Below are 144,179 nucleotides of genomic sequence, written 5' to 3' on the forward strand. Positions count from 1 at the left end.
GACCACGCAGGTGGACGGCGTCCCCCCATTTATTTTACAGGGTGGACGCTGTCCCCCCTGCTTAAAAGCTGGATATTTAAGATGGCAAGTTACTTGCCCGCACAGCCGCCCCTAACTTTCTTAGATACTTACCTGTCCATCTCCCAACTACAGGGCTGGCAGTCAATCTTGTATAGCACGCCCTTTAACCCTGCCCCCATCGCCTTGTAACCTTGCCGGGTGCCTACCAGTGCAAGATGTGACCTGCGACCAAACAGTGGCCATAGCAGTCGTCACAGGACTGGCGTGCGCGCAACTCGGCAGTCCTGCCCCGTGGTGCTATGCCCTTAATTTTTTAGGCTCTCGTACATTGGCCCCTTTCCCATTTTTGCGAGTCAGTCACATAATTCGCATATCGCTGTGGCCAGCCCACCCATTCGCTGAGACTCCACTTCCTTTCCTGGCCTCACCTGCTGCCTGACCTGCCTGACCTGCCTGACCTGCCTGACCTGCCCGAGAGTGAAGGCGTTACAATTTGCTGCTGGAATCCAGAGAGGGAAAATTATTTTCGGCTTGGCGACGGTTGGTTGAAGTGGATCACAAGGTAAGGGAGCAGTCGATGGCGCATGGGCTCTTCAGTGTCCATGACTGGGAGACCGAGATGGAGCAGGGATAATTTTCTATTTTCTTGCCTATATTTGAAGTTGGTAATGCCTTTCGACCCTATTCAAAAATTCAGAAAAATCGACAAGTTCAGAGAAACTGAGGACCACAAAGGGGTGCTTCTGACATTACCACCTCATTGTGGCACTATGAGAGTCAGCAAGAAGGCACCAGATACCAACTCATAGCTGGAAAATATGGCCCGGCATCACGAAGATTGGCAGACCTACTTGTGATGAGGGCGCATAGACACAGGCATGGAGAACACTGGAATGTCAACAGAGAGCTCTCCCTGGCGGCAAATGTTACACCCCTTAGCAAAACACAGTGTAATAACAGTTAGCATAACACAACACATGGCAAAATATGCAAAGTAAAGAAAAGAAAACTGAACTCGGAGTGGAGGATGTGAAGGTTGGTGACTGAAAATGGCAAGCCATGTGCGTGTGAAAATATCTGAAGGAGTACCGGGAGTGTTAGTCTGCAAAACATACATTTCTGAATAAAGCCATTTATGGCAGGAAAAGTAGAACTGGAATGTTATGATGATATTCATTGTGGGCACTCCTGGCTCATTAAATTTGGAGCACAAGCATGCATGAAGTTGAGGTTATGAAAGCATAGCACACTGAGTAAGTGGCATGGCATTCATAAAGAGGCCAAGCTTGGTTTATGCATACCAAGTAGTTACCCCTAAACCCTATGATCCATTATGGTTGTCTTCAAATTATTCGTGACAATAAAATTTGGATATAGGGGAAATACAGATGTGTCAGGAAAGAAAACCACGTAAAAGTTCAGCACACATTAGAGGGCACAGAAAAGGAAACAGAATTTTAAGACATGGTGCGCGGGGGTGTCCAGCTGCAGCAGTTCTTGCGCTAGGTCCTCTTTGCCCGCAGATTGTGTGTTCCTCAGTTTTCCCTCAAACTGTTATCCCTGTGCCACTCCAGTTCAAAATCACACAGAGCAGCTGGTTCCAGTGGCGCCAATGTGTGTGTGCAAAACCATATATTGAGTCCTTGTTGTGGGTACCTTGTGACATGTCTCAATCGTTATCAATTTGTTTACATTTGGGAAGCATCTCGTGTACCTCTTTTGGCCAGCTTGATTCTCTGTTAATGTTATCTTAGGTTCGGTTGATTTGCTTGTTTGTGTTATCTCTGTCTCTCTCCTGGAATCTTCTCCTGTGTTTGCACATGGTGTGTAGTTGCTGTACTTCGGATTAATGGTATACACATGCCAAGCTTCTCTAAACTTTCTTGCGTCTTCCTCATGTGTTAGTTCCAGTATTTGTAAGTCGCCCAATGCTTCCCTGCACAAAACTAAGAAACCCCCAACAAGATGCTAAGTTCTCCATGCTTTTCACACTTCGTTATGTTACGTATTTATCGTTAACATATGAAGCATGCCACACATGGTATAGAGTTTCATATTCTACATTTTAGGTAGCAGTTCCCACAACAGCAATTTTCTGATCATTTATGACCGCTACAGTAATTGTAGAGAAACTGTTATTTCATGACACAATGTTCCAGTCAGGGAGAAAAAAAATATTTCCAAACATTATCTAAAGGGCTGGATTCGTGAAGAAACTATTGTAAAGAAAATATTTATTCCTGGTGTCAAATAAATTGGAAGGAGGAAGGTCAGTGATTAAATCATGAAAGTTACAGATCGCTTCTCTGTGCTAAATACTCATTTTGAACTTCCAAAAATGTCAGGTTTGAAGGGCAATAGGTCACTTAATTTCCAAGACGGCCCCCAGCGCATTGAGACCCGTAAGGTTGAGTAGTTTGCGCTTTAAAAATACTAGGTTTACGATTTTTTTTTTTTTACGAGTGCAGGGGTGTTCAGAAGGTGAAGAAAGCACATGATGGAGAAAGCAACACAAATCTGAAGAGTAAGACCTGTGGTCAGTACTTGTTTCTCGACTTGCCAATCTTGGTCAACCCTCCCATGAAGAATAGGTAGTTTACCGTCACTTTTAATTGGCTGGCTTTTAGGAAGTTACATTTTCCTTGCTTGAAGCATGTGTAGGCAAATCAGTATTTGCTCTCCAATTTCTCACAACTATAGATTGCATTTGAACGTATGAACATGGTATGAAACGTAACTTTTTATTTCAGGTGTTTTGTAGCAGTTTCAAAATATTGTGGAGCTTCTCATTGGTGAATAGGGTGCAATGACTGATATCTATTACTTTGCACTTTGTAGTTTTTTTTTCCCTGAGTGGAAAGTGTCACTCTAAGTGTCACACATACACACTGAAACCATGGAAATGTCACAAATAAGTATTCATCCACTTTAAAAATAAATGCAGACAGAAAACACATTGTTTTATGTCTGTATTTATCTGTAAAAAGTCAGTGAAAACAGGGAGCTTTACACATAACCATCCTGAAAACCTGGCATCTATTTGTATTTATTCGAGTTATGCACTATTATCCCATCACTTTGCTAAACGGAAGATTATCCTAACTGAAATACACCATACCTACCTTGCACAGGAATCATTTTAACCCATTTTGTGCAGCTGCACTTTACAAGCGCATAACATAGCTTGAGGAACTGCATCTTTTGCTTTGCTCTTGAAGAATTCTCCTCCGCGCATCATGCATGACCTTTCCAATTGACTTTCCTCTTATTTGCCTAGAGGAATTGTCATTAGGTCAAGGAAGCATGGATGTTTCTAAGTTTAGGGTTAAAAATGATCACTTTTGAAAGGTCTCAATGCAGCCATTAAAGGTAACCTGCTGTGCCGCCAACATCCAAAAGCGCTTTAACCTCTTCAAATATTAAAATGTGGGTGCTCAAGATTGATGGAAATCTATGGAATGCCTCAGAATCGTTTCTAAGGAATGAATGACCGTGGCAGCAGGATGCCACCATTCCTTCAACTATGAAAATGCTTACAGTTGCCTAATGTGGAATATTTTATTTGCACTACAGCTTACAGACAGTATCTTGGGAGCAATACTATTCAACAGAGCTCCCTGCCTTGCATTTGTCCTGCTCACACCTACCATGGTTTATCCTGCAAAACAGCAGGGCCGCGTTGGGGCCCATGCTCTCCCAGAACACAAGATAGATCACCAGGAAGTCGCACAGCCAGCTGCTGCCAGACCGGAAACTTTACCTTCTACCCCTAGCACGGAGGCTGCAACAGTGGTAGCCAAGAGAGGTAAAAAGCACTGGTATTCCGTGCCAGAAAATGTTTGATTAATTTATTACCACAAATCTTTTTAATTTAATGTTCATACATTACATGGGAAACTAAATGAGCAATATCACACCAGTAAAATTAAAGATCAGCAATTGCTAATTGAGGGAATGTTTCTTTTCTAAAAGGGCATTTTGTGACTTATTTTTTTATTGTGATACCACCACAAACCAGGATGGGTGGCTCATTGGGCCACAAACATTTTTCTATGTGCCAAAAGTAATACGAAAAATATTTCTGCCAAGCAATTTTGCATTTTTTTCTCCTCACCAACCATCAGTGAATAAGAGAGTGACAAATGCAAAAAATATAGCTGATCCAATGCTTTCTGCTTTCTACAGAAATAAGCAAACGCAAATCCAGCATCATGGACTTCTTTGTAAATGCGAAGAAGAGATCACGGTTCAATTCTGAAAGTATCCTAGTACAGCCCAGGGCGTGCTTGAATGAGCCAAGGATCGATTGAAACTTCTCCACTCGAAGACTCTTCAACAAAGATCGGGATGTGGGCACCAGGTTTGAATGGGATACCAGCTCCCCACAATCAGTAGGCTCAATTTAAAGAAATGTATCCATGGCTAGGCAGTTAAAATGGCAGCCTTGGCTTCAACATATGCAGTGAGGTTAAGCTACTTGGAGCTTCACTGGGTGTGAGTATGTCCAGATAATGGGTCACTGGTTGCATTTCTGCTTCTGGCTCAACAAAAGCTAGCCAGTTAACCTCACTGCGGAAAAAAAGACATAAGCAGAACATTTCTGAAGCACATTCTAACAAATGTGCTATCTGAGCTGCATCCAAGAAGGAGGTACTACGGTCAACGATCCGGGAGCAGCAGCGGCATTATCATGCTTCAACAGTTAAGGTGTTTTGCACGCTTTATTTTTTTGCAAAAAATAATCGCCCCTTTTCAGACTTACCGTGTCTAGTAGCCTTGCAGGTTGCTAATGAGTCAGATATTAGCTTGATTCTACACAGCGAATTCACTGCAGCACAGATAATCAATTGCATTGCTAAGGAAATGCAGAGAAAACTTTGCATCAGCATCTTTGAACAGGCTCCAAAAATCTCAGTTTATATTGATGAGTCAACAACCCATTCTTCCATGACCATTTTAATTATTTATGTCTGTGCTGGAATCAATGGAAAAGAGCCCCTCACCTTTTTCCTTGACTTGCTTGAGTTGCCTAGGGGCGATGCAGAGTGAATTGAGTCCTCGCTGTTGAAATGTCTTGAAAAACATGGCTTTTGCAGCAAGATACTTGCAGACAATTGGCTAGTGGGTGTGCAGTGATGGAGCCAGTGTAATGCTTGGGAGAAAAACTCTGGTGTTTTGGAGAGGCTATGTTGTGAATACACTCGCCTTGTAAAATGGGACTGTCTATGCCACTGGCTTGAGCTCAGTGTAGCGGACACAGTTGATACAGTGCCAGGCCTTAAGCACTTTGCATAATTTTTCGAAAGACTGTATGCTGTGTCCCACCAGTCTCCCAAACATCAGCAGGAACTCTCTGCATGTGCGAATGAGTTAGAAATAGCAATTCTGAAAATTGGGAGAGTATTTTCAATCCAGTGGATTGCTTCTAGCAAAAGGGCAAAACAAGCAGTGTGGGAGTTATACCCAGCCTTTCACCAGCATTTTATTCAGTCCAGCTTAAGTATATTTCGTAATTCCAAGCACCGGTCGACTTTCAGAGGGCTGAATAAAGTCCTGACATCTTCCGATTTTTTGCTGAATCTAGCTGCGGTTGCGAATGCTGTTCATGAAATTGGTAAACTGTCAGAAGCACGTCAAGGGAATGAAGTAACTCTGCCACGAGCTTACCAGCTTATCAATCGTTCAGTAAGGGCAATTGAAAAGCTCAAGGAGATTCCAGGGACACACAGGAAGGAGGCTGAACAAGCTGTTGAAAGTGGCCTTTTTAGAGGAGTGGCAATCAGCTGAGAGGACTCACGCAAAAACAACAGGTGATGGACAGAATGCAGAACAATGTCATACATTCACCCCAGTACAGAGGTCTGGGCCTAAATCCATCGTTTTTTTGCTCACCATGCTATTCCAGTTTGAACCCAGTCACATGCAAATCAGTTTTGACCCTGTGCCCCATGGGTACAGTCCAGCCCGAACTGCCAAGCCAGGTTCTCCCTGGACTGGAAACAATCATCCTAGAACCAGTTTCGGGCTATCAACCCTCATCAGCCTGGATAGCTTGATTCCAGTGGCATGGAGAGCACGGGACTCACGTCTGAGCATACCCGTCCCACTCGGGGTGACAAATGCAAAAACAACAGGTGATGGACAGAATGCAGAACAATGTCATACATTCACCCCAGTACAGAGATCTGGGCCTAAATCCATCGTTTTTTTGCTCACCATGACATTCCAGTTTGAACCCAGCCATATGCAAATCAGTCTTGACCCTGTTGCCCATGGGTACAGTCCAGCCCGAACTGCCAAGCCAGGTCCTCCCTGGACTGGAAACAAGCATCCAAGGACGGGTTTCGGGCTTTCAGCCCTCATCAGCCTGGATAGCTTGATTCCAGTGGCATGGAGAACATGGGACTCACGTCTGAGCATACCCGTCCCACTCGGGGTGACAAATGCAAAAACAACAGGTGATGGACAGAATGCAGAGCAATGTCATACATTCACCCCAGTACAGAGATCTGGGCCTAAGTCCATCGTTTTTTTTGCTCACCATGCCATTCCAGTTTGAACCCAGCCTTATGCAAATCAGTCTTGACCCTGTGCCCCATGGGTACAGTCCAGCCCGAACTGCCAAGCCAGGTACTACCTGGACTGGAAACAAGCATCCAAGGACCGGTTTCGGGCTTTCAGCCCTCATCAGACTGGATAGCTTGATTCCAGTGCCATGGAGAGCACGGGACTCACGTCTGACCATACCCGTCTCACTCGGGGTGACAAATGCAAAAACAACAGGTGATGAACAGAATGCAGAACAATGTCATACATTCACCCCAGTACAGATATCTGGGCCTAAATCCATTGTTTTTTTGCTCACTATGCCATTCCAGTTTGAACCCAGCCTTATCCAAATCAGTCTTGACCCTGTGCCCCATGGGTACAGTCCAGCCCGAACTGCCAAGCCAGGTACTACCTGGACTGGAAACAAGCATCCAAGGACCGGTTTCGGGCTTTCAGCCCTCATCAGACTGTATAGCTTGATTCCAGTGCCATGGAGAGCACGGGACTCACGTCTGAGCATACCCGTCCCACTCGGGGTGACAAATGCAAAAACAACAGGTGATGAACAGAATGCAGAACAATGTCATACATTCACCCCAGTACAGAGATCTGGGCCTAAATCCATCGTGTTTTTGCTCACCATGCCATTCCAGTTTGAACCCAGCCATATGCAAATCAGTCTTGACCCTGTGCCCCATGGGTACAGTCCAGCCCGAACTGCCAAGACAGGTCCTCCCTGGACTGGAAACAAGCATCCAAGGACCGGATTCAGGCTTTCAGCCCTCATCAGACTGGATAGCTTGATTCCAGTGCCATGAAGAGCACGGGACTCACGTCTGAGCATACCCGTCCCACTCGGGGTGACAAATGCAAAAACAACAGGTGATGGACAGAATGCAGAACAATGTCATACATTCACCCCAGTACAGAGATCTGGGCCTAAATCCATCGTTTTTTTGCTCACCATGACATTCCAGTTTGAACCCAGCCATATGCAAATCAGTCTTGACCCTGTTGCCCATGGGTACAGTCCAGCCCGAACTGCCAAGCCAGGTCCTCCCTGGACTGGAAACAAGCATCCAAGGACGGGTTTCGGGCTTTCAGCCCTCATCAGCCTGGATAGCTTGATTCCAGTGGCATGGAGAACATGGGACTCACGTCTGAGCATACCCGTCCCACTCGGGGTGACGAATGCAAAAACAACAGGTGATGGACAGAATGCAGAGCAATGTCATACATTCACCCCAGTACAGAGATCTGGGCCTAAGTCCATCGTTTTTTTTGCTCACCATGCCATTCCAGTTTGAACCCAGCCTTATGCAAATCAGTCTTGACCCTGTGCCCCATGGGTACAGTCCAGCCCGAACTGCCAAGCCAGGTAATACCTGGACTGGAAACAAGCATCCAAGGACCGGTTTCGGGCTTTCAGCCCTCATCAGACTGGATAGCTTGATTCCAGTGCCATGGAGAGCACGGGACTCACGTCTGACCATACCCGTCCCACTCGGGCTGACAAATGCAAAAACAACAGGTGATGAACAGAATGCAGAACAATGTCATACATTCACCCCAGTACAGATATCTGGGCCTAAATCCATTGTTTTTTTGCTCACTATGCCATTCCAGTTTGAACCCAGCCTTATCCAAATCAGTCTTGACCCTGTGCCCCATGGGTACAGTCCAGCCCGAACTGCCAAGCCAGGTACTACCTGGACTGGAAACAAGCATCCAAGGACCGGTTTCGGGCTTTCAGCCCTCATCAGACTGGATAGCTTGATTCCAGTGCCATGGAGAGCACGGGACTCACGTCTGAGCATACCCGTCCCACTCGGGGTGACAAATGCAAAAACAACAGGTGATGAACAGAATGCAGAACAATGTCATACATTCACCCCAGTACAGAGATCTGGGCCTAAATCCATCGTGTTTTTGCTCACCATGCCATTCCAGTTTGAACCCAGCCATATGCAAATCAGTCTTGACCCTGTGCCCCATAGGTACAGTCCAGCCCGAACTGCCAAGCCAGGTCCTCCCTGGACTGGAAACAAGCATCCAAGGACCGGATTCAGGCTTTCAGCCCTCATCAGACTGGATAGCTTGATTCCAGTGCCATGGAGAGCACGGGACTCACGTCTGAGCATACCCGTCCCACTCGGGGTGACAAATGCAAAAACAACAGGTGATGGACAGAATGCAGAACACTGTCATACATTCACCCCAGTACAGAGATCTGGGCCTAAATCCATCGTTTTTTTGGTCACCATGACATTCCAGTTTGAGCCCAGCCATATGCAAATCAGTCTTGACCCTGTTGCCCATGGGTATAGTCCAGCCCGAACTGCCAAGCCAGGTCCTCCCTGGACTGGAAACAAGCATCCAAGGACGGGTTTCGGGCTTTCAGCCCTCATCATCCTGGATAGCTTGATTCCAGTGGCATGGAGAACATGGGACTCACGTCTGAGCATACCCATCCCACTCGGGGTGACAAATGCAAAAACAACAGGTGATGGACAGAATGCAGAACAAGGTCATACATTCACCCCAGTACAGAGATCTGGGCCTAAGTCCATCGTTTTTTTTGCTCACCATGCCATTCCAGTTTGAACCCAGCCTTATGCAAATCAGTCTTGACCCTGTGCCCCATGGGTACAGTCCAGCCCGAACTGCCAAGCCAGGTACTACCTGGACTGGAAACAAGCATCCAAGGACCGGTTTCGGGCTTTCAGCCCTCATCAGACTGGATAGCTTGATTCCAGTGCCATGGAGAGCACAGGACTCACGTCTGACCATACCCGTCCCACTCGGGGTGACAAATGCAAAAACAACAGGTGATGAACAGAATGCAGAACAATGTCATACATTCACCCCAGTACAGAGATCTGGGCCTAAATCCATAGTTTTTTTGCTCACTATGCCATTCCAGTTTGAACCCAGCCTTATCCAAATCAGTCTTGACCCTGTGCCCCATGGGTACAGTCCAGCCCGAACTGCCAAGCCAGGTACTACCTGGACTGGAAACAAGCATCCAAGGACCGGTTTCGGGCTTTCAGCCCTCATCAGACTGGATAGCTTGATTCCAGTGCCATGGAGAGCACGGGACTCACGTCTGAGCATACCCGTCCCATTCGGGGTGACAAATGCAAAAACAACAGGTGATGAACAGAATGCAGAACAATGTCATACATTCACCCCAGTACAGAGATATGGGCCTAAATCCATCGTGTTTTTGCTCACCATGCCATTCCAGTTTGAACCCAGCCATATGCAAATCAGTCTTGACCCTGTGCCCCATGGGTACAGTCTAGCCCGAACTGCCAAGCCAGGTCCTCCCTGGACTGGAAACAAGCATCCAAGGACCAGATTCAGGCTTTCAGCCCTCATCAGACTGGATAGCTTGATTCCAGTGCCATGGAGAGCACGGGACTCACGTCTGAGCATACCCGTCCCACTTGGAGTGACAAATGCAAAAACAACAGGTGATGAACAGAATGCAGAACAATGTCATACATTCACCCCAGTACAGAGATCTGGGCCTAAATCCATCGTTTTTTTGCTCACCATGCCATTCCAGTTTGAACCCAGCCATATGCAAATCAGTCTTGACCTTGTGCCCCATGGGTACAGTCCAGCCCGAACTGCCAAGCCAGGTCCTCCCTGGACTGGAAACAAGCATCCAAGGACCGGATTCGGGCTTTCAGCCCTCATCAGCCTGGATAGCTTGATTCCAGTGGCATGGAGAGCACAGGACTCACGGGACTCACGTGGGCAGGTAAAATTAAACCTTCCCAGTTTTATCAAAATCTGGCAGATAATTTACGCACCAGGTTGTATGCACAGTCTGCAAGCAATAGGTCAGGCACATTATCCCGGACAGATGAATTTTTAGCTTACATCAGAGATAGATGTTATCAACACACCGAAGTAACCAAACGACATTGAGAGCCCATGGTATGAAGGTGAGGAGAAACTACAAAACATGTGCAGGAGATTCTCTCTTAATTATGAAGGCGTAGCTGAAGGCTTCAGAGACTATGTTGATAATGTTGGTAAGGAGATTCCAGAGCAACTGCAACCTGTTTTGAGGGCTATAAACACACTTCCTGTGACTTCAAGTGACTACGAAAGGAGTTTCAGCACAATGAATTTGATAATGTCACCCATATGAAACTGTCTTGGTATGGGATGCTTTTCCTCATTAATGTTTATAAACCTCATGGGTCCTCCTCTGCTCTCTTTGAAATCCAATACCATATGTCAACTAGTGGTTGTTTGCTCATCGCCATGCAGATAATACTCAGTCTAGAAAGGTAGATTCTACAGCCCAGCACAACAAAAGATATGCAGACTCATTGGTGTTTTTTTAATTGATGGTTTTCAATGATATAAGCAGTCTCACAAATTTTCCATGGTCAAACACCTTGTGGCAATATAACATGTCCCATAATTTCTGCAATAACAGATGTACAGAGTATCAGGTTGAAACTGTACAGAGTGCACCTTGCATTTTTTTATCATGGTCACAGTGTATTAAACTTGTCAGTATATTTAAATGTGGTGTTCTAGGTAGCGTAATACATTTGATAATTTTGATAATCACTATTGTAGTTTCTACCATGTGTTTTTTTTTGTGTTTTGTACAATGCACAAACTCTGCTTTTGTTCATGGTGCCATGTTTTAGTATGCCCCGCTTACAGCACTTAATGGCTTGACTAATGTAGTTGTACGCCAAACTTCATCCACATATAGGCATTTAATTCCACCATACAGGTGCCTTAGTCAAAGGCTTAAGTACTGAGCAGCTTCAATTGTTAAATCTTGCAATACGTGCAAATGATAGATCTGCTCCACATGTGATGTCACTTTATGTTATGATGTCACTTCCTGTTGTGATGTCACTTCCTGTTGTGATGTCACTTCTTGCCATGATATCACTTCCTATGACACCACCTAACTTAGAGTGTTCCCCCACTTCTCTTTTTAGGACTTGTGCCCTGGCCAAGAGCCACTCATCATGCAAGGGGGTGTTGCGGGTAGCACCATTGACAAAGGACACCGTTTTTAAAGGTTGCCAGTGCTGTATGGAACAGATGGCGCTCGCATCTGGAAAGAGTCAGGAGGCCCATGAAGGCATGGAGAAGGGCCGTGGAGGGACTGAGGAATCTGGATCGGTAACACCTCACTAAGTGTGGTGCCAATCGCCTCCCAAAAGGGGCAAAGGAGGAACACTCACAAAAAATGTGCACTTTGTCTAAGCATTTTTTTGCGCAGCGCCAATAGTCAACTTCCCCAGATTTTTTCTCAACCATCTCAGAATGGTAAAGCAGTTTGCAGCCACCTTAGTGATTTGTTGCTTCATTGACAGATGGTCGTCAATGATGATGCCCAGGTTACAAACTTGATGCACTGGTTGGGGTAACAAATGTGTGCAATACAAACAAACTAAACCTAAACTTCAGTAAACATTAGCTATGTATACTGTATAATTGCAATAAATGTAGTGCGTATTTAGTTTATGAAGAAACATCTGCTTCTGATTTACAAATCAATGAGAAATATCTTCACTTATAAATTGTGATGGGCTAGCTCGAATGCACTTAAAAAAGATATTTTCTTTATTCTGTGACGTATCTTTAACTATAAAGCAACAACCACAATCCTCAAATTAACCTGTGCTCAGTCCTCTGGTAGTGTGGCACAGAGCCACTCAGGCTTAACTCAGAGGCAATGAGTATTTATGCAGTACTTCAAACTGTAATAAGGTAAAACACAACACAAATATCATCTCACACCAACTTAGAATAATAGGGCAAAATGCAATAAATGAAACAAGAGTAAAATGACAAAAATCCAAACAGAATAACCGGAAATATGCAAATTTAAAGATTTAAATGAAAATAGCAGCAAAAAGTGCAAAGCGCCACCTATGGCTATCTGGTCTTGAGAGACTGGGAGAAAATCGCAAGTTCAGGCCAACTGCGATAAAGCTCAGGTTGGATACAGGGACCAGGTTAGTTCAGCTGAAAAGTTACCATCTCAGTCCAGCACAAGGAGTCCCTTTTGCAGTGGAGGGGACTGTAAGGAGTAGGGAAGCGTTGTGGATGGTCGTGGATGGTGGTTGATGTAGAGCAAAGAGAGCATGCCGGGCATTGCGGACGTCACCACTGTAGTACAAACATACTGTTCTTGCAGTGAACGGGCAGGCTGGAGCTTAGCAGTGGCACTCCGCACAAGCAGTCGATTCTATAGAGTAAAAGGTCAGGCTGACGGAACTTTGCATTGCTGGTCTGTGTGAGTGACAAGGATTCGGAACTAATGGGCCAGTTCACGGTTGCAAAGAGCCCAACAACTTCAATTCAGCCTCTATGACGCCACACCAAGGGTCCAGAACGTGAGAAGCACCACTTGCATGTCAGAGGCTTGCTCCAGCTGAATGTGGGTGCTGGTGAAGGTGGTCAGGAGCCTGTTACGTACCTGTGGCTCAGAATAGGAGGCTAGCAGACTGGCCCTTGGAGTCATTCTGGGAGTCCTGGGTTCAGGTGCCGGTCCAAATCCCTCTGGCTCAGGCAGGATGGCAGCAGGGCAGCAGTACCTCAAGGTAGCAGTCCAGCAAGGCAGTAGTGCAGCAGGGCAGCTGTATAGCAAAGTGGCAGTCCTTTGAACAGTAATCTAAAACAACAATTCCCTCAGTGTGTATTTTGACAAAACAATAATAAATCATACACCATTCATCTAAGCATACCAATATCACCAGAGTGCTGACCGTTTGCAAAAACACAATATATGAATGTTTATTCTGTAAAATCAGTTAAAAAAGACATATGAAGAGTGCATATAATAAAAACATGGATTATTTCAAGATAAAATAACTTCCTAAATAAAGAGCCACATCAACACGTAAACGACTGAAGTGAGGCTGGAGGCATACATGTCCCGGCATTCATTTTAACCTGAAGAAGTCTACCTATATAAGCACAGTAAGGAGGACCAATAATTTGGAGATTGTTCAATCTCAGAACTTGCGTTACAGAAAACACAGAATACATTAAGACTACATTTCATTGGAGGCTCACAGAGAGAGACCCACATTTGATGGACATACCCTAAAAATAGATGGGTGGCACTTGATCTTAAGGGGCCAGTTCCCAAGAGTGATCATTGAATGATAACACATTACCATTTCCGATCTGAAGGTGTGGGAGACACCAAGTTCTTTCCTGAAGAAGGTGGTCCGATCATTTTAACCCACCGAAACGCGTCACACTGGTTCTACAAAAACACTAAATCAGCCCTATCTTGGCCAAAAAAGACACTGTACAAAATAGTTGTTTGACCAATGAAATTCTCTGTGATTAGTGTGTAACAGTGACGAAAACTTAATGTCTATGATATTCTCCCATGTTCATTTACTGTGATGTTTGTAACAACATGTACAATGTTTGTGAAATTTTGATGTAGCTCTCTATTTAGAGAGTTATTTTATCTCGAAATAATCCATGTTTTTATTATATGCACTCTTCATATGTCTTTTTTAACTGATTTTACAGAATAAACATTCATATATTGGATTTTTGCAAATGGTCAGCACTCTTTGGTGATATAGGTATGCTTGGATAAATGGTGTATGATTTATTGTGGTTTTGTCCAAATACACACAAAGGGAATTGATGTTTTTGATTATTTGTCAATTTGGAGTCCTGTCCTTTTGTGTAAGGTGGACCCCTCTATTGTTGTTTGAGTCCTTTGAGCAGCACAGAAGTCCCTCTTTCTGCCTAACTTTCCACAGGTCCAGAAGTGTACTGAAGAGTTGGTGTCTGAGGCCCAATATTTATACCTTGTCCTTTCTTTGAAGTGGGCGATGTTTTTAGAGGTTTCTGTTTGAAGTCCACAGGTTTTCTGCCTTCCCTGTCTTAGCTCCAGAATAACTACAGAAGGTAAGTAACCATTTTTGTGGAGGTAGGACACAGCCTTTTCAAGTGCATGTAGGGCTGTGCCAAGTTTTGCCCACTCATCCTGCCAGTGATGGCACATCCGAGGACACCTAAACTCTCTATTGTGTGTGGCTGTCCAGGAAGAATACACAAGGCCCAACTGTCAGCAACACCCCGTCATGTGACCCAGAGGCTTGCTGCAGTCCCTAAATGGCTAAGGCAGGAAAATGTCAACTCTCTAAAAGTGGCATTTTCAGAATTGTAATTTAAAATCTGACTTCACCATGAGAAACGATTTTTCATTACAATTCCAAAGACTCCACACATGAACTGGTTACCTGCTCCCATTTGGAAATTATCACGTATTAACTATAAGAAGGTAACTCCAAGTTATACGATGGGAGCTGCAGGCCATGCAGTAGTGAAAAACAAATTAATGAGTTTTTTGACTACCAGGACATATACAATTTAAAAGTAATATTATCTATTCTGAGCCACAGGTAGGGGTGCAGCTCGCTGTCGTGGACTCTTCGTTTTTAAAACTGTTTTTCTCTTTCTTTCAAAGCCCCCTTTCGTGCTGGGACCGGGACTGCTGATTTGCAAGTCGTCATTGCACCGGGGGACCTGGAGCTGCTGTTGGTTTCCTGGTGATTAACTTTTGCATCTTGGCGTTCACTGGGGTGTGGGACTGCAAGGCCCAGAGGTCTGTGCGCTCTTGCAATATCGCGCACCTGGTTCCTCTTCCCACCCCTTCTCCCTGCCAAGCTCAAAAATGACTCGCGGCCCCCGCTCCGCGGGAGCCGCTCGCAGTCGTGGACTCTTCGTTTTTAAAACTGGTTTTCTCTTTCTTTCAAAGCCCCCTTTCGTGCTGGGACCGGGACTGCTGATTTACAAGTCGTCATTGCACCGGGGGACCTGGAGCTGCTGTTGCTTTCCTGGTGATTAACTTTTGCATCTGGGCGTTCACTGGGGTGCGGGACTGCGAGACCCAGAGGTCTGTGCGCTCTTGCAACATTGCGCACCTGGTGCCTCTTCCCTCCCACTCCTGCTCTTATTTGAGACACGCTCCTCACGCTACCGCGGGACGCGCGTAGGACGAAGCGCGGGGCGAAGCCCGGTCCAAGGGCTGGCCCGTTCTAGCCCGTTACAGACCAGGTAAGACCGGACCGGGCCACCCCTCTAACATTGCCATCCTGTACCCTATATTTCATATGTCCATTGTATTTAAATTTGCTTCGCATCCATTTGTTAAATGGCTTTAGAGATGTCTCCTAGAGGAAGCAGAAGCAAGGTGTCGAAGGGGGGAACCAAACTAACAGGCACGCTAGATGATTTTATTACTAGGACCAACTCGGTAATAGATATGGGTATTAACCTAATGGAGCAAAGGGTTTCGCTAGACCTTGTAATGGCCAGAAGAATTTCCCAAGACCCCTCAATGGCCAAGAGATCGTCTCTGGGCAATATAGCAACAGCTAAAACCCCAGAACGCACTGAAGGTCCTGTTCTAACATCAACACATCCAACTATGTTTCTGAACCCACAGATACCAATTCCCATACATGTTCCATTAAAAAAGCCCTGTGAAAATCCACCTCTTGAAGCTACATCCCCAGCAAACCCAGCTGGGATTAGTAACAATGTACCGATTACTATAGAGCCTGAGACCCCTGAGAATATGGAAGCAAACCTAGAAGTGCTCAAGGGTGTGGGAAACAAAAAGGATCATAGTTCATATATTAATACTAAAGACCTAGATGTAGTCAAATCACCGATGGGCAATGAAGTAGTGGCAGTAGATTGTGACCAGGGAGAAAGACAACAAGGTGTTTTGTCACCAGAATATAGGAACACAAATAATGCCATTATCCAGGGTGACAGAAGTTGGACCTATGAAAACACTGCATTGGTGGCAGAGGAACCGTTAATAGAGATGTTACCAAACATGGAAACCCCATTTCTGAAGCCCCCCGATGTATCAAGTAAAAAGGGTGAGTCACTGAAACTAGTCTCATGGAACATAGCCGGAGTCGCCAAGAATTTGAGGGACCCGGAATGGGCAAAGTTCATTGACTCCAGTGATTTCTGTCTGTTACAGGAATCTTGGGCGGTAGCTATACCACACAGGGTAGGGTTCAAATCTTTTGGAATAGGTGCCATTCCATCTAAAAGGGGAAGGCCCTCAGGTGGTTTAATAACCTGGGTGAAGGTAACCTTGAGGATACAGATAGACGTAGTAGACACAAATTCACCTGACATATTAGCTTTGAAAATCACCACATGTGAAGGGAAAATATTTTACCTAATAAATGTCTACAATAGACCTGCCCCTGCATCTAAAGAATCTCCCACTTTAGCTAAACTAGACTCCCTTTTAGGTAGAATAGTTGGAAAAGAGGAATATGTCATTATAGCTGGTGACCTAAATTATAACTATGAACTGGTCCCAGGGCTTAGTGATATTTTTGAAGAAGAGGACCAAACCAACAATATTCTAACATTGGAGAACACTAAACCTGTTAAATGCACAGCTTTGGCAGTCCAACTAATGAAGTTGTCTGCGGAGCATGGCCTTAGGGCCTGTAATGGGCGACTCCCGTCTGACACCTCCAAAAAGCCAACATTTTCTAGAAACAACTGTAAGAGTATTCTAGATTTTGTAATCGTCTCAATGTCTATTTGGCAGAGTTTGATAGATTTTGAGGTAGAGGACAGGTTAGAAAGTGATCACTACCCCCTGGGTCTATTGATAGAAGCTTCTCTGCTCCTGGGGGCTGTGGACGTGCCGACAACTGATGTAAATAGCGGAACGAGTGATGAGATCCTTGTCAGTAACAATAGACGAGCACTCAAATGGTCACTCATATTGGACCATGGTGAGATCCTTGCCGAAATCTATGCACTTTTTGCAGGGACCTTTGGATCTTTTGTAGGCTCCCCTACAGATGAAGAAAGCCCTGCTTGTTTTATGTCACTACACAAAAAATTTTTTTAGATTTCAGAATGTTAGTCACAAAAATGCCAAAGAAGAACCAACAAAAATTACACAATCTGTCTCATAGTAAACCATGGTATGACAGAGTTTGCAGGGAATCTAAGGGGGCTCTTCTGCTTGCTATGAAATCTAAATCAGCGGAAGACGTAAAAATAGCAAGGAAAAACTATAAACAGGTACAAAATGCTTCTAGAAAAACTTGGGAGGAAGAAAGCTGGGCAGACATGTTGATAGCTGTCAAATCAAAGGATAGTGTAGGGTTCTGGAGGTTAGTCGCCAATGGTAACCACGTAGGGAGAGTGGCAAAAAATGTTTACCTCAACGAGCTAACGTGGGTTAACCACTTCACGAATCATTACAAAAGGTATGACACAATGTCAAGAGCCTCCAGCGACGATGCCCTGTGGCCTAAATACCCCATAGACTACCTGGAATCAACATTAGAAGAAACTGAGGCGGAAATAAACTCAGTAAAAAATGGTAAAGCGCCAGGGCTAGATAAAATACCAGGGGATTTGTATACACATGATTTAAAGGTATGGGCACCGTACATAAATTACCTGTCTAATAAGCTATCCCATAGTCTAGATTTCCCTGAAAGTTGGAGGAGAGCAGAAATCATTTTAATCTTCAAAAAAGGGGATCGGCTGGACCCTTTCAATTATCGGCCAATTAGCCTGATGGACATTCTCCAAAAAATCTACTCGAGACACATCTTAACTCGTGTTAATGACTGGTTGGAGGAGAATGCAATCATAACAAAATATCAAGCCGGTTTTCGATGTAAAGTGAGCTCAATAGATCAAGTATTCAGATTTTGCTGCCTATACTGGAAATACGTACATATTAAGAAGGGCCACTTATACGTTGCTTTCGTTGATCTGAGAGTAGCGTTCGATTTAGTACCACGTGACCTTCTATGGAGAACATTGAGTGAAGCAGGGCTTCCAAGCAGTCTGTTGGTACAGATAGTTGAGTTGCATGCTGGGAACTTTGCCAAAGTGCGATGGGGTCCAAATGGGGAACTGACCCAAAAAATACCTATCAAGCGTGGCGTTCGTCAAGGCTGCGTACTGGCCCCCACACTTTTCTCCCTTTTTGTGAATGACATCCCTGCACATCTAGAGGGATGCATAAATGACTCACCGAAATTGAATGGAGAAAAGGTGACTTCATTACTATTCGCAGATGACACCATTCTGATCTCCCAAACTAAGAAAGGTCTCCAGGCATTACTCAATTCCTTTAGCGACTATTGCAGCAAGAAAGGATTGGAAATTAATGGGAAAAAAACTAAATGTATGGCCCTCAATCCATCAAAACCAGATAAAGGCTGTTTAATTCTGAATGGTGAGAAATTGGAATCGGTTCAAAATTTTTCATATTTAGGGGTCACGTGAGATTCTAATTTTTCCTGGCGGCCCCAAATTGAAGCAAGTTGATATTTGCACAGAATGTAAAGCCTATTCTTAGGAAACAAAGTCTGAGTACTAGCAAAGCTGTGTCACCTGTAGTTGAGTTATTTAAATTCAAGGTCCAACCAGCGGCCCTATATGGTGCTACTAAAATTTGGGGGCCCATGTCAAAGGACTCGTTCTCTGTCATGGATAGCAATTTTATGAGAAGTTTGGTAAGGGCTCCAAGAGGTACTCCTTTAGTGCCACTTCAGCTGGATCTAAATGTTAAAAGGACAGACCACTACACAATTGTTCGGCCAATAATGCTATGGGTAAGACTTTGGCAGGTATCTGAATTGTATGATTATAGGGAAGGTTTAAAAGAGATAATGGGGTTGGACAAATTGAATACTAATCCATGGCTAAAACATGTACAAATCTGGTCCACCAAAATAGGTCTAAACCATTTTTGGGAGAATCCAGAATGTTTACCGCCGAATTCAAAACTGGTTGTAAAAAGTACTTTTTGGAGTTTTGTGTCTAACCTACTAACAAATGCGAATAATGCTGGGACCCTAGTGACCAACTTTCTGAGCTTCAAGGATGAGCCTCTTTTTGAGGCTTTCCTTGACGAAATCGAGCCTCCACTTGCCAAAACCCTTTTTATGAAATTAAGATATGGGAATCTTTTGACCAAAACAACTTTGGCACGCTGGTCTAGGGGGTCCAATGGTCTTGCTCCAATAGCAGATGAACTCTGCAACATGTGTGAGGGCAACCAGAAAGAAGACGACCCTCATATCCTTTTCTTTTGCACAGCTTATGCACTGGCTAGAAGAAAATGGATTAAGCCCCTATGTGTACTTCTAGGAATAGGATCCTGTAACCAGGCATTAAGAATAATTAAAACAGACACAACCCAAGCAATAGTATTCAGTGTTAGCAGATTTCTGTATTCGATTTATTTTTTGCAGAGGGAAAAAGGCCTAAAGCTGTATTGCAAAAGAGATGAGTTTACATGATCAAATGTGTTTCTATTAAGTGCCATAAGGGCTATTGGTATTTTATTGAGTCCAGAGAAAGTTTTTATTGGGAATTTTTTTTATCACATATGTTTTATCTGTTCCAAATGCATTCAAAATTGTGACTTGATGTATTTTATAATGAACTGTATTGTGACTCTTTTATGGCATTTTAGCCGAAATAAAGAGATAAATTGAATTGAAAAAAAGTAATGTCCCATTTTTTAATTACACTGCACCCTGCCCTCTGAGCTGTTCGGGGGCTACCCTAGGGGTGACCTACATGTATTAAAAAAAGAAGATATGGGTTCTGGAAAAGGATTTTTTCACCACTTAGAAATTGCATTTAAAAATGTACACACAGGCTGCAATGGCACACCTGATACATGTTTACAGTGCTACTTAAGTGGGTGGCAGAATTAGTGCTGGAGACCGACTAGTAGCATTTAATTTACAGACCCTGGGCACAGGTAGTGCCACTTTTTTAGGGACTAACAAGTAATTTATAAATGTCAATTAGGTCTAAGCCAATTCTACCATGTTTTAAGGAGAGAGCACAAGCACTTTAACCTGGTTAGCAGTGGGAAAGTGTGCAGAGTTCTAAAGCCAGCAAAAAACGAAGTCAGCAAAGTAGGAGGGTTAAAGGCAAAAGTTAGGCGAAAAAACATGCCAAGGATGACAGCTCTAACAGTAGCCTACAGTACCATTAGAGTATACAGTTTAAATAAACTTTGGATTTAGGAAGAAGTTCTATTACTTTTATAGCCTTTTAGAGATCATGACATTATTAAATTTGATATTTCTAAAAATCTGGAGTTCTTAGCCTAATTCTCTGATGATAAAGAATCCTCAAGATTCTGCATTCCATGCAAAGTTCTATCACTGCAACAGGATGATTATTTTAAGGCCTCATAACTTCACGGTAAGGTGTACATTAAAAATGTGAAGTTAATTTAGACCCCAGTTAGTGGTCCACCATAGGACTTGCCTACATCCATCCCACTTTAGAGCTTGCATGCCTAACTTAAATATCACAGCCACTTTTGCTATTCATTTCAGAAAAAAAGTGCTTTCATCCCCATATTGGGAGAATTTTCTTCAGAAATGAATGCTGGATGGACTGACATGTCATGGCAGCTTTCTTACCTTCATTGTTTTGTTCCCAGAAATAAATCCAAACAATGAGTTAGAAGGTCCTCTGAAAAGCTCTGCAAAAACTATGCTCACACGTATTGTAACCTCTACCACTTCCACTAAAAAAGCATGGTTGACTCTCTTTCTTCACTATACGAATCTCCTAACATGTTGTGGTCTGGATCAAGATGCTAGAGCACTTCTAGGACTTAGTTTACTCTGTTGAAAAAGTAGGTGTGTTAGCCCTGTCTGAGAATTTGTTGTTACTGGAGTCATGGAGTACACTATCAAAACCTTGGAGGAGTATAGCATTTCATGCCATTGTTTACAATGGCTAAAATGTAATGCATGGTAGGACATTTTGTGGCTGCAGCCTCGTGTAGCCTTTTCTGGTGTAGCCCTCTGATGCAGTGTTGTGGTGCTGCCCATAGGCCTTAGGGACTAAGGTAAGGTTGAACTCTCCTCAAAGTGCTAGGTTTGGAAAGCACTGTTTAATAAAAGCCCGTCTGCATTCTATCACAAGCTTTCATTTAGTAGTCTACTGAGTAACGGACACTGTCCTCAGTTGTGCCAGCCACTCATCATTATTCTGTTTCACTTTGAAACCAGTCAGGCTGTGGAGACTATGTTGATCCCAGTCATGGATGTACTGTAACTTCTCACCATATTTTCCCATTTGGCAACAACCTGGCTGTACCATGGCACCAACCTGGCTGTACCATGGCTAACTGTGTAAGGTATTAGACATCTCATTTAATGGAACAATCTGGACAGAATCCAGCCTAGCCACCTTTCTTGAAACTTTGGGTTCAGTGCTCCTCCTTCGTACTGGTGCTAACTCATCCCACCCCCCCCCCCCGAACTTCCCAAACTGTATTATTTCACATGGATGATTATGGATACTGTGGGTATGGTTATGTGACGGTAGTGTGTAACTTACCCCAGACCACGCATCTCTCTCATCCTCAGAGCAAGGATGTATGCACAAAAAGGCCTTACCAGACCACATCCATAATGCTCTTGGGGGCTTAGCTTTGTACCAAGGAACCCGATAAATACAGGACTGTTTTAGGTCTGGCATTAGCCATGACCTATTGTTTTCACATGAAGTCTTAAATACATATATACATACATAAAGGGGCTTTCAGTCAGACGTTCAATGCATTGGTTTGCTGTTGTGTCAGTCATATTTTGCTCCCACCCACCACACCATACAGCATAGGGCATGGCATCAGCCCACTTCATCAATAGATCTCTCACCTATGAGTGACTGCATTTTGCATGGGCACATGTGTTCAGACAACCCAAAAAAAGCTACTAAGGTGTCATAGTTTTTTATAGCATTTACTTACGGTTTCACATCATATAATATTGATTTTATTGAACACAATGCAGTCAGTCTCTGGACGGCATAGCAAAAAGGATTATAATTCATTATTTTCCGAAATGGTATGGTTGTTTGCCCATGTAAACACTAACATACATATCTCACATTTAGTCGTTTAATTCACCATCTTGTGCTTACTTATCTGTTTAGAAGCTAAATAAAAAGAAACTAAAGTTTATGCAAAACCCAATGGTGCTACTGTTTCAGGAAGAAGGGAAAGCCAACACTAATGAATGCGCTATTTGCATTGTAAAGGCTTCAATAGTTCTCACTGTGTTGGCATTTAATGCTTGCTTACAATTACAGTGACAGGGTATTTTAATATAAACATGGTTTCGTCTGCTCTGTCCCCGTTCAGAGTACTCGCTTTTCAAAATGCTATTGCTAAAGGAGGTTTCACTTCTTTGTAAAGTGCCATTAAGTAGAACAAAGGTTATATCCCTTTCCAAGATAATACAACCTCGTATTAATGGTCTTTAACATATTAAGTTGTATTAAAAATATTATATCAATTAGAGATGTGATTGTAATGATGTTAGTGCCAGCTCTACATTCTTTCATTACATGGTTTTCTCCAATCACTTTATAATGCTATTTCACAAAAACTCAAATAACTGTAATAAATGGCATACCGATTTCAGTATGATCTGAAACCTTATTAGAGTGCACATATATTTTCTCTTCTGTGCGTATTATGTCTCCTTTTCCTGCTTCCATTTCTAATTTAGCATTTGGCAGGATCGATGGGAGGAGTATTTTATTCAGCTGAAATACGGTTTTTCATTTCTTTTTTATTTCAGCTTGGCTAATTAGTGTTTCTACTGCCGTTTAATTTAATTCCACGAATTCAACTAAAAAGGTACAGTGAAGCAAGTATATTAAAAACTGAACCTGGTGGCTCAGTGGACCACCCAGGAGCATAATTTAGGGGTAGCCAAGGTCGCAGCTGCGACCTCTGGCTTGCCCTGCGACCCCTGACACTTCCTTTGCGACCCCATACCTCAGAGGTGGCAAAGTCGGTGCCAGGAACACAGTGGCAGCTCGTCCTTATGGTCGTTAGTTGGGACTTCACTCTTTTTTTCTATCTAGGTTTTTATTGGAATAATAGTGGATAATGTCTCATTAGTCACTGTTAGTGTAATAAAAAATGGAGTACACATAGCTGGAATATGACCTTCCCTGGCAACTGAGGTAAGTTTAAAAAAGCTTTTAAATGTATGTAGTGAGCTTGCTTGAGAGTGAATGTATGTTTAGATGAGAGAGAGATTGTGTCTGTGAGTGTGAATGTGTGTTTATGTGTAAGTATGCTACGCATCTAAGGAGCTGCTTCCGGAAAGCCGACGGGTGGCAGAGAATGGTGTCTGATGGCGCCTGAAGGCAGAGAGCTTGAGGAGCTGTTACGAGTCCAGCGGCGAGTCTCAGCGGCAAGGCGCAATATGAGAAGCACTGACAGTCGAACAAATGGCACCCGGAGGTGAGCGGTTGGTGTTTTTGGCAGGGGAAGTAGGTGAACATGCAGGTAGTGGGTGCTCCCTCACAGATAGCAACTTCGGAGGGCTTTGCTAGGTCTCCCCTTCGGAGAGTGGTGAGCGCCGAGTAGACCACGGAAGTGGCTCGCCTAGGTTTAGGTGTGGCTTGTGATGGCTAACACACTCCTGTATCTGTGCCCCACTACTTCCAGCCACTACTCTGGAGATACTATGACTGATATCGAGGTGATACAGAAGGGATTGCAGAGCTATGCACTGCATTAACTCAAAGTCAAGGAATAAGTAGATCAGCTACAGCCATCAATAATGCGTGCAACCAGCAAAACGGCCATTGGTTAATGAAGGTGTCCCCCCTTGCAGACATTGTTGATCCCGTCACCCATCGGCTTGTCCGGGCCAATGAAGCGGGCTACAGTGTGCGAAACAGCTGGGCGAGGGAGTACTCCTGTGAAAACCAATTTGCCAAAATGTCCAAAGCCCACCAGAACCTCTTGACGGAAGGCAAATGTAAAGCTTTTGATTTGGTAAATAATCTAAAGACCCCATTACATCAGTCAAGCATAAGGAGGGACAGCAATCTTCATATTGGCTCAGGTGGATCAGGACCACTCTCTGCTGAAATACAGTGCTTAGTGGGTGCTAAAGAAGGACTCAAGGATAAGCAGCCTTGGACCACTTCTGTTCAGTAAGGGTGGGAGGAGTTTGCGGAGTTGCACTACTCGGAATTCCTCAGAGTTGCATAAAAAGTCTGTGGAATTCCATGGAGTTCCACTCCGCCCTACTTCCGATGTAGAAATGGGAGGCGGGTCTTGCAAATGGGTTATAATGCTGAAGGAATTTCCCATTCTTATTAATATGTTTTGTATACTGAATAACGATCTAACATCTCAGGTATGTGTGCATGCTAAGTAAAACAGCATAGAAATAGTTCTTACGTTATTCCATCACTTGTTAGCATCACCACTTCATAGCTGCACACACTGCATGCGACAAATGTGCTGCTACCAGCACATTTAAAAGCTGACACAAGTACCCAAAAAAAAAGGGAGTTACCAAATAACAAGGAAGGTGTATGCGAACCACTATGTGGCTACATTGTATCGTATTTTTTTCACTCACAAACCTCCACTTTTGCCAAAAGACAAAGCACCAGTGTAAATTCATTGAGTTCAGCACTCACTGGGATACCCGCTGCAATTCCTCAATGGAACACTCAGAATAACCGGAAATATGGTACGACACCACCCTTTCCAAACAGACACTTCTTAACTGGTCCAGGCCTCGGAGCGAGGTTCATGCTGGTGCCTCCAGCACCCCACCAGTATAACGGTGAGAGATCTTGGGATGGACCATTTCCAAGAGACCCCACCTACTTCTGCCAGATTCCACAAATCGTCTCTTTGGCTACTGAGTTGCCATAGAATCCACTGAGTGTCTGGCGTTTGTGTCTGCTCCTATGGTTTCCTTGTCAGATTTTGGAATGTAAAGCGCAAGTTAAAGTACAAACAAAAGAAGTACATGAATAGGTTTACTCCACCCCATTACCTTGTTTTTTCAAATTGCAGCCATCATTAAGAGGCTACAGATTTGGTCACCGAATTGCCTGCATGAATATTTGGAAACAGAGTGTGTTTAATAGGGGTGGGCCAGATGCCAAAGCCGGTAAACTCTGCTACTCGGGAGGCGGAGTCTTTTTCCTGATCCAAGCCGAGCGTGGCGTAAAAATCACTTTGCACACTCGGACAGCGGAGCAGAGTTTCCCGGCCACCATTACTGTTCAGCCTGTATGATTCTCTGATGAAATATGGACAGAAGGGGTGGTGTTCTCTTGGGTATCTGCTGCAGTGATACAAGACTCTCAATAGCATCAATCCTATTCTGGCCCAAGATACGATAAGTATCACTAGCCCAATTGTGGCTCAGGACTCAGCGAATATTGCTGAAACCGCCCCTCCCCATATCCTCTGTTTAGTTTAACAGTGTTATGTCCATCATCCATGGGGGACAAGGTAAACTCTCTCTAAAGGAACTAGAAGGAAATAGGAAAGCACTGAAGAACTCTGGCCTTCACGCTAATCAACTTGATGGTCAATCTTGCGAGGAGGCCGATGCACACAATGGGATGGGAGACCATGTGTCATAAGACTCCTACCTGGATCCCAGATGATTCCAATGGGGTGGTGATGCTAGTTCTGAATCCTCCTGAGACTTACCCTTGGTTTACAGGAGGAGAGACTGCTCTGGTGGTAGATCCCAGGGGTAAAGGGTTTGGGATGGAGAGAGCGAATAGAGGCATTCACACCAGTATGATGAATGGTACTGGCAGATATGGTAACTATACACAAACAAATAATAAGGCTTTAGTCTAGTATTAACTCTATCTCTTAAGGTATCACCTCACAAAAGCTTTTTAAATCTCAACCAACCTTTAGTTTTGCTTTCATTTAGACTCTCCGTGAGGCTCCTTTATCAAAATCTTCGAAACAGTAGTGAGTATGATTTCAGCATTAAACCCACAAGCAAATTTGGATGGAGTTAGCTTTACCCAAGCCCTCTCTGGAAGCGCACTGCCAACAGTATGTACAAGTTGAACAGAAACAGTGGTTACTTTTGTTTGTAGCACAATGCTGTGACTGAGCTCAGCTCGTAGTAAAATCAAGTCTGTTAATGCGTCTCTACTTTTGTTCTTGTTCTTTTTTCCATCCAGGTACAAGACTGATGTGGGACATTCTTTGTGGTGAGGTCAAAGGAGGAGAATCAAGGGAGGTGACAAGGCAAAGCCCTGGATGCCAGGAAACAGGTAAGTAGAAGGTGAGGAGGCTAAGTGAAAGAGAGGAATATGAACAACCTTTAAATAAAACTGCTTTAGAATATTCATAAAGTTCATATTCTAATTATTTGTAACAAGGAACAGGCGCAGATAATTAACTTGATGAGACTGCCTTGCTTTAGAATGTTCACAAAGGTAGCCTTCTAATTGCTTATAGCAAGGAACAGGTTCAGATGATTCATTTGATGAGGCTGTCTTCTAAAAGGTGTTTTAGAATGTTCCCAAAGGTCACATTCTAATTGCTTATTGCAAGGAACAGGTGCAGATGATTAGTCTGATGAGGCTGTCTTCTAGAAGGTGTTTTAGAATGTTTGCAAAGGTAGCGTTCTAATTGCTGATATCAATTAACAGGTGCAGGGGATTAAATTGGCAAGGGTTGTCTTCCGGAAGGTTCACATCGAGGTCATCTATGCCGGTTGCTTGATGCTTATTCTGGTGGATTTTCTGGATGTTTCCGTGGAGCCTGAAACCTGACCTTGTAAATGCATGGTAAAACATTTGTAAAAGCTATTAAGCCTTTTCAAACAAACCGGGGAACACCAGCTACAGCTAGCTATTACCAGCAGCATGTAATACGGTCAAAAGTCAGGGTACAAGACGTTTGTTCATTAATAAGTGTTGGGAGTAATGATATGAGTCATACCGGTATATTGTGATAGTCAAAAGACATGAGCTGTGGCAGGAATCCTTACCGTCAACTCTCCCAAGGGCAGTCTTACAGGTCCTGGTTTGGTGGGGAGGAGGGCATGAAATCGTCTCACCTGACAGGGGGCATGAATCAAGGAGGCCGGTTCCCAGGAACTCTCTTAAGGGTCATACCCCTCCAATCCATGAGCTATTATACTTTTTCCTGAGATCATTTAGAGTCCAGGATACGGTGAACTTCATAATCCTGTCGGCCATTAATCAGAATGGGTGGGGTATCTTTTTGTGGGGCTGGTAGTATGGCTTGATCAGTGAAACGTGAAACACTGGGTGGATGGTGTATTCAGGGGGATGCTGTAGCTTGACGATGACTGGATTAAATATCTTGATAATGAAATAAAGACCTATAAACAATGGTCGTAGTTTCCTTGGGCCTTCTGGAAAGAACATGCAACTGTAATTGCTTGGTACCTGGGCGATAGGTGTTGATCAAATCAAAACCACTAAAGAAATGCAGCCATCGCATTTGATGGGGGTGAGAGCCCTAATAGAGTTAAATAACTGTAAATTTGTATGATCTGAGAATACTGTGACTGTATGTTTAGCCCCCTGTAGGTAATGCTTCCATTCAGTGAACATCAGTTTGATGGCTAGAAGTTCTCTTTCAGCCACCGTATAGTTTTGCTAAGCTGGTAGAAGATTTTTGGAAAAAAAGCTATCGGATGCATGTGGCCAGTTCCTGGGTTCTTTTCAGATAAAACTCCTCCTAGGGCTACCTGCTAAGCATCAGCTCCGACGTAATAGGGCTTGTCTGGAATAGGATGCTGAAGAATGGTGCAGCAGTGAATTTAGTATTTAACAGTTGCAACGCCTGATTGGCTTTTGGAGACCACACAAATGATTTCCCCTTTCTTACTAGCTGTGTTAAGGGCAGCGCTATCTCTGAAAAGTGCTGGATGAAACAATGATAAACATTGGCGAAGCCAAGTATCTGCTGAATTTCCTTGATATTTGTTGGAGTTGGCCAATTGGTAATGGCTTCTACCGTTTTAGGGTCCATAGTGATGCCTGTCAGAGATAAGTGATACCCCAGAAATTCTACTGACTGTACATGGAATGAACATTTGTCTAATTTAGCAAAGAAAGTATTTTCCCTAAGGTGCTGCAAGATGGCGTACACATGCTGTACATATTCTTGTTCTGAGTTTGAGTAAATCAGAATGTCGTCTATGTAGACGATTGCACAAACATCCAAAACCTCCCTCAAGACTTCGTTAATGAAATTTTGAAATGCTGCTGGAGCATTACATGGCCCGAAGAGCATAACAGTATACTCAAACAGCCCGAACTTAGTCCTAAAGGTAGTTTTCCATTCATTACCTTTGTGTACAAGGATTAAGTCTAGTTTTGTGTAAATGGTGGAATTTCTGATCTGACCAAGTAATACTGGAATTACCGAGAGAGGATAGCGGTTCTTAATAGTCACCTTATTGACCGTCCAATAATCCACACAGGCCGTCAAATCTCCATTCTTCTTGATTACAAAGAAGAGTGGGGAAGACACATGCGATGTGGAGTGGTCTCCAGCATTTCATCCAGATATTTGCGTAGATATTGAGTTTCAGGTTCTGTCAACACGTAAACTCTACTGCATGGCAGTGTAGCTCCTGGGAGGAGATCAATACGACAATCAAATGCTCTGTGTGGGGCAGTTGGTTAGCTTTCATGGGGTAAAAAATATCTTGAAAGTCCTGGTATTCTTTGGGTAGTTTAAGGTTTTCTGTTCCTTGGACCAAGACGCAATGCAGAGTGATTCCCACCTCTAGAGCCGCCTGGTAGCAGGTACTAGTGCGGAATGGTGAGACCAAGGTTAAGGTGCTTTGTGCCCAATCGATTTTTGGACTATGGTGTTCTGGCAAAGGTACTCCCAAAATTTTGCCAAAGGTGGGAGTGTCTATTAGATCAAAGACAAGTTGATCAGTATGCCCATTATCACACACTAAGGTTAGAGCCTCTGTCCAAAAACAAATTAGTCCAGGAGACAACTCTGAACAATCTACTGCTTGTACAGCTAAGGTTTTTGTTTTGGCACTTTTGTGAGCCCGAGCTTGGCCACTAACGTCAGATCAAAGAAATTACCGGGGGTTCCCAAGTCAGTAGGCACAGATATTATATGCCTCAGCTGTGGTGTTAGGATTACTGTGACTCGTATAGTCAAATGCTGCAGAAAACTTGTTCCTACATTGGTCAGATATTGTGAGATCTGTACAGCTGCTCTCTTCTGGCCAAGAGCCTTAGTTTCCCTGTACTTGATTGACACTTTACCCTAGCAAAAGCCTTAGTCTTTTTCAGTTTTGCAGAACATTCCCTAGCGAAATGACCATCTTTGCCACAATAAAGACATAGGTTTAATTTGCGGCGACGTTCCTTTTCCTCATTATATAGTGTACCCCTTAAACCCCCTATCTGCATAGGTTCCGCATTACTGTCTGACTCCTTCTTCTCAGTTTCAAGAACAATTACTCTGAAGTCACTGTGAGATTGGTCACCCTTTTGCTCGCCCAAACAGTGATCTAGCTTAACCACAAGATCAATATATTCTGCACAATCGTTGAGCAGATCAATAATGTGCTAGAGGGAATCTTTAAGGTCAGGTCTTAATCCTCAATATAATAAGGATGTTCTTACCTCTTCTGGCAAGTGCGTTTCCACCACTAGTCAATGGAAAGTAGTGATATAAGTCAGCAGGTCCTTAGAACCTTATCGTAGGTTTAATAACTCGCTGTCACTTGCTTGGATAAAAACATGTTTTACAAATATGAGTTCAGCGATGGGTTGTGAGTGTTCAGAAATGAATGGCGCACAACAGGTAGTGGTTGAGTAGTCGCGGAAGGGTAGTGCTAGTTGGTGCTACATGTTCAGAGAAAACCCAAAACTCTGAAACCAAAGGGTGGGGAAGTTAACCCTTCTGATAAGTAGAACGACAAGTCAAGTGCACAAAACAAATTATTTCTTTCTCCGTGGGTCTCCTTTGATAGGAGGACCATCCACATACCCATTAAAAAAAAGATAGAAAGAACACTCATGTGTGACCTTATCCTTAACGTCTGACTCTGATCATTCATATGATTTCATTTGTTGTGTGCACTTGACTTGTCGTTCATGTTTTACAAGTAACCTAGTCACGGCAGCCTTAAAAGCAGAATAGTTGTACAAAAGGTAGATTGTTTGTTTATATTAAAGGAATTGCCCAAAGAAGAGGTTACAAACGCTACTATAGCAGGGTCATTGGGGAAAACCTGAGGTGTTCTGTAGTTCCTAAAAACCTATATAGGATCTGCACGTTTAGACAACATACACTATGGGATTGGTGCCAGACTGATTCTAGACACCCCTTCCGGACATGTTAGCCTGTATACCAGCTAGCTCACTGTGCCACTAGAAGCCCCTCTTACCAAGGAGAGAATAATTCTTTGCAACTATTGAAAATGACAACCCTAATCCCTCAAGATTGTGGAAACAGTGTACTACTTTTCACTCAGTTACTCGTGCTCACTTCGTCTTAGAGAGATACACAGAATGAACGGTGGGGACGTTTTTCGATAGGCATTTATTGAACCAGCGTCACTCTAGTGTAAAATAGGTGTGTTGAAACAACCATTAGACAGTAAATGATTGTAAGCACTAACAGAGTAAAAGGAGGGTAGATTTCTACCATCATGCTAAAACAATGAATACAGGCAAGTGTGTAAAATACGTGACAATAAAATGCGTACTCCTATGATGCGAACCTAACTAGATGTACCTAGCATGTATGTGGGTGTAAAGTCAAGAATCCCTATCGGATAAAGTCAACCCAATCTCTGAAGTGAGAGACTGAGGGACCCTGTCTTGGTCTCAAGATATGCGATCTCCAGGGGAGTGAATAGGTCACAACCGGTGAGGTGCTCTCTGATGAAAGTGTGAGTACGAGCCCCTAAATCCCTCCAGACCATGGGGCACATTTCAGCATTATAAAAAATGCCACCTACCATGGTGTAATCATACTGCCTACCATTGTGTAATTGTATGAATTTAACTAACTGTGCACACACACTAGGTGTGGCATTTTTCACTTTATTTTCTCTTGTTGCCTTATTGTAGGACACTTAGGAGGGGTACGCACAGGGCTGACACAAGTCGACCAATACTAGGGACACCTGACTCATCACTGTTAAGTTGTTTTCCCCAGTATTTACCCCTGTTTTTAAACATACCAATTAAGAGCAGGAATAAAGTTTTGGCCCACTAGTTAGGTATTTTAAACCATTTTTCTTTTGCACTCTACATCACTGCACTACACATTTTTCCAAAAGTGACCCTACGTAACTTCGCAAGTCATAGCACTCCTCAATCCGCAGCTGATAGAGAGGACCCCTATGATGAAGCATGCCACCAAGGGGAATCCCTGGTGGGTGACGGGGCTCTAGAAAGAAAAGCTCTTCTTTCTAGATAAGAGGTTTTCCTACTTCATACAAGTAGAAGCCCTACTTTTTCTCCCAGGGTTAGATTCCTATTCCAGTTTTTCATTTTTTTGGCTTTCATAATTGAGTAAGGAAGGTGAACCTAACTGATACCTCTACCTCCCGCTGTTTTTTGATTGTTCTCAAGATGAACACCCCGCAAGGGATGTCAGACCACTGCGAGCTGGAGTGTCTGCGTTCAGGAACCTCAGCGTGTCATGTCAGTGTGTCAGCATGTAAGTCGTTTTCTCCTCTCACTACCTCAGCAAGATATGGTGTGTATATACCCAAAGTGGTACCCCCTGGGGATATACCTTGCTGTGTCTTGTCCGACTAGGATGACGGAAAGAATGGCCCTTATACATAGTTATGATGCAGGAGAGGGTAGGTCTTCTGTCCTGCTGTGATTCCTAGAATCATCATGCATAATGAATGAGGCTTAAGCTTTTCAGAGAAAACCCCATGTCATCTTTAGGCATTACCGTAACTAGGTAAAGGGTCAGTACTAAGAACCGTTATGCAGTGTAATATCAGAGGAATGTAGGTTGAAGGTGCATTTATTACATGAGACCTTATTGGGGTACCTATATTGAACATAACCCCTACTCCTCATCCGACTGGAGGACATACTAAAAATACTAACGTAGGTTTAATGTTGTATGGTATGTATGCTGACGACACCATTATTCTCTCCAAGACTCAACAACGCCTACAATGTGCCCTCACAAGATTTGAGGAGTTTTGTGAGGACCACGATCTTATAGTCAATGTGGACAAAACAAAATATATGGTCTTACATAACTCCAGGGAACATTGTAGGTAGGGTCAAAATAAAGGGAGGTATTTTAGAACAAACAGAGATTTTTTTCTTACTTGGGAGTGACAATTGACAAAAAACGGAAGTTGTAAGCCTCAAATAGACTGCCTCACTGTTAAGCATGCCCAACTTGCGGGTGCTCTGCTGAAGGAACAGAGTCTATCACACACCAAAACAATTGCCCCTGTGTTACAAATTTATAACACTAAATTTGGCGCCTCAATCTTATACAGGGCAGCGCTGTGGGGATATGCCATTTTGGATGCTCTGGTGGTAGCACAAAACAAATTTCTGAGGTCCATAATTGGCCTCCCTCAGTCCACCCCGCTATTACCCTTATATTTAGACTTGGGATGCCATTCAATCAGGGATGTGGCACATTTTAGGCCAGTTGCATACTGGGGGCGGCTTTGGGTGACACCCGAGCTTTCACACTATGCTCTGGCTCTCTTGGAAGTCAGAGAACTTTATGTCACCAGAAAAATCCAGTGGTTAGGGTGTGTAAAAAATACACTTTGTGAGATGGGGATGAGCCATTCATGGACCTCCCCTGCCGAAAGTATATTTCCAACCAAAATTGAGTTAAAGGCGGCTTAATGGAATCTGATAATTATGAGGCGTTTTGCAGCTTCAACTAGTCCCTCTTTGTCCAAAGCCTTCCTTGATTGCAAGCATGAACCCAAATACGAGGGCTATTGGGATCTAATTACCAATACTAAAGATAGGAAACTGTATCATCAGTTTAGGGTGGGATCGCTCCCTACGAATGTTTTTACTAAGAAATGGTGTAGTCTAAAAACTAGTAACTGCCCCTTTTGTCCTGATTCGAAAGAATCCTTGGGACATATCCTTTTTGCCTGCCCAGTGTACCAGAAACCTAGGTCCCAATGGCTGAAACCCATATGTTTAAACTTGGGGACCAGGTCTAGTTGCGAGGCATTCAGGATCTTAAAAACATCAGTGGACGGGCCCATTGTGATCGCTGTTGCAAAGTTCCTGGGCTGGGTGTGGGTGATTCGATGGAATGAAAGGAGGCATAGGTAAATGTTTACGACATGTCTAGTAGCATGATATGATCAAATCAGCACTATGCACTTTACTGTACTGTATTGATGTTTTTCGTAATTCAAAGAAAGGAAGGCCGATTCTCCAGGTGGCAGTATTGCCGGGTGTATTTTAGTGGTTTTTAAGTTATTTATTGTACTATCATGGAATTCCACGGTGGTTGTTTTAATCTAAGATATCTTTGTGCTGTATTTATTTTACTTCACCTCTGTGTATAATGTTCTAACTTTTGTGATTTTCTTTTTAAATCAAAATAAAGTTTATGAATGAATAAATATTGTACGCAAACTATTTAATAAGTCCATTAAAAATAGTTCTTTAAAAAACATAACATTTCAAAAAAATGCTAAAAAAAGAAGAAAATGTGCATGTGACAGAAGTCTGAACTAAATACGTTTGTATATAGTCCAAACAATGAGCTATTGATAGCCATGCAGTTTAGCAAAAGTGTCTTTTTTTTCTTTTTTCTTTTGATCTTCATTCGCCTCAGACCCCAGTAGACAAAAGAAGCCGTCCATACCGTTACTCAAAATTAAAGAGACGTAGGTTACTGGATGGGGACCAGGAGGAAGCACCCCGCCTAAAGGTACAGAGTAGTCTTAAAATTACACTGGGCCCACGATGGAAAGGGGTGGTCAGACTCCCTCTGGTTCCAGTAGAAACGGTGATTGTTAATGTTAGCCTATAGATGGAAGGACCGGGAGGCCCAACACAGTTAAGGGAGTTTCAAAAGAGGTATAATCATAGGATCGATATTTCTTCATAGGTGATAACTTAAAGCATTTATGACACTAATTAATAAATCCTCAAAACTAAGCATTAGACCATGGTAATAAGAAATCCCATAGTGCTTTCTTTTTTGCTACTCTCCGTTCTACACAAATCTAGCCTGGATGTTGTGAATAAGGAAGACAACCACTCAGAATGTGAAGGAGGTGCAACTTCCACCCATCTTTTACATATTTCCCTCCTAGCCAACAGCATTAAATAGAAGAGGAACAACCTAGCGGGCCTCTAATTTCACTAGATATACCAACAATTATCAGGCCAAGATCAATTTGGATTGGAAGTCTCATGATGTCAGAGACAGTACATCCTACTTTACAGAAATATTAGCAAACCCCTTTTCAGATCAGGCTGTCATTACAGTAAGCCTACTCATTTCTAATCAGCAACATGAGCAGACAAGATGGACTCTAGATTGATCGTTAATCACTAATGAACAATCAAAATGTCAATGCAGCAAGCTTTAGAAGAATTTCTAGAGCGTAAAATAGGTACGGCCTCTAGGTTTGTGGTATGGGTTGCGCTTAAAGCCTTCTTCAGGGGAGAGGTGATAGCCTTTCAGTCTAATGTGACGCAGCATGAAAAAACTGAAAATCAACAATTACAATCAGCATTTGATCAGGCAACAGCAAGGTAACTAATCTCCCTCACGACAGAGGCCAAGCTTGAACTGACCCAAGCTAAATAAAATCTGCAGGACAATTTTACTTCTAGAGAGATACTAAATCCTAACTCATTCATTCAGAAAAGATGCGAAGAGACATATTGGTAAATATCTAGCATGGTCAAGAAAGAGAAAACCCAATGCGAATTGTGTTAAGCATATTTAAGGCTTCACTTTGGGTAAACTGTATCTCATCCAAAAGAGATAGCTTTCTCAATCACTATTCAATACTTTACTCAGGCTTTCAAAATACACTGAGTTTGTTGAAAGTTGGCTTGAAGGGTTAATCAATTGCCCAATAACAGCAGAGCAGGGGCCAAATTGGTTTGCCCAATTACTTTAGCAGAAGTTGCTCAGACGGTGAATGGATCCCCCATGGCAGAAGCCTGTGAGACCAATGGGATTCCCACAGAAATGTATAAGCTGTTTGCAACTGAATACGTTTTTAGATGATCTATACAATAATATATTGGAAGGGAGAGCAATTCCTAACTCATTTTTCAATCGGCAGTGGTTAGTTTCTTGAAAGAAGACAAGCCAGATGATGCGCTGAACTCATATCGTCCTATAAGTTTACTCAAGTCTGACTATACCTTTTTTATGAACATCATGGCAAATAGACTTGCACAAATGGTGTCTAGTGCCATACACAAATATCTGAATGGATTCCATCAAGTGAGGAGTATGTCTGTATGCTTAATTCAGGTAATTGATTACTTCACAGCGTATAAGACCAAAGCAGCCATCATAATGTTAGATGCAGAGAAAGCATACAACATAGTCCAATAGAACATTCTTTTCTTTTTGCTAACCAAATTTGCCTTCCCACACAAGTTTATACAGGTAATAACATTTTTATATTTTAATGCCAAGGCTTCCATAATACTTAATGGAGAGTTAGTAGGGTCAATTTCTATTAGCCGCGGAACTCGCCAGGGCGGTCCCCGATTCTTATTTTCATTATTTATAGAACGCCTGGCTTGTGTCCTCAGACAAGATCAGACTATCCAAACCCTGTAGTGGAAGCAGCAAAGCTGAAACTTTTCACAGATGATATGGCACTTTATTTGGTGGCGGGTAAAGCCAATATCGTGTTAGCTTTTGCTAAAATTTGTGATTACACTGAAATTGAAGAGTATATGATCAATCACACAATTTCCCCCCAGAGATATTACCAGTATCCATCCAGGCTCAAAATTCTTCCACCAAACCAATAAGATAGCTAGGTATTTAATGAAATCTAACATAGATGATTTATTTGACCTCAATTTACATTGCACAAAGTGCGTAGGCTCTTAAATCAATGGTAATATCTACCTTTGTCTATTATGGGCCGAGTCACTCATACCAAAATGTGTATCCTCATAGTATTTCTATTCATATTTTCTAATATTATGATTAAGGTTCCACAGACTTTCTGTGACACAGTTAAAATGGTAAATAGATAATATTTTTGGCAGGGAAAAAACGTAGACTGAAAATCCAAGCTCTACAGTTAGATTCGGAAGAAGGGGTTTAGCTCAGCCGAATATAAAAATGCACTATCATGCATCTTCACTTGACTGGCTATCTAAATCCTCATCAGCAAGTTCACATGAAGCCAATTTTTACTTCGAACTTATGGAAAAGAAATCCGAGAGAAGGATTTCCCCTTTCTAAAGACCCTCAGGCTACCCCAAAAAATCCAGATATAAGACTCCCCATGGTATTTTAGATTGGTTCCATAGAATAAGGGAGGAATACAAGATCTCTTGATTTCATCCCCTGTGGAAATTGGCAGACTGGATTCCCTTGGGTCAGCGCTTGTCTGCTGATACTTGCTCTTGGTTATCACTCGTGGGATTTTGTAGGTTGGCGGACTTTTTTCACAACAGGGAATTTGTGCAATGGCAGAGATTAGTGAATTTAAATGCCAATCTTAATGCCTCCTTATTTTTAGTTCTGCTGAAATTAAACACTTCTGCTTGGGATATGTAAGGGGAAAATAAATCCTAGGAGAGAGTCTGGCAAAAGCATATTTTCTTTCTAGATTACAGGGGGTAGGGAATTGGTATAGATTACTTCATCGAAAGAACTGCAAGGCTATGGCTGCAGATCTTTTACAGGCAATAGAAGCTTCTACAGGTTGTTGCTGAGGTTTCACCCAGTGGATGTTACATAATTGAATTGAACCCTTTGTTCCTTGTTTTCTGGATGATTTTTATTAAATCCATATAAATATCAGGAGCAATACATTTTGTTTGTTATATGAGACAATGTCAGCTAGAAAGCAATCTACCATGTCACTTCGCTCTTGGAGCATCCCTAAGCTGGTAGCTTGACTGGTGGCACTTCAGCATCCATACAACATCCTCTGAAATGATTGGTCGGCAGTTTACTATTGTAATGGTTTCCTTAAAAGGGGTGAGTCTGCACATCTTAGATGCCAATTAGCAAAGGGCAGCAGTTCACAGACGACCAGATAGAAGTAATGATTAAAAGTTGTTTCTAGTTTCTCGCAGACTAACCTCCCTGCCACATCATACTCTCACAATTTTATGGACCAGTTGGTGAGCTGTCTTCATCTCACTTCCCCCAGACATGGATCATATTTGTTAAGCGGTGCAGCAAGTGATGGACTATTCCTAGAGAAGCCCATCTAAATCCCGTTTAATGTTCCCAGACTCTGCACTCCATCAGCTTGAGGATGTGTTTTTGTACTTGAGCATCTCCGCATAACTTCTCAGAGACTCATAAAAGATTTATTAAACTTTTTGGTATCAATCCTTTATGGTCAGTTCAGAATATTGCAATTATAAACTGTTTATGGGACTTCTTTGATGAGTTGCTCATCAGACATGTCTAATTATATTGTACCACTGAAAAAGTTGCCAGTGGAGGCCCATTTTGTCTTGAGAGCCATCTGTTATGACAAAGATGCCCTTAGTTTTTTTCATATGCTAAGAGGAAGGTATCTCTTACTTCCCTACTTTAAAGTTATATACTACATGGTTAGTGGCAGGACCATTTTCCTCTAGTTCCTGTGGTCACAGATTGGTCAACCATGCATGAGTAATATCTGGCAGTAGTCCTGCTAGGATCACTTTATACACACCTCATTCTGTTGACTTCTCTAGGGTTGCAACAGCAGGTTCTGTTGCCTCTGTTTCTTTCTGAAATTGCTTAATTTCTACTCAACCTCTAGTACTAGTTTTTCTATTCTGGCCTTGTTGTGTTGTCTGCTCTACAGTTCCCCTAATCCCTATTATAATATCATTTAATGATGATGAAGGTTATCCTCTCAGTGCATTCTACATCTGCCCCCTCATCATCTGACTCCTAGAGTTAGGGTTTGTTCTTGAATCTTTATTTAAGGGGCACAAGGTGCTGTTATCCAATATCTTTTTCCTCTGCTCATTTTCTGCTCTAAATCATCGTCTTTCTAAATTTCAACTGGAATAGACAGGTCTTCTCACTCCTGACTTTTTTTTTAGAGGAGTGAATGATGATAATTGGCTCTGCTTAACGGAGAGCAGAGTGAATCACTCTGCTCTCCATTAAGCAGAGCCAATTATCATCATTAGGGCTGGTTGAAATTTAAATTACACTGCGTATTTAATGGAATGGCAAGAATTTCACATTATGTTTGTTATGCAAAATTTCTGAGTCAATGCAAGTGCGTTGTTCATGCTATTTTTTAGTGTGATATGCACCTGTAAGTCAAAAATTGATGTAAGGATATATTTCACACTAAAATATAGTCAAAAAGACATATTTGCATTTCCTGTGTTTACGTGTGTATTTTGCATAATTTTTCAGAAATGCCACTTAATTACACAAAATCGCAAATTTCACACACCCCTGGTTGTTATGAGGTATCTTGGCTTCTGAGATCTTACTATTTGCAAAACATCACGAACTCCCCAAATAAATTGACAATTTCCTTATGATACACAGCAGTGTATGGTAATTAGTCAGATCTCAGTTTTCAAAATGAGCAGCCACAGATTCATGTAAATTTCTTCAGTTATGGGTTCAGTTCGTGTTAGGCCATTACAAGGCACACCAAGACAACAACATGGTTGATTTCTTCTTTAATAATACTAAGAAAAAGCAGCAGATCTTTCACAGCTGCCACAAGTTATTAATTCTTTTTTTAAAACAAAATTACAAACTGAGACAAGCATTTGCAATGCAATAGGTCTTGGATTTCTGAAAGTTAGAGCTGTTGGCGTTGAAAATGATTTTTTTTTACTTTTGTTTTTTATTTTCAGTGGAGTAATTATATTTGCATAGTGCTATTATCATTGTTACAAAAAAAACAAAAGTAAAACACATTTTCAACGCCAACAACTCTAACTTCAACAAATGTGAGACCTATTGCATTGCAAATGCTTGCAGAAATCTGCCAATAGGAAGAAGAGAAAGAGAAACAAGAAACAAGAACGAGTTTAACATGTAAGGAACAAAAATGGGAGAGTAGATAGGTGGAAAAGGACGAGAGAAAGGCGGTTAGGGAAAAGAACAACGGATAAAGAAGATAGTGTGGAGTAGGTACAAAGGGAAAAGAGAAGAAAGAAGGGCAAAACAATAAAGAAATGGTAAGTGGTACAAACGAAAAGGGGTAGATTACCAGGTGGAGGAATTAGTGGAATTCAGTACTCTCTTGGCAGGAGATCCTTCCAGCAGAGGTTGATTATGGCAAAAGTGTCCCATCTCGATAGAGAGCCATGAATAATGAGCAAACATGAAAAAGACTTCCCACATCCACACAAATAGAGAGGTGGCCCCCACAAGCCATATTTTTTATTGTAATGCACAAACTCAGTCCAGCCCTTAAGAAGAGATCATAAAAGCAGCAAGTGGTGATGAGAGAAAAATGGAGGGGTAAGAGAGAGAGACATTGGAATAAGGAGTGAGAGTAACAGCCCTAAGTGGCACCGGTGAGAGATACACATTTACAGTGGCTTCAAAGCGGGCTCTAAACATATGCCCTAAAAGGAAATGCTGAGTTTGGAAGAGATATCTGCGTGGAGGGGTGACAAAAAATCTCTCATCTGCTGGCTACATGCGTTGCAAATCCATTGTACTGCTTTGGATTGAATATTACCTGGAGCAACCCCAGATTTTACAAGACGTCACACATCGGTGAAAGTCGCTTTTCTAGTGTTGTTTGTTTGCCTCAGAAAAGCAAAACTGCACAGAAGCTAATGTTAAAGTTTCCCACACCAGAGATATAACAACTTGAAATCTCCCTGATGGGCTTGGTGTCTGAAAACAGAGTAAATCAGAAGAGAGGGGCTCGAGGGGCGAGGATCTGCTGAAAACACAAGCTGCAAGCGCTTGTGTTTTGAGCCTTTCCTTTTTAGTTTGCGAGCAATTAATGAAGATCAGGCCCGGACAGGCCATAGTGGGCACTGGGCAATTCCCCAGTGCGCCTCATGTGTGGGGGCCGGTTTTAGGCCCCTGGGGGCCGTTTTGGTTACAGGGCCGCTTTTGCAGCATAGCTGAAAATCCGGCCCTGTATCAAAATCGGCCGAAAACCGGCCCCGGCAAAGAGCTCGGTGGCACCTCCAAACCGAGTGGGGAGGGGGGGCCGGCCGAGCACTTTTCCAGGGCCGGTTGTGGTTCCCAGTCCAGCCCTGATGAGGATCGGCTGAAAACACGAGCGCTATTGAAACAAAGACATACCTTTTCTCCAGTCTAGAGTTATTATATTGGGGACTGCTTTCCTTTCCCGAACCCGGGTAAGTTCATGGATCCTTCATCTTTCTCCTCCCCCTCATCCTCGTGGCTGGGTTACGAGAGTGAAAGTGGCGAAGGCGGGTCCAGGGCAGCTGTAGGAGCACTGACTGCCACTAAAGCAGAGGCAGTGCTGTGTTTGCTGCAGAGCTTGGGACGAAGGATGGGAGGGTAATGCTTGGCTCTATAGGTGAAATTTTTTTTAAAGAAGACATGCGGACAATGCGGACAATGCAAAAATGAAGCACAGCAGTGGAAAAAGCAAAAAGTTCTTTGAAATGACAACATAATAGGGTCTTGGCAAACAAAATAGTACCAAGTCAAGTCAAGTACCTGTATTAAAGCGCATGGCAAAATAAGCAGTGCTGGAAGTGGACGGCAAAACAAGCAGCAATGGGCCGAAAGATCTTTTTTAAAAAGTTCTCCCAAACAGGAGATAAAGAAGGCAAGCGTTGGTATACTGTACTTTACCGGTGCTCCTCAGCCTTGAAAGGAAGTGAGGTATTGGCTGCGGGAATGAGACAGGGGGCTGCAAAGAAGAGCAACGCTGAACTGAGCCATTGGTAAGCAGGAGGTGGGAATAGAGATGTTTTATTGATCACAGCAGGTCTTGTGACAGGCTCGACCTAAAAAGGAACTGGTGAATCTTCCAGTATGGCACAGAGAATCACATAGCGACAAGTTAGAACTTAAAATAAAGAAATGTAAATGATTTTGGGAAAACAACTTAGTTTTTGGCTGCAAATATTACTTGTTGATGGTGCGTAGAGTCCTAGGGCTCAGACTCCTAAAGGTATTGCGGTGGATTTGTGTTAATTTTGCAATGCAGACCAGATTCAAAATCCAAGTTGGTATTTACAAACCAACATAAATGACGATTTTTGTTGGTTTGTAACCAAAAGTAACACATTGCAGCACAATGCACTGCCTTGACTTGCTTTGCATCAAGGGGGTGTTGCAGAGTAACTTTAAAAAAAAAAGGCAGACTCCTCTTGGCAATTTAAAAACAGCTCTTTACTGTCTGGGCAAGGAGAGTGGCCATATTCACAAAAGTGAACAGCCAGTCTAAATTTGCTGCTTAACAGGCAGCTATTTTTATACATAGTTTAACAATGAGGTAACCTGTGACCCTAGATTTTAACCTAATTCTCTACACATCATTTATGCCTTTCTGACAATACCTAACAAAGTATTCTTCTCTTTTTAAATGCATGTGTATTTGGGTTGAATGCATGTGTATTTGTTTGTGTGCTTTATCATTGTGCCCCTAAGACCTCTTATCAGATTCTGTGTATTCTTGGCTAATCAGTTGCATGCTCCTTATGTCTAATCATGTTTCGATGTATTAAAAACACAGAATACGTCAAGCTTGTCAAACACGGGTTTTCCTTTAACTATGCCCTTATAGATCATGCACTCTGTTCTTCAGTAACACTTAACCTATTTTTCATCAGCAGGAGTTTTTGACCTGCACTGCTCTTTCACCATGTTTAGCTGTGTGACGCCTTCTGCAGTTGTCTGCTGTTGCGCTGTGTATTCATATTTCATTCCTATCATAACAGGGAATGCATGTATCCATGCATGGATTGTGACGACAATCCATAACTACAAAGAATTGTAGAGATGAATTTGTGCCACAATCCTGTGCCTTCCAGAGGCAGGCGTAGCAATGAGAAATGTTTTGTATTTATCCTCTTTTTCCTCTTTCTTGCATGAGGGCTGCACTTATATAAACAGGAAATTGCCTTAAAGCATAGATTTGGCAGAAAGGGGTCCCTTCCTGCACAAAAACTAGACTCCTCATTAATGCAGGAACTCTTGCACTATGTCACTATGCACTGGGGCTGGGTCGACGCATGGCTGCTGAAAGTGCACCAGTATAGGGAAAGAGCAGAGCTGCTCCATATCTTTGTAGATAAGGTACAATTCTCGCTCCAGTTTACCATGCACAGCAAATTTGCCTGATGCCCTGTGTTGCATGTACTCTCTGTAATTGTGCACCAAGGGATCATATAGAACCCAAAATAAGATAGGAGACCATGCTCCCTCATATGCAAGAAGTAGGCACTCTATCGACTGTCACCATAAGTGTGCAAACATGTTGCAGGATCAGTGAGATTTGATGGTGTGCAGACAGAAAAAGAGAGAGAGGGAGCAAAATAGAGTGAACGGACCGAACTAGAGATACAGAGAGAACGCAGGTGTGAAACATATGTGGAGAGGGAGTGGATTTAGATAGATAGATAGATAGATAGATAGATAGATAGATAGATAGATAGATAGATAGATAGATAGATAGATAGATAGATAGATAGATAGATAGATCTCATTGCTACATTGTTTGAAAAGGAGTGAGATTCAGAGGAAGTCAAATGCAGTTATTAAATACACAAGTGTTGCTGAACGAAATTATCTAAAATATAGTTAAGTCTTTATTTGTATGGTAAGTCTGAATATGCTTTATCATAATTACATGACAATAGTCACAGAAACACTATTGCAGGAATGCAACTATAATACCGGACTGCAACAAGTGTTAAACACAAGGCTTCAGCATTTTAATTAGGCCAACTAGTGCTGCACCGAGCAGGCATGATTGAGAGCCACAAGGCACTTGGGGTTCCAAGACATGCCTTCTCATTGGAATAATCCAACCAAAAGAATGATGTTCACTTCAAAACTTTTAAACAGGAAAAGAAGAACTGCCCTGTGAATAATACAAAACTTGCCCATGGGAGCAATGTGCAATTGAGAGAAACAGGACTGCATCAAAACCAGACCCAGACTGGGAACCAAAAGCAACTCTGTAAAAATTTTTGTCAGAGCCACCCTCATACTTCACATAGCAAGTGAGTGCAGCAAGCAATCCTGACCACTGGAAGAGAGGTTTGGGATGGTTGCCCCCGACCAAACATTTTAAAGTAAATTTGTAAACATAGTGCATTTTTACAGCAACTTTTTCCATGATAGAACCTTACTGAATCATTGACTGGATGGAGATTGGAAACATGGCTATATGGCTTAATGAATAAATGGTTAAATGGCAGAGGAGTTGGTGGATGAATTAATTCAAGAATGGATGAAGTAGTTTCTTCGCCTACCCAAGATGGTCGCTGTCCCACAGCGGGGTCTTGGTGGTCCATTTGTCTCCCCACCCACAGGAACAGTTAACCTCTTGCCAGAGCTGCACCACTGCCCGAGGATGAAGCGGAAGCTTGCTTATCCATCCCCTTCCATATAGGAGGTCCGGTCGTCCGTGGCCCACAGATCCACTCTGTGGAATGGTTCATCTCTCTTGCCAAACACCCACTCGTTTACCACCATCAGCTGAGCCTCCATCAAATCTTCCATGCTTGAGCTTTGCAAGGGATATGCGTGAACTGCCCCTGCCCCAAAGCAGAGTCTGTAGCCCGCTATTAGCGTTATTAAAGAACTTGTCTGGAACCCTGTAAGGGGTGTTTTGAAGAATATATAGCATGCGAGGGAGCGTTATTATCTTAAAGAGCACAGCTCCACCCATCATGGAGATGGGAAATGCTCTCCAGTGGGTCATGTCAGCCCAAAAACACTCCAGTTGGGTAAATCAGTTTGTTGTAAAAACTCCTCACCACTCCTGGTGACATAAATTCGGATACAGCAGAATCCTTGACTCACCACCAGTGCCGGGTATCCCACCGGAAAGGCTAGCATCTTCCCCAAGAGCGAGAAGATCAGGGACTTGTTCGAATTGATTTGCTAGCCCGAATATCTCCCAAAGAGGTTGAAGATATGGAGGATCCGTGAGATTAAAAACGATGCCGCGAGCCATATAGTAAGAAATTATCAGCGTATAAAGAGATCCTCTCCTCATACACCTCCCTGCTTTGGAGCCCCTAAATGAGAGGGTCCTGGCGCTCCCACGCCGCCAAGGGCTTCAGGACCAGGGAGAAGATCATCAGCGATAGGGGGCAACCCTCTCACGCGCCCCTGCCCAAGACAAAGGCACGAGATTCAGACTTCCTGTGATCTTTTTGTATTTTTATGTGATTATATTGAGACTAATCTATATTGATTTGTTTATGAACTTATAGTTAGATTTACTAAACTCTGATCAATGTGTCAAGTGGATTAATGTATGGTCACATTGATTACACTGTACTGAAATGATAACCAGTGATTTGATTCCTTTCACTGCTCACTCTACTAGAAAGACCAGTCCCCTCTAGACAGAAATGTGTAAATGGGCCTAGACTTTAACAGAACTCTGACCATTTACTCAACAAGGTTCCTCTCCATACCTTCCTACTAAAGAACTTTGAGTATTAATGTAACAGTGAATATATCTTTCCTTTGATTAATGTTGTTAGGTGAATAAATACCTGAACTTGCCTTTATGTGTATCACAAAGTTAACTTAATATGTTCACTACCATTTACAAAACTGCGTGCCTGGCTTGCTAAATTAACAGGAGGCCTCATGCTGATGCAATGTATAACACAATACATATATATCTTTCCTCAAGGTATGTAGATGTGGAGTTAGGTATAGTACATCTATACTTTCCTATACGCACTTACCTTTTGACTATTTGTTCCTCGACACTATTGTGCGACAATTTTCTTGGGGTCCATATTCAGCAGTACACCCAAGGTCAAGTACATGCAATAGTGAGGGTTACATGGATTTAATACTAGAGTTGCAGACGTTGAAACATTTCTCTAGAGTGACACTTTAAACTTAATTAAAATACTTTGACAAAATATATATTTGCACTGGTGGAATACGAAACTAACTGTAAAACTGTGCTTAGCCAAAAACTGAAGTAACAGAAAAAACAAGCATTTAGCAAGAGTTATAGAATAGAATTACATTTCGCCAAAATTTAGAGATGGTACAAGGGAGCCCACTGTAGAATTCAGGCAACAACCAGTCAAGGTTAAATAAAGAGTTAGGCCATCTCAATACGCCAAGTATAAAGTCCCCTGAGCCATTTTGAAAACTTCCTTTCCCCATTCGACCTGATTTCTGCTGTATATTCGTGTCGTTTATGGTCCGGCAAAGGTATTTCCGAAAAAATCTTCAGGCTTTTCCTGACTTTGGTGCTAATGAGTTTGTCAAAGCTGAACAAGAGATCCGCCTTTGGGGCTCTAAGCAACAGATTAACTCAACTCTCTGGAATCGAATTTGCATACATTTGTATAAATCCATACTAATTACCAGCCGCTCAGCTTTACAGCTCTCACAGATTTTGATTAATTTCTTCAGGTGCATGCCAGTCAAACAGTTTTTAGCCAAAAGCCTGAAAAACCTCGAGTTTCTGGGTCTCTCAGGCAGACGCGACCCGTAGCCACGTTCACAGGTTCTGGATGTGTGTGAATGGATATACGGAGCACTTGACTTGTCTGCGCCATTTTATCCTTGTAGACCTACTTCTGAAGTGTCACGTGGTCCTAAACTGTGGCCCTTTTAAAAAACGCTTAGCACTGCAGCAATGATCCAGCAGAGTGCAGTTATTTGCAATACATACACCATTGAAAGGAGTCAGATATTTATAGAGAAAAGGGAATTTATTTGTCATTTTTTTTCCACTGATGTGTTTTACTAAAAATGATAATTATGTTTTTGTATAAGATCAAATCACTTTGCATTAGAAAGTATGGTCTGTTATAATATTAATCTTGATCTTGTGGATGAGAAGACGCTTTAGGTATAGAGCTCCGAGCAGCATAATTGTTTGCCTGAGGCTCAAGGAAGTGCCATTAAGAATACAACTATGTGGATTGGTCAGCAGCTTGAGAAAATTAGCTAGTTCATTATCTATGCTGAACATTGCTGACTGTTTGAGAGAGATTCTATAGACCAAAGGTGATGGACCTCTTCGAGTTCTAGACTAGGATGTACACAGTTAGCACAATCCCAGAAGTGGCAGCCACCACAGTGTGCTCTTCAGGCTTTTGCTGAACCCGCAGCCTAAAGTGATTAGCGCATCGAAGGTAGAACCTTATGAGCACACAATGCATGGATGCTTATAGGGTACAAAGTGTAGGAAGGTGGATATCTGACTAAATGGTTACCCCAACTTTTTGCCTAGTGTTTTGCTGGTTTTTGACTTAGTTGGCTTGGGATCCTGCTATTGAGGGCCCCAGGCTATCTGCTCTCCCTATAAAATGGACTCCATGTACCTTAGGTACATACCAGATTGGATATTGGGTCACCTTTGTGAGCCCCTGTATAGTGTACCATAGGTACCCAGGGCTTAGGCCCAGGCTGCGATTGAGAACCGCGTGAGTTGGACCAGAGAACAGCTGTTACAAATAGGAGCGGGCTCCTGTTCTTTATCTGATCATTGTTCCCCTAACGATTTAGATGGCCACTCCTTCAACTGTCCTCAATGCCACTTATCTCTCCCCCCATGGCGTGAACGCACCCGCCCTCTACCCTCCGCCCCGTCATTACGCTTCTTAAAACTTGCACTGATTAATTGTAGATCCCTCCCCCGTCATGACAATGAAATTTGGTCGACCCTTTCCACTCACAGGTGGGACGTATTATTCCTTACGGAATCATGGACTAAAGATACCTCAAACCCGGATATTTACTTAGCCACCCCCCCTGACTATCGCTTTTTGGGTGTGAACCGAGAGGGAAAAACAGGAGGTGGATTGGCCATCCTGTTCAAAACCCACCTTAATATTACTATTAAGAAAATTACCAATATTGGTCTGATCGAAGCCATTCATTTTTCTGTTGCCGATTCAGCGGCAGTCTACCTTTCCGGCATCCTAGTTTACAATCCCCCAAAAGCCTCCCCCTCTGCCCTATCACAGTTGGTGCATATCATCACGGACCTATCCCTTAAGCACCCACACTTCATAGTATTAGGTGATTTTAATCTTCACGTTGATGATCCTACCTGCACCCAAGCCATACGTTTTCTCGACTCTCTTCAGAGCCTGAGTCTGACGCAACTTATCCATGGTCCGACGCACGTAGCGGGCCATACATTGGACCTTATTTTTTCCAACCTTTCAGGGACCATTATTCATCCCTCCCTCCCCCTCACATGGTCCGATCATTTTCTGCTTGCGGTCGACATTCCTATCCCTCAGGCACCTACCCCGGTGGAACTGGGATCAGACTTTAGAAGAAAATGGCATAAGGTCACTTGTGCTACCTTAGAGCCAATATTCAGCTGCCCTTTGGAGTCTTACTTAGGAAATATTGATGCCTGTGTTACCAAGTTTAATACGACCTTATCAGCTGCGATCGATGAAATTGCTCCTTCTACAGCTATGTCATCTGCAAGATCTCGCCCATCTGCTCCCTGGTTTTCAGATGCTCTGCGTAAAGAAAAAAGCTATTGTAAAAAACTTGAACGCAGCTGGAGACTAACTTATGACTCTGAGGCAAAAACGATTTATAGAACGGCCCTTAGGAAATTTACTAAATTAAAAAAACTGGCTATGAAAGAGTTTTTTGCCTCACAAATAAAAGATGCAGATAATTCGGCAAAAACACTGTTTAAAATTGTCAAGGATTTTGTAAAACCCCCTGTTATGACACCGAACAATCTAGCCAATCAGTCTCTTTGTAATGGACTATCTGATTTCTTTCAAGAAAAAATTGAAAAAATCGCATCTTCCTTCCCTCCAGCTGGAGCTCTTGACCTTTCCCTCTCTCCGGTTTCAACTCACCAGGATACTGCTCCTACATTAGTGGCCTTTAAGGATCTCACTCCTAATCTTGCACGTAAATTATTATTACAGTGCAAATCTGGCTCCCCGTTGGACCCGGTTCCCTCTAAAATTATGAGTGAATTGTCTACCTTACTACTAGAGCCACTCACCTCCATCTGGAACGCCTCTTTACAACTAGGCCAATTCCCCTTAGCCTGGAAGGAAGCCTTGCTTGTGCCCATCTTAAAGAAATCTGATGCTGACCCCACGCAATTCAGCAATTATCGGCCCATTTCCCTCCTTCCGAAACCCGCAAAGGTTTTGGAAAAGGCTGTCCAATTACAACTCGCAGAATACCTAGAGACCAACTCCCTGCTACATGACTCCCAGTCCGGCTTCCATACTGGATTCAGTACTGAGACCGCACTGCTAGAGGTATCGGAGACTGTACGAGAGTGTGTGGACAAGGGCGAGGAGGCCATGTTGGTCCTCCTCGACCTTTCCGCCGCTTTCGATACGGTGTCCCACAAAATCCTTCTAGACCGAATGGAGCAGATTGGTCTGAGCGGCGCTGCCCTATCGTGGATTGGTTCCTTTCTCCAAGGACGATCACAGAGGGTTCTTCTCAGACCTTTCAAATCAGAATGTAAACCTCTAGTACGCGGAGTCCCACAGGGCTCAGCGTTGAGTCCTCTGTTCTTCAACGTTTACCTGGCCCCGTTGGCCAAGGTAGTAGAGGCATGCGGAGTCAGAGTGATCTCTTATGCTGATGATACTCAGCTGATATTTTCTTTTAGCGATCACTCTGACTCCAGCCTCTCCAGTTTCCGCCATTGTCTGGGCGAAATCTGTTCTTGGATGTCCACGAACCACCTGCGACTTAACACCGATAAGACGGAGGTTTTGTTCTTTAATCAAAAAATGACCATCCCACCTTCATTATGGTGGCCAACAATACTTAACCCCCCCCCTACCCCGGTTCATTCTGCCCGCAATCTGGGGTTTATATTTGACGATACGCTATCCTGCAGCTCTCAAATCAATAAGGTTACGTCGGCCTGCTTTGGTAAATTAAAAATGATGAGAAAGATCTTCCCATTCTTGCCAATCGAGGCACGCAGAACGGTCACTCAGGCCTTAATTACCTCCCACCTGGACTATGCCAACAGTTTATATGCGGGGGCCCCTCTATATCAAATTGACCGTCTCCAGGTGGTTCAGAACGCTGCAGCAAGATTGATTGGCAATATCCCTTACAGACATCCTATCTCAGCGTTTCGCAAAGAGCTCCATTGGCTTCCTATAGCCTACCGTATTAAGTTCAAAACGCTTATTCTTGCCTTCCGTGCCGTAAACGGAACGGGTCCAGACTATTTAAGAAAGAGACTGAGATTGTCCCTTTCTGCTAGAGATCTTCGTTCCAACAATCTGCGTCTCATGCTTGTGCCAAGATTCCGTCGCACAAGAATGGGTGGCAGAGCTTTTGCTGTTCTGGCAGCCAAACACTGGAACAGTTTACCGATCGATCTTAGATTCGCCCCATCCGAAGCTCTGTTTCGCAGACGCCTGAAGACGTGGCTATTTTCATCTATCTAGATTACTTCTTCTCCTCCTGCTGACAGTTTTTTAGCGCCGGGACACCCCCGTTGGGGGTAGCCGTGCGCTCTACAAAATCCGTAAATAAATAAATAATAATAAATAGGTGCATCCATGGCCTACCAGGGGCTGCAGCATGTATTATGCCACCCCTGGCTGGCCATCTAAACTGACACCACAGGCTGATCATTCAGCTTGGGTAAGGTGGTGTAATCACCCCGTATAGTATATCTATATCTACCTTATATATAGACACATAGTAACCTATAAGTTACTTATAACAATCCTGGAGGCAGAGTGCTTGGTTTTATGTGAGATTGTGCCCTAGCATGAGGTGCGCCCTTCTGCAGCTTTCGGAACCATCTCCTTATACCTGTTCTGATTGATTGATTGATAGGCTTTATTTTGGTATACAAATACCATAAAAGCAGTACAAAAATACAATTTATAGTAAATGTCATATACAATCTATTTACACACAATTGATAAAAACAGGTACAAGAAAAGAGTTAAAACAAGGATTAAATTGAGACGGAAAGCCTTCTATTACGAATCAACCAAGCCAATTTCAAGAATTTTGACACAGGACATACAATCACAGGGGATGTGTCAGTCATTAGAATACGCATTGCCACTATACACTGCTGAATGCCCAGGAGTCTACAAAGTGGTTTTAGCCAACGAATCCGCGGGGCACAATAGTCCGGGCATTCAAAGAAGATGTGGGCTACAGACTCTGCACGAGTGGGACAGGATGCACAAAAAGGTGAAAGTTGATGAGGCCGCTTCCAGCGGGCGACTACCTCCCCTACTGGTAACGTCCCCACACGAAACTTGAAATACACGGTGCGGTCAAACGGAATGGAGATAATGTCTAGATAAGGTTCGTATGCCACCACATCCTTAATTCTCACAAAAGCTACAGTTGCGTTGCAATGGCGTGAGTCTAGATGTAATTTCGCAGAGACCCAGTTCCAATACAACTTTTTAATAGTAGCCTTTGGTGGGGCAGATTTCGTGGACCAAGCATCAGGTAACCCTATCTCCATTAATAATCTTTTGACATCCCTCAGCCATTTGATCCTAGACCACCCTGCCATATCCATAACCTCAGACAGAGCTTCCGCATAGGAGACCAATTCGGGCACCCGCCACAACCTCGCCCAAAGGAGCAGTGGGCGGAGTTGTGCATGGTCCCCGATAGGTCTACAACCTAAATCCAGTAGCACTGGCACAGTTGGAGTGCTCCGTGGCAAAGCCATCAGGTCTTTCAAGAACTTGTTCTCTGATTTGGCTATTGGGTCCAGGTTGCAGGTGCCCCACAGCTCCGCCCCGTATAGAGCGGCACTGACCCCTCTCGCTTTATATATTTCCACTACTGGGGCAATGGGTTTACTGGATGAGGAGCGTTGTTTCTTAAGTAGTGATCCTCCTACCCTTTTGTGGCCCAGTAGCATTTTATTGATGTGAGGATTCCAGGAAAGGGAGTCATTGAGGCGGATACCCAAAGAGTCAAATTAAGAAACTCTCTCTAATGGCTTGGAATTCAAGGTCGGAAGTCTGCCAAGTTTCCTGGGGGGGGTTCATGACCACAAACTTGGTTTTGTCAGTGTTAATTACTAAGCCTCTCAACAGACAAAACTCCTGAAAACTATTTAAAAGGCTCTGCAGACCCATGGGGGACTTTGAGATAAGGAGAGTGTTGTCTGCAAAAAGCAGTGTAGGGATCCGTTTGCCCGCCAAGGAAGGAGCGTCCGAGGGAGTTCCAAGCAGATGGTCAACCACTCCGTTTACATAAAGCAAAAACAGGGTGGGCGCTAAGACACATCCCTGTCGGACACCCCTTCCCACAGGGATTCTTTCTGTTTTTTCGCCCTTCGTGCCCCAGCGCACCTGTGCAAAGTTGCCATCGTGAAGTTTTAACAGTAGGGAGAGAATGTGCGAGGGCAACCCTAAGTCTAACAGGACCTTCCATAACTTCTCCCTCGGAACCAGGTCAAAGGCAGTTTTTAAGTCTATAAAGGCCAGGTATAGACTACCCCCTCCCAGCACCACCACCTTCCAGTGGAGAAGAGTTAATCTAAAGGCCTGCTCGATGGTCCCAGTGCCAGAGCAGAACCCAGCTTGGAGGTCCGACAGGATGTTATTGTCGTCCATCCATTCGAGCATCCTTCGCAGGATCACCTTCCCTGACAGTTTTTGGGTAGAGTTGATTAGACTTATTGGCCTGTAGTTGGCAGGGTTGTCCCGACACCCCTTCTTGAATATCGGGACAACCTCTGCCCCCTTCCAGGATTCAGGAATAGGCGCGCCCTCACTGATGGCATTTAACAGTGAGGATACAAGATTCCCCCACTCCCTGGGGCTTGCCCGTATTATATCACCAGGTAACCCGTCGGGCCCTGCTGCTTTTAATGGTACCAAGGTTTTAATTACATCCATTACCTCTCTAGCAGTAAAAGGAACGTACTCTAGTCCCGTTATGGAAATTCCTGGTAAGGGAGCGTTATTGGTAAGTGTGTCGCTTGCAACATAGAGGGATGAGAAGTGGTTGAACGAGCTCTGGGGAGGGATATTACACCTCCTCAATGTACTGTCTGGCCTTTCCCTAGATCTTATAAGGGTCCAGATACCTCTAGCATCCCTGTCCAAACTTGCTTTCCTCAGATCCTCCCAGAAGCAGTCCTCCCATTCCCTCTTTGCTGCGATCACAGTCAGTGAGTCATTTTTCCTTGCCAATCGTATATCGGCCAAGGACTTGCTCTTCACAGCGCAAATCAAGGAGCTTTTCATCTCCCTACATTTTTTCGTATACCATCCATAAGGGTTCTGCCTAGGTTTGCGCTTTTCAACGCGAGAGGCCATGTTGGGAAGATAAAAGAGTTCGCTCAGAGCCTTGGTGGTAGCACAAAAGAGTGATGATACTTCCTCTGGATGTAACGAGGATTCAACTAGCTTGGACTGGGCAGAGGCCAGAAGTGTTGAAATGGATAGGACTTTCTCTTTATCCATGATAATATTACTCCATTTTAAACGCCTACCGCAATTGGAAGGATGAAGCTCCTGGTGGGCAAGCGTTAAGGGGGACGCATGTACTCCTGAATACTCCGTCCAAAAAGGACAAAGAGCAAGGGAGAGCAGGTTGTGGTCGCTCTCTACTGAGGGGAGTACCTCTATGTCCAGCAAATGGCCCCAGGAGTTGACATCAAGGAGGATGTAATCTATTCTAGACGTGTGATCCACCCTATTGTAGGTATGCGCTCCAGAAGGGTCCAGAGACGTCCTACCGTTCGCTGCCCTAAGATCGAATTCCAAGGTTAGGGAGTAGATTTGAACTGCCACTTGGGACCACCTTCTAATAGGAGGTAAGGACAAAGCTGGTATACCTCTCCTGTTGTCATCATCAACAGTCCCCAAAGAGTCCTCCAACCCAAGAGGCTCAAACGTACAGTTAAAATTACCTGCGACTAAAACGTGGGAACTATCAGGGCCCTTTCTTAACCGGGATTCAAGTTCAGAAACTGTAGGTGACAGTAGACCTCCCTTTGTGCCCCTAACATAGATATTAAAAATGTCTAGGGCTGGCCCTCTCTTGGGTCCCATGAGTGATATACTCAAAAGGTCAAGTGAATCAGTCACGCGCTGGGTAACCTGACAACCAAGTGAGATAGCAACCCATATAAGAAGACCTCCAGAGGGGCGACCTTTCCCAGAAGGGGAAGGGACTGCCGACAGGAAGAAGGATGAATATCCTACCTTGTGGCAATGCTCCCTACTCCAAGTTTCTTGGAAGATACAGATGGAGAAACCCTCCACTAAGGTGTTCCAGTCCGGAACAGCCAGCTTCCTTGCAATCCCAGCAACATTCCAGCTAAGAATATTCATGACAGGATCGGCCGCAGTTGGCTCGACGTAGGGGACAAGATTGGTATCCTGCCCCCCCTCGGGGAGTGAGCAAGAGGCTCTGATTCCCCCCTTAGACCCACTACCAAGATTATCACCCTGTGGCTGGGGACCACTCTCAGTGGAGATGGATGTCCAACTGTTGTTAGTGGTCCCCAAGGAGCAGGGATCCAACCGTGGACTCAAGCCCGGGGGTGAAAGAACTACCCCAGAGAAGATATCGTTTCAATAGCCTGTGGTCCTTTCATAAGTCCCCGACCATGGGGTATGCTGATAGGGCACAGAGAAGGGGTCATATCCGGGAAGGGCAAGACGATAACATCTTACATCAGGAGCGGTACCAAAATGATTGCCAACTGATCTCGGATAGAAAAATGTCAAATCAACTACTCCAATACCAGCACTGCTAGAACCTAGATTCTGATTAGAAATTAGCTGAGCTACCCTGGGATCCTTGAAATTGACTACCACACAGTCCCCCTCAAAGCGCTTATGGCCACTACCTACCCAACCTACCCTTCTGACACCAAGGATCAACCCATCGAGTTCCCTGGGCAGAGGTCTATTAATCCTTAACAAGTGCATGATTTTATTTTTTAGCGTCTGGAAGGATACTTGCTGCCCAACCAACAATGGTGGTACGTTGGTAAGGATGGCGACAAAGGGGTGGCAATCTGGGGGCAGATTCATGGGAGGTATTCTTCGGGCCACTTTGGGAGGAAATGTATCGGGCTGGCTAGTGGGGGGAGGAACAGGGCAAGTCATTGTAGTTTGGGCTAAGTCGTGGCAATTAATGGTTCCAGGGTTCCTTGGTTTGGATGTATCAATGGAGCGAGTGGCCCCGATGGCTAAGTGCTTCTTGGATTGGGATTTGTTGGCCCTTGATTGGTCTGGTGGGTGGGGATTGTTCTTATGGATTTGACCTGAAAGACGAGGCCCCCCTTTAGCAGTAACAACAGGAGGAGGAAGGGACTCTGGAGTGGGTACCCCACTTACCATTCCGCTTATGTTAGAGGAATCTTGTGGAATGGTAGAGGTCATCCTAGCCGCTTGAACCCCCCCTTTATCACTGTCCCCAGTCCTAGAATGTATTTTGATTAAAGATTTAGTTGAGAAAAAGTTGTCAAAGGTTGCTTGTTCAAAGCTGTCCAAACGATCCGCTAGCCTTTTGACTCGTTCTACAATAGGGGTCAGTAGAGATTTCATTAATTTCTCTATCTGCGTGAGTAAGGGTGTATCTGGGGATATAATCTCGGCAGAAGCCATTGCCGGAGTGTCACTTGAATTAACTAGTGATTCTCCAGAAGACACCCCAACCTTGTCAGCCGCAACCCCACCTAAACCCGCCCCTTTGGACTTATGAGAAGCTCCCACTCCTATTCCAACTTTCCTAATTTTTTTGAGGGGTTTAGGATGACAACATTTTCGGGGACTAGTGATCCTTTTCCTTTTAGTATGGGGGTGTTTAGGAGCTGCATGGGGTAACACGCCTGATAAGGCAGTAAGATCCTCGTTAGTAGAAGTGATATTTTGAGTAAGCATGGGGGGAGGAATGTTAGTAGAGACTACGACCGATAGCTTGTTTCCGGTCTGGGAATCTAAACCTAACATACTCTCCACCCTGATCAGACTGGGCGACAGGGATGTTTCATGGGGCTTTTCCAAGGGTGGACAAAAAATCAAGTCTGGCACGGTTGCGGGTGGAGATGAGGGGACCGATACCAGAGAGCCCAGGGGTGCCCGCTTCTCAAGGGGAAGTTTAAGAAGTTCGATAGATTGCCTGCGCTCGGCGCGTCTCTCAGCTAGGGCAATCTCTCTATCGATATCACGAGTAGCCCTAGAGAAGTACTTGTCCAAAGGACACAAGAATGCAACCCCTACCGAGGACGGAAGGGGATTCAATGGGGGAGTAGTTGGAAGTGAAGACATATTTTGCGGTCTTTACAGCACGAGGATTGAGCAAGGACGCTGTAAACCGCAACAGAACCACTCAGAAAACAAATGGATACTTGTACTACAGTCCGTATAAGAAGCTCCTCAAAATGACAGCTCACTAAACCTTTACGCAGTCTAGTCCGATAGATGACGCTGGATGTTAGAGAGTGGGCCCAGCCCAGCCTCCTGCAGCCCCTGACGGCCAGAGACGGCCCGCCCTTGTCCCGGGCTTCTCCCGGAACGCTCCCGCGCAGCGGGGATGACGATTGATTGATATAGGGACCTTGGTTGGTGGGGCGGGGCAAGCAGGGAGAGCGGCCCAGGTGATACGGGTTCGAGCTAGCGAGGACTCCTGGGAAATGCAGTCCCGGTCCCGCTGCTCGCAGCCCTGCTCCAACCCACGCGGCCACAGCAAACTCCAAAGGGCCAACACTCCCTAGGTCCACAGTCCTGCAGCAGCACACACCACGAAGCGAGGCGCAGCACACAGGAACAGCAAGCAAAGTACAAGGTCCCGGCAGGTAAGAAGGATTCGGCAAAGCGTATACCTGTTCTATGATATAGTTAAAAAATAAAGGAGGACCCCGCACAGGCTAATAGGGGACTGGGGGGATAGTAAATCTTAAAAATGAGAGACAGGGGTGTCCCCACGCGAGAACAGTCTAAAACTGAGTTTCACACCTAGTTCTTGGGTTCTAGGGTTAATGTTCTATTTTCAAAGAGACATATTTGTGAAGCATGCCACTAATATGGCGGGAAAGGTAAAGTTACAATAATTTGTACTCAACTTCTATCAGTGTATGGTAAGAGCAGCTATGTTTACCCACTCTTCTACTTGCTTATATCCTCAATGATGCCGAAGTTATAGAGAAATGACTATTATACACCCTAGTTCAGGACTATAGTTATTTAGTACTACCCACCATGAACACAATTTTTAGTTTTTAAACAATAGTATAAACAGGAAACAATGTTACAAATATAAAAGGAAAAGTAAAATTTACCACACCATGTGTTACTCTGTCAAACATTTATTGTATATACACATTTTAAAATCTCATCATTACACAGTATACAATTTATCAAAGATCAACGTTAAATACATTTGAATAAATACAATTAAAAAAAGAAGAATCACAGGTCGACGCGGCGTTTCGGTTTCTTGGATTTCTACCTTCTTCAGGACAGATTCTACATCGGATTTAAAAGATTTTTAAAAAAAGACAGAGTTACTCTAAATTGCAATGGTGCAGTACATTATGTATTCACAGATTTATGAATAATCATAATCGTGGTACCTAAAAATAATCTTTGGGCATCTCTAGTTCAAAGCAAGCATACATCTTTTAGCACAGGGTTTTCATTTGCATGTTAATACTACTCGTTTTACATGTTAAGGGTTTTTTTGGTAAAAATTTTTTTTATATATTCTTTCTCACGTTTAAAACATTGGGTTATGCGACATATAAACCATGTTTTTACTGCTCATACACTTCGAACAAAACTAATAGTGTTTACCTCTCCCATGGACTTGTAGCGTCCAATGCTTATGTCACTTAGAAGCAAAAGCTAATATTCATACACTCAAGGTATTTCTTAATTTATTGCACGCCTTAGGACGAGTGGATTAAATTCCCCACAGGCTCCTATTCATACACTCAAGGTATTTCTCTATTAATTGCATACCTTAGGGCAAGTGGATTAAATTCCCCACAGGACAGTGCTTTCTGTTCAGAACTTTGTTGCCGTCTTATTTATGGGCTTATTGACAATTTCTGATTGGTGTTTCACCTTAGATAAAATAAAAAGGATATTAGCCACTGTATATCTTCAAGCGATATACATGTATACAGGTGCCACAATGGACGCGTTAATAGATGAAGTGGGAGGTGGAAGTTAATCCCTAACACCAGATACTCTGTGTAAATATTGATATATACCTTCTATTCACACTTGGTGTGCTTGGTCTTTGACTACCAGGAGGAGCCACCGAATTTTTCAGGAGGAGCCACCGAATTTTTCATATTGGGTTTCTTCAATGACCCTAGGGAACATTTGGTTGTTTGAATTACAGGTTCATACCACTTATCCGAATACAGAATATGACCTCAGGGCAATATTTATTTGTAGCTGAATTATCACTCACCAAAAAATATATTTCTGCTTGTGGCAGTCCCTTGGGTGTTTCTGATTCTCAGTCCCTTTCTGGATATCAGAGTTCGTGGCTATATTAGAAAATAAAATTGTTCTTATATCTTACTGAATTTTTAGCAGGTTTTTGCCTTAGTTGTTACAATCTTGGAATCTATCTTTATAAAAAACTATCAAAGTGTTGGTTGTTAGTACAAGTATTTATTAGGAATTTCTCCTAAAGGCTTATTTAAATCCTATTTGCATTTTTAAAGGGTTTGAAAGAAGCCCTCTCTATTAGTAGTCATTACCTTTTCATTAGCAATCGGCCTCCCTGCTCCTGAGTCCTGATAGTCTATCCCAGCGTCCCTTCGTCGGTCTGCTCCGATCCGTCAGAAGAACTGAGTGTTAGTTTCAGCGCGATGCTCTTATACTGCACGCGCGTTAATTGGCTAAGTATATCACCATTGCTGATTGGTTCTTCATGGGCCAATGAGATTACGGTTACCTAGGTAACCGAATGCTTTCCGCCGAAATGCGGAACCGGCTTTCTATTTGTCTTTCCCTTTGTTTCTTAACTCCTTTGATAGGCTTGGTTGGTTGCTAGGAAACCTAGCGCCTTTCTCGTCACTCTGATCTAGTAGACGGCCTGAATGTTGGTTTCCGCGCGGAGAGGATGTTGAGGTTAGCGAGAGAAGATGATATCATATGTGAAGAAGAATTCGCATTCATGTTAAATAAGGACCCTTTAATTCCTGCACTATATGGCCTCCCCAAGGTGCATAAAAATATTGGTGACCCCCCGATGAGACCAATAGTGTCATGCATAGGGTCTCTGACTGAGCCCTTGAGCAAGTACGTCGAGATATTCCTGCAACCTCTTGTGCAACAACAGAAAGCATATATAAAGGACACCACCTCAATGATTAAGAAAGTAGAGAACCTAAGCTTCAATCCAGAGTCACAGATATTGGTGACTCTGGATATTGAAGCGTTATATACAAATATCCCTCAAGACAGTACGATTGACATTATGGAGGAGATATTAGGAGAAGGTGAACAGGACCTAACAGATCACCAAACCTTTATAATCGAGTGCATTAAGATCATTCTCAAGAATAATATTTTTCTATACAGGGACAGTCTCTTTAGACAGATTAAGGGGACCAGTATGGGGGCCACTTGTGCCCCTAGCTTGGCATGCCTTTATGTTTCTAAATTTGAGGAGAAACATGTCTACAATGTAGCTGCCCCATTCTATGAAAACATCTCGGAGTGGGGTCGCTACATTGATGACATTTTCTTTATATGGACAGGGGAAATGGACACCTTGAATGAATTTTTGATATGGTTGAACCTGGGAGATGCGAATTTAAAGTTCACATCCCACAGGAGTAGGACTCAGGTAGAATTTCTGGACATCCTGATCAAACATCGAGAAGGGAGATTAACAGAGGAATTATATACCAAACAAACTGATAGGAATAGTATGCTCCATTACAAAAGTAACCACCCACCATCACAGAAAAATATTATTCCCTTTGGCCAGTTCCTTCGCCTAAGAAGGAACTGTACCTCGATGACAGATTACGAAATCCATGCCAATAGACTGAAAGAAAAATTCCTGGAAAGGGGTTACCCAAAGAGAATGATTAGACATGCTTTTAAAAGAGCGAAATATTTTAACAGGGAAAATCTGTTCAATAATGAACAAAATAACCAACAAAAAGAGCAGCCAATCATGTTCGTGACTAACTTCTCCCAAGTGAGTTTCAAAGTAAAAAATATAATAAATAGAAATTGGCACCTTATCTCTGACAAGGTACAGGAGCCCATCCCTAAGCCCATGATCTCATACAGGAGAAATAGAACTATCAGGAACTCCCTTGTACATACATACAAGGAGTCCCACAGGAACGTGCAAACCACTATAGATGGTAAGCCTCTTCCGACAGGAACCCACCCGTGTGCAGGCTGTGTTAATTGTGGTAATATTATTAAAGGCAGCACAATCACAGTGAATGATAAAACAATCAACATTAGGAGTTTTATTAACTGTAGAACCACAAACGCAGTCTACCTCATTCAATGCCCCTGCAATAAATCATATGTAGGTGAAACGTCCAGGGAACTTAGGCTTCGGCTGAATGAACACCGCTCAGCCATCAGGACTAATAAAAGTGGAGCCCCCCTGACGGAGCATTGGAGGGAAGCTGGCCATACAATTGAGGATTTAAAATGGTGTGGTCTAGAAAGAGTAAGTGAGAACATCAGAGGTGGGAATCAGAACAATAAAAGAAAAAGAAGGGAACAATTCTTTATGTCAACCCTGAACAGTGTCAGGTGTGGCTTAAACTCTAAGGAAGATTGGGAGAGAATTATCCAAGGATAATAAGCAATAGATATACAAGATCTGAACAAAACTTGTGTATCTATGACTTTACCATCCACCATGGCAATGGGAATAATATCACTCCCATCTCTTTAAAAGATAAGTATACATGTAAGGAAGGGGCAAATAAACAGTGTATGAGATGAGATAGTAGCACTATTAAAAAAGGAATATAGTAAGTTATTGAATGTTTCATTGTGTAACAAAAACATACACCTTTTTGAATAATTATCCCGAGTGCTTTCAGTAAAGGGAAGGCACATCCAGGTATGGCTCTGTTTAGTCTTGCATCTACAAAGAGGGACACACTTATCTCCATTTAAACTCCGCTTGTGGAATATTTACAAATATCCCTCATGGAAGGTATCTCAGTAAATAACATAATCCTTCACGCAAATCTAAAAATCTAAAAAACTAAAACGATGAGGTGACTAGAAACGCGCTAGGTTCCCTAGCAGCCGATCAAAGGAGTGAAGTAACATAGGGCAGGTAAACAAAAAGCCGGTTCCGCATCTCGGCGAAAAGCATTCGGTTACCTAGGTAACCGCGATCTGATTGGCCCATTAAGAACCAATCCACAATGGTGAAATACTAACCCAATCAACGCGCGTGTAGGATAAGAGCACCGCGCGGAAACCAACATTCAGGCCGTCTACTAGATCAGAGTGACGAGAAAGGCGCTAGGTTTCCTAGCAACCAACCAAGCCTATCAAAGGAGTTAAGAAACAAAGGGAAAGACAAATAGAAAGCCGGTTCCGCATTTCGGCGGAAAGCATTCGGTTACCTAGGTAACCGTAATCTCATTGGCCCATGAAGAACCAATCAGCAATGGTGATATACTTAGCCAATTAACGCGCGTGCAGTATAAGAGCATCGCGCTGAAACTAACACTCAGTTCTTCTGACGGATCGGAGCAGACCGACGAAGGGACGCTGGGATAGACTATCAGGACTCAGGAGCAGGGAGGCCGATTGCTAATGAAAAGGTAATGACTACTAATAGAGAGGGCTTCTTTCAAACCCTTTAAAAATGCAAATAGGATTTAAATAAGCCTTTAGGAGAAATTCCTAATAAATACTTGTACTAACAACCAACACTTTGATAGTTTTTTATAAAGATAGATTCCAAGATTGTAACAACTAAGGCAAAAACCTGCTAAAAATTCAGTAAGATATAAGAACAATTTTATTTTCTAATATAGCCACGAACTCTGATATCCAGAAAGGGACTGAGAATCAGAAACACCCAAGGGACTGCCACAAGCAGAAATATATTTTTTGGTGAGTGATAATTCAGCTACAAATAAATATTGCCCTGAGGTCATATTCTGTATTCGGATAAGTGGTATGAACCTGTAATTCAAACAACCAAATGTTCCCTAGGGTCATTGAAGAAACCCAATATGAAAAATTCGGTGGCTCCTCCTGAAAAATTCGGTGGCTCCTCCTGGTAGTCAAAGACCAAGCACACCAAGTGTGAATAGAAGGTATATATCAATATTTACACAGAGTATCTGGTGTTAGGGATTAACTTCCACCTCCCACTTCATCTATTAACGCGTCCATTGTGGCACCTGTATACATGTATATCGCTTGAAGATATACAGTGGCTAATATCCTTTTTATTTTATCTAAGGTGAAACACCAATCAGAAATTGTCAATAAGCCCATAAATAAGACGGCAACAAAGTTCTGAACAGAAAGCACTGTCCTGTGGGGAATTTAATCCACTTGCCCTAAGGTATGCAATTAATAGAGAAATACCTTGAGTGTATGAATAGGAGCCTGTGGGGAATTTAATCCACTCGTCCTAAGGCGTGCAATAAATTAAGAAATACCTTGAGTGTATGAATATTAGCTTTTGCTTCTAAGTGACATAAGCATTGGACGCTACAAGTCCATGGGAGAGGTAAACACTATTAGTTTTGTTCGAAGTGTATGAGCAGTAAAAACATGGTTTATATGTCGCATAACCCAATGTTTTAAACGTGAGAAAGAATATATAAAAAATTTTTTTACCAAAAAAACCCTTAACATGTAAAACGAGTAGTATTAACATGCAAATGAAAACCCTGTGCTAAAAGATGTATGCTTGCTTTGAACTAGAGATGCCCAAAGATTATTTTTAGGTACCACGATTATGATTATTCATAAATCTGTGAATACATAATGTACTGCACCATTGCAATTTAGAGTAACTCTGTCTTTTTTTAAAAATCTTTTAAATCCGATGTAGAATCTGTCCTGAAGAAGGTAGAAATCCAAGAAACCGAAACGCCGCGTCGACCTGTGATTCTTCTTTTTTTAATTGTATTTATTCAAATGTATTTAACGTTGATCTTTGATAAATTGTATACTGTGTAATGATGAGATTTTAAAATGTGTATATACAATAAATGTTTGACAGAGTAACACATGGTGTGGTAAATTTTACTTTTCCTTTTATATTTGTAACATTGTTTCCTGTTTATACTATTGTTTAAAAACTAAAAATTGTGTTCATGGTGGGTAGTACTAAATAACTATAGTCCTGAACTAGGGTGTATAATAGTCATTTCTCTATAACTTCGGCATCATTGAGGATATAAGCAAGTAGAAGAGTGGGTAAACATAGCTGCTCTTACCATACACGGATAGAAGTTGAGTACAAATTATTGTAACTTTACCTTTCCCGCCATATTAGTGGCATGCTTCACAAATATGTCTCTTTGAAAATAGAACATTAACCCTAGAACCCAAGAACTAGGTGTGAAACTCAGTCTTAGACTGTTCTCGCGTGGGGACACCCCTGTCTCTCATTTTTAAGATGTTCTATGATATAGCCATACCATACACTCTTAAGTGCATTATAATTCACGCGGTTAATGCTAACTTTGGTTTGGCTTTATCAAAACATGTTGTGTAAGGTGTCAAACATGTTGGAATACTACCCCCCCCCCCCCGCCAGTTCTGGTGGCGGGGGTAGCATTCCACCTTCTAGAGGGAAAAGACATGTAGTTACTGCTTTACCCGGTTAAAGTTAAACAGAGCATCAGCATCACAAAATGGATGCTGCTGCCACAGACACGAGTCTGACCTCCTGCTGCTGGGGAAACTCCAGCAAGGGAGGGCTGGACTATAGGTTTCCTGTCAAGGGAGGTGCTAGCACCTCCCCAGACAGCCTGTAGTGTATTGGGGCATGGTGGGTTGAATGTAAATATGCTTTTCCAGTCACTGCCTGGGGCACACAAGGTGCTCCATGCATAGCCCGGTTCAAACCAGTTGCTGGGGCACTCCAGCCCCGCTCTGGCGGAAAACTGGACAAAGAAAAAGGGGTGTAACCACCCCCTTCCCTGGTCCACCCATAGGAGGAACCTAGCAGGTAATCCAGCCCCTAAAATCAGTATAAAGATAGGAACTGTGTCTACAGACTTTAGATTATCCTGGAATGAAGCTCTGATACAAAATTCTTGGACCTTCGATGTTCTAAACTGACCAGAAGACTGAAGGTATTTCCCTTGTGGTCAAGGAATGACCACCCTGTGCAAACAGGCACCACCAGTAACTTGCCAGTTTGCTTTTTCGACACTCCTGCTGGAACCTGAAGACTCAGAAACTCAGGAACTGGACCTGCAGACTTCACTGACTCTGCTTCACATCCACAGCAAAGCTGAGACCTGTGGCGGACACAAGAGATGTGGGACCGGACACCCTGGACTCCCTGCATTTTGCTAACTGCTCAACACCAGAGGTACCCTCGCAATTATGCATTGAATTATGAGAAGCCCCAGACTTGAGCGCCATATGCACGAAAGCTCAGCCCTCCACACTCCACGAGTGCCATGTGGGGCATGCTCCTGCATTGCAGCTCAATGCGTCTTCCCGGTTGCTAGCCTGCTGGCTAGTTAGCCATCTGAAGACTTCTTTTAAAATTTACACCACTGGCCTGGTTGCTCCAGGATTGCTCCAGCTTCCCTCCAAAGGAGAAGCTTCCCAGACCTTGCTGGTCTGACTCGAAGCCAATCTTCACTTCCTGCATGGGTTGTGGTTGCCAAGGCTTGTTGGGTCCAATTCGGATACCAATGCCACAGTCAACTAGATCCTTTGTGGGACAGCTCGAATCCAGCTCCTGGTTGTCGTTGACGCCTCCTGGTCCTCTTGGCTGCAGAGATAACGTTTCACCTCTTCACTTGAAATCTCCTCGACATCGCCTGGTTCCTTCCTGGTTCCTTCCTGGTCACTTGCCAGTGACCCAGACTCTGTCTCCTCTGCTTTCAGGTTCTTCAGTTCCTCTATCCACCCTTGGATCCACCCGGATGCTTTTCCTCTGGTCGCCTGCAGCACTTCTTCGCAGATCTCCGTAGAAAACATCGACAAAACCCGACACCAAAAGACACCTATGCACCCGGCTTCCCTGGGTGAGGTAACTCGAGTACTCCGGTGCTCCCGTGGGTATTGACTATCCAAGTGTCCTAGTCTAAAGTGGTTTTGTCGTAGTCCGGAAGTGCCCTAAATCTATAACTTTGTAACTTTTATGTTCCAATTATAAGTCAATGGTACCTCGCGACTGTGTTTAGATACTGCACGCGTCTCCCGTGGGTCTCGTACATCCTAACCCTTGGTTGTCTAGTGTAGCCCCAGTGATTCCCTAGGCCCTAGGTCTATTCACTATTTCTGAAGTGGTACTTATAACACTTCCTTAGTATATGGTTTGCGAGGCCCCTAGGGCAAAACTGTATGTGTGCAACTTATCGTACGCTATTTAAGTAACTTGTGTTGTACTTCGATCTCTGACCTCATAAAGAGTTCAGAGGGGTTGTGTTAGAAATAAATACATATATATTTGATATATACCTTGTGTGGTGTCCTTTCATTTGATATTCAAGGGATTATAATTGGTAAAACAAACAGCTTCACATGCTCTTTGGAGTTTAGCCTAAGACTGCTGGTCCATGCTACCACTAGGATAGCTTGTCTATAAGGTTGACTTTACAACCACCATCAATAAGGGTCGTTTAGACTGGTGCAAGGTGCCCACTAGAATAGTGGACATCATATGCCAGGCTAAATTCTCACATTGGTGTGCAGCGGATGGGATAAGAGCTTGAATTTGTTTTACCATATAATCTTGTAATATCATTTGAAAAGATCACAATAAGGTACCAGTAGGTACATTTAAATCAAGTCTTATAATACTTTAAATTCTACTGAACTTAGATGTTGTAGAGCAAAGGGCTTAGCACACCATGACTACAACTCTAGAGAGGTTCTAGTAGAAAACATTTAGTGTAGGTAGGTGCACACACTTCACCTCACTAGAAAATGTCCTTAGGAGGAGAGCCTAGTGTGCCCCTCCCCACAGAAGTTGACCCTCCCAGGGCACCTTCTAAGTATGACACATTTACTTTTCATGAGTTGAGAAGTCTATGTTCAGTCAGAAGATTAAGACAAGGACAAAGCCCCACCTCTAAGCACCTGATAGATATATTAGTGGAGTATGATTAAGAAAAGGCATCTAACCCAGATCCATCAGGCAGTACAGAGGAGGACCATCCATCAGCAGATGATCCCACTGGTAACAACCAGGGAGATCCTGATGCTGTAGTGGATACTAACCAGGTGCAAGTCAGGGATCTGAACCAGGTTAACCTAGGACTTCTTGGGACTGAGAATGGAAGAATCCAAACCAGACCCCCAGGTAGGCCTAACAATGGGCACATAAGGAGAAAATCACTTTCCAGTGATTCCAACCATTCTGCTGACTCAATAGGGTCCCATGCCTCAGCTCTAGGGAGAATTACTTCCCCTGAGAGAAGAGAGCATAAGGCTAGGATGAGGGAATCCAAGCTTAGAATCAAGAGGCAAGAAATTGCCCTTGCAAAAGAGACACTGGCTCTTGAGAGAGAGAGAGAAAATTGTTTGGACTAGAGTCCACTTGTGGCAGCATAATTCCTAAAGATAAGGAAGGGTCTTATGACCATAGGAACCTGAGTAAAATGGTGCCCCCCCTATCAGGTAGGGGATGACATCCACAAGTGGATTACTGCTTTGGAGAGGGCCTGTAAAGTGCAACAGGTACCCCAGAGTCAGTGGGCAGCAATTTTATGGCTCTCCTTTTTAGATAAAGGCAGAGATAAGCTCCTCACAGTTAGTGATAAGGATGCTGACAACTACACTGTCCTGAAGAGAGCTCTAATAGATGGGTTTGGCTCAACCACTGAGCAGTATAGGTTGCTGTTCAGAGACACCCAGAAGACACAGACTCAGGACTGGACTGATTTTGGAGATTTTGCTACTAAGGCTCTGGAGGGCTGGTTATTGGGCAGCAAAGTACATGACTATACAGGATTGTATAATTTGATTATGAGGGAGCAGATCCATAATGATTGTAAAAAAAAGCTTCTACATCAGCACCTTGTGGACTCTGATCTGACCTCTCCCCAAGAATTGGGTAAGAAGTCAGACAAATGGGTCAGAACCAGGGTTAGGACTAAGAACCAGGGTGGTGACCAGAAGAAAGATTCTACCAAACCTCAAGAGAAAGGTGCGGATAAATCTAAGGACAAGTCCACTACATGGCCCTACAAATCCTCTGAGGGGGGCGGGACCCAAACTCCTTCCTCTAATGCTAAGAAACCTTATTGCCATGTATATAAGCAACCTGGCCATTGGAAAACTGACAGCAGTTGCCCCAAGGCCAACAATAAGCAAAATATTCCTCCCAGGTGGTGGGAGTGCCCCCAACAATTTGACTGGGTATACTTGGGGACCTCAGGTGGACTCTGGCCTAACCAGGTCTCCTACTGCAGCAACTCTAGTCTGTAATGGTGGTGTGGGGTTTGCCAACTTTACTGATTGTCCCAATACCTTGGGCAAGTACAGACAGGAGCCCCACATCAATCGTCAGAAAGCTGAGGCCTATATGGACACAGGGGCTAGCATCACTATAGTGACTGAGAGACTAGTCCCCTCAGAACAGCTTTTACCTGGGTACACATACCAATATTGATGGAGTGCAGAAAGATCATGCCATGGCAGTAGTAAATCTCAGCTGGGGAGGTGTCACTGGCCCAAAGAGAGCGGCAGTATCTACAAACTTGCCTTTAGATTTTTTACTGGGCAATGATCTAAAGATCTCAGCCTGGGCGGAGATAGAAAAAGAAATCCATTCCAAAATGGTAGGCCTTCCTGAAAAGTTTGGTAGGGCTGTGATGGTCACAGCCCAAACTCCAACAGATTTCTGTGTTGTGAAGCCTGAAACTATGGATCACTCCACTCAGACAGAGAGCATTGGGGAGGAAGAAAAGTCTCCCTCCCACCAGACATTAAGTGAGGGTCAGCCTCCAAAGGGAACTGACCCTACCCCTTGTGAAGGAACTGCCCCAGAGGTAGTCAGGCCTGGCCGGGCAGAGCCCCTGATGTCAGTGGACCCTTCCAAGGTGGTACCCAGTCTGGAGCAGGTAACCTGCCCATCTCTACCCTGCCTCAGTCAGCCCGGGGCTGTAGAGGTCAGAGAGGCCAGTAGACCCCAAAGGGCCCCCTGTCCAAAGGAACCCCCCATCAGCAGATTAGGGGCACCCAGGCTAGCAGCCCTAGCCAGGTGAAAATTCCTCAAACCTCTGAGGGGTCTCCCTTACCCTTAGGTAGGAACCTCCCTCAGATGGACTCTATTGGGCACAGGCAAACCTGGGACCTAGTGACCCCAAACCTGACCTGTCCCTCCAGTGGGGCAACAAAAGGGATCCAGCCTCCAGCTGTAGGCAGCCAGAGGTTGACCCTGAGAGCACAGTGCAACCCAGTCATGGAAAGAAAGGCATACATGGTGGATAGTGAGTGGAGGAAGCTGAACCCTACATTAGTGGAGCCTCACTTCAGTACTCCATCCCAGCACCAGCCTTTTACTTTGCTAAAACACACCACAGGTAGAGATTCCCTATGGTGGAGACCCTCGGATACCCTTAGGGTAAGGGATTGCTTAGTGGACCATGAGACAGGGGGTAACCATGCTAGTGCAGATACTTCCTTATATGGCCACTTAGGCAATATAGGCTTACCTGGACAAGGATAGCCATATCTCCTTTCATTTAGGAGGGGGGGGGGCTGTGTAGGAAGGTGGATATCTGACTATATGGTTACCCCACATTTTTTGCCAAGTGTTTGGCTGGTTTTTTACTTAGTTGGCCTGGGATCCTGCTATTCCGGGCCCCAGGCTATCTGCTCTCCCTATAAAATGGACTCCATGTATCTTGGGTACATACCAGATTGGATATTGGGTCACCTTTGTGAGCCCCTGTATAGTGTACCATAGGTACCCAGGACATAGGTGCATCCAAGGTCTACCAGGGGCTGCAGCATGTATTATGCCACCACTGGCTGGCCATCTAAACTGACACCACACGCTGATCATTCCGCTTGGATAAGGTGGTGTAATTACCCCTTACTTAGATATAGTATATCTTTATCTACCTTCTATATAGACACATAGTAACCTATAAGTCACTCCTATGGCAGGCCTTAACAATCCTGGAGGCAGAGTGCTTGGTTTTATGTGAGAGGGTGCCCTAGCATGAGCTGAGCCCCTCTGCAGCTTCCGGAACCATCTCCTTATAGCTGTTCTATGATATACCATATACTCTTAAGTGCATTATAATCCTTGCGGTTAATGTTAACTTTGGTTTAGCTTTATCAAAACATGTCGTGTAAGGTGTCAAACACTCGGGAATACTACCCTCCTCCCTCCATTTCTGGAAGCGGGGGTAGCATTCCACCCTTTTAGAGGGAAAAGACAGGAAGTTACTGCTTTACCCAGTTAAAGTTAAACAGAGCCGCAGCATCACAAAATGGATGCTGCTGCCACAGACACGAGTCTGACCTCCTGCTGCTGGGGGAAACTCCGGCAAGGGAGGCCCGACAATAGGTTTCCTGTCGAGAGAGGTGCTAGGACCTCCCGAGACAGCCTGTAGTGTATTGGGGCAGGGTGGGTTGAATGGAAAGATGCTTTTCCAGACACTGCCTGGGGCACACAAGGTGCTCCATGCATAGCCCAGTTCAAACCAGTTGCTGGGGCACTCCAGCCCCGCTCTGGCTCGAAAGTGGACAAAGGGAAAGGGGTGTAACCACTCCCTTCCCGGGTCCACCCATAGGAGGGACCTAGCAGGTAATCCAGCGTCTATTAGATGTTGGTCAGATCTTTCATCGGACCCATTTGGGACTATGACTGATTTTGTGTAGATTCCGTTTTCATGTATAAAACAAGTGGGTACGCTTGACTACACACATTTGAACAGACTTTGTTCTTTTCAAATATTATTAAGAAACTTATCTTAAAGGGACAGCATTTTAAAAAAATCCTTGAAAATCTTTTCGAACTTTCAGATTGTGTCTAAAATAACAGTATCTAGCTGACATACTGATACTAGTCTACACAATTTATATGACACTATGTCTCTTCCCTTTTTCTTTTTCTTTTCTTTTCTTTCTTTCTAATAGGACACATTTGCCTTTTTAATGAGAAACTCCTTAGAGGTACACTGACAATCCTCATAAACAATTGAATGGATCAATGCTTTCTCCTTAAACTTGAAAAGTAAGCAGTTTTTAATCTTATATAAACTAATAGCAAAAATGCTTAAATAGAGTCAGTTTTTGAATATATTTTTTCTGTTTTACAGTTCCTTTGCCACAATTTTATACTACTGACGAACAAATAAAGCTCTCAAACCTGTCCATTGATATAACATAAGGTATGCATTTTTAGGATGTGTGTTTACAGTGTTAAATGGGAGCATATGGAGTTGTTCCTCCCTCCTCCATGTGTACCCCATACATCATATATGGTCTTAAGTCAAAATGTACATCGTGATGAATATTGTATACTGGTACAAATACAGTGTAACAGGACAAATCGTGGTCTGGAAAATGTATATGCAATTTTTAGTTTTTGTAAAAATCCCTTTTTAACAATGTTAATGCTTTGTCAGTGTTTTGTAAAGACTTACTGTACAACAAATATTTTCTTTGTATGTTTTTGTAAAATGTCCTTTTTTTGTGTGTATACTTTTGTAGCCCTGAAGAAGTCCCTGGAGGGGACAAAACGCGTTAGCGGTCTCAAAAGTTTTTTTTTTAAAAAGAACTAAATAAAGAATTGAAATTCCTACAACATCGACTCATCCTTGGCCTAATCTCTTCCTAATGATTATTGTATCATCATAATACTGTTGTACAAAAGTGTGCTGGGCAATTTGTGTGTATATTTGGTTTGTAGAAGACGGTTTTTGACTTGCTTCACAACTTTGTGGTGGTATAGGGAATTGTGCCCCCAGCCCTTTGTTGCACCTTTTGATGCTATCACAGAAGCAACTCTGACATCAGTGCAGACACCTATGCTCCAATTCCTTTCCTTTGTTACATGCCTAGTTTTTAGCAGCCTAGCACAGTCTTGACTTGAAATTATAATACATTGAAATCTTGACAGTAATTAGACAAATGCAGACCATGAACTTTGAGGACAATAGGGAGGAACGATTGGACGATCTGTTCAATAAGAATGATGGTGGTGTGCCTTGGGTCCTCACCACTAGTACAGTAAACAGAGATGGATTAAAAAACAAGTACATCAGATTAGAGAAACTAAAAAAACAAGAACTCACGAAATGGTGGGATGGCGCAACTTTAAAAAAGCATATAGAAAATAGACGCATCCCAAGAGTTCTTCGTATTTTAATCTTCCCCAACTATGATGATTTAGAACCCAAATTATTGCGAGAATGGGAGGATGGTCTACATACCGCCTCGTATAAAATGATGGTTATACTAATCCGAAATGCTGAACAAAGAGTCAAGAAAGTCAGTGAAGAAATTCTAACTATAGAAAAAGAGATAAACGAGATGAATCTACCTGATCAAACACAAAAAAACTTTGTAATTCTCAAAAAAGAACTGGCGGCATATCAATTGTATTTTAAAGGCAAAAAACAATTGAAAATAGAGAGAGACAGAAAAGACTATGAACGCGGGCGTATCTTTACGTTCGCCCGCAAGTACGATGATGTCACTACAAAAATCACTGTAACTACTGCTGAAGTGCAGAAGCCACCAAGCATCTCCTCAAGTAGTGCCTCAATTTCCTCTGTCTCCTCCATTGAAAGTAATCCTGGGAGGGGACTAGTACGACCAGCCCCATCCTTAACCAAACCTCTGATTTTTTACGGGAGGTCCAGGGATTCCGCCCAGGGAACAGAAAAGAGAATATAGGCGCAGAACCAGACGGGGTGGCCAAAAACACAAGGTCCGTAACCAAAGCAAAGTTGGGGAACAATGAGAGGGTATGAACAATGAGATGTGCACCCCTGTGTGGACAGTATAGGACAAGAAACAGAATCCAATACTGTTAATGTTGTTAACTTATAATCTAATCAATTTGGTGCTGATGAACTAATGATTTTGAGTAAAGGCTTAAATTACTGTGTAACTAGCTATCAGTCTTTGGATGATGTCCATGTAGATTGGTTTCGCTTTGTTCGAAAATTAAAATTAAAACAATTCTGCATTGAACATCCTACTGTCCATCCTCCTGTTGTAAATATGTCTTGTGTGTCAGAGTATAATATTTCTGAAATTGTAACTTCACACATTATTGCAACATTGGATGATGAAAATTCATGTAATTTAGTAGAACATGTTAGGATTTTGGATATTTAGGAGGACACGAGTATAGACAGCGGACTGCGTAACACATCAAAATGTTTGCCACCGACACATGCCAAATCAGCAATAGACACCTTCTGTATGAGGGTCACACAGGACCTATACAATCTTGAAGATAGACATGGTGTGAATTCGAAGTGTCACCACCACTATAACATCAAGAAAAATGAAAAAGCCTTTTTACAGTCATTACGTGATGACACAGATCTTGTCATCCGTGAGGCTGACAAAGGCGGTAATATCGTCATAAAGAACTATGTAGATTATGTATCAGAAATTGAGAGACAACTAAATAGTACAGAATGTTACATGAGACTACAATCTAATCCAACCAAAATGATTGAAAGAAACATTATTGGAAGACTAACTGAATGGCACGATTTGTGCCTTCTAACTGATCTAGAATACAAATATCTTCTAGCAAATAATTCAAGATACCCATGTATTTACATCCTGCCGAAAATTCACAAGGGGGGGCATTTCCCCCCGAACGCCCTATAATATTGGGAAATGGTGGCCCAACAGAACATCTGATTCAGAAAAGGGGGTGGTGATGGACAGCGTATCTGAATTAAGCAGAACACTCCTACCCAGTCCAAAGATCAGGGCTTGATCCATCACCGTTTTTTAGCTCACTGCACCATCCCAGCTCAGAACCTGGCTATATGCAAATTAGTCTGTCCCTGGCCCAGTGCATCATGGGAACAGGGCAAACCAAACTACCAAGCCAATTCTTATACTGGGAAGGAAACAAGCTTCCGGGGACCGGTTTCTGGCATTTCAGCCGTCTTCGGCCCGGCTTGCTTGAATCCTGATGGTGCAGTGAGCAAGGGACTCACATCTGAGTATACCCTTCCACGCTTATGGTGGACAAAATGATTCAGAAAAGGGGGTGGTGATGGACAGAGTATCTGAATTAAGCAGAACACTCCTACCCAGTCCAAAGATCAGGGCTTGATCCATCACCGTTTTTTAGCTCACTGCACCATCCCAGCTCAGAACCTGGCTATATGCAAATTAGTCTGTCCCTGGCCCAGTGCATCATGGGAACAGGGCAAACCAAACTACCAAGCCAATTCTTATACTGGGAAGGAAACAAGCTTCCGGGGACCGGTTTCTGGCATTTCAGCCGTCTTCGGTCCGGCTTGCTTGAATCTTGATGGTGCAGTGAGCAAGGGACTCACATCTGAGTATACCCTTCCACGCTTATGGTGGACAAAATGATTCAGAAAAGGGGGTGGTGATGGACAGAGTATCTGAATTAAGCAGAACACTCCTACCCAGTCCAAAGATCAGGGCTTGATCCATCACCGTTTTTTAGCTCACTGCACCATCCCAGCTCAGAACCTGGCTATATGCAAATTAGTCTGTCCCTGGCCCAGTGCATCATGGGAACAGGGCAAACCAAACTACCAAGCCAATTATTATACTGGGAAGGAAACAAGCTTCCGGGGACCGGTTTCTGGCATTTCAGCCGTCTTCGGCCCGGCTTGCTTGAATCCTGATGGTGCAGTGAGCAAGGGACTCACATCTGAGTATACCCTTCCACGCTTATGGCGGACAAAATGATTCAGAAAAGGGGGTGGTGATGGACAGAGTATCTGAATTAAGCAGAACACTCCTACCCAGTCCAAAGATCAGGGCTTGATCCATCACCGTTTTTTAGCTCACTGCACCATCCCAGCTCAGATCCTGGTTATATGCAAATTAGTCTGTCCCTGGCCCAGTGCATCATGGGAACAGGGCAAACCAAACTACCAAGCCAATTCTTATACTGGGAAGGAAACAAGCTTCCGGGGACCGGTTTCTGGCATTTCAGCCGTCTTCGGCCCGGCTTGCTTGAATCCTGATGGTGCAGTGAGCAAGGGACTCACATCTGAGTATACCCTTCCACGCTTATGGTGGACAAAATGATTCAGAAACCGGTCCCCGGAAGCTTGTCTCCTTTCTGGTGAAGAATTGGCTTGGTAGTTTAGTTTGCCCTGTTCCCATGATGCACTGGGCCAGGGACAGACTGATTTGCATATAGCCAGGTTCTGAGCTGGGATGGTGCAGTGAGCTAAATAACGGTGATGGATCAAGCCCTGATCTTTGGACTGGGTAAGAGTGGTCTGCTTAATTCAGACACTCTGTTCATCACCACCCCCTTTTCTGAACCAACAGAACATCTGGCAGAATACGTGGATACTTTCCTGCAACCCATAGTTCTCAATCTCCCTTCATATCTTAAGGACAGCAGGGAGCTTCTTTGCAAACTAGAGTACTTGACATGGGAAGACAGCATCTTTGCATTTGTAACAATGGACGTAGAGAGCCTTTACACCTGCATAGGGTTGGAAGATGGACTTAGAGCTCTGAAGTATTTTCTGCATAAGCGCAATGCATGTCATCGTGAACATACTCAGATGCTAATTGAAATGGCAGAAATGATTCTTACTCAAAATGCCTTTCTACATGGAGAGGATTGGTATGTACAGAGACAGGGGACGGCCATGGGCTCTAAGTTTGCTTCATCTTATGCAAACCTGTTCTTGGGTCTGTATGAGATGGAGCATGCCTGGGGCCCAGGGGCTAGGGACTGGATGAATAACATCTTCTATTACACAAGATACATAGACGATATCTTTCTGATTTGGAAGGGTAGTCAGGAGGAATTGAATAACTATTTCCTATACCTGAACGATAATACACGCAATCTGAGATTAACAATCAATAGCTCAAAGGAGGAGATCACCTTTCTGGATCTCAGACTGTATGCAAAAAAGCAGACAATTCAAAGTGACCTTTACATTAAGCCTACAGCATGCAACAGTGTGTTGCATGCCACAAGCTGTCATCCCAAAACTACACTATCCGCCATACCTTATGGTGAGATGGTGAGAATTCGACGAACTTGTAGCGAGGAGGAGAATTTTGTACGGAATATACATAGGCTGAAGTGCAATTTTAGATCTCGAGGTTATGATGAGGCATGTTTAACAAAGGCAGAAAACAAAATTAAAAGGCGAACTAGAACGGACACTTTGTCACACAGGAAGGCAAACAAGAGCAACAATGACCAGGGACATTGTGCCTTCATTACTGAATATGGGTCCCTAAGTAATCATGTTTATAACATATTACAGAAAAATTGGCATACACTAAAGCCTGAGACCTTGCCTAGCGATCTGGTATCGCCAAAACCGAAAGTTGTCTACCGTAAGGGCAATACGATCAAAAACACACTTTGCCCTAGCCATGTCAAGAGATTAAGTCCCGGTCCATTGACATGGCTTCCTGAGAGACCCAAAGGTTTCTATGTCTGTGGGGGGTGCTCTACATGTAAATTCGGCCTTAATAAAAAGAAGTTTTTTAAATATAATGGCCCAAAGGAATTTCAGATAAAAAGCTTTATCAATTGCAACACAACACACACAGTATATGTCATCATCTGGTGGAACAGTTAGTGAACTGGGTGGCGAGTCGGCAAATGAGGATTTAAAAAAAACAAAAACAAAAAAAATAAAAATAAATAAAAACACACACAGTATATGTCATCATCTGTGCGTGCCACAAAATCTATGTGGGTAGTAGTGTGAGATGTTTGAAAGTGCGAATTCAGGAGCACTTAAGGAACATCAAAAATGGGGACACAACTAATCCAATAGTACAACACTTGTCAAAACATCATCCTGGTGAGAAGGACATTTCCTTCCATGCTATTGATTGTATTCATGCTAACGTAAGAGGTGGGGATAGAACTTTACACCTAAGACAGTTAGAATCAAGATGGATCTGTAGACTCAGATGTGTTTCACTGGTTCTTAATATTAATAATGAATTTTACAATTTTTTATAGGTAAATCACATCTGTGTCTGTTAGAAAATTATCTGTGTGCTATCTTAGACTAGGGTAATTGGTGTAATATGTGCCTATGTCAGTGAAATGATTGATGTTTGTTCAGTATACATACATCTTAAAATCAAGATATGGAGTATATTAATTTGACTGTGAAATTTTGAAATCTTCTTTCATCAGGATGTTTACTGTATATGCTATTAAAAATTCGTTTTACTTCACATATCACACACACTATACACCATGATGCTGTTACCTATTTTCTCACCATTCTATGGACATTCTATTAAAAAAGAGTAGTAGGTTTCCCTCTCCCAATTTAATAGGACCACGATATTGACTGTGTATAACATTGGTCAAATTGTGCTCAATATTGGTTAAACTGTACGGGGTCGAGAAGACACTTGCATGATGTCGAATATTTATTTTTTGCGTTGAATTCAGCATTGTTTAAACATTACTCACAATGACATTTTCTAGCAATAGTTGGCCTACATTGGGTAACTGTACTGGGTCGAGAAGACACTTGCATGATGTCGAATATCTCTTTTTTGTTTTGACATCAGCGTTGTTTAAACATCATTTCACTATGACACCTACTAACAATAGTTGGCCTACACTGTACTAAAATAGGGGCCTCGCCTTGACCAAGATTTGGTACTCTCTTGGCAATTTTTGTGAAGTGATACCTTTCACTTGAATAGAACGTTTCTTAGCAAAACGAATTGTCACTCTGACAGTGCTTTGGTAAATGTACCGTTTTAAGATGGCGCTCACCAATATGGGCCTGCCTTCACTTCTATAGGATGGCCCTCGTACACGTTGAACCGTCTTTGGTTCTATATTATGAAATTGACGCTTGTGCTTTGACAAAAATTCGGCATTTATACATCGAATTCGGAATAGTAATTATTGTTGTAAATACAACACGTTTAATATTAAGAATTATCAATTTTATCGTCTTATTGTAAAGGACCCCTTTATGTGACCATTCCAAGATGGCGCAGACCAATACGGGTTTTCATGTATTGTTTTAGGATGATACTCGGATATGATGAACCAATTCGAGATCAACATTACTAAACGCGATATGTATTAATAGTAGTTGCTATGCAAAAATAAGCATCCTTTAACACTAAGAATGCAATCGTCCGAATGGCTACAGGAGCCGATATTTTTTCGATCGGTTATAATAAATTGTGATATAACTAGCATTTGTACTCTAAAGTAACATTATCGTTACATAAATTTGTTTGTATGGATATTTTGTCAATGTGTGCCCCTAAAAAGCCGCGACTATGTATCATCTTGAACATAGTCTGTATTTACGTACAATTCAAAGATGGCGCTTTTTTCTGCGAAACAACGCGGTAGCGGAATTTCTCTAATGGTCCTGTTCTCCACCAATTATTGACTAATTGATTATCAATTATACAATTAGGAAGGATATATAAGAACTTCGATGGAGGTGGTTTGTCATATGCCACCATACTGCTTGTATGGTTGCATCCTTCTGGAAAAAGGTGAGTGCTCTCATGGGACTTTGCTTGCAGTATGTGTCAGGCTCCGTCTTCCGTTTTCCTCAGGATTATACCGATGCTATAAGGGGTTCCACCTCTCCACGGCCCAGGAGCCTGAAGTGATACACACAGACTGCCTGGATAGTCCAGAGAGGGAAGGAAAGGATGGGGACAGCAGGGAGGGAGACCTGTAAGATCAACAAGTAATATTCAAGACAATGACATAACATACAGTGTTCTATACATTCTGTATCCCTCTCCCTCCTTTCTTGAATCTCCTAGAATCCCTCACCCCTACCTGTAAAGGAAAATACGGTGGTTCCAATGTGCGAAGAGCAAGGGTGGAACCTGGGCTTTGGCTGATTAGGACAGAGAAACAAGAAGAGCGTGTTTGAGCATCACATACAATACCGGAAATACTATCGTATTTTCTCTGATCATACACACATACCTCAACCAAATTTCATTACAAGACCGGAGGCTACCATTATGCATATAACTTTTAATGCAACTCCAAACAGCCGCATATGTCATAAAGCAAAAGTTCCAATGGAACATTAACAACAAAACAATTCTACAAAGCACCAGGCAATCAGCCTCTTTTAAATGCGGCTCCAAGCAGATAAGTCATGTTTTTTCTCTACTCTTGTTTAACATTGCTATTCTTACTTGCTATTGTTATTTATCCTTATTACAATACTCCTATTGTATTATATTACACATTCTGATGTCCTATATTGTTATATTGATAATATATATTTTCATTGTACTGGTCTTTTCTATTACCAGCTGCTGTCCTTTCGGAAGGCTCCACTCCCCTCCCCTTCCGTACTCGAGTCCCCGACCTCCAATTTATGGAGGTCGGCCCCTTCCCGATCACTTCTTTCCGATTCCCGATACTCTGTGTATATTTGTGTTATATTTGTTTACCTGCCCGCTTTTGATTTAAAATACCTCACTCGCGTTTATTTTCTTCACAGCGTCTGAACCCACACAGCGAACAGCTCCGACAGCTTTACATGCTTTTGATTTAAATTACCTCACTCGCGTTTATTTTCCTCACCGCGTTTATTTTCTTTCAACGCTTTCACCGCTACGCCGAGATAAACGAGGACAAGAGGAAAGGCCCTTGGCAACACGCGCGTAGCGCGCTATGTTTGCCTACAGCCTTCCTCTTGTCACACGCTCACAATGAGCGTCTCCCAGCAACCAGCTGATCGCGATCGGAGAAACTGTCATTTCTCCGACGCGATCAGCAATTTTACACGAAGAACCGGCCTCTTCTCATTACCTAAGCAATTTAAGCTTAAAATAGCTTATTTTAACTAAAGTTCGTTCCCCCTTCATACAAATAATTCCCATAATCAAAAAAAAAAAAAAAAAAGGGGAAATATCATTTATTTATTATTTAATTATTTACTTACCAAAAAAAAAAAAAAAAGGGAGAAATAAGAGAGAATTATTTGACTTTTACTATTACCTCTCCACAATGTCTGATTCTGACTCAGACCAAGACAATGTCTCTCTCCCTAATTTTGATAACGAAGCTTTTAAATCTCTTATCCATAGAGAAATGCGATCATGCATGTTCTCTACCCTTTCCCAAGTTATGGCATCCAAAAGATCCCTCTCCCCAGAAGAGGAAAACGAATTCCAAGAGGATCCAAATGATGACCTCTCTATTTCTAGGGGTAAAAAAACTAAAAAAAGTAAAAATATTGACCCTACCCCTAAGAGCACTACTACAGGTCCTAGTACCTCGGGTGTCCTTAGCGGCACAACCTATCAAGGTGTCCACCGCGGCACAACCTATCAAGGTGTCCATCGCGGCACAACATATAAAGGTGTCCACCGCGACACAAATCTTAAGGGTGTCCTCAGCGGCACAACTCATCCTAGTGCTCAAAATGATGATTCCATGTGCAATGATGATTTCAATAATTTTATTCACGATGATATTAACGACACCATCTCTGATTTTCCTGACGAATACATCCTTGATCTAGATGAGGATGACCAAGATTTTGATTCCATTGAGGATAACCTACCCTCTTCCTCAAAAGATAGTATCCTAGACCCTCTCGGTCAAGAAATGTTTTCCCCCCTCAACATTAAACATCCTAGGAGTTATGATTGGACTCCTTTGGAACATGTTAGCCAATTCATCACAAAATGGATCAGAAATCCTCTTGAGAGGAATACTCGCAACCTCTTACGAATGGAATGCTCAAGACCCTCTATTGAAGGCAAAGTCTGCCAAACACCCAATCTCGACCCAGAGTTAATAAAATATCTCTTCAAACTCGGCAGAGATCCTAGGAAGGGCATGGAGAGATCCCTCAAAATTTGCCAAGACCGAGTTTTAGACATCCTTGGCCCCCTATCTAAAATTATCGATGCAGCTGAAGACAGCCACATTAATGGCTCCACCTTGGACACTAACCTCATACGTGGTTGGAGTCAGAGGGCACTAGTCCTTCTAGGAAACGCCAATGCTGGCCTTAATTCAGAAAGAAGGAGAGTCGTCCTTACTAAAATTAGCCCCAAACTAAGCGACTTAGCCGATAAAGAACCCTCCCTTAACCCTAAGGGACTACTTTTTGGGGAAGACCTCATCAAAACGCTAGGTAGATATGTATCAACCTTTACTGCCCTAGACAGAGCTCACCAGAATATGAAAAAAGTCTTCAACCAAAATACTAATAACCTTTTTGGAAGGGCCGGAAGAAGGGGCCAATCTTTCGGCCGTTTTAATCGAAGGCCCTATGGCAGATCAAGAGGCTTTGACTCCAGAGGCAGTTACCAGTCCTCCTACCAATCTCAATTCTATCCTCCAAGAGGCAGAGGCTTTCGATCAAGAGGTTCCAGAGCAAGAGGAGGACCTACTTAGAACAACCCACAAAGTAAGTGCTTTGACTTCTTTTTCCCCTCCCACGAAGGTCGGAGGCAGACTAAAATTCTTTCTAGAGAACTGGAAACTTATCACTCAAGATCCATGGGTTCTGAACACCGTTACCGGTTTTACAATAGACTTCATAGATACACCGATTCAGGTTTCCTTTCCAAAAATAATGCCTCTCTCTCCCGATCAAGACAAGATCATAGAAGAAGAAATCTCTTCAATGCTCCAGAAAGGCGCAATCACAGAAGTCCCTATGGAATTTCTGAGATTCATAAGTACACTCTTTCTAGTAAAAAAGAAGGACAAGGGTTGGAGACCCGTTATAAATCTCAGAGGACTCAACAAGTTCCTTGTTTACAGACATTTCAAGATGGAGGGTATCCATCTTCTGAGAGATCTCCTGTTGGAAGGAGACTGGTTGGTCAAACTAGATCTCAAAGACGCCTATTTTACCATCCCTATGGCCAAGAAAGATCAACCCTTCCTTCAATTTATTTGGAAGAACCGTCTTTATCAATCCCAAGCCCTCCCTTTCGGTCTCTCATCAGCCCCTTGGTGTTTCACCAAAATAATGAGGACAGTCGCCTCATCTCTAAGAGAAAAGGGTATTCGTATGATTATTTACCTAGACGATATCCTTATTATGTCTCAAGATCATACTCAAATTCTTCAAGATCTCAAAACTGTTATGGATCTTTTAGAAAACCTAGGTTTTATTGTAAACAAAGAAAAGTCAATACTGTCCCCTTCAAAGTCCATGGAATTCCTAGGTTTCACTGTAGACACCACCAATTGCCTTCTCCTTCTTCCTCCGAAGAAGATTTCCAAAATCAAAAAAGAGATAAGATATGTCCTCAAACATCAAAATCTTTCCTTAAGGGAACTAGCCAGACTCCTAGGTCTTCTCTCATCCTCCATTCAAGCTATCTTTCGGGGCCCCCTAAACTATCGAGCCCTTCAAAGGATAAAGGGAAAAGCTTTAAGATCAGGTCTCTGGTACGGAGACCGTGTTTCCCTGAACCAAGAATCCATCTCAGAACTAACGTGGTGGTTGGAGAATTTGGATGCTTGGAACGGCAGAGCCATTTTTGGTTCAACACCAGACTTTATTTTGGAATCAGATGCGAGCCTTCACGGCTGGGGTGCCTGTCTCCAAGATCAAAATACTGGTGGAACTTGGTCTCGAGAAGAGTCTTCTCACCATATAAACTTTCTAGAACTAACTGCGGGTCTTTATGCTCTAATGAGCTTCAAACACTCTCTTCAAGGCAGATCAGTAATTCTAAAAATGGACAATATTTCTGCTGTTGCTTACATAAATCGCCTAGGTGGAACGAAGTCAGAGGACTTGTCAAATTTAGCCAAAAAACTTTGGATATTTTGTCTAGAACACAAAATATCTTTAAGAGCAGAATACCTTCCAGGAGATTCCAACCTTTCTGCAGATTGGAATTCCAGATTCCTCTTGGATCGTTCAGATTGGAAACTCAACACCTTAATATTCAAATCCCTCAATTATTTCTGGGGTCCCTTCCAAATAGATCTCTTTGCCAGCAGACTGACTTTTCAACTAGATGCTTATTACAGCTGGATGCCCGATCCTGGCGCTCTAGCAGTAAACGCTTTTCTCCAATCATGGGCGGGACTCAACGCTTATGCCTTCCCTCCCTTTGCCATGATCCAGAGAGTCCTCCAGAAAGTGAGACTTCAACATGCCTCCATTGTCCTGATAACTCCCTTTTGGCCCTCCCAAGCCTGGTTCCCAACTACTCTGGAGATGTCTTACGACCTTCCTTTCCTAATTCCTTCTCTCAACAACCTTCTCACAGACATAGACGGTCTGATTCACCCTCTTGTTCAAACAGGGAAATTGAACCTTCTTGCCTGGAGAGTGTCAGGAGATCCAATGATCTCTCTAGACTTTCGTCAACAGCTTCAACTCTCCTCGGAGAATCTTGGGCCCCGGGAACACACTACGGGTATAACAACATTTGGAAAGTATGGTTTCGTTGGTGCTTGGAAAGGGACCTGGATCCCGTGGAAGCACCTATCGTTGATATAATCAATTTCCTTGGCGAACAATTTGATAGAGGTCTTAGTTACAGATCTATCAATTGCTATAGATCAGCTATTTCTGCTGGTCATTCCTTAATCAACAATAGAACGGTAGGTAAAAATCCTATTATTTGTAGAATCCTTAAAAGTATAAGACTCAGAAGACCTCCTAAACCTAGATATCAATCTCTCTGGGATGTTAAATTAATTCTTGACCTTTTCTGTAGTTGGCCAGATAACTCACTTTTGAACAGAAAGAACCTCTCTATCAAGTTAGCTACTCTTCTTTGTCTAATCTCATGTCGTAGAGTTTCTGATGTTAAAGCTCTAGATATTTCCTATAGATCCTATGATATGTTTGGAGTTAAATTTGAAATCCACAGAAGAACCAAAACTATGTCTGATTTTATTTTCTATCCTCGATTTGATGTTTGTAAAAAACTTTGTATTGTGGATTGTATGAAACAATATTATTTAAGTATGCATGCTCTTCGCCCTTCTGGCGTTAATCAATTACTTATATCCTTTGTTAAACCTCATAAAGGTATCTCCTCCTCCTCTATTGCAAGATGGGTCAAAATTGTTATGAATTTTGCTGGTGTTGATCTAAACATCTTCAAACCACATTCTATCAGAGGTGCTATGGCCAGTAAGTCCTTTTGGTCAGGAGGTAAGTTAGATGATATTCTCAAAGCTGCTGATTGGTCAAATTCTAGAACCTTTGCTCATCATTATTGCAAACCTATATCTCATATGTCTGATGTTGTTTTAGAAAGCTACCAACATGCATAATGGTAGCCTCCGGTCTTGTAATGAAATTGCGATTCTCCTATTAACATGACCAGAGAATCTGGATTTCATTAAAGACACGGAGGCTAACATTATCCCTCCCACCCTTCCCTGGGTGGTTGATGGTTAATAATATTTTTCTCTCTGTTTAACATTCTTAATCCTGCTTTTACAATGTTCAGATTACATTTTATAAAATGTTTTATTTTTAACTCAGGATTCCTTTTCAGGATTTATCTTTATTTATATTCCAAGAGTTATTTACACTTCTTTTCTTTTCAGATAACCTCTCGTGAACCTTTGTTCCTGTTCCCTTTCCTTCGGATCTTGGAACTTTTTGGTTTATTTGAAGTCTCATCGTTTATATGAAGTCTCATTGTTTACTTGAAGCATCTTCATTGAGTTTCTCATTTGGACATTCCTTTCTTCTTCAATCCTTATTTAAAAGAGGCTGATTGCCTGGTGCTTTGTAGAATTGTTTTGTTGTTAATGTTCCATTGGAACTTTTGCTTTATGACATATGCGGCTGTTTGGAGTTGCATTAAAAGTTATATGCATAATGTTAGCCTCCGTGTCTTTAATGAAATCCAGATTCTCTGGTCATGTTAATAGGAGAATCGCAATCTTCGTCAAGCGTCACCAAACCCACTGACAGTAACCCCTTGCGTCCCTCTCCTAAGTAAACAGAATAAACAAAAGTGTATATGTAAATAAGTAGTCACAGCAGACGGGTAATGTTCCTTAACTGCGTCTGGCTTAGATAGCTTTTGAAACACCAACTTGTTATCCCACTCAGATCCGTGGGAACTGCAATGTTAATACCAAACACACCCTGGAATACTCGGGGTGCTTTACATGTGCCAATGACTTCTTGACAGTAATGTCCCAAAACACGACCCCTCACTCACAAGGAAGAGCCGTAAATGGACCACGGTTCGGTGTTTTGCGGTCTCCCCGCATTGGGACGGCGGAATGCTCGACCCGGCCAAGGGGGAGAGAAGAACACACCAGAATAGGCTACAACGCCTCAAGACATCCAAAAGTATACCAGGACTCTCTAAGCACAGAGTTACAAACTGGTATTATTATTATTATTCCGAGTTTTGTATAGCGCCTGGTTACCAATAGGCATCCCCGCGCTTATCAGAAAATAACACAGCTACAAGAATGCAAGGATTAAACAGAGAACAAAAAAGTTTTTAAAAGTTTACGAAACCTGAAGAGACTGGCTTCGGAGCGCAGTTGTAAGGGCAGTGAGTTCCACAAGGAGGCCACATTTATTGAAAACCTTCTGCCCCCAGTTCTTGCCTTTTTCACCCTGCCAACCTGAAGGAGATGTTGGTGGTCAGAGCGGAGGGAACGAGAGGCCTTATAGGGCTGGACCATCTCCTCAAGAATAGGTGGACCCACCCCGTGCAGGACTTTGTGGGCGATGCAGAGTGACTTGAATTTCACCCGGTCCTTCACAGGGAGCCAGTGCAGTGCCCTCAACGCCGGGCGGGCAGATTGCCGCCTAGGGAGACCCGTCAAAAGCCTGGCAGCCGCGTTCTGCACTTGCTGCAGTCTGTTCAGGGTAGATTCAGGTGCGCCCAGGAAAAGCGCATTGCTGAAATCCAGCCGCGAGATGATAAGTCCCTGGATGAGAAGCCTTCGAGTGGCCACTGGGAGCAGGGGCAGAATCTTCTGGGCTGAACGGAGCAGGCCAAAGCACACGCCAGCAGTCTTTTTGGCATGGGTTTTAAATGATAGGTCCTGCTCCAGCCATACCCCCAAGCTCTTGATCTCCTGCTTGGGGGGGGCATCGGTCCCAAACAGTCTGGCCAGCTGCTGGGGGGCAAAGATGGAGAGGAGTTCCCCAGCAGCATCAGTTCCGTTTTGGAGCCATTTAACTTTAGGGCTGAGCTGCACATCCACGTGTAGATCTTTTCAAGACACGTGTGCAGCCGGTCGGGATGGTACGCCGACTGGGAGAGGCCTACCACCAGCTGGGTATCATCAGCGTAACTGATGATTTTGATACCCAGCGGCCGTACCACATTCTCCAGGGGGGCCATGTAAACGTTGAATAGGGTAGGGCTCAATGAAGAGCCCTGTGGCACACCACACTGGAGAGGGGTAGAAGATGATTTTTCCTGGCCTTCCCACACCTCAAATGTACGACCTTCCAGGAAGGAGGCGAACCATTTGAGGGCCAAACCCGTGACCCCCACCCCTGACAGCCGTTGGAGAAGCACCTGATGGTCCACGGTGTCAAAAGCAGCGCTGAGGTCCAGGAGGATCCCTGCCACTGATCCCCCCGAATCCAGCATGCTCCTCGCATTCTCCACGACCGCCAGCAGGGCGGTGTCGGTCCCCTGACCGGGCCGAAAACCCGTTTGGGAGTCGCCCAGGAGGGAATTGGCTTCCAAGAAGTTGGAGAGGCGGCTATTCACCAACTTCTCAGCCACCTTACTGATACCCGGCAGCAAAGAGATAGGCCGAAAGTTGGCGAGATCGGCGGGATCGAGGTTAGGCTTTTTCAAAAGAGCCTTAACCACCGCCCCTTTCCAACTGGGGGGGACCACCCCATGGGCGAGAGACAGGTTTATCAAGTCTGTAGCAGGGCCAACGATAGTGGATGACACCTGTTTAAGATATTTAATAGGTGCTGGGTCTTTCGGGGAGCCACTCTTCATAGATCTCAGCACCAACAGGACTTCCTCCTTAGTAACTGGACCAAGGGAAGCCAACTCCGCCAATGGTGACTCAGGTTGGGAGCTGGGATTGTCCTCCAAAGAGGAGATCTCACCTAGCCGGGGAAGGGAAGCCAGCATGTTGTCGATTTTACTTTTAAAATACGAGGCCAGTTCTGTGCATTTTTTGCGAGGGTCCTCGTGGAAAACCTGAGGGTCGGGGGCATTGAGTAGCTCCTTAATGACCCTAAATGACTCTTTGGAAGAGTTGGCCGCAGAGCCAATGCGCTCTTCGAAGAATCCTGATTTTGCCACCCGAATAGCGGATTTGTACCTGCTTAGGGCCGCACGATATTCTTTACGATTCGCCTCACTCCAGTCTCTCCTCCAGGACCGCTCTAGCCTCTTACATCCTTTCCTCAGAGTTCTTAATTCTGATGAATACCAAGGTGCCGAGCCCACTCTCTTCCCCCTCGTAAGTTGTTTCTTTTTGGGTAGGAGAGTGTCTAGAGAATCCACGAGCCAGGTGTGGAAGTTCGGTATTACTCCCGGAATAGTGCGGGAAACAAAGTACACAGCCTGGGTCCATTCCAAATTGGGACACGATTCCAAATGGGCCTGACAACATAGAACGGTCTTACCGGTTTCCTCTACACTCCAACAACGCTCCGCCGGCTTTAGAATAATCTGCAGCGTTAGCTTTCCCCGGCCGGCTTTTGTTTCTGGGTAATGCGTGAGCGCGGCATGTGATGACGTCACACTCCGCCCAAGCATGCAGGGAACTGTAGTTTTTGTCTGCCCAGTAGGATCCGTGGTGCGCCGAGCAGGCAGCGCCTTCCCGGATCGGCACAAAAACATGAATCGTGACAGTATGCATGCTATGTTGGGGGTTTTAAATTTTTCTAACCATTATCTGGATCACCCCTATGTACTTTGAAAGAGATCTCGGTTTCCAATACAACTTGAATCTTGTCTTTTTGAATAAACCTTTGGTCTTGTTTTGACCATTTTTCAATTGGTAGCTTAAATAGACTTTCAAATATGGATTCTTAGAGTGGATGGGTAGAAAATTCTACCTTCTTTTTTAGAAAAAGTGATAGTGAGCAATTATGTTTAGTGTGCTGAGTCAGTGTCCACATGATGACATTATGTGAATTAGTGGCTTTTACCATAGTGTTACTACAGATTCGCTACACCCCTACTTTATTCATTTTTTTAACTGAATGGCCAACAACTTCTATTAGATGTTGGTCAGATCTTTCATCTGACCCATTTGGGACTGTGACTGATTTTGTGTAGATTCCGTTTTCATGTATAAAACAAGTGGGTACGCTTGACTACACACATTTGAACAGACTTTGTTCTTTTCAAATATTATTTAGAAACTTATCTTAAAGGGACAGCATTTTAAAAAAAATCCTTAAAAATCTTTTCAAACTTTTAGATTGTGTTTAAAATAACAGTATCTAGCTGACATTCTGATACTAGTCTACACAATTTATATGACACTATGGGGGTCATTATGATTGCGGATTTTCCGCATCCTCGGGCCGGCGGAAGCCACCGCCGGCCCCGAGGATGCGGAAAATCCGCAGCGGACTGACCAAAGACCCACCGCCACATTAGGATGGCTGGTGGGTCCTGGTTTCCGTCCGCAGCTTTTCCGCCGCGGCTGGCTTACAACCGCGGCGGAAAAGCTCTAATATGGTGACGGTGTCTGGAAGACACCGTCCACCATATTAGGATGGCCAGTAAAGTATGCTTTTCCGCGGCGGGTTTTCCGCCGCGGAAAAGCATACGGAACTTCACTGCGGGGGCCCGTTGCGGGCCCCCTAGGTGAAGGGGGGGTGGGGGGTGCACATGGGGGGTACCTATGGTACCCCCCTGCATTTGCATGCAGAAAGCGGCAGGCACCGCGCGGTGCCTGCCTCTTTCTGCATGCAAAAGCAATGCATGCATTTTTAACATTGCCGCGGGTGCAGCTTGAAGCTGCACCCGCGGCAATGTTAAAAATAGAGGATGTGACCGCAACCCTTGCGGTCACATCCTAATTGCACAGGAGGGAACTCCGCATGCCATGCGGAGGTTCCCTCCTGCTCTGGGGTCGCGGACGGACGCAAGTCCGTCCGCGATCCTAATCGACCCCTAAGTCCCTCCCCTTTTTCTTTTTCTTTTCTTTTCTTTCTTTCTAATAGGACACTTTTACCTTTTTAATGAGAAACTCCTTGGAGGTACACTGACAATCCTCATAAACAATTGAATGGAACAATGCTTTCTCCTTAAACTTGAAAAGTAAGCAGTTTTTATCTTATATAAACTAATAGCGAAAATGCTTAAATAGAGACAGTTTTTGAATATATTTTTTCTGTTTTACAGTTCCTTTGGCACAATTTTACACTACTGACGAACAAATAAAGCTCTCAAACCTGTCCATTGATATAACATAAGGTATGCATTTTTAGGATGTGTGTTTACAGTATTAAATGGGAGTATATGAGTTGTTCCTCCCTCCTCCATGTGTACCCCATACATCATATATGGTCTTAAGTCAAAATGTACATCATGATGAAAATTGTATACTGGTACGAATACAGTGTAACAGGACAAATCGTGGTCTGGAAAATGTATATGCAATTTTTAGTTTTTGTAAAAATCCCTTTTTAACAATGTTAGTGCTTTGTCGGTGTTTTGTAAAAACTTACTGTACAACAAATATTTTCTTTGTATGTTTTTGTAAAATGTCCTTTTTTTGTGTGTATACTTTTGTAGCCCTGAAGAAGTCCCTGGAGGGGACGAAATGCGTTGGCGGTCTCAAATTGTTTTAAAAAAAAAGAACTGAATAAAGAATTGAAATTCCCACAACATCGACTCATCCTTGGCCTAATCACTTCCTAATGATTATTGTATCATCATAATACTGTTGTACAAAAGTGTGCTGGGCAATTTTTGTGTAAATCCAGCCCCTATAATCAGTATAACGATAGGAGCTGTTTCTACAGACTTTAGATTATCCTGTAATGAAACTCTGATATGAAACTCTTGGACCTTCGACATTCTATACCGACTAGAAGACTGAAGATATCTCCCTTGAGGTCAAGGAGTGACCACCCTGTGCAAACAGGCACCACCAGTAACTTGCCGGTTTGCTTTGTCGACTCTCCTGCCGGAACCCGAAGACTCAGCGACTCAGGAACTGGATTTTCAGATTTCTATGACTCCGCTTCATATCCACAGCAAAGCTGAGACCCATGGCGGACACGAGAGACGTGGGACCGGACTCCCTGTACTCCCTGCATTTTGCTAACTGCTCAACTCCCGAGGTACCCTCGCAATTGTGCATTGGGGTATAAGAAGCCCCAGACCCGAGCGCCATTTGCACCAAAGCTCAGTCCTTCTCACTCCTCGAGAGCTGCGTGGGGCCTGCTCCTGCATTTCAGCTTGACGCATCTTCCCGGTTGATAGCCCGTTGGCTAGTTAGCCCTCTGAAGACATCTTTTTAAATTTACACCACTGGCCTGGTTGCTCCAGGCTTGCTTCAGCTTCCCTCCAAAAAGTAGAAGCTCCCCAGACCTTGCTGGTCTGACTCGAAGCCAATCTTCACTTCCTGCGTGGGTTGCTGTTCCCAAGGCTTGTTGGGTCCAATTTGGATACCGATGCCGCAGTCAACTAGATCATTTATGGGACAGCCCGAATCCAGCTCCTGGTTGTCGGCGATGCCTCCTGGTCCTCGTGGCTGCAGAGACAAGCTTCACCTCTTCACCTGAAATCTCCTCGACATCGCCTGGTTCCTTCCTGGTTCCTTCCTGGTCACTGGTTAGTGACCCAGACTCTGGCCCCTCTTCTTTCAGGTTCTTCAGTTCCTCTATCCACCCTTGGATCCACCCAGACACTTTTCCTCTAGTCGGCTGCAGCAATTCTTCAAAGATCTCCTTAGAAAACATCGACAAAACCCGGCACCTAAAGTCACCTATGCACCCTGCTTCCCTGGGTGAGGTAACTCCAGTACTCTGGAGCTCCCATGGGTATTGACTATCCAAGTGTCCTAGTTTACAGTGGTTTTGTCGTAGTCCATCCGGAAGTGCCCTAAATCTATAACTTTGTAACTTTTAACTTCCCATTATAAGTCAATGGTAACTCGCGACTGTGTTTAGACACTGCACGTGTCTCCCGTGGGTCTCCTACTACCTAACCCTTGGTTGAGTAGTGTAGCCCCAGCAATTCCCTATGCCCTAGGCCTATCCACTATTTCTGAAGTGGTTCTTATACCACTTACTTAGTATAGGGTTTGCGAGGCCCCTAGGGCGAAACAGCATTTGTGCAACTCATCGAATGCCATTTAAGTAACTTGTGATGTACTTCGATCTCTAACCTCATAAAGAGTTCAGAGGGGTTGTGTTAGAAATAAATACACATATATTTGATATATACCTTGTGTGGTGTCCTTTCATTTGGTATTCAAGGGATTATAATTGGTAAAACTAACAGCTTCACATGCTCTTTGGAGTTTAGCCTAAGGCTGCTGATCCATGCTACCACTAGGATAGCTTGTCTATAAGGTTGACTTCACAACCACAATCAATACGGGTCGTTTAGACTGGTGCAAGGTGCCCACTAGATTAGTGGACATCATGTGCCAGGCTAACTTCTCACAGAAAGGTGCTAGGCCGAAGCTTCAGGGGAAGTGCCGAGGAGCAGGATTCCTGAAAATTGGGATGATGTCTGTTAGTAATGGGGTAAGTAGAATGATAACAATAGTAGAATTACAATGTATTCTATATTCTATGTACTTAAGCTAGGGTTGAGAATGTTAGAGTCAGATAATGCTCCACTAGACTTGCACGTGTAAAAATCCTCCAGGCTGTACGAGGTTGCTCAAATAAAGAATACTTCAACTTGTAATGTGTGGTGGAGTTAGTACAATGGTATTTTGTTGCTTCCTGGGGTGTTGAGCACATTTGTATGGGTCACTCCCCAGAGTTTATTGATGAGACACCCAACCTTGGTCCTGTCCTGCTTTTATTTCGGGGTCCAACATGTAGTGTTTTCCTAGGTGAATATTTAAAAAATGATGAGTCCATCGATAAATGTCTATGGATTTCATGGGAAAAATTCTTTCAATATTTTTCATATACCAGATCACAGGAGGTTCAAGGTCACATGCATTGGTAGAATATTTAGGTTTAGGTCCCCTAATTTAAGGTTAGATTTACTTTTACTTAGAAGAAGGTGCGTTGGACTAAACACTACTTTAATGGGAAGCCTTGGTGATTTGGCTGAAATGTCAGATTACGGCATAGGAAATGGGCTGTTTTTTTTTTTAAAGAATATCTCGTCTTCTGTGAAAACTCAGATGTCATCACCCAAACGTATAAAAAACTACATTAAATATGTATTACATTGTCTCTTGTTTCCTGATAGCAAGGTCATTTATGGATATATATCCTTCATATAAATAAAGAGTTGATGCCACAGTTTCCTTTTATTGACAAGGTGTTTTTATGAGATTTCTTTATTCCATTGGGTACAGCCCCTTAGTTTAGTATAGTAGTATTTATTTTATAGATAAACAAACAATTACAGTGGCAGTATTGCATCAACATGAAAACGAATACCATAGCAATCAGAAATAGTTAATAACAACCCGATTCAAATCATACAAAGATACCGTTAAATATTTAAGCCTTCTTCTGTGGGGGCAAAGTGGGGCATCAGAAAATGCATTAACCTTGCAGGGCAAATACTGAAAATTCAGATCAGCAACCCCTTCCATGGCTAGGTGGAAATACATTCTTAGAAGCAAACAATGTGGCTGACCCTGTTTAGGCACCTCAGTTTCACAGTTAATGTATTTGTCCTTGTTGTGTGCGAAAACACATCCGAAGCTTGCAAAACGTACACTCCACTGTTCAACAGATACCAGAAGTTTTGAAAAAATGGACGGTGCACCACAGAGCGAAATTCAAAAAACTTCCAACATCTCCAACCATTGAATCTTTTATTTTTTCAATCTTTAAAAAGCCTCAGCCAATGCGTTTCGTTCCTTCGTCAGGGCTGAAATGAGCATAGATAAAACCACACTGAGTATACAAACAGACACAACAAATATAAAATACATACTACATAAATATATATACATTATATACACAATATTCATGTACATACAACTAGACTTCAGGAAAAAAGAAAGTAAAAATAAATTCTTATGCAAATGTGCAATAAAGCTAAGAAACAGGATGACACAGAGACAAACGAAAAAAGGGTAATCTAATCTATCACACAACTCAAGTTTGATACCTTATAGATAGAAGTAAGAATGGGAGGTATATAGCACATAAACACAGGAATAATGTCCGACTAACGTACAAAATCACATACACAGAATTGAACATCTTTGTTGTATTCAGACATCAAAAAACTAGTGCAAAGATTTTTTTTCTCTTTCTTTCTCAGAAGAAATCACAGAGGAAAGATTATGGAGAAAATATGAAGAGTAATAGGTAATAGAAAAGGGGGGGGCAGGAGATAAAGAGCGAAAGAGCAGTGAAAAGGCAGGAGGTGATAAGGTAGAAGAAACAAGCAGAAAGATACAGTGTTATGTATCCAACCTTTAACATGGCTGATACTAATAACCAACATTAAAAATCGCGAAAAGGCAGCAGGGAGAGAGGAGACACAAATATGTATAAAAACATCCTACAGTACCACCCCAATGAACACCAAAAAGTGACAAAGAGGTGACAAAAAAAGTGACACAAAGCACAACCCAGTCTCTCACCTCGGTGATCACTTAGGGTTCAATAAAGGAGGTCCCAGATTGGAATGTACAAATGTTATCCTGGTCTCCTTCTAAACAGAATAAACATATAATTTATTCCTCCACTCTCGAACGATATCGAGTCACAGTATAGAGAAGAACATGTAAATCCAACAATTTTGGTAACACAAAGACAGACTACACTGTCTCAATAGTTTGATACACCTAAGTTTGTTTGACAGCATAAATCACTCCATTATTCATGGGCAAGAGAGATGGGTAAGAAAAAGTTAAACCTCACCTTTTCAATGGTCTTTCTATACAAAGACAGGAAAAGTTTCATTTAAAAACAATCAGCAAACATCACAAGGGCCCACAATCCTGGCACACAAACCTGCATATTATAAGGACACAGTAATGTAACTAACCTACATCAGACTAGAGTATGGGGTCATTGTTATTAAAAAACAACAAACAAACAAATATCAACCTACCTCTTGTTTTCAAATATGAACTAAAGAGGTGCTGTAGTTCGAGTTCAATTGCAAAAAAATCTCAAAGCGGCAATTCTATTTAGTTCAGCCCGTAGTCCTAAAGGATCAAGACATAAGAGAAAATGACCCTATAAGCGTAAGGTACATTGACACTGTTGGTATACATTGAATCCAAGCAAAGTATTGCACATGCTTACCTAAGAGGGCAATAGTAAACCCTTAGTCAAAAATCTGAAAAAGTGTTAGTCATAAGAAGCTGTAATCCGTCCTCCACGGGAAATGGAGCATGTATAACCCATCGGTAGTATTCGCCCGGATGACCCACCAATCAAGTGGCCGTTCATCCTGCGAAAGAGAACGGAGCAAAGCATATGTATATTCATATGCAAAAACAAGTTTTGATAACAAACAACTATATTGTTTAAACATCAGTAAACAAAGTATATTACCCCTAGTGTCAAAAGAAGCATAAATAGAGGCAATAGCACCACATTTATAGGTATACTTTAAGAATAGACATAAAGATCACTACAAAGTAGCAGTAACCCGAGAGACCAATCGCCACACACGAAAACAAATCAATTACAAGGAGTGGTCGCCATGTAAACATAATAAACCAAAACGTAAAGGCCCCATGCCCAAGTCACTGTTGTAGGCCATTCTAAAACTGTAATAAATCATTCCCACATACCTTATCATAAAGCGCCAGTCACCAACTCGAGAACTCGAATCGCGCGCCATACCGATCTCGTGTCTCAAGTAGCTAGGAGGGATCCCAGCATGCACTGCTTCCCTCCCGTGTGCGTTCCAGGTCCATTCCGAGTGAAACATAGTCAGGTGGGTGCCATATTATAGTGGTGCCCATATGGTGTAAAGGTATAGTCGAACGTTATCAAAGTGCTGCGGACATATAGTTGTTATGGTTAAATGGGAAAAAAAATTTAGGATGATAAAATAATATTAAAAGATCTTAGGAAAACTTGTAATTCAACGAGTACCTAAAATATTGAGCCAGTTTAAAAAAACACTGTTTTATTGAGCTACGAGTAAGACGACACCCAATGATTCAGAAAACTAGGCACCTAAATTCCTTCTATTTAAAACCGTTGACCGGCAGAGTATCGCTCGCAGCGTCCAGTACGTGAATTCTTGCAATGTTTTGTCATTGTAGACAACCCAATTGCACTCATTGTAATACTATTGTGCACACCAGCGCATACAAAATGACAGTAAGTATCCAAATGGTTTGTGTGCCAGGATTGTGGGCCCCTGTGATGTTTGCTGATTGTTTGGATAAAACTTTTCCTATCTTTGTATAGAAAGACTGTTGAAAAGGTGAGGTTTAACTTTTTCTTACCTATCTCTCTTGCCCATGAATAATGGAGTGATTTATGCCGCCAAACAAACTTAGGTGTATCAAACTGTTGAGACAGTGTAGTCTGTCTTTGTGTTACCAAAATTGTTCAATTCTGTGTACATGATTTTGTACGTTAGTCGGACATTATTCCCGTTTTTATGTACTATATAGCTCCCATTCTTACTTCTATCTATAGGGTATCAAACTTGAGTTGTGTGATATATTAGATTACCCTCTTTGTCATTCTGTTTCTTAGCTTTATTGCACATTTGCTTAAGATTTTATTTTTACTTTTTTTAGTCTAGTTGTATGTACATGAATATTGTGTGTATAATTGTATATATATTTATGTAGTATGTATTTTAAATTTGTTGTGTCTGTTTGTATACTCAGTGTGGTTTTATCTATGCTCATTTCAGCCCTGACGAAGTTCCATAGGAACGAAACGCATTGGCTGAGGCTTTTTAAAGATCAAAAAAATAAAGGATTCAATTGTTGGAGATGTTGGAAGTTTTTTGAATTTCGCTCTGTGGTGCACCGTCCATTTCTTCAAAACTAGGTGCAAATACAGTAGACTTGTAGTTCTCACTAGGAATGCACATATCCTTTGAGCTATCCAGTGCTTTTGGTGAGACCTAAGCAGCATGGGAGTGCAGTAGGTAAGAGAAACTGTTTGTACCAGAGTTAATCAGACCCTGGCCATCCATTGCAGAATGGCAGGATACAAAGCAATAGGTAGGCTTTGCAGAGCTATAGATGGAATAACCCCATATTCCTAGGGCAACGGAATCGTTTATGGGCATTGATTGAAGGCCCTTTTATGTTTCATTTGTGCAGTGCTTGCACTGTGCTTGCAAAATCTCTTGTAACTAAAAATAAATCTTAAAAGGGGCTTACAGCCAGCCTACTACTTATCATTTGTTGACTTGCTTGTCACTCTGATTTCTTTGCATTCTATTGGTTATTGCACATAATTTCCTATAGGTTTCTGGTTTCGCTTTGTCTGCTCTCCTGTTGGACCAAGTACTCTTTGCTGTTAAAGTCTTCATCTTCTTTTTTCCCCAAAGTCAGCAGATTTGGCTATAACATCACAACCTCTGTACTAATGTGTTGTCGAGCTGTTCTCTTCTCCTATCTTTCTTTTCAGCATTAAGTTACGCATTGTAGATGCTGCTCTTATTCCTTTGCTCTACATGTTTATTCTCTTTAGTTCTGCCTCTCTCCATTACTTTGTCTTTCCTTTCTTTTCTTTATCTCTACCTCTGCCCTCTCTTCACTTCATACATGCACCATTCCCCTCATTTCTTCTCTCCCCATCCCTGCCTTGGCACAGGTGCCCTACAGCTACAGCCAGTAACAATACAAAAATCCTACCTATTCAATTTGCTAGGCTTCACACGTGTAATGGAACTATTGCTATAATTAGCTAATCCACTTTAGGTCCAGTCTAGACACTGCATTAAATGTTTTGATAGACTCATATTTTCCAAAACACACTCAAAATAAAAATAAATATATAAATACATATATACACATCTAGAGTATGTTTTGGCTAGCCCACACTCATCCATTGGCCTGTGCAAGTACCCATCACATTTTGTTTCTGCCTACTGGACCATGTAGCATGTGACAATGGTTCAGCCCCCTTCAGCCCCTGACTGTCTAATGCGATGAGTGACAACATTTTATCTGATCACAAGTACACCATGACCTGGAAAGGACTTCCCTTTAGTGCCAGGGCTGGGGTGCTAGGCTGAAGCGCCTCTTCTTTATTACTACATATTTTTAAAAATATTTGCCAATTTTTGCATGTAGTGCAAATATTATAAAAAGCATTGTAAAATGGCCAAGGCCAAACCAACTCATTGCCTTTATCAATGTTTGTCTGTTTTGGGTGGGGCTACTGGACAGGTGATTCCTAATTAGGAATCGTTAGTTTTGTAATACTTTGAGAAATTTGACTTAGGAATGAACGGTGGTCTTCAATGGCTAGCTTAAGTGCCAAAGGTGGGTGATCTCTGGGGGATCACTGAAATAATATCGATTTAAAAAATATAGACTTACAAAAATATCGAGGATAAAATATCGAATACAAAAATATCGAATTCCTATCAACAAACAGGTAAGTACAAAAATATCGAATCAAAAATGTTGTTTAAAAAAATATAGAAAGTCAGAATATCGAATTTTTTTAAATGTCTTAAAAGTAATTTAAAATAAATGAAATATTAAAAATAATTACCTAAAACATACTTAAAAATACTTAAATAACCTTAAAATTATAAAATAATTAATTTTATCTATAAAAAAACATACAATTTCTTTTTTAAAACATATGTATATATTAACATAATATTAATAAAAAAACATACAATATTTTTACCGTAGGATAGCCGGAGGGTAACATTTACTATTACCACTCCAGTGAGTGCAACAGTAGGGAAAGCGTTGGATAGAGTAGGGGTAAAAATGACTATTCTCACTCCAGAGAGTGCAACAGTAGGGAAAGCGTTGGATAGCGTAGGGGTAACAATTACTATTCCCACTCCAGAGAGTGCAACAGTAGGAAAAGCGTTGGATAGCGTAGGGGTAAAAATTACTATTCCCACTCCAGTGAGTGCAACAGTAGGGAAAGCATTGGATAGCGTAGGGGTAAAAATTACTATTCCCACTCCAGAGAGTGCAACAGTAGGGAAAGCGTTGGATAGAGTAGGGGTAAAAATTACTATTCCCACTCTAGAGAGTGCAACAGTAGGGAAAGCGTTGGATAGAATAGGGGTAAAAATTACTATTCCCACTCTAGTGAGCTTAACAGTAGGGAAAGTAAAGATTTAATATATTAATACAAATAAATTAAATATCAATACCAATAAAACATTTATTAAAAGTAATTACCAATTTAATATAATATAATAATTCATCAATTAAAAATACGAATACATATTAATTATTAAACTTAATTACCTAATAATACAAATGAATTACTAATTAACAATTAATTAATTAACAATTAAAAATTAATTACCAATTAATTCAAAATAAATACCAATAAATACAGTAAATATTTAATTAATTACAATTAAGTAACTTTCCACCCTATTCCCCTATAAACCCACAACCCGCTACAGAAAATAAATTAATAAAATTCACATAGTTATCAATTAATCAATTATTAAAAATTAATTGCCAATTCAAAATTAACTAATTACCAATTAAAAATGAATTAACAATTAATTCAAAGTAAATACCAATAAATAAATAATTTCTTTTAATTAATTACAATTAAATTACTTCCCACCCTATTCTCCTATAAACCCACAACCCGCTACAGAACTATAACACAAAATTAAATTAAAAATAATTAATAATTTCTAAAAATGTATATTTTATTTATTATAATTAAATTACTTCCCACCCTATTCTCCTATAAAGAGAGAGTGGAGAAGTGTGGCTCAATGACTAGAGCGGCAGACCCTGATGCAGAAGTCTAGCCCGGGACCAGGGTTCAATTCCCCACCTTGGCGGGTCTTGGGCTCAAAAATTCCACGGACCTGATAATTCTCGCCTCGGTGCCTATTCCTATCATGGAGTCCCACTCTGCAACTCTGGGCAATAGCTTTCTTAATCTCCACAACGGCCCCCACAATGCTAAGGATGCCTGGCCTCCACCTTGGGGGTGCCCAGGAGTGGACGCCTCACAGGGAAAGCCAGGATGGGTTCCACAGCGGTATTCGTACAAGCGCCTTGAGACTCTTGCGGGTGAGTAGTGCGCTATACAAGTATCAATTTACAATTTACATAAACCCACAAACCGCTACAGAATTAACTTACGCAAAATTGAAATAACTCAAAATAAATTACAAAAAAAATATACACTTTTCACACATATACTAACATACAAAACACTTTAAAAAGTTCAATATTATTAAAAATTCGATATATTTTAATAACCTATATTATACACTTCCATATTTTGTTCTTTCTATAATTATAAAAATCGATATTACATTACTTACCTTAAATTCGATATTTTTGTTGACTATATTCTGTCCATTCGATATTTTGTCCATTCTATATTTTGAAGTCGATATTTATGTAAGTCGATATTTTTTACTCAATATTTTGTGTAGTTACCATCTCTGGGACTGCATATACGGCCTGATATACGAAGCACTGTATGCAATTTACTGATTGCACAAAGCAACCAGTAATTTTATGACCAGAGTGGAATTTTATAAACCCACCTATATACTAAAAGGTCAAGTCGCAAAATTCCCATTCGGAGTAGGTCGCAATCAGACCTGACTCACGAATATTAATGAGGTGAGTCACAATATCCCTTTGGTTTTTAACATGGAAATGGTGGCCGGCTGGGATCAGCAGACTACCATGTCTGTGAGTGCATTGAAATAAATATTTTTTTTTTTTACATGCAGCTAAGTTCCCTTAAAGGAAACAGAGCAGCATTAAAAAAAGTCTGTTAAATTAAAAAAAAATCTTTTCTTTTAATCTTTGTTTGCGAGTGGACTGCTGCCTATTTTTATTTCTAATTCACAAAGGGGTGTATGTGAATGGTTTATCAATCCTACTCAGGAGTCCATAAATTAAAAATGTTTTGCAGCCGTAATATGATTGCAAAACATCGATACATGTCATACCGGCACACCCCTTCCAATTTGCGAATTGATATCCGTTCGTAATTCCATTTTAGGAGTCAGTACAAGTTTACTGATTCACATAATGGAATTCGTACTTAGTAAAATCTTATTTTGTGGTCACAAACACAACGTATGCAATGTGACCTCAGTTCATTGGTCCAAGGCAGGCATTTAACAGAATAGAGTATAGTGTAACATCTAAAGGGACCATTTAGAAGTTGAACTTTGATTCTTTCCAACCACCCCTTTCTCTCTTTCTATAGCTTGAAATTCTGGATTCTTCAGAAAGATCCACTTCCCACATGGACTGGTCTACTGATGGTTATCTTGAGAGTGGAGTGCAGCAGCAGTTTGTGCCTTGGCTTGCTCAATGAACAGTCAAACAGAATCCAGTGTCCCACAGACGTCAGGGACAAAACTGTTTCACAATGATGATTTCTCTTTCAAATGTAAATGAAGGCATGCAAAAGAAATTTTAGCAATTGCTGCAGAAAAAGCACATTTGATCAGGAGCAATTGTTCTACGTGTATATACTGTTGAAAGTTCCTTTGACAAATGAGGACGAATACTCCTGTGGCCAGATGGCTAAAGTGTTTATCCAGTGTGAAACATACAAATTCGGAATTTGGAACCATAAAAATCCCTATTAAGCTTACTGATTCCATTTAAGGAGTAAGCAAACTTTTATTGATTCCTAAAATGGGAAAGCGACCCAATACTGATTCCATGCGTGTTGGAGGCCTTCCTCCAAAATACTGAAAAATATGTCATATTAATGTTTTGCACCTAAATTTCAGGCACACAGCAATGAATAATCTCAGTCTCCTAAGGTGAGATGGCAAGCCATTTGCAAAAGGGACACTTTCCGTTTGTCAATGTTAACAAAAGTTTGCAAGGGAGTAGCCAGTGCCCAAAGGGAATACTGCTAACTCTCAAACAAACTTAAAAAAGTAAAAACAAATTAAATGCAGCTCTGTTTCTTGAATGAAGAAGGACTGCATTAAAAAACTTTTTTTATTAAACTGTGATCACAATCATGGTGATCTGCTGACCCTAGCAGACCACCATCTCTGTGTTGGGCACCAATCGGAAAGAGTGCAGTTTGTGACCTACCTCTTTAATATTCAAAGTTTGCTAGGTGAAACCTTGTACACTTTATGGAAGGTAAATAGAGCATATTCTGGGATTCGCACCACAGAATGGGGGAAAACATGTTCTATTGCTTCCGTATCCCCCATTCTGAGGTGTGGAACTTTTGACTAGTGAGGTAATAGTAATTATCACATTTTGTGGTATTGGTATTTACTGAGTGTGGTATTACTACCCAAAATACAAAGTGCTCTGAATCATGGCCGTAACATTCTGGTGTCGATTCCCATTCGGTAACAAAAAACGTCCTACAATTCGTATTCATAGCCGTTTCCGTACGAATCGTACAAAGCCGTCCGAATTGCGTAGTACGATCCGTTTCCAAAGAATATGTCCGAATGTTTATGAACCGTACGAAAAACAAGCAAAGCTCCGTACGATACGGACTCGGGTATTGAACCAGATGATTTGTAAACATGCCGTGTGACCCGCCAAGTACGATCCGGACCGGGGACGAGAACGCAATTCGTACGGGAAAACGTCGTCGTGTTTGAACTGCGATTTGTACGGAAAACATTGCATATGAGCAAGCCGCACAATCAAATAAGAAATGAACCCCCCCTTAACGAAGCGGACGCGTACCCCGTAAAAACGTCGCGTATGAGAGAGTAACACAATAAATTACAAAATGAACGCCCCCTCAACGACGCGCATGCGTACCCCATAAAATCATCATGTATGAGAGCTACACAATAAATTACGAAACTAACCTGCTCAACGACGCACACGCGTACCCCGTAAAAATGTAGCTTATGATAGAGCTACACAATAAATCACGAAACGAACCCCTCCTCAACGAAGCGTGCGCGTACCCCGTAAAAACGTCGCATATGAGAAAGCTACACAATAAATTATGAAACGAACTCCCCCTCAAAGAACTGCACGCATACCTCTAAAACAGCACAAAGAGGGTGCAAATGAGTCGCACAACAGCACAAAACATGTCTCCTGTGTACAAACCATTGCAAAGTAATGTCCTGGCCAGATCCAAACTGTCAAACAGAGGGCCCAACTCACACCCACTCCTTATAACACACCCACCAAAAATTCAAACTAAGCCACACCCACAAATGGACCAATAAAAGGGCTCACACAAACAAACCAGCATCCTTTGCAACATACCCATTTACCTGCAGAGACTGACAACACACCAACAGCTGCACACATCCACCTTCACACATACCCCAATCTTATTCAGACCCACACACCCCCTTCACATTCAGACCCACACCCCCATCCATACACAACGTCACCCCCATACATTCACCCCACAACATGCCTGTACCGAAGAATCCAAAGTTCACAAACCAGGAGATGGAGATCCTTGCAGATGAAGTCATCAGAGTAGAGCCACAGCTGTTTGGCGCATTGGTCAGACAGACCAGCATAGCTGATAAAACACGGCTGTGGGAGAGGATCGTCAATAGGGTTAATGCTGTTGCATCCATCAGGCGCACCAGGAGGGATTGCCAGAACAGGTGGTACGATCTGCGGAGGATGGTGAAGCGGAAGATGGATGAGGACTACGCCCAGAGCCAGTACACTGAAGGTGGTGGTCCCCGCAGACCAGTACAGTAGCATCCCTGGGAGGAGAAGGTCATAGCCCTGCTAACACCGGTGGGAGTACATGGAATTGAAGTCCTGGAGCCTGGTGAGTATACAAACAACTCATGTCACATGGGGGGAATCCCTGCAGTGGCCAGACATAAGAGGGGTGGGTGAATATGACTCCCAGCAGTGCCCAGACATAAGAGGGGTGGGTGGATAGGACTCCCAACAGTGCCCAGACATAAGGATGGTGTGTGGATATGACTCCCAGCAGTGCCCAGACAAATGAGGGGTGCGTGGATATGACTCCCAGCAGTGCCCAGACATATGAGGGGTGTGTGGATATGACTCCCAGCAGTGCCCAGACATATAAGGGGTGGGTGGATATGGCTCCCAGCAGTGCCCACACTTAAGATAGATGGGTGCAGAGGAGTCCCAGCAGTGCCGAGACATATGAGGGGTGGGTGAATATGACTCCCAGCAGTGCCCAGACATATGAGGGTGGGTGGATATGACTCCCAGCAGTGCCCGGACATATGAGGGGTGTGTGGATATGACTCCCAGCAGTGCCCAGACATATGAGGGGTGGGTGGATATGACTCCCTGCAGTGCCCAGACATATGAGGGGTGGGTGAATATGACTCCCAGCAGTGCCCAGACATAGGAGAGGTGGGTGAAGAGGAGTCCCAGCAGTGCCCAGACATATGAGGCATGGGTGGATATGACTCCCTGCAGTGCCCAGACATATGAGGGGTGGGTGGATATGACTTCCAGCAGTGCCCAGACATATGAGGGTTGTGTGGATTTGACTGCCAGCAGTGCCCAGACATAAGAAGGGTTGGTGCAGAGGAGTCCCAGCAGTGCCCAGACATATGAGGGGTGGGTGCAGAGGAGTCCCAGTAGTGCCCAGACATAAGAGGGGTGGGTGGATATGAATCCCAGCAGTGCCCAGACATAAGAGTGGTGGGTGCGGAGGAGTCCCAGTAGTGCCCAGACATAAGAGGGGTGGGTGCAGATGAGTCCCAGCAGTGCCCAGACATATGAGGGGTGGGTGGATTTGACTCCCAGCAGTGACCAGACATATGAGGGGTAGGTGGATATGACTCCCAGCAGAGCCCAGACATATGAGGTGTGTGTGGATATAACTCCCAGCAGTGCCCAGACATATGAGTGGTGGGCGGATATGACTCCCAGCAGTGCCCAGACATATGAGGGGTGTGTGGATATGACTCCCAGCAGTGCCCAGACATATGAGGGGTGGGTGGATATGACTCCCATCAGTCCTCACACATATGAGGGGTGGGTGAATATGAATCCCAGCAGTGCCCAGACATATGAGGGGTGTGTGGATATGACCCCCAGCAGTGCCCAGACACTTGTGGATCAGGTCGCTCATCCTACCCCTCCAGAGGAGTGCAAATCTTTAGCCATTTGGCAAAACTTTGACCCCATATCTGAAGATGCCCTTCTCAAGTGCATCCGGGAAACAAAGCCCTCCAACCATCATCTGGACCCCATCCCCAGTGCCATTGCCATTGACTTTTATACCCTTTCCCTCTCCTACTGGACCACTCTGGTCAACATCTCCCTCTATCAAGGCTCCCTTCCTGTCTCCTTCAAAACTGGGCAGGTCACCCCGCTTCTTAAAAAACCAACTGCTGATGCGTCTGACCTCAACAACTTCCGCCCCATCACTAACTTACCCTTTCTTGCGAAGATTACAGAAAGATGCGTAGCGAAACAACTCTCTCGTCATATCAAGGACAATGATCTTCTTGACAATTTCCAGTCTGGTTTCATTCAAAACTGCAGTACTGAAACAGCCCTACTGCAAGTGGTTGATGACGTGCTGAGGATCATCCACTCGGGGGGGTCCTGTCTTCTAATTCTCCTTGACCTTTCTGCAGCCTTTGACACTGTCAATCACAACACCCTTCTCAACATTCTTAAACAGAGAATGGGCATGGAGGGCACTGTGCTTAAATGGTTTGCCTCCTTCCTCTCTGATAGATCACAAATGATCAAAATAGCGAACAGTCTTTCATCTCCTGTGGCGGTAGGTCAAGGTGTTCCTCAACGCTCTATACTTGCACCCACATTGTTCAACCTCTATTCAGACCCACTAGGAAATCTCCTAAGTAAATCCGGGATTCACTATCATCTCTATGCTGACGACACTCAAATCTACCTCAAGATTGCCTCCACTCACGATCTCTCTATCCTAAGCTCTACTCTCGACTCCATTCATAACTGGATGTTTACTCATCAACTGATTCTGAATCCCTCCAAAACCGAATTCCTCCTCTTCTCCTCTTCAATCTCTCTTCCCCCCGGTGCAATCTTGGATGGATCAGTTGAATCTACTGAACACTAAACCCATCATTGCCGACAGCGCAAAATCCCTGGGTGTCATTCTCGACAAAAAACTCAATCTAACCCCCCACATCAATTCCATTGCAAAGTCTGCTCAATACCATCTGCGCCTTCTGTGGAGGATCCGTCGCTTCTTCCCGGAGCAGGACCTTATAACCCTGGTACAATCACTGGTCCTCTCCAGACTTGACTACTGCAATTCTCTTCTTACTGGCTTCCCCAAATCCCACCTGTCCCCCCTTAAATCTGTTTTCCATTCAGCAGCTCGTTTCATTTATGGGTCCAAAAGAAGCGACCACATCACACCGATCTTATCCACCCTCCGCTGGCTTCCAATCGAGGCTAGAGCTATCTAAAAAACTGCTTGTATCACCCACAAAGCCTTGCACTCCTCCTCTCCTCGCTACCTGGCGAATAAACTGAAACTCTCTGGAGGCTCTAGACCATCACGTAATGCGGAAAATCTTCTGCTTGAACCTCCCACTTTCAAGAAGGAAAGAACGATGGCACAATCCTTTTCAGGCAACGCGGTGAGAATCTGGAACTCCCTTCCGCCGCAGCTCCGGACAACCACCTCCTCCCAGACCTTCAAAACGAACCTCAAAGCTCTCCTCCTTCAAAGACACTTCCAAATCTAATCCATGCCCTCTCTATTTTCTGAAGGAAGCCCTTCCACTATAGAAAAATTCTACTGTACATGACTATGGAAGTGTCTTCCCAGTGTGTTCTTGTGGTTTGAGAGTCTACCATTTATTGCGGTATTATCTTTCTACCTGTGTTTGGTACTCGTGTGTAACATGCACCCGTCACTTTTTCTTGTAACACACTGTTTCCTACCTCTTACATTTGTTTATTTCCGATACCTGCACAAGTGCCACCATGGCCTACGTAACATTTGTTCGTGTGCTTGAGGGCCCTCCATATATTGCAGTATTAACCTCTTTGACTTTATACGCTTTTGTAACCTGCACACGTCACTTTTTCCTCCTGTAATGCACCGTTTGCTACCTCTTGTATTTTGTTGTTTCACGATTGTCACTTTTGTAATGCACTGTTTGCTACCTCTTGTATTTTGTTGGCTCATGATTGTCACTATTGCTTCATTTAATGCAAAGTTTGCTTTTGTATTTTGTTCACTTGTAATGTTCTCATGTATCAGTTCTGTTCCTATTGTGAAACGCTCTGACACCTTCGGGTAAAGTCCGCGCTATATAAAAATGCACAAATAAATAAATAAATAAATTGAGAGGTGGGTGGATATGACTCCCAGCAGTGCCCAGACATATGAGGGGTGGGTGAATATGACTCCCAGCAGTGCCCAGACATAAAAGGGGTGGGTGCAGAGAAGTCCCAGCAGTTCCCAGACATATGAGGGGTGGGTGGATATGACTCCCAGCAGTGCCCAGACATAAGAGGGGTGGGTGCAGAGGAGTCCCAGCAGAGCCCAGACATATGAGGGGTGGGTGGATATGACTCCTAGCAGTGGTAAACAGTATGGGGGTGGGTGCAAGGGGTATGGCCAGAAGGTTGCAAGGGGGAGGAACAGAAGGGTGCAAGGGGGAGGGTAGGAGGGTGCAAGGGGGATGGTGAAGAACCTAAAAATGTGCCCACTCCTACCAACAATGCTGTGGACGCCCATGCCCAATTGCAGTCATCCCATATGGCCCAGGTACACACCCATGCACCATGCTCAATCTACATGGTGTGTGAATGTACTGACAAGATAGCTGACACTGGGCCCTGGTGTAGGCAGCACAGGGCCCTCCTGTGACCAGTGCAAACACTAACACCAGGACAACAAGGTCAGATATCTTGCACAGGAACTCACAACCACTGTCATGGCAGCATGCTTCATGTGGTGACAGCCACACCATGAGTGTCGCCCAGTTGCAAACCAGACTCAAACTACCAGCACGGCCTGTCACACACACCCCTTAACTAAACATAGCCACCTGGGACAGGCAATGGAGTGGGCCACTGTCACAATTGTCATGTAACACAACAAATACAAATCTGATGAAGCATCCAAGCAAAAAATGCACGGTGCCGGTTCACAAGTCCCTTGCGCTTATATCCCGACGCCGAGCGTCACCTTTGTGAGGCAACGGACGCACAAAATGTGCACCATGGTGCTGGGTATTGGCAAGGTGATGCATCTGGGACATGTGCCACGTTCTAAAGCCCTGCACCAGAAGCCGGTGTACTGGTTGTGTTGTGGTGGGGGATGGCTGCCTGTCATGGCACAGCAACACCTCACAAAAGTGGCTGAGTGAAATCTTAAACATTTCACTCAGTCACTTTTATGCACATACTGCCTCAAAAGCCTGTGCATGATTGAAGCAGACGTAAGGATTGACACAGCATTGTGCAGATAGGGCCACACAGAGCATTGTTGTATCTGCGTATTACCAGCGACACACCTCCAGCAATGTGCCACTTCAATGGCACAGAAGCTGGACGCAGCTGTTATGTTTTCACATCATGGTGATCCACAGTGTAAAGGTGTTGCATCCATGCTGGCATAGCCGTGGTACTCAATGACTGCCAAATCCCTGCTAATATGCCTGGCTGTGCCAGTCATTGTAAATAGACCCTCACATGTCAATGACTCCAGAGCACAGATCTATCTGACCCCCAAAATACCCATCCACAAGTGAACATTGAGACAAATCCTAAGCAGGTCGAACAGTGACAACGACAATGTATATGAATATTGGATGTTTCTTTCAATGGCATTAACATTGTTTGACTCTTACACCCACAGGGCAACGTGGGGAACCTACCCGCAACCAGGGGGGAGATGGATTACAGTCCCAGGCTACGCAGTATCCTGATCCCAACAACAGCAACGCCTCTCACCACTCCATGGATGACCCCGACCAACCTGGCACCTCTGGATCCCAAACCCGTGCAGCAGCTGGATCAGGGACATCTGCGCCAACCACCATACCCATTCCTGCCACATCCCATCAGACAGCTCGGAGCCCTGCCACAATCCACAACTGAGCCAGTCTGACAATGAGGGACAAGGTTCGCCGGGCACCAAGGAGGTGGCAGATAACACCACCACTGTCATCCCTCAGGGGTCCCGTCGACCCAATGTGCCCAAAACAGTAGGCCAGGCTCGTGTGGGCAGGGGTGATGGGAGTGGCAAGAGGCGGAGGCAAGAACCTGACCAGCAAGCTGCCGGCTCTGGTATATCTGAACTCAGAAACATCATGGAGGTATACCAGTGGGACACCAGGGAGTTCAGCCAGGGAGTGGGGGCCCTCATTGAATTAAAAAACCAACAGGCCGAGCAACACACCAGTCAACGACGACACCAAGGACGGATGGAGGCAAGACTGGCTGAGCTCTTAGCGGTGCAGAGGGACATAAGCAATTCACTCTGTCAGATTGCTGACAACATGCATCACCCTCCCTGTGTCACCAGGCCAGAAATATTGAGGCAAAGACTGCCAACTGGCACAGGGAGGGAGGAGGAGGCGGATTTGTCCGATGGAGAGTCCCAGGCATCGTCAAGGCCTGCATATGAGGGTCCCCCAAGGAAGGTGGGTCATCCACGTAGAAGACGTTGAGAGGCAGTGGGCCATGCGCATCTCCCAAGTCACCTGGTCTGGCATCTTGCCTTTGTGTGCAACAGCATCACCTTATTGACTGTCTGACTCTCCCACATGGACTTGCTGGTTGCAGTGTCAGCAATGATGCCAAGCACTGTGGTCTGGACTCTGTTGACTCAAAGTGCAAGACATCACATCTCCCTTTGTGAACCTTGGATTCCCAGCATTTTTGTACAGCACCTACCACCTACTCACATTTCATGCACAAGATGGATAAATAAATATAACAAACACAATACGTATTGATGTCGAAGTCTTTTTCCCAGAGCCAACAACATACATGTGGGGATATGTCAAAGTATGCCAGAGTGTGGGACAAACTGAAGCCATCCATGCACTGGCATCTGAGTCTGGTTGAGGACACACATAGGTCACAATGTATCATCAACTACATACATGGAGCGCAATACTCACCCGTGAGGGTTACTATCTGCTCAGGGGTTGGGGTGGCTTGCCATACTGCTCGGACAGACAGTTACAGAACAATCTCATGAAGGTGTAGAGGTCATGGGTAATGTGTAGGTGTCCATGGAGGGAATACCAGGCCTGTTTGTTGAGGTGGGAGAACTATCACCCGCATGCACTTGTACTGTGGATGTAATGAATGTTGCCCAGGGCAAGGGTGGCTAGACGGACTTTGTGCAACGGGGTGTAGGATGGGAGACGTCCATATTCGCTTTTCGGGCTGTGGTTGTGGAGTGCCCACTGAGTGTGGCTGAGGAGTATGAAGGTGATCCTGCAGTTGACAGTGGGACTATTGTACTTATCTTAGGTGGACGGTCATGTGGCTGTGGCAGGGTATTTTGAGGATGAGGTCTGTGCATGCACCCTGGATGTGCACAAGTACTCCTGGAGTCTGGCTCTTGTTCCTGTGTAGAGGTTGTTGCCGTAGTTGAGCCGGCTGGTGTTGTGGACCTGGGTGGCTGTCTGACAACATGACCGCCCTCAAACACGCCACCCGCAAGCACCACCAGCTTATCCGCAGTACCAAGAAGAAATCACTGAAGGAACGACTGGACAACAACACCCACGACAGCAAGGAACTCTTCAACATCGTCAAGGAGTTCTCCAACCCCAGCACCGGCAACAACGACATCACTCCTTCACAAGACCTCTTTAACTCTCTCACCTCGTTCTTCCACCGCAAGATCGCCGACATCCACAACAGCTTCGGCGCACCACCAACTCACCCAACCGTCGAACCAACACCCTCCACCACCACCCTCCGCACCTGGACCACGGTGACCACCGAAGACACAGCCCGCACAATGAACACCATCCACTCCGGATCTCCGACCGACCCCTGCCCCCACCACGTCTTCAACAAGGCCGACTCCGTCATCGCACCTTAACTGCGGGACATCATCAACGCCTCCTTCAACACCGCCACCTTCCCGGAGAGCTGGAAGCACGCCGAGCTCAGCGCCCTACTGAAGGAACCAACAGCGGACCCCACCGACCTCAAGAAATTTCGCCCCATCTCGCTCCTCCCAAGTCATCGAGAAGACCGTCAACAGACAGCTTGCAACCTTCCTCGAGACAAACGGATCCCTCGACCCCTCGCAGTCTGGTTTTCGAGCCAACCACAGCACCGAGACCGCCCTCATCGCAGCCACCGACGACATCAGAACCCTGCTGGACAATGGGGAAACAGCGGGCCTCATACTCCTGGACCTCTCTGCAGCATTCGACACCGTCTGCCACCGCACCCTAGTTCAACGCCTCAGCAACATCGGTATCCAAGAGAAGGCAATGGACTGGATCATCTCATTCCTCACCGGCAGAACTCAGAGAGTGCGCCTCCCCCCGTTCCGATCCAAGGCCACCGAAGTCATCTGCGGCGTACCGCAAGGATCATCACTCAGCCCCACCCTCTTCAACATCTACATGAGACCTCTCGCAGCCATCGCACGCCAGCACAACCTCAACATCATCTCCTACGCCGACGACACCCAGCTGATCCTCTCCCTCAGCAACGACCCTGCCACCGCCAGAACCAACCTACACAAAGGGATGAAAGAAGTAGCCGAGTGGATGAAGAACAGCCGCCTGAAACTGAACTCAGACAAGACGGAAGTCCTAATCCTTGGATCATCACCCTCTGCCTGGGATGACTCCTGGTGGCCCCCGGCCCTGGGCAGCGCACCCAAACCAACAGACCACGCACGCAACCTGGACTTCATCCTGGACTCCTCCCTCTCGATGACCAGACAAGTCAACGCCGTCTCCTCATCGTGCTTCAACACCCTACGCATGCTCCGCAAGATCTTCCGATGGATCCCGACCGAGACCAGGAAGATGGTCACCCAGGCACTCGTCACCAGCCGACTGGACTACGGAAACGCCCTCTATGCCGGAACCACAGCCAAGATACAGAAAAGACTCCAACGCATCCAGAATGCCTCCACCCGTCTCATCCTGAACATCCCCCGACGCAGCCACATCTCCGGCCACCTGAAGGACCTGCACTGGCTCCCCATCAGCAAGAGGATCACGTTCAGGCTCCTCACCCACGCACACAAATCTCTCCACAACCTGGGACCCAAGTACCTCAACGACCGCCTGACCTTCTACACGCCCAACCGCCAGCTACGTTCGACAAGCCTCGCCCTCGCCGCGACACCACGCATCCGAAGAGCCACCGCTGGCGGCAGATCCTTCTCCTACCTGGCGGCCAAGACATGGAACTCACTCCCCATCCATCTTCGGCTGACCCAGGACCATCTCGCCTTCAGGAAACAACTCAAGACCTGGCTGTTCGAGCAATAGCAGACCCCTTCCCCCAAGCGCCTTGAGACCCTGCCGGGTGAGTAGCGCGCTATACAAGTGTTATGATTGATTGATTGATTGATTGTCTTACCTAGGACTGGATCCATCTGAAGATAATTTACAGCATGTGGAGGGACTAGCAGCATGAGGTAGCAATGGTGTTGACTTGGAGAACTGGATGCAAACGTTTATGTACCAATGCAGGCTGGTGGTATTTGTCCCCCAGCCAGGAGTTGCTCTACCCCTGACCCATGTATTCTGTGTAGGTGCGGGCCTGCGTGCTGATGTAGTACTCCAATGTCTGAGGAGCAATCAATAAAGTAGTGTCCCAGTTCAGTGGTCTCAGATTTTGACACAATTTATGGTAAAGCCTCACTGCTCGATTAGCAGATGTGTTAACCCACTTTCCCTAATGACCCCTTGCCCGCCAAGCAATACAACATCCTTGCTAAGATTCACATTCACCATTTAAACACCATTTGGAACCTTTGGATCACATTGGTCTCTAATCTGGATGCATTTAGACACACGTTCCTCCTGCCCATCTTAAGTAAAGGCAACGCAGATCCTGAATATCCTTTCAATCATACACCAAACTCCATTTGTCTGTTCCGGCCAAGAATCCTGTGAAAGTTTCCTGGCAGTAACTAATGCCCTTTGTGAAGATAATAGCCTCCTTCACGACTCGCAATCCAGCTTATATCCCGGCTATAGTACGCAGTTGGGCTGCATAGAAATGGCAGACTCAATACGCAGGGAGGTCGACGGAGGTTCCAAGGCAGCATTGGTGCTGTTAGAGATGTCTACATCTTTTGACGCCGTCGACCATCCCATACTTCTGAACCATATGAAGACCATAGGTGTGGGCGCCTCAGTGCTGAGCTGGATATTGTCCTAACTATCTGACCATACACAGCAGATCCGCACCTAACCATTCTTCTCCCCAGTAAGACCACTGAAGTGGGGCGTGCCGCAGGGCTCTGCTCTGAGCCCGCTGAATTGTAATATTTACTTAACCCCGCTGGCTGAATCGATTGCCATGTCTGCAGTAAAAATAATATCATATGCTGATGATCTTCAGCTTCTAATCACCTAAAATTCTGTCTGAGCAGCACATTTTTACCCTCTCCAAAATGGTCTCAAAATTGCAGCCTGAATGGAACACATTTTCTTTAAACTTCATCCACATAACACCTGGGTCCTATACTCCTAAACCAACCTTCTGCCCTCTCTTCTCAACTTTGGTGGCCAGAGTAACTGTGCATTGCTCTGGCACGCAAGGACTTGGTCAGGGATCTGTGAGTCAGATGGGACAATGAGCTATCCCTTCCCACACAGGTACAAGAGGCAGGTGCCGCTTATGTAGGCAAATTTGTAATCATCTACAGATCTATTAGCTATCTGCACAATGTACCCCAGAAAACGGTGGTTCACGCACTGATCACCTCCCATTTTGACTATGCAAAATGCCTATCTGTGTGTCTCACATTAGGCTTGCTACGTATAGTGCAGACGCTCAAAAATGCATCTGACCGCCTGACATGTGAAGTCTCAGTTTGACAACATATCTTCCCGTTTCTTCGACTAGTCCATTGGCTGACCATGGCTACACAACAAGATTTCTATGCAGTTACACGCGCCTTCAGGGCAGGACAAGGCCATGGGCCGGTCTACCTAAGGAGGAGCCTCTGTCCCTATTGCCAATCATGATCAGCACAATCCAATGCCAATCACTTGCTCATTGGTCCTTGGTTTGACAAACAAAGATCAAGAGGTGAAACCTTACAGGTAGGAACCAGCCAATGTTGGACTAAGCCACCTCTTCTGCTGCGAATAATTATGTCCGAATGTGAGTCTTGCCAAGCCCTTGAAACCTGGTCATTTTGCCTGCTTCAATACTTGCTCCTCCGTATGCTGCCTCCATTTCAGTGCACTACTTCGCTGGAACACCCCGTTGTGTTAAATGTGCGCCCAATAATTGCATATTAATATATTTGTAGATGGCTTAGCAGAATTGAGTTTGTAGACTTGGAGATCTGTAGATGATAGTTACACTGAGGCTGGTTAGGGTGTTGTTGTGAAACATGAGGAAAGAACAGAACGGCTGACCAAGGTTATGCACAAAATATTTCAAAGTATGATATATAAGTCCGTGTGTTGTGCACACCACGTCCAGAGTATGCCGCACCAATACTCTCCTGCAAAGCAGATCCCAAAGTTCATATATACAAGGATGGTGCACCAAAAAAGAGGAGTGCTCGAAAGCTCCAATTCTTGTTTCCAAGTTCTTTTATTAAATTCCAGTTAAAACAAATTCCTCAGCCAACGCGTTTCTCTCACATTTAACTTCGTCAGGGCTATCAAAGAGAAGGGAATTTCATACGGTTGAACCCATCATTAGTATGTGGTGAGGATTCAACACATCGTAGTTCCACAATTGGCCAAAAAGAAGGATGTCGGCCGCTAAATAGGTAAAGTGGTAAGCCTCTGTTCTAGAATATATACCCAAATCAGTTACTGCTGTATAATAGCGTTGGGAGGGTCCGACCCAAAGCAACTTTTTCATCTGCTTCACCTCAAGCGATCTGACACGGGCGGCCAAGATTTGGGTCTTGGTCTGAGTATAAATGACAGACTCCAAATGGTGATCAGGTGAGGGAAGAAGCAGATGGGAACAGCAGGGAGGGAGATCTGAAACAAAGATAAAGAGGCATAAGTATTCAAATCTCTTGTCAATGAATCATCAAATACCTCATTACCCACACTGTAAAAGTTACACCTGTGAAGTTTAACTACAGCCACTGTATCCTATTTGGGATCACATATTCTGAAATGATACTAGATCTGAGGATTAAACAAGGGCACATAAAAGGTAGCAGAGAATGTCACCTAATTGAAGGGTGTGTAACGCACACCAGGCTGCTTCAATGCAGTTAGATCCATGCGGTCAACAACTAAGTCACAGTGGTCACAGTGTATGAATGAGGCTCCAAATTACATTAGATTGAATGTGTAGCAGTGCTACTCACACAAAACCAACAAACCGTAGTTAGCCCTGTGAATCCGTGAGGGTCATGAAGGTAAGATACACATCACCCGCAAGAGCCATAACAAGCTCATCCAAGGAGGAATGGAAATATCTAAACACAAGGAAGTCCCGCAAGAGACAGTCATTGCCTATTGAAACTGTGCCTTACAATGCCGAACATGAAAAGCAGGTGGGACCAAACTAAACAGGGAGTAATGAGGGACAAATCCACTGAACCACTCCTACTGTGACCAGGATATGCAGCAGCGCACAAGAGAATCCTGGGATTAACGTCACCCGACTGGTGTCCCGTAAGTGTTTACATTTGCCTCAGCACAACGTTGGGATGTCATCAGCGCAACATTCCTGGCATCATGGGAATAGAAAAGTTAAGCTCAACTTACAGAGAAGGATTGCAAAGCAGTGTTCTCCACCCGCACTGATGTAGCGACGTGACAGTGAAATGACATACTGACACAAGGGGCAATGCATCCATACAGACAGACTCACAGGACAGTTGACTGAACATGTGGGACATAAACTGGCCCACACCTTCACTACATGGTTGTTTGGAAATCAAACTGTACTGGCACACTTGATTAAGGGGATGAGCCTGAGACATCCTGCTGCACACAGTGAAGCTGCAATTCCACACAGAGCCTGTGGTTGTGATGTCCCACACAATGTCAACCGGTGTTTTCCGAAATGTGTCAGGGTGAATGTTTACACACATTATTTCATTCACCAGAGTCAAAATTCCACAACAGATGACTGTCAAGAAGGGTGACTGACCTGTCATGGGAGTGGTGCAACATGCAATTTGATCCATTAGACATGTATGTATGGTAAGCACAAAGTTCGTAGCTGATCCCAAGCCACTGGTTCGGCGGGCTCACGGCTGGGGTCGCCACCCCCAAATTACTCACACGTGTAATCCGGCGCAATCCTACGGGCCCGTGACGAAGGAGTGTTCCACTCCGAAACGCGTAGGACGTTTGTGTCTGCAATAAATCTGCACTGAAATAGAGGCCACGGCTCCTGTGTGATTCCTTTTGGTTTACTTGGAAAGGATTGCGCCGGATTACACGTGTGATGTATGTATGGTACTACAACATGCACAGAAACAGTTACCACACATTCCCAAACCATACCAACTCAAAACAGCCTGTTTGTATTTCTTACCCGAACTGACTTTTCCACATGTCCGTGCATGGAACGCTTAATCGGCACACGTTGCAATCATCATGAGGAAAAGCAGGAGGATGAAGATGACATGAACAGACAACAGGCAGAGCAACCTGGGAATGACAGGCACACAAGGGGTCAGGTCCAAAAGATTTCCCTACAGACATGGTCATGTAAAAACAATAACAACGTAGTACACATGTACATTCCAAGATCACTCACAGTGCATATGTGTGTGGCATTAGATCATCACTTGTGTGACACATCAGAACATACATCAAAGTGACTTTGCATACAGTCAGCTTGACAGACAGTATGCAACACATGCCACTCTATGCCACAAGCTTGCACACGAATTCCCAGTGACTCACCATTAAGAGAAGAAGTTGCGTATGAGCTGACTCCGGATATCATCCTCCTCCTCCTCACCACTTTCATCGTGGCTAAGCCCTTCTTCCTCAACGGGTGGATGTTCCAGCTCCTCAGGATCCAGGATGAGTGGCATGGCCTTCTCAACTGCCATGTTGTGCAGCATGCAGCACACAATGAAGATGTGACACACCTTGACCGGGGCCTTATGGGAGGGATCCGCCAGTCTTATCGAGGCACCGGAATCGGCTCTTCAGGAGTCCAAACGTCCGCTCTATCACTCGCCTGGTCTGTCCGTGTACATTATTGTACCGCTGGTCTGCAGCTGTTCTTGGGTTGCGGAGTGGTGTCCTGAGCCACGGCATGTTGGGATATCCTGCGTCTCCTACAAATATACATCATGTAAATAAGTGTGTAATGAAATGCCTTCAGAGCAAAACACAAACGAGACATACAGGACAAACAGAGTGTACCCACCAACAAGACATGCCTGATCTTTGCGCAGCTGCAGCATCATCTGTGGTACCCTGCTACGCCTCATGATGAATGCATCATGGCACGATCCTGGAAAACGTGCACAAACATATGAAATCAGCATGTTAGCAAGACACACCACCAGGGCATTTATTGAGTGGTAATATTTCCTGTTGCGGTAGGCCTGCTCCTGAGCCTGTGGTGGCACCAGAGCCACATTTGTTCCATCAATGGACCCAATGACATGTGGCATCACTCCCAGGACATATATTTCACCCTTGACATCTGTCAACTCTTCAGGAGTAGGGAATTTGATGTATTCATCAATGTGCTCCAATATCCCAGCTAAAACATCACATAGTACACGGCTGAACATGGTTTGTGACATACCCCCCACATCAGCAATGGTAAATTGAAACGTACCTGTTGCATAAAAATGTAGGGCTGCCATCACCTTCAGCTTTGGTGTCAGCGCAGTCTGATTCCAGTGTCGCGGTTGGAGATGTGGTTCCAGTCTGTCCGTCAAGTCCTGAATCAACTCTCTAGTGAATCTGTAACGTCGGATGCAATCACATTCCCTCAGGGTCTCCAAGTCTGGAAATGGCCTTGGTAGAGGTGGTGCCCTGCAGGACATATTTTGGCAGAATGAAGAACAACTGTCAGCCAAATACAATACCAATGTCCATAGCACATGCAACAATGCAACTACACATCAATTCACTATGGGGTCTGGCGTGAGTAATGTTGTAGATGATTCTAGGACTCTAGTAAATATTCCCGATTTCATGCCCTTATGGGGTTATATCAAATCATACCCTTATACAGGCATAAGAATCATACCCATATTAAGACATAGCCAATGCAGTCCAAATACGGCAAGGTTACTTCCATAAAGTCCTAGAAAGTACAACACGTTCTTAAACAAACCAAGCCTCCAGCAGCCCGGGAATACCCCCTGCTTCTGTATTGATTTGTCCTAGAACTCCTGCAGTCCTGAAATAACTGCGAGTTCTTAGTGACGTCTTATGTCCAACCTTAAGTCAAACTCGGCACCTTCCAGGTATAAATATACCAGCATCTGCCTTAAGCAACACACAGTGGCTTGGAGCAGATCGGCTATCTACTTGCCCGACGCCCTGCTGATGCGAGTGCCGAAGGAAGCCGACCCTCCCTGCTGACGCACTGAGAGAGACGCTGTCTTTTCTCCTGCCGAGAAATCCAGCTCCAGTGTTTCCCTGTCACCCTTGTGGGTTGCTGGGAGATCAAGTCCTGAGAAAGAGATACAAGACCTCCTTCATTCTATAACCAAGGTACGGAGCTGATTAGACCCACAGAGAATTCTTGATTCAGATTCTTGGCAAAAACTGTAACTCATCTACTCCTTCCCTGTACTAGGCTTAGGTTAGGTACACTAGGGTAGGCATATCTTAGAAACACCAGTTGAGTACGTTTAGTCATTATTTTATCGTTGTATGTATTTTATCCATTTTAAGTATCATATGGCTTAGAAACCATATAAATGCTTTTACAGTATTATTTCATAATACTTATTTTACTGTACGCACTTTACTTTATGACAAGTACTGCAATTGTGGCAATTCACTTCTCTTGCATGAGAAAGCAGACTGCTCAATAAATACCCATTTTATTGAAAACGCCTGTCTCTCTATTTCTCTGCACTCCTGGTGAAACTAAGCATGCACGATTGACTAAGTGAAATAGCTAGCTATTGTTTCTGCAACTCTGGAGATATACTCCTTATTCTGGGGGAGCAAAGTTGTCATGTTTATGCGGTTGTCAGAAACTAATCCCTTCTTGTCTATTCAAGAAAGTTAACACCTTCTTGTTTACTCGAGAAAGTTTCTAGTGACCTCTGAGCCAGCTGGCATTTCACAACTAAGTCTAACATATTCAATAGAGACCTAGTCGACCTCAGTCCTACGTCTACACTGTCATTTATGTTATTCCAATGCGCAGAGCCTATTAGGAATATAGGAACTACACTACATGGCGCCCAACTTTTGGTAAGGCGATAATTTAACGCTAGATAATAAAGTAACTCAGTCGTGGTTTTCACACAGACCCCTTTTTCCGTAAAAACTCCAATAGACGTCTGGAGTGGGTAAAAGGTTAATATCCGCCAGAACTTAGTAGGAAGAGATTCCTATGTATTAGTTTTTGGTTTAGTCAATGTTGAAGGACACAGTGTTCCAAAATATTGTGCACCTAATCTTTGTTTCCTTGAAACTTGCTCTGCAATCTTTCATTAAACAATGTCAACTAACGGCGACAACAACGAAACCGGTGGAGCTGCAGTAGATGCAAATCAACCGGGTTTTGACGTTACATTGTTTAATGAAAATGACCTGGATACGAAAAACATCCCGGTAAATGTAAGGAAGAGTGTAACTATAAAACTTATAGAAAATGGTGTATCATCGAGAGGTGGTACAGTCATATTTGTGGCAGAGGCACAGGAATGTCGGCAGACAGAGGTATTCTATTCTTGGATAAATTTTCCAGCAGCAAATGCTGTAACACGTGAGTTCCACTACTACAAAGCAGGGGAACCTCCAGAAGAATACACCCCTTTCGAGGACGCTGAAATTCCACTAACTTACAAAGAGCATGAGCTCTGGTTCAATGGCGCCCTAAAACATCAAAATCACATTACCAGGCTCGGTCCACTAGGTAGACCAGGAGCCACATGACCGGTTCTAGCCAGCTATACACCACATCCTGACATTGAAACAATGTCAAGCGGAGAACTTTTAGTTCAGCTAAAACAACTAATTAAAATACATAGACAATTGGTACAATATGTCATGCGGACTTTAACAGTCCAACCAGCAATAAAAATTCCACAGCACACCCCTCACCAGGGGAACACTAATAAAATTACACCGCAGACTATACAATCAGTCATTGGTAAATTACCCGCAAAACGGGAACAAATTCCGTTCTGGTTAGCTCAAAAAATTACTCAAATAGAGGCAGTATTTCCTGATACTACCCCTCACGAAAAACACAGAATTCTGACAATCTGCCTACCAATGGGGATTGCACCACATGTGGAGGACTGTGACACTTGGGGAACAGTCTTTGCTTCGATCTACACAAAACACATGGTGTTCAGTCTATGGCGGTTATACCAGATGTACTAAGACAGATTCAAAATGAATAAGGTCCAGAGCCTGCTTTAAATCTAGGTATGAAATTACTGAAAAACTTAAAGCAAGTCTCGGCTATACTACTAGCCAACATAAAAGGAGAAGCAGCATCCGTGGCAATCCGCCAAAAATTAAAAGAAACAGATATAGCAGAACAGCCTTTTGAACTTGCCAGAATAATTGAAAAATCCTATGAAGAATTAGGTAGAGACAGTTTGAGTGGGAAACCACTAAAACCACAACTAACAGAAAATCCTGAAAAAACTTCCATTAAAAATAATTTAATACCTCAAAAGAAGAAGTGGGAGGGTAATAAGCAAACCACTCCCAGGGAAAAACAGTTTCAGACCAGAGGAAGGTCTCCCCAACGGAGAGATAGTTCTCCAGAATGGGGGGTAGGTCTCCCCAACGGGAGCCCTCTGAAAAAAGATATAACCTTAGAAATAGGGAAAATTTGAGAAAACCTGACAGATATCAAGATATTGATACACGTCCCTCTCGATATTTTCAGACTTCCTCACAGAAATCAGAAAGAAGAGGACGGTCAGAACATAAAGAAGAGCGCGTCAAGTCCAAAGACAAAGAACCTGCTCATCAAAGTAAAAAAATACAGTTTACCAAAAAGAAGGTAGCCAGTATTAAAGTAAAACATGCAGAGATTTCTGAGGAAACAACCCAAGAACGGAGAATGGGCCCAGACAATGCTAGACAGCGCAGCAGAAGTGACCATAGCTCCCAAGATCCTGATGAATCTTCTGGAGACAGTGGACACGAATGAATACATTCAAGTGGAAACTGCAGACACCAGAGTCAGTGTGCCCCATAAATTATATGAAATAACATTACGTATAGAGGGGGACAAAAGTAGGAAAATAAGAGTTCTCTTCTGGGAGAACCTATCTAAAGGTTATGATATACTTCTAGCAGAAAAGGACTGGCCACCAGAGTGTGTCAGGGAGTGCCCACATGGCAAAGACATGATTATGCCTGCCTTCTCAAATCACATTCCAATTCATAAAAAATACACATATGCTAGAAAATCGGCGGTGGCCCCAGCTCCTGCATTATATAAAAATTATGTAGGATGGGATGAGGATTCTCCTCACCATAAAATCCAGTTAAAAAACTCAACCTACTGCACATAGACAGTATCCTGTTAAGCAAGAAGCTAAAAAAAAAGTCAGGGATATCTTAGATCAACTTGAGTACCAAGGGGTGATAGAAACATGCACCTCACAAATGAACAATCCTTTGTTTCCTGTATCCAAACCAGACAATTCAGATCGTCTAGTATTGGACTACAGACATTTAAACTCCTGTTGCAAAACATTTGCAGTACAAAATTCACACAGTGCAGCACTGATGAATAACATTGTGCGCAAAAAATATAAAACAACATTAGATATTTCAAATGGTTTCTTCTGTCAAAGCATTGCACCAGAAAGCAGGTATTTGACCGCTTTCTCCAGTATGGGGGCCCAAAAGCAATTTTGTCGTCTCCCACAGGGATTCAAGAATAGCCCAGGATTATTTTCAACCAGAGTAACAGAGTTACCACAAAAGTATGATGATGAGGCATTATCCTATGTCGACGATATCTATCTAACAGACAATGACCTGGAGACACACTTGAAAAGAGTGAACACCATAATACTTGGGTTCGCATCTGAAGGGTACAAATTTAACTTTAAAAAGTCACAAATTGCCCACCTCACTGTCCTATTTTTAGGATATGAGTTATCAAGTGAAGGCAAAAGCCTAGCAGACAACTTCTTAGAGAAGTGTTCAGTACTCCAAGCTCCAAAAACGCTGAAAAACTTACAATCAATTCTAGGTTTTGTGAATTTCAGAAGAACTTACATTCTAAATTATGCAGAAAGGGTTAAACTGCTCTACGAACTAATAAAACCTGATTTCAAAGCAATTAATTGGACTCAGAAACACACAGAAATTTTACGATCATTACAAACAGACATGTTAACTAAAACAAAACTGCAAACACACGCGAACGAACGCAACCTTGTAATCCGAGTCATCCCAGGAAGATGCGGATTTACATACCTAATCTCTAATGAGGGAGAACGGTACCAATAGCTTACAAATCACAATTGTACACACAAGCTGAAATGAAATTCAGTTCCACTGAAAAGATTCTAACTGCGGTACAAACTGCTGTAACAAAAGAAGGAGCCATGGCACAAGGTAAACGCATAATAATCGTTACTCCAATACCTGCCCTAGAAGCAGTAACAAGAGCAAGCATTCCGAATGCTAAAGCCTTACATCCGAGATGAATACAATGGGTTAATTCTCTTGCTGCATCAGACGTAGTATACAAATTTGATCCTAACTTAAAAACGCAAGAATTTGAATGAAATTCTACCTCTGGAACATTACGGCTGTATAATATATACAGACGGTTCAGCACAACCCGCGGCAGGGTGTAAACAAGCATATACTGCTGCGTGCGCGATTGTTAAAGGTCGATGGCATGAAGGAAAATTTAGACCATTGGTCACTAAAACTCAATCACTTGGAGATTGTACAGCTCAGCGAGCTGAACTACAGGCTTTTAAAATGGCTCTTGAAAATAGCGATCGCGAATTCGCCACACTAATAGTGTGCGACTCATATTACTGCGTCCAGTCTTACAATGAATACTTACAGAACTGGGTTCAAAATGGTTTCAAAGATGCAAAAGGTGGCACAATAAAGCATAAAATGCTCTGGGAACAAGTAGTTCTTTTACAGAAAGAACTACAAAAGACTCACGTGATACATACACTGAGTCATCAGCGTGATGGCGTTCACGTTGTAGGGAATTCATTGGCTGATGAGGCCGCGAAGGCAGCTGTGCAAACAGCTTCCGTAGCTGCAATCACCCGGTCAAAAACAAAAACAGACAGCGAAATAATACAAGCTGTCAGTGCTTCAGTAAAAACAGTAATAAGGCACTCCCGAAAGGCTTTCCAGTAAAGTACCCATACAAAACTGATGCAAATAATGTTCCTTTTGCCGTAATCCCTGGAGTGGGGGATAGGGCAATTCCAAACATGGAACACAGATTAGGACTAATTTTAGCGGCACATGAAGGGCTCGCCTCTGCACATGCTGGTATTTCCGCCACAATATCATTAATAAAACAGAGATATTGGTGGCCACCTATGAGAAAAAAGACTAGAAATTATGTTCTAGAATGTGAAATATGCCAAAGAATGAAAGTATCAACAGTAAAACAACCAGCACAGACGCCCCTTCTGATCTCAGATAAACTATTGGCGTGTGTTTACCTGGACCACTGTGGTCCCTTGCAAAGGGATGGCAACTATAAATATATCATGGTCGCAGTGGATTCCTGCACAAGATTCATTTGGATGTGGCCCCAGCGCTCGGCTGACGCCAGAACTGTTATAAAAGATTTGCGAGTCTTTATCTGCACATACGCAATTGGAATGCTACATTCTGACCAGGGTCCTGCGTTTAGCTCTCGAGCTTACAAGGAGGCCATGACCATCTTGGGCATTGCATTGTGGTACTCTAGTCCATTCCATCCTGAGGGAAATGCGGAAGTGGAAAGAAAAAACCGTGACATAAAGCAATCTATAACAGCGAGGGTATTAGATTCGGGTGATGGGTGGGTCAAACATCTAATAAGTGTCCAACGTAGTCTTAATAATCTGCCAAGAAATTCTCTGGGTGGAATCACTCCGTATGAACTTTTGTTTAGTACACGAATGATAATAGAAGATCTTGATTGTCAGACTTCAGTGGTGGAACAAAAAGCTTTTGATATCAAAGATCGTTCGGCTGTTTTACAGGACTTGAATGAAACGAGAAGAAGTCTAAGTAACACAAAGTTAAAGCCAACGGCCACTGAAGAGAAACCACCTGTCCCAGCAACACCTGTCTGGATTCCAAAGATTGGGGATCTAGTCAGAGAAAAAATCGCGGTAAAGAAGGAATTTGGGCCTTCTTACAGAAAAGCAGTAACTGTCTTAGCTATCAGCGGAACAAGATCAGTCGTACTACCGCCCCTTGCTGGTAAAAAGGAGAACAGAGTTGTATCAATCGACCTGGTAAAACCACAACCATGTGGCCAATAATAAGTAGTAGGCCCAGTGGGCTCCCAAGAAGTAGCAGAAGACCAAGCCTTGCTAGAATCCAAGAGGTTCAAACTGAGAGACTAATCACATTTGATAAACCTGCAGTGAATAAAAAAGGACTATGCAACAAAGCCATGGAACTTGTGCCTCTTGAAACCCAAATTGAAACGGTTCGTCAAGAAACACCTGTCTACAATGGATCACTGACATAATATCGACAAACAAAATTTCGACCTGCCAAAATATTGAGGTAAAAATAGAGAATGCCAGAATATCGACTGCCTATCTACAAACAGGTAAGCACACAAATATTGACTGCAAAATATCGATTGTAAAAAATATAGACTGTCAAAATATCGAATTTTTTAAATGTCTTAAAATTAATTTAGAAGTAATATAATAATAAATATAATTAATTTAAAAAAAAATATATATATATATATATATACTAGAAATCAATGCTCACCCAGACCAACAGGAAGTCCAAAAACTTACTGAAAAAATGACTGAGCGTCTACGCAAGCACGAAGAAAAGATAAAAGAGCGAAAGGCCTCCAAATTTGCGCGGGATGCGGATGACTACAGCCAAGGCCGCATTTTTACATTTTCCAGGAAATATAACAACGCCAAACGACAGGCATATTCCAATAGAAACTCCACGGAAAATTCTAGTAACAGCGCCTTACCCGCTCCCACTCAACAAACCAGCTCTGGCAACACCGCAACCTCTATGCCCAATGATGACAGCAATAACTCCACACCACTACAGAGTGATTATAGTAGTGACGCCTCATCTAGGTGCTCCTCCACGTCGGATTTAAACTTACAAGGACTTGCGAAATTGAACCTACAGCAAGAAATGGATTTCGTAGTGGAGGAGAGGTTGCAGACTCTGCGATCATGGCAGCCCAATCCACAAGCAGACAAAAGCGAAACCAGCGCCGGAAAGCAAGGAAACGCAAGTGGAAGCAACGCCGGAGGGCAGCCACAGAGAAAGAAAAAGAAACCTTGGGTGAAACGCCGATAGTGGACAATACTATCGTAAATCTATCTAACATCATTTTAAGCAAAGCAGAGGAACAATTACTTTCCCTTGGCTTAAACTTTTCACCCATACAGAGTTTTAACTATGCTATGACCAGGGTGGATTTATTTTGTTTCATACGAAAACTGAAGTTAAAAAAACATTTTGCTTCTAAACCCACCAAAACAACTGACGAAACAAACACAGCTAATCCTGTGACCACCACTGATGAAATTGCCCTCTTAAGCGCAGCGGACACTCATACTTTCCTGGATGTCAATGATTTGGCAGCTGATGCGGATCCAACAGAAATAGATCCAGATATAGCTACACAAAATCGCCTGCGCAAAATATCCATTGAACAAACAGGAGCTGGGTTAAGTCCATTCCGCAGCAAGTCCAAATACATCCTCATGATGCCGAGAGACGTTGTGGATGTGTTCCATGACTGCGTTGTTAATGATGTGAAAAAATTGTATATAAAATCCAACAACAAGTTTCGTAAAAAAGAAAAAAAGCGTTTGATGCATTAATGAAAAAAATGAGCAACAACCATGAAATAGTCGTCAAAAAATCGGACAAGGGGGGTAACCTGGTGATTTGGCCTAAAGCGGACTACATTTTGGAGGCCAAGCGACAACTTGATGATTCCAGTTGCTATGTAAAAAGTTCGCATAAAGACTATGAAAGTGCTAAAAACAAACTGCACAAAATGCTAGGCCAATGGAAGCGAGAGGGCCTCATCTCGTCTGAAGAATTTAAATTTATGTGCATCAACCACCCTGTATTGCCCTCTTTGTACCTAATACCAAAAATCCATAAAGCCGTTACACCCGTGCCTGGCAGGCCTATAGTATCTGCCATTGGAAGCGTGGGGGAAAAGGTGGGAGAATATATCGACTACTTTCTCCAAGACTTTGTGAAAGAACTACCCAGCTTCGTAAGAGACACCAGTGACTTTATCAGTAAAGTTGAGAACATTGTATGGAATTCAGACATGTGGCTCATTTCTCTTGATGTGGAAGCGCTTTACACCAGTATAAACCATGAGCAAGGACTCTTGGCTGTAAAACATTTTCTTTCTAAGCGCTCCATCAAACTGTATGAACACAACAAGGTCATCATCAACTTGATGGAATGGTGTCTCCATCACAATTTCTTTTCTTTTGGCAAGGAAAATTTTTCGGCAGCTTAGGGGTGTGGCAATGGGGGCCTGCTTCTCTCCCAGCTATGCGTGTTTACACGTAGGCTGGTGGGAGGAGCAGGTCCTCATGACGTGCCACAAAGCATGGATGAACAATCATGTTATTAGTTTTTTGCGTTATATTGACGATATTTTCATAGCCTGGCATGGCACCAAGGCTGAAGCAATTGAATTTATTGATATTAACCAGAATGACCTCAACCTCAATTTCACTGCACATGTAGAAAAAGAGAGAATTCAATTTCTCGATGTAGAAGTGTACATAAAAAATAACAAAGTCAATACTACTTTACACAGAAAAAAGACAGCTGGAAATGCCACACTACATGCTACCAGCATGCACCCAAGACACACCATCACAGGCATCCCTTATGGTGAAATGTTAAGGCTTAAAAGAATATGCAGCTCTGCTTCTGATTACGAGCAATGTCTAAAAGATCTTAATTCCCGCCTTAAAGCTAGGGGGTATTCTGAGACAGTGCTGAAAAAAGCCTATAAAAAATCCCTATCTCGCACAAGAGAAAGCCTGTTTCCAGTGAGCAATTCTGTTATTGAGAACCCTACCACGAGTGAGCCCCCAGATTCTGGCCCTCGCATGATCACTACCTTCAGTAGGGAGGAAAACAAAATTAAGGCCATTCTTAATAAGAATTGGCCGATAGTTCTTAGTGATCATGTCCTCAATTCTGTGTTACCCTCAGCTCCTCAGGTGACCTTTAGGAGAGCAAAAACTATGGGTAGCTATTTGGATACCGCTGCACCTGAATTAAAAACTAAAGCAGCTTGGTTACGACCATCTAGGGGGTTCTTTAAATGCTCTAGCTGCCGGGCATGCAAATTTGGCATGTCTACCACCCACTACACGACTCCATTTAGCTCTGCAGATAAACCTATATTGGGCAATTATTCCTGCAAAACCGATTATGCCGTGTACGTTTTGGTATGTGCCTGCGGACTTCGGTACGTGGGTAGTACCAAACTCCAGGTACATATGCGTATATTACAGCACCTACGAGCCATACTCCATAATGACCCGGCTTATCCGGTCGCCAGGCATTTCGATCATACTCACAAGAGAGATTTGTCTTGCCTTACTTATTTTGTGATCGGATCTGTACCCCTGTCAAGGAAAGGTGGCAATAGAGAATTGTTATTGAGAAAGTTGGAATCAAGATTCATTCTAGAGCTAGACAGTCGCTGGCCTAATGGGCTTAATAACATTGAAGAGATGCACCACTTCCTAGAATGAGTTTCCATCCTTAATACAGGCACTTAGCATTGTCATCGCTCGCTGTGCATTACCATATATCTCTCTCTCTTCCTGTCGGCCACGGTTGCACTAGTATAGATGTCTAAAGTTAGGTTCCCTATTTGTGATATCAAGACGAATGTGCCCATTCCATATCCTTGAGTTCCTTTATCTGCAGGACCGTACATTTACACAAGTTAGGTTCCCTATGTGTGTACATTGAACATATGATCTTTTTCCATCTTAGTCGTGTTGTAACTTTGTAAATATTTATTCCTGTGTAAATATGATAGTTTTTTGACTCTGCACTTTATAAGCACTTTATGGTTCTACATTTTGCACATCTGCGCTAGTTACCTATCTATTGATGACGAAGTGATCTGTCTATTCTCTTTGTAAATATAGGAAGTTATGTAATATTTTTGCATATACATATACCCGTTTTTTAACACTTTTTTAATACTGCATTTTTGATACCATCTTTTACCATTTATGACGTTGATAGCCTAAATATATTTATGATCATTTTTATTCAGGGCCCTGAATTTAGAAATATATGTTCATATGGCATCTCCAGTCTGGTGATAATGCGGCTAATATTGCACTTTCATACATATATTTTTTCGTCGCAATCACTCTCTTTGCACTTTTTTCACATATGCACTTTATTAAGGTCTACTTGCTGCTAGTATAACATTGCTGAATTTTGCACACTAAAGCCAAGGCTCAGATGTTTCTGAACTTTTTAGATCCTAATCACTGTATTAGGAATACCAATTTGAATACAGCTTGTTGTTTATGCAATTATGGTAGTGAAAAGTCGAGTTGACAGTTACCATCGCATGTTTTTAGAAACAGTGACCATTTAAGAGGTATCATGGATTTAACCAGTTATTTATTTTCTTTATTTCAATAACTTTTTTGCACAATCCTGGATTTAACCTGTGATTAGCTTTCATAAGTGTGCCCCAGATATATTGACTTTGCAGCGATAGTCTGTTTTCACTGTTATCACTCACGTGACACGGGAAGTTACCACCAGGGGGAGGTAACGCACATTGGTGCACTGCATTTAAAAAAGGCTTGTGATTGCTTTATTCTTTCACTGCAGCGTGAACAAGGGCACTTGTGCTCGAAACGCGTCGCTGAAAATTGGCTTTGTGAACTGAAATAAAACTAAATGTGCTTGCTGAATTGGTGGTCCGTTTTTCCTTCCTGTGGATGGCGTGGAGGCTTTGACCGCGTACGCAGATCTGGAGAGAGGGAACTTGTGCTCTCATATATATATATATATATATATATATATATATATATATATATGTATATATATATATATATATATTACCTACTGGCGGTCGCCAGTAGGTATATATAGTTAGGATTTTTTCTCTATGGGATTTTTGAAAATTCTATGTCTAATAACTTTGGCGTTTGTGGACGGAATTGGCTGAAATTTTCAGGAAAATTGAACATTTTGTTTCTGAGCAGCCCCTGACAATTTGGGGGGGTTTCATTAAGGGGGGGCAGAGAAAAAAGGGGGGTCCCAAAACGCGTTTTTCCCATGTTAATTTCCATAGGGCGGTTGGCCTCACTTTTAGCTCGAACGGCTGAATGGATTTGCACGAAACTTGGCAAAATTGTAGGGACTGTTAGCCCGATGTGCCTTTGCTAGGTCTTAATATATGTGCTCCAGTGGATTTTGAGTAATTTAGGTTAAAAAAAAGATATATATCTGGGCGGAGCCTAACCACACATCTGATCTGATTGGCTGTCAGCACTTCATCCAAGAAGTGTTGGCAGCCATCTTGGGACCAATATACATGATAGCACCTCATTAAAAAGCATTGTAGTTAATAGAGGGTTTTTGGACTTTAGTTACATTATAAATCATTTGTTGATGGTACCATACTCGTTTTAGGAATTGTGGTGGGTTCTAAGGTGATTTTACCATGTGAAAAAACCTTCTGCTGTGATATCATGAATATTGTTTGAAAGAAAACTAATATCTCATGATTTTCCCACAGTGGTTTGGAAGGGGATCTATAAGCTAAACTGAAAGCATATTTTCTGTAAATTCACATTATCTTTCTCAGTCATGTGAAAATGAAGTCTGACATTCTCAGTAAAACATGTACATCCAACAAGGACAGAGACTGTCAGTTGATTCCTTTGTGTTCTACTGCAGCCTCCTAGAGTGTTCTAAAGAACAACTAGAGCGCTAACAGTCCTACTTATTACAAAGGTATGGCACACCTGAAGCCATCTTGATTGGAATAAAGTGGTAACTCTTAAAACATTTAATTTAAAAAGAAACAACATGAGGGGGTATATTTTGCCATAGAAAGTATGATTAGTGCTGCAGAATGAAAAATTAGGGCACATTTTGAGTGACTTCTTAAAACCTTTTCTATTCCATTAAAACATTCTGACATGCAGTCTCCCAAAATGGCCACCAGAGACAAAAGAGCCCAAATGTAGCCCAAATATCACCCAGATGTAGCCCAAGTATAGCCCAATGACAGAATGTCCCAGAGTGTTCTAAAGAACAACTAGAGCGCTAACAGTCCTACTTATTACAAAGGTATGGCACACCTGAAGCCATCTTGATTGGAATAAAGTGGTAACTCTTAAAACATTTAATTTAAAAAGAAACAACATGAGGGGGTATATTTTGCCATAGAAAGTATGATTAGTGCTGCAGAATGAAAAATTAGGGCACATTTTGAGTGACTTCTCAAATCCTTTTCTATTTCATTAAAACATTCTGACATGCAGTCTCCCAAAATGGCCACCAGAGACAAAAGAGCCCAAATGTAGCCCAAATATCACCCAGATGTAGCCCAAGTATAGCCCAATGACAGAATGTCCCAGAGTGTTCTAAAGAACAACTAGAGCGCTAACAGTCCTACTTATTACAAAGGTATAGCACACCTGGAGCCATCGTGATGGGAATAAAGTGGTAACTCTTAAAACATTTAATTTAAAAAGGAACAAAATGAGGGGGTATATTATGCAATAGAAGGTATTATTAGTGCTGCAGAAAGAAAAATTAGGGCACATTTTGAGTGACTTTTCAAATCCTCTTCTATTTCATTAAAAAATTCTGACATGCAGTCTCCCAAAATGGCCACCAGAGACAAAAGAGCCCAAATGTAGCCCAAATATCACCCAGATGTAGCCCAAGTATAGCCCAATGACAGAATGTCCCAGAGTGTTCTAAAGAACAACTAGAGCGCTAACAGTCCTACTTATTACAAAGGTATGGCACACCTGAAGCCATCTTGATTGGAATAAAGTGGTAACTCTTAAAACATTTAATTTAAAAAGGAACAAAATGAGGGGGTATATTTTGCCATATGAATTATGATTAGTGCTGCAGAAAGAAAAATTAGGGCACATTTTGAGTGACTTCTCAAACCCTCTTCAATTTCATTAAAAAATTCTGTCATACAGTCTCCCAAGATGGCCACCAGAGACAAAAGAGCCTAAATGTAGCCCAAATATCACCCAGATGTACCCCAAGTATAGCCCAATGACAGAATGTCCCAGAGTGTTCTAAAGAACAACTAGAGCGCTAACAGTCTTACTTATGACAAAAGTATGGCTCACCAGAAGCCATCTTGATTGGAATGAAGTGGTAAGTCTGAAAACACTCAATTTAAAAAGGAACAACATGAGGGGGTTAATTTTGCCACAGAAAGTATGATTAGTGCTTCAGAAAGAAAAATTAGGGATCATTTTGAGTGACTTCTCAAATCCTCTTCTATTTCATTAAAAAAATTCTGACATGCAGACTGAAACATGCACTTTGAATACCAGCAGCAGACGTCCCCGGTGAGCAGTAGCTTTACTACAGTGATCTAATGTGCAACTAGAGTGCTAACATTCAGAATTTATGGCAAATGTGTGACACATCTGAATGCCTTCTTGATGGAACCAAAGTAAACAAGCATTGAAAATGCAATAGATCTCGCCCTCGTTTAAGTTAAAGCCATTCTGTTTGTAATGAGGTGGCTTTTTAGCTTTGCTTTTATTAGTGTTTTTTCAACTTTCATGTAAATAACATGCATCTGTATGCATATAAGTATATGTATGCATGCATTTATGTTTGTATTTATATAGATATACAGATGATATATGTTTATTTATGTATGTATATATATATATTCACTGAAAAAACCATAGGCTATAGACCATATATAGTTAGGAATTAGCATTTACAAAACCTTGAAAATTCACTGAAAAAACCATAGGTTATAGACCATATATAGTTAGGAATTAGCATTTACAAAACCTTGAAAATTCACTGAAAAAATCCATAGGTTATAGACCATATATAGTTAGGAATTCGCATTTACAAAACCTTATTTTACTCACACAAAACCATTGAAATTCCATATATAGTTAGTTGCACTAACTATATATCGCGCACCCGCAATCCACTGCTGATGATGTCACATATTACATCATTCATGACATGGTCAGTGACATCACTGATGACATCACTGATGACATCTCAAATGACATCACTGATGACATCACTGATGACAACATCCAGTGACTGTATGTTTCTGTAAAGTTAAAATATGTCTTACATATTGAAGAATGAGTGGATGTATAAGTGTCTGGATGAAGGATTTAGTAGGTGCATGACTGACTGTATGAGTGAGTGATTAAATGTGTCTCACTGAGTGCATGGGTTAGTGACTAAACTGTCTTAATTTGTGCATCATTATGTCTGTTGTTCTGTAAACTGTTGCATTTGTTGATAAGTAGCTATATGAGTAACTATATGGGTTATTGATTGGTTGCCCAAGTATTTGTATGGGAGACTGAGTGTGTGTGTGTGGGTGGCTGGGAGGTGTATGACTCTGTGCATAGATGTGTGAGCAGTTGATTCACTAGATGTATGGTTTCAAAAGTGCATGTGGAAACAGCTGTATGGGCGGTTGACTGTGTGCATGAGTGTATTGGTGAGTGAATGGATATCTCAGTGCTACATGTCAAAGTAAGTACATATGTAAAACACAGTACATGTGAGAGTTGACATATATAAATAACTGTGCATAAGAGCCAGTGAATGTGTGAGTGGCTGTATGGATCATTGTGAACTTGTATCAGGGATTGTATAAGAGAGTAAATATGTGTTAGTATATGTTTGAATAAGTAAAGTTTGTATAACTGTATAGTTGAGGAAATGGAGGTGTGATTGATTCTTTGCATGACTGACTAGGTGTGTGAGTAACTCCATGGATGAGTGACAGTCTGTGAGTGTCTGTTTACACTGATTGTATCTAAGGTTATATTAGAGTCTGAAGAGGTTCATCGTATTATCACATGAATGATATCATCAGTGATGTGATCAGTAATGTCAAATGAGATGTCATCAGTGATGTCATCAGTGATGTCATTTGAGATGTCATCAGTGATGTCATTTGAGATGTCATCAGTGATGTAATCAGTGATGTCACTGACCATGTCATGAATGATGTAATATGTGACATCATCAGCAGTGGATTGCGGGTGCGCGATATATAGTTAGTGCAACTAACTATATATGGAATTTCAATGGTTTTGTGTGAGTAAAATAAGGTTTTGTAAATGCGAATTCCTAACTATATATGGTCTATAACAGTGGTTCCCAAACTTTTGACTCCTGAGGACCCCCATTAAGTCACCACTGGAAGCCGGGGACCCCCAAGCAATTTGTATGAGTGAAATTTCAAATATTAAAACAGTAATTCAATAAAATACACACGTGTGCACACAAAACAAATACTCAAAGTACTAACGATTTTGGGGCCAGATGTACGACCATTTCATTTAGCGCCTCGCAATTGACAATACATTGCAAGTGGCAAATTGCGAGTTGCTAAATGAAATGTAAGACAGTGTGTTCAACACTGTTTGGGATTCCCAATGTGGTCGCAAATTGCGAGGTTCCTTAATATTAATGAGCCTCTCGCAATTTGCGAGCCCATTGGGAATGCCTGCCCTCCCAGGTGTGGTAGCCTGCTGGTCTGTGCTGGCCAACATGTCTGGGACTGCTTTTAAATAATGCAGTTTAAAAAAAAAAATGCAGCCCGCTTACCATGCATTTAAAAAAAAAAAAAAAACACGTTTTCGTTTCATTTTCTAAGGGGGTCCCATTTGCGAATGCATTACCATCTACTTGAAGTAGGTGGTAATGGCAAGTGTTTTTTCCGACCACAAAACATTTGTACATGGTTTTGAGACTCGCTATTTGGAAGGGAATGCCCCTTCCAAATGGCAAGTTGCAAAACCTATTGAGCGAGTCGCAAACAAATTTTGACTCGCAAAATAGGCAATGTACATGCATGCGCAAACGGGTTCGCGAACCCGTTCGCGCATTTAAAAACGGATCTGGCCCTTAGTATTTTATATTGAAGTAATAGCCCCTCTGTCACATGTATTTCATTTGTTTTATAGCACCTCTCATACCATTACATCACACACATATAGACATTTAATCATACATGTAAATCAGTGTGTATAAAAAATGTTTAAAGAGTGCTTGGTCTGGAAAAAGCACAAACTCAGGATTCAGAACATAACACAGTGGCTAGCACTGACTTTATCATTAAAAATGTATTTCTACCCAAATAAATCTTTTTAGCAGCATCAGGATAATGACTAACTGGGAAAAAACATAAGTTACTAACTGGTACCATGCAGTTTTCAAGCAACTCTTTGATGACAGTTTATAGGTCCCTCTGCTACATTATGATTGTCACTTATGAAGTGCACAGTAACGAAAGAATCTGTGACAAAAGCAGTTACCACGAACCTATGCAGATAAAATACTGCTTTTTAAAATGCATGTTACACGTTATTTGCAGTAGGCACATTAACCCTCTGTGCTACATTAGTTAAAGCTGCCACTGAACAAAACTCTCCTCCCACTCCAGCAGGTACATTAATCACTGGCATTTATTTATAATCTTGACACTTTTATTGTTGCTGGAAAGCTGCTAATTATACAAGAAACGTTTCTGTGCTTTTAAAACTGTTGCCTGCGGACCCCTTGGGAATGTGTCACGGACCCCTGGGGGTCCGCGGACCCCAGTTTGGGAAACACTGGTCTATAACCTATGGATTTTTTCAGTGAATTTTCAAGGTTTTGTAAATGCTAATTCCTAACTATATATGGTCTATAACCTATGGTTTTTTCAGTGAATATATATATATATATATATATATATATATATATATATATATATTATTAACAAAACATATACAATATTTTTACCGTAGGATAGCGAGAGGGTTAAATTTATTATAACCACTCGAGTGAGTGCAACAGTAGGGAAAACATTGGATAGCGTAGATGTAAAAATTACTATTCCAACTCCAAAGAGCGCAACAGTAGGGAAAACGTTGGATAGCGTAGGGGTAAAAATTACTATTCCCACTCCAGTGAGTGCAACAGTAGGGAAATCGTTAGATACCGTAGGCGTAAAAATTACTATTCCCCCTCCAGTGAGTTCAACAGTAGAGAAAGCATTGGATAGCGGAGGGGTTAAAATTACAATTCCAACTCCAGAGAGTGCAAAAGTAGGGAAAGCGTTGGATAGTGGGAGGGTAAAAATTACTATTCCCACTCCAGAGAGTGCAACAGTAGGGAAAGCGTTGGATAGTGGGAGGGTAAAAATTACTATTCCCACTCCAGAGAGTGCAACAGTACGGAAAGCATCGGATGGCGTAGAGGTTAAAATTACTATTCCAACTCCAGAGAGTGCAAAAGTAGGGAAAGCGTTGGATAGTGGAAGGGTAAAAATTACTATTCCCACTCCTGGGAGTGCAACAGTAGGGAAAGCGTTGGATAGTGGGAGGGTAAAAATTACTATTCCCACTCCAGAGAGTGCAACAGTAGGGAAAGCATTGGATAGCGTAGGGGTTAAAGTTACTATTCCAACTCCAGAGAGTGCAACAGTAGGGAAAGCGTTGGATAGTGGGACTGTAAAAATTACTATTCCCACTCCAGAGAGTGCAACAGTAGGGAAAATGTTGGATAGTGGGAGGGTACAAATTACTATTCCCACTCCAGAGAGTGCAACAGTAGGGAAAGCGTTGGATAGTGGGAGGGTAAAAATTACTATTCCCACTCCAGAGAGTGCAAAAGTAGGGAAAGCGTTGGATAGCATTGAAATAAAAATTACTATTCCCACTCCAGTGAGTGCAACAGTATTGAAAGCGTTGGATAGCGTAGGGGTAAAAATTACTATTCCCACTCCAGAGAGTGCAACAGTAGAGAAAGCGTTGGATAGCGTAGAAGTAAAAAGTACTATTCCCAATCTAGAGAGTGCAACAGTAGGGAAAGAGTTGGATAGTGGGAGGGTAAAAATTACTATTCCCACTCCAGAGAGTGCACCAGTAGGGAAAGCGATGGATAGCGTAGGGGTAAAAATTACTATTCCCACTCCAGAGAGAGCAACAGTAGGGAGAACGTTGGATAGCGTAGGGGTAAAAATTACAATTCCCACTCCAGTGAGTGCAACAGAGGGAAAGCGTTAGATACCGTAGGTGTAAAAATTACTATTCCCACTCCAGTGAGTGCAACAGTAGGGAAAGTGTTGGATAGCGTAGGGGTAAACATTACTATTCCCACTCCAGAGAGTGCAACAGTAGTGAAAACGTTGGATAGCGTAGGGGTAAAAATTACTATTCCCACTCCAGTGAGTACAACAGTAGGGAAAGTGTTAGATAGCGTAGGGGTAAAAAATACTATTCCAACTACAAGGAGAGTGCAACAGTAGGGAAAGCGTTGGATAGTGGGAGGGTAAGAATTACTATTCCCACTCCATAGAGCGCAACAGTAGGGAAAGCGTTGGATAGCGTAGGGGTAAAAATGACTATTCCCACTCCAGAGAGTTCAACAGTAGGGAAAGAGTTGGATAGTGGGAGGTTAAAAATTACTATTCCCACTCCAGAGAGTGCAACAGTAGGGAAAGCGTTCGATAGCGTAGGGGTAAAAATTACTATTCCGACTCCAGAGAGTGCAACAGCAGGGAAAACGTTGGATAGTGGTAGGGTAAAAATTACTATTCCCACTCCAGAGAGTGCAACAGTAGGGAAAGCGTTGGATAGTGGGAGGGTTAAAATTACTATTCCCACTCCAGAGAGTGCAACAGTAGGGAAAGCGTTGGATGGCATAGAAATTAAAATTATTATTCCCACTCCAGTGAGTGCAACAGTATGGGAAGCGTTGGATAGCGTCGGGGTAAAAATTACTATTCCCACTCCAGAGAGTGCAACAGTAGAGAAAGCGTTGGATAGCGTAGGAGTAAAAATTACTATTCCCGCTCCAGAGAGTGCAACAGTAGGGTAAGCGTTGGATAGTGTAGGGGAAAAAATTACTCTTCCCACTCCAGTGAGTGCAACAGTAGGGAAAGTAAATACTTCATATATATTTGAAAATTAATTAAATATTAATACCAATTACAAATTAATTAAAATGAATTCCCAATTTAAGATATTATAATAATTATTCAATTTAAAACAATAAAATCAATTTAATTACTAAAAAATAATTACCTATTAATACAAAATATTTACAAATAACAATACATTATTAAATCATTTAAAAATAATTAACAATTATTTCAAATTAAAAACCAATATATATATTAATAAATTTAATTTTACAATTAAATGACTTCCCACCCAATTCCCCTATAAACCCACAACCCACTACAAAAATTAAATACATAAAATTAAGATAGCTATCAATTAATCAATTAATATAAATTAATTACCAATTAAAATTAAATAATTACAAATTTCAAATTAAATTACAATTAAATCTAAATAAATACCAATACAAAACAAAAAAATATTTATAATTAAATTACTTCCAACCCTATTCCCCTATAAACCCACAACCCACTCCAGAAAATAAATTAATATAATTGACATAATTATCAATTAATAAAAATTAATTACCAATTATATTTTATTAATTGCCAATTTAAAAATAATAAACAATTAATTGTAAATAAATACAAATAAATTAATATATTTATTTATTATAATTAAATTACTTCCCACCCTATTCCCCTATAAACCCACAACCCGCTCCAGAAAATAACTAAATAAACTTCACATAATTATCAATTAATAAATTAATAAAAATTAATTACCAATTATTTTGTAATTAATTTCCAATCAATAATTAATTAACAATTATTTGTACATAAATACCAATAAATTAAAATATTTAATTAAATATAATTAAATTACTTCCCACCCTATTCCCCTATAAACCCACAACCCGCTCCAGAAAATAAATAAATATAATTCACATAATTATCAATTAATAAACATTAATTACCAATTATATTTTAATTAATTTCCAATCAATAATTAATTAGCAATTAATTGTACATAAATACCAATAATTTAAAATATTTAATTAATTATAATTAAATTACTTCCCACCCTATTCCCCTGTAAACCCACAACCCGCTCCAGAAAATAAATAAATAACATTCACATAATTATGAATTAATCAATTAATAAAACTGAATAGCCAATTATATTTTATTTAATTGCCAATTAATAATTAATTAACAATTAATTGTACATAAATACCAATAATTAAATTACTTCCCACCCTACTCCCCTATAAACCAACAACCCGCTCCAGAATTATATTACGCAAAAATTAAATACCATAAATTGACTTAGTTACTTACCTAAAATTCGATATTTTTGTTGTCTATATTCTGTCCCTCAATATTTTTGTTGTCTATATTCTGTCCCTCGATATTTCTGTTGTCTATATTCTGTCCATTCGATATTCTGTCCATTGTATATTTTTGATTCAATATAATTGTCCTTCTATGCGATATTTTTGTAATCTATATTTTGTCTTATCGATATTCTGTCTACTCGATATTTTCAACTCGATATTTAACTACCTCAATATTTTTGTTGTCGATATTACGTCTGTATACCATCTACAATGATGTAGCCTCGGACTATACCAATATGAAAAAGGAAGAAGCAACTACAAAGATTAATAACAATCCTGATGCCATTCAAAAAATTGACAGAACTGCATCTGGTTACTTCATCAATCTCGATGACTTTTCTGATGATCCAAGTGAACATGAAGACAAGCCAGCAAACAAAACTTTCAAAGACAAAATTACATAACTCTTTCAACAACTTGGGGAAACATATCTGATTTCACGGTGGATTGAATTGTGGATTGTGTTAGGTGTACTTTTCCTCCTGCTCTGGCTCATATTAATTTTAAGCTCGGGAAGAATGATTGATGGAAAATACAGTACAATGGACACAGCAAGTCAGAACATCAACTTGGTTCTAAAACCTCACAGATCCTCTCACATTGAAAAAAGAGAACTATCATCTGTGAACATCACAGCCGGTGGTGTAGCGTGGGACAATACTGATTACGACATCTATGGCCCGGCTGAACTCTTGAAATATCCACATCAGTTCAAGATTTCTTTAAGTGACTTTGTATCACCTAGTACTTTCTCTGATGATTGGGACTTTGAAAATATTAACAATATGTTGTCAGATTTAGAAATGTCTGCTAAATATACAGAACATGATTATTTACAAGGTTTATCAAATTATGAAGAAATGTATTGCTATAATCATTATGGGCATCACTATTTGCATAAATCAGCAAATCCTCGAAATGTTTTTATGTATAATCAATGGGAACATTGTCCAACTCCGCCAAAAGGCAGCTCAAAAACATTTTATGAAAAATTCCCATACTTTTCAGGGTTTAATGTCACTGATCCAGAAACGTTTTATTTTAAAATTATGAATGAGACTGGAATGAAAAACATGTAGACAAATACTAAACTGATCTATTATGAAAATTTTTATGAAAACCTGTCTATGTTTGGTTTTGAATTTTGGAAAAACAACATTGAGACAAAAACTGTCTGGGGTACAAAAGACTGGCAGGTGCAAGGTTTAGAATCATTATTCAGAGCCTGCATGATCCCAGAACAAATAATGTTCCTGAATTACACCATTCAACAAACGACCTGTCTTGGCCTAGCCAGGATAAAAGACCTAAACAAACCGTCTATACCAAAACCCATACCTGATAGTAATAGCACTACAGAAGTGGAGATAGACGTATCCCATATTTTAAAACATAACACAACACTTCCTAATTGGGAAAAATGGTTGATCTGGCCCACAGCCACTAATAACTGTCCCAATAGATTCCTGAACAAAATACAGGGGTTCAAACAGAATAGGCCAGACCCAAGATATTCCCAGAGACAACATCCAGGGATAATAACAACCTATAGTGTAGGAAAACTATGCCTCGAATGGCTACAGAAATCCACACTGCCTGAAATTAAGCAACACTTGACTTTACTTAAAGAAGGTGCTGACTTGCGAGATTTCTTACTGGGACCTCGCAAACAGCGTCAAAAATGTTTCATATACGCCGGTATATACGCAGCTTACAATGAAGCTTGGAAAGTAACGCAAATTGAAACTGCAGAAAAAATACGAGAAATTGATCATATTAATTTGGAAAAATCACTGTCTGTAGTGGACAATGGGTTAACGACTCTGTCCTCCAGAATTTGTTCACTGGACAGGATTGTCTCATCTGCTATTGATAATATAATAGAACAGGATATGCTAATGTTACAACATGGCCAGTCCCAATTACGTTCTATTGTACAGTTAGGCTGGACGTTACAAAATCTGCATTCAGGCTACGTGCCATGGCGTCTGATAAACACAACGTCATTATTTTCTATCTTTAACCTTACTGATAAACAAATCTCTTTGGCACAAAGAGGGGCAGACTATACAGTGCTGAGCATTGAAAAACTAGAAAGATTACCATTGACAGTCTCCGAAAGACCTGTCATTGAATGGATAATACATGGCACCATTACAATTCTGATAACAACTTTTCAGTTTCAATATTGCCAAAAGTATATACCAGAAGGCCTGTATGAAAGGTTGTGTAAAGGGTACATCAAGTCAACCTGGAATTTACCTTACACTCATAGATGTTGGAGTGGGGGCAAGAAAGAGGTATTCCTTAGTGGTAACAACTGTTAAAATTCACTAAGCGGTACACTTCTGTGTCAAGGAATTAACTTACACGGAGCCTGCGAAGGTTCATAAAAGAACCTTTCATGCCACCTGCACGGCACCCCTGCTACACAGATAGAGCCTTTTTTCAGACAGCTTTACAACGGCAGCTACGTTCTAATAACTGACCACAGCTGTTGTGGCATGGTGCCAGGAACGGCCTATCTCGTGAGCGTTACTTCCAGGGTCACTTGTTGTATGCAAGTATTGCATCCAAACAACAAGCTAGACATGGAGGTGGCAATATGGCCTTCTATGAATATCTCTTCTATTTGAATTGATACTTTAAGCAGAATGAAGTCTATTCTTTTACAAACAACTGTGCCTTTAACCTCGTCTAGAGAAACGTATGATCTGCAAGTTGCAAGTAAAGCAGCAGAGATACATACATTATTATCGACAAATTGCCCCGTACACTTTGTAGAAATGTTAAGCCAAATCTTAAACATGTCTGATACCAGTGGCATTGCATATGTATTTAAGACAATTTTTTCGGGACTGTTAGCACCCTTTGAAGCAGTCCTGAGCATCTTCCTGAATTTCGTGCACTCTGTGTTCGGCGGCCTGCCTTTCATCTTGGGACTCGTAGCAGGAATCTTATTTTTGTTCCTTCTGCTCCGATATGGCAAGTCAAATCACAGACAAAACTCAGGCTACAATGGAAGACACGATCCTAGCAATGCAGTACCGAGAGCGGATTACTAAAGTCCTCCGCTCGGATCGGCTGAGAGATCTGAATACTACCTGGTTTCTTTCATTCTGACCAATCTGGCAAGATTGCATCTTACCTGTTTTACGATGCCTGCTATGCGGAGAAGAATGCGTATTAGACGTCTGTCTCACACTTCCATCAGCAGTACCTATGGATATCGATACTTTGCTTGGTTCGGTAACGGCTCATGCATGGTGTTGTCCCCAGCGGCTACCCATTCTGATGACGGCATTCGTTGAGACCTCACCATTACGATTAGGTGGCGGTGAGGTACGTGATGAAAGCGGCACACAGGTACAACCTTCTGTGAACATTGCTGATCCAGATAACGCTGACGGTAATGCATCTCACATATGCTTAATTTCCATTTTTTCGGAAATGGCCCAACTTTCACCTACTGTTGTAGACAAATTTTTTGCCAGCCTATCTGAGTTAATGTTCTCCCCTAACAACGAGAATAACTGTTGAAAAAGCAAGCACATGGCGTTCCCTGAAATCTGAATTCGGCCTTCAGTTTTGGTAAACAGAACCTAAAAATCTTTGAAACTATTTTTTTTTTCCCAGAGAGCGAAATTGATTTTTTCAGTTCCCAAAATATTTACCTTTTGGCACATGATACTCTGCTTAAAGTAGAACTATTCTTAGAGAACAAGATTTCGATTTTTAGAAACTCTAGGGACAATATTTTCTTAGTCTCTAGCACATGTACAGTCTTGTATAAATATGTGATGAAATGGTCTTGACCTTCTCTTCTGTATTAAGAGCCACTTCATAAATGTAAATTTCATGATTCATTCAGTCAACATTCTAAATGTACAATATATGCATTATCTGAATAACACCACTGCTTACAAAAAACGTACAGTATAATACTCATTTTCGTGTATATACCATTTCAAATGCATCTTATGTATTTTGGGGTGGGATGGAAAACACATGCTTAGATATGTTTAAACATTGCTTAGTATTTAGTAATGATGGACATTATACGTGGAGTGGGTGTTGTAGATGATTCTAGGGCTCTAGTAAATATTCCCGATTTCATGCCCTTATGTGGTTATATCAAATCATACCCTTATACAGGCATAAGAATCATACCCATATTAAGACATAGCCAATGCAGTCCAAATACGGCAAGGCTACTCCCATAGACTCCTAGAAAGCACATCGCGTTCTTAAACAAAGCAAGCCTCCAGTAGCCCCAGAATTCCCCCTGCTTCTGTATTGATTTGTCCTAGAACTCCTGGAGTCCTGAAAGAACTGCGAGTTCTTAGTGACGTCTTATGTCCAACCTTACGTCAAACTCTGCACCTTCCAGGTTTAAATATACCAGCATCTGCCTTAAGCAACACACAGTGGTTTGGAGCAGATCGGCTATCTACTTGCACGATGCCCTGCTGATGCGAGTGCCGAAGGAAGCCGACCCTCCCTGCTGACGCACTGAGAGAGATGCTGTCTTTTCTCCTGCTGAGAAATCCTGCTCCAGTGTTTCCCTGTCACCCTTGCGGGTTGCTGGGAGATCGAGTCCTGAGAAAGAGATACAAGACCTCCTTCATTCTATAACCAAGGTGTGGAGCTGTTTAGACCCACAGAGTATCTTGATTCAGATTCTTGGCAAAAACTGTAACTCATCTACTCCTTCCCTGTACTAGGCTTAGGTTAGGTACACTGGGGTGTCTGCACACTGGGGTCTCTGCACTCCTGGTGAAACTAAGCATGCACGATTGACTGAGTGAAATAGCTATCTATTGTTTCCCCGACTATGGAGATCTACACCTTATTCTGGGGGAGCAAAGTTGTTATGTTTATGCGGTTGTCAGAAACGAATCCCTTCTTGTCTATTCAAGAAAGTTAACACCTTCTTGTTTACTCGAGAAAGTTTCTAGTGACCTCTGAGCTAGCTGGCATTTCATAATTAAGTCTAACATATTCTATAGAAACCTAGTCGACCTCAGTCCTATGTCTACACTGTTGTTTCTGTTGTTCCAATGCACAGAGCCTATTGGGAATATAGGAACTACACTACAGTAATACATCCAGGACACATATGGCAGCTTGCTGGCACTAAAACAAAAACACAGATACACCTGTATTTTGTCAAATGAAGATAACATGCACGCAAAAAGAGCTGCTGGGCTGATCTGAATGAACTGCCTGAGATATCACTGGATTGACACACATCACCAGACCTGCATTAGAAGGTTGCCATCCCATGAACAGAGCTGACTGCAAGGCACACGCCCAGGTCACATGGTATATGTATTGTACATATCAGACAAATTGCTAATAAGCTGTGCATCTGACAACACAATACCACAGACGTTGTCACGATGCAGACATGTATGCCTGGGGATAAATGATGTATGATGAAACACCAGTTGAGTACGTTTAGTCATTATTTTATCGTTGTATGTATTTTATCCATTTTAAGTATCATATGGCTTAGAAACCATATAAATGCTTTTACAGTATTATTTCATAATACTCATTTTACTGTACCCACTTTACTTTATGACAAGTATTGCAATTGTGGCAATTCACTTCTCTTGCATGAGAAAGTAGACTGCTCAATAAATACCCTTTTTATTGAAAACGCCCATATCTCTATTTGTCTGCACTCCTGGTGAAACCAAGCACGCACGATTGACTGAGTGAAATAGCTATCTATTGTTTCCCCGACTATGGAGATATACTCCTTATTCTGGGGGAGCAAAGTTGTCATGTTTATGTGGTTGTCAGAAACAAATCCCTTCTTGTCTATTCAAGAAAGTTAACACCTTCTTGTTTACTCGAGAAAGTTTCTAGTGACCTCTGAGCTAGCTGGCATTTCATAATTAAGTCTAACATATTCAATAGAGAACTAGTCGACCTCAGTCCTACGTCTACACTGTTGTTTATGTTGTTCCAATGCGCAGAGACTATTGGGAATATAGGAACTACACTACAGTAATACAGTCAGGACACATATGGCAGCTTGCTGGCACTACAACAAAAACACAGATACACCTGTATTTTGTCAAATGAACATAACATGCATGCAAAAAGAGCTGCTGGGCTGATCTGAATGAACTGCCTGAGATATCACTGGATTGACACACATCACCAGACCTGCATTAGAAGGTTGCCATCCCATCAACAGAGCTGACTGCAAGGCACACGCCCAGGTCACATGGTATATGCATTGTACATATCAGACAAATTGCTAATAAGCTGTGCATCTGAAAACACAACACCACAGCCGTTGTCACGATGCAGACATGTATGCCTGGGGAGAAATGATGTATGATGCCATCAGACACAAAACCATGGAAATGTACATGTGGCATGGTGTGCGTACATGTTAAACCATTTCAATCAAACACAGACCCATTAAACATGCTCCAACAGAAGATGCAGTTAACATAACACAAACAGCAAGCTCAATCTTTAAAATGACACACAGATGACATTGTCACATAGGGTCATGCATAGCCTCAAATTATGAAGTGAGATAGAGCCCCGGTCACTGGCATAATGAGACAGGTGCCCGTAGTGATGACTGTGCCATCCCAGTGTTGATGTGCATGACAACATGTGCATGATGATAAATATGGGACAAGTATAAAGGTGATGTGTACCACATAGTGCACCCTCACACATGACATGGGTAAACAGGTCATCACACATTGATTGCACAACAAGATCAGATGCCCTGTGCTTTATCACTGCCTAACACACCTAGGGCCTGCTTCTGTAAGTATGCAATGACAGAAACTTGATAGACATCCTTGTTTTAACCA

The sequence above is a fragment of the Lissotriton vulgaris genome, chromosome 6 (assembly GCF_964263255.1).
Source record: "Lissotriton vulgaris chromosome 6, aLisVul1.2, whole genome shotgun sequence".
In the NCBI taxonomy this organism is placed as follows: domain Eukaryota; kingdom Metazoa; phylum Chordata; class Amphibia; order Caudata; family Salamandridae; genus Lissotriton; species Lissotriton vulgaris.